General features: G+C 36.4%; 12 protein-coding genes across 25 annotated transcripts; 7 read left to right on the forward strand and 5 right to left on the reverse strand.

Moving 5' to 3' along the window:
* The first annotated feature begins 4,432 nt into the window (after positions 1–4,432).
* LOC131785731 (ankyrin repeat and SAM domain-containing protein 6) lies at positions 4,433–27,464 on the forward strand. Of its 2 annotated transcripts, XM_059102666.2 has the most exons (18): positions 4,433–5,592; positions 11,161–11,205; positions 11,544–11,603; positions 13,108–13,252; positions 14,245–14,342; positions 15,437–15,502; positions 16,413–16,506; positions 16,674–16,701; positions 17,227–17,428; positions 17,942–18,003; positions 18,400–18,549; positions 20,335–20,412; positions 21,218–21,357; positions 21,688–21,959; positions 22,191–22,258; positions 22,812–22,928; positions 23,678–23,747; positions 24,526–27,464. In XM_059102666.2, the coding sequence occupies exons 1-18, from the start codon at positions 4,884–4,886 to the stop codon at positions 24,591–24,593; spliced, it is 2,472 nt and encodes an 823-aa protein (XP_058958649.1). In that variant the 5' UTR covers positions 4,433–4,883; the 3' UTR covers positions 24,594–27,464. The 2 variants fall into 2 exon arrangements, with proteins under 2 accessions (XP_058958649.1, XP_058958650.1); XM_059102667.2 differs by lacking the exon at positions 20,335–20,412 and having other exon boundaries at positions 4,457–5,592.
* On the reverse strand, positions 27,324–32,362 carry LOC131785732 (programmed cell death protein 6). Of its 2 annotated transcripts, none has more exons than XM_066163361.1 (8): positions 32,109–32,362; positions 31,578–31,639; positions 30,707–30,751; positions 30,205–30,348; positions 29,594–29,608; positions 29,337–29,446; positions 28,830–28,949; positions 27,324–28,193 (listed from the first exon to the last, which is right to left on the reverse strand). In XM_066163361.1, exons 1-7 carry the CDS (start codon positions 32,156–32,158, stop codon positions 28,845–28,847), a joined length of 531 nt encoding a protein of 176 aa, XP_066019458.1. In that variant the 5' UTR covers positions 32,159–32,362; the 3' UTR covers positions 27,324–28,193; positions 28,830–28,844. The 2 variants fall into 2 exon arrangements, with proteins under 2 accessions (XP_066019458.1, XP_058958652.1); XM_059102669.2 differs by having other exon boundaries at positions 27,324–28,262.
* Positions 32,363–32,428: 66 nt separating this feature from the next.
* Positions 32,429–36,654, forward strand: LOC131785736 (programmed cell death protein 6). The gene is made up of 7 exons (XM_059102674.2): positions 32,429–32,564; positions 32,652–32,713; positions 32,818–32,862; positions 33,567–33,710; positions 34,441–34,455; positions 34,617–34,726; positions 35,582–36,654. The coding sequence occupies exons 1-7, from the start codon at positions 32,500–32,502 to the stop codon at positions 35,681–35,683; spliced, it is 543 nt and encodes a 180-aa protein (XP_058958657.1). The 5' UTR covers positions 32,429–32,499; the 3' UTR covers positions 35,684–36,654.
* A 1,112-nt stretch (positions 36,655–37,766) lies between these two features.
* On the reverse strand, positions 37,767–40,499 carry LOC131785743 (ER membrane protein complex subunit 4). The gene is made up of 6 exons (XM_059102686.2): positions 40,422–40,499; positions 40,181–40,268; positions 39,831–39,869; positions 39,375–39,528; positions 39,095–39,258; positions 37,767–38,695 (listed from the first exon to the last, which is right to left on the reverse strand). Exons 1-6 carry the CDS (start codon positions 40,481–40,483, stop codon positions 38,660–38,662), a joined length of 543 nt encoding a protein of 180 aa, XP_058958669.1. The 5' UTR covers positions 40,484–40,499; the 3' UTR covers positions 37,767–38,659.
* A 62-nt stretch (positions 40,500–40,561) lies between these two features.
* On the forward strand, positions 40,562–54,782 carry LOC131785741 (DDB1- and CUL4-associated factor 11). Its single transcript, XM_059102684.2, has 20 exons — positions 40,562–40,837; positions 42,169–42,314; positions 42,656–42,687; positions 43,017–43,097; positions 43,476–43,540; positions 44,197–44,297; positions 44,723–44,825; positions 45,011–45,054; positions 45,841–45,895; positions 46,453–46,521; positions 46,939–46,996; positions 47,393–47,485; positions 48,311–48,403; positions 48,627–48,716; positions 49,889–49,952; positions 50,068–50,180; positions 50,776–50,815; positions 50,957–51,003; positions 51,585–51,644; positions 52,531–54,782. The coding sequence occupies exons 1-20, from the start codon at positions 40,692–40,694 to the stop codon at positions 52,672–52,674; spliced, it is 1,644 nt and encodes a 547-aa protein (XP_058958667.1). The 5' UTR covers positions 40,562–40,691; the 3' UTR covers positions 52,675–54,782.
* Positions 54,783–54,896: 114 nt separating this feature from the next.
* Positions 54,897–64,496, reverse strand: LOC131785740 (hepatocyte nuclear factor 4-gamma-like). 2 transcript variants are annotated; one of them, XM_059102683.2, is made up of 6 exons: positions 64,277–64,496; positions 63,940–64,167; positions 60,644–60,772; positions 59,463–59,831; positions 58,211–58,447; positions 54,897–57,535 (listed from the first exon to the last, which is right to left on the reverse strand). In XM_059102683.2, the coding sequence occupies exons 1-6, from the start codon at positions 64,329–64,331 to the stop codon at positions 57,264–57,266; spliced, it is 1,290 nt and encodes a 429-aa protein (XP_058958666.1). In that variant the 5' UTR covers positions 64,332–64,496; the 3' UTR covers positions 54,897–57,263. The 2 variants fall into 2 exon arrangements, with proteins under 2 accessions (XP_058958666.1, XP_058958665.1); XM_059102682.2 differs by having other exon boundaries at positions 59,463–59,834.
* A 4,113-nt stretch (positions 64,497–68,609) lies between these two features.
* Positions 68,610–79,559, forward strand: LOC131785738 (anoctamin-10). Of its 6 annotated transcripts, XM_059102676.2 has the most exons (14): positions 68,610–68,649; positions 68,879–68,969; positions 69,969–70,137; positions 70,645–70,974; positions 71,520–71,636; positions 72,658–72,903; positions 73,306–73,638; positions 74,771–74,826; positions 75,269–75,343; positions 76,008–76,187; positions 76,581–76,772; positions 77,302–77,433; positions 78,194–78,304; positions 78,388–79,559. In XM_059102676.2, exons 3-14 carry the CDS (start codon positions 70,008–70,010, stop codon positions 78,442–78,444), a joined length of 1,959 nt encoding a protein of 652 aa, XP_058958659.1. In that variant the 5' UTR covers positions 68,610–68,649; positions 68,879–68,969; positions 69,969–70,007; the 3' UTR covers positions 78,445–79,559. The 6 variants fall into 6 exon arrangements, with proteins under 6 accessions (XP_058958659.1, XP_058958660.1, XP_058958663.1 ...); XM_059102677.2 differs by lacking the exon at positions 68,879–68,969 and having other exon boundaries at positions 68,614–68,649; XM_059102680.2 differs by lacking the exon at positions 68,879–68,969 and having other exon boundaries at positions 68,627–68,649; positions 69,972–70,137.
* A 2,199-nt stretch (positions 79,560–81,758) lies between these two features.
* Positions 81,759–84,133, reverse strand: LOC131785764 (substance-P receptor-like). The gene has a single exon (XM_059102712.2). The coding sequence runs from the start codon at positions 84,131–84,133 to the stop codon at positions 83,057–83,059; it is 1,077 nt and encodes a 358-aa protein (XP_058958695.2). The 3' UTR covers positions 81,759–83,056.
* Positions 84,134–86,040: 1,907 nt separating this feature from the next.
* On the reverse strand, positions 86,041–92,166 carry LOC131785735 (palmitoyltransferase ZDHHC3). Its single transcript, XM_059102673.2, has 9 exons — positions 91,847–92,166; positions 90,868–90,992; positions 90,308–90,328; positions 89,110–89,133; positions 88,513–88,564; positions 88,099–88,180; positions 87,704–87,834; positions 87,560–87,606; positions 86,041–87,144 (listed from the first exon to the last, which is right to left on the reverse strand). The coding sequence occupies exons 1-9, from the start codon at positions 92,081–92,083 to the stop codon at positions 87,036–87,038; spliced, it is 828 nt and encodes a 275-aa protein (XP_058958656.2). The 5' UTR covers positions 92,084–92,166; the 3' UTR covers positions 86,041–87,035.
* A 90-nt stretch (positions 92,167–92,256) lies between these two features.
* LOC131785758 (radial spoke head 10 homolog B) lies at positions 92,257–98,129 on the forward strand. 2 transcript variants are annotated; one of them, XM_059102704.2, is made up of 5 exons: positions 92,257–93,217; positions 94,223–95,263; positions 96,028–96,195; positions 96,663–96,794; positions 97,595–98,129. In XM_059102704.2, the coding sequence occupies exons 1-5, from the start codon at positions 92,281–92,283 to the stop codon at positions 97,762–97,764; spliced, it is 2,448 nt and encodes an 815-aa protein (XP_058958687.2). In that variant the 5' UTR covers positions 92,257–92,280; the 3' UTR covers positions 97,765–98,129. The 2 variants fall into 2 exon arrangements, with proteins under 2 accessions (XP_058958687.2, XP_058958689.2); XM_059102706.2 differs by having other exon boundaries at positions 97,598–98,129.
* Positions 98,130–102,459: 4,330 nt separating this feature from the next.
* On the forward strand, positions 102,460–111,653 carry LOC131785770 (collagen triple helix repeat-containing protein 1-like). Of its 5 annotated transcripts, XM_066163347.1 has the most exons (6): positions 102,488–102,517; positions 105,839–105,911; positions 108,071–108,128; positions 109,436–109,554; positions 109,938–110,276; positions 111,150–111,653. In XM_066163347.1, exons 4-6 carry the CDS (start codon positions 109,453–109,455, stop codon positions 111,504–111,506), a joined length of 798 nt encoding a protein of 265 aa, XP_066019444.1. In that variant the 5' UTR covers positions 102,488–102,517; positions 105,839–105,911; positions 108,071–108,128; positions 109,436–109,452; the 3' UTR covers positions 111,507–111,653. The 5 variants fall into 5 exon arrangements, with proteins under 5 accessions (XP_066019443.1, XP_066019444.1, XP_066019445.1 ...); XM_066163346.1 differs by lacking the exon at positions 105,839–105,911 and having other exon boundaries at positions 102,460–102,517; XM_066163348.1 differs by lacking the exon at positions 102,488–102,517 and having other exon boundaries at positions 105,884–105,945.
* A 4,717-nt stretch (positions 111,654–116,370) lies between these two features.
* LOC136279476 (uncharacterized) lies at positions 116,371–120,109 on the forward strand. The gene is made up of 5 exons (XM_066163351.1): positions 116,371–116,400; positions 116,508–116,565; positions 118,522–118,640; positions 119,017–119,355; positions 119,618–120,109. Exons 3-5 carry the CDS (start codon positions 118,539–118,541, stop codon positions 119,972–119,974), a joined length of 798 nt encoding a protein of 265 aa, XP_066019448.1. The 5' UTR covers positions 116,371–116,400; positions 116,508–116,565; positions 118,522–118,538; the 3' UTR covers positions 119,975–120,109.
* Positions 120,110–122,673: the final 2,564 nt, after the last annotated feature.

The raw sequence follows: 122,673 nt of genomic DNA on the forward strand, positions 1-122,673 counted from the left end.
GTAGCTCCTTAAACTCTTTGAATGTAGCGCTCGTCGAGATATCTTTTTGGACAGACTTGTCACTCTTGTCTGTCCTTGCAACTCGAACGTGGATTGTGTCACTGCCATCAAAAGTCGTTACTGAAAACACTTTCCCATCAGCCTCGTTACGTTTGAGGATGTCGATAAAATTTGGCCGCATGAGGCAGACCACTCCGCATAGCTCTCTTTCGTTCATCTTCTCTGGCTTCTTGGTATCAATTCTAGAAAGGCACGAACAAATAATTAAGCTGTTGGGAAAATACTGGAAGGAACCTATTTTTGTGGCATTTTCTGAGAATTTCCATTACTTCATTGATTGGCTAATTGCAAGTCAAAAACAAAATTCTTGATTTCCCGGAATGGGAGTCACAGTATCCTGCGGCCAAGGTAATGTTGCAGATCATTAGCACACACCAAGTGCAACAAGCGTTTTAGCTTTCGAGAATGAACGGCTTTGATAACGGCAATTTTCTTCTCTCCTGCAGTCTACTCTGCTGGGTTGAATTCCAAATCATCGCGAGGCTTTTTCCTTCAAGTTTTTCCTTTGACTCAGTGAGCTTCAAACTGAAACTCTAGTTCCTCCAAGTAGGGATCAAACCAGACAAATGAAAACGATGTCTCGTTATCATCATGATTATCTCTTGCGGCTGCGCAGGTTCATCAGAGCATAACAACGCGCGTAAACAATTCCAGGAAACTGTTGCATTGAGCTCTTTAAAAGAATGCTCTGTATTAAGAAACAGTATCGTAAAAGCTGAAGTACAAAGCTTATACTATATTGCCGAACTAAATACTTTTCTTTTATCCTGAAAAACCCAGCGTTATGGAGGAGGATTAACATTCCTATATGAAAGCAGACGCTGTCGTATTTGTCATAGCCATTTCTTAAAAAGTGCGGAAGATTTTACTGTATTAACAGGAAATCTTTGTTTAAAAGGTCACCAGCCTGGGATCAGCCGGTTCGCCCGGCTGAATTTCTCTCTGGAAAACGACGTGGGAGTTCCAGCTCTTGCCATCGTTGCTTCCTGTCTGACAGAGCGCTGACGCAATGCTGCAATAAATGTTTATGCCCAGTCCCTCATCCTCTGTATACTTTGTGCTGCCATCGGTACAGGAGGAACGGTTGAATTACCGGTATGGCCAACAAGATCATCACACGTTCGGCTACAGAATGGATTGTCCTCTTAAAGCCTTAATTTGGCTGCATTTCCAAAGTTTTTTGCGTAATCTTACACCGAGAAAAGTTGATCTTTGTGATGCACTGCCGAGTGTATATTCTCCACGTCTGGCGTCATACAGCTCAACAGATTAAGAGCGTCATATCGGTATAATTCTGAGACTTTCTGGAGGTTTTCAAGGCTGGTAAGCATTTCAATTGACGCAGTACTCTTAGATGCGACGTTACCTTGTGAGCCATTGAGAATTTTTGGTAAATTGGCAACCTCGCTTCTGGTATAATTTTCATTCCCGCGCAATAATTGAAGAGTGTCGCTGACCAGCTCGACCACCTCTTAAAAGCTAGAGAGCCTGTGCGCCTGGTGCTTCTCATAGACTGAGAAGATCAATCGATATTTTTTAATAAATTCTCGTCAACGGACATCCCGGTTCTCGGTTTGTTTAAATGATTATTTCCCGAATCCCACAATAACTCAAAAACCGTCAGGATTACAGGATTTAGAGAAAATTTTAGTTGAGACCGCGGGATGGAAGAACTCTTTGGGAACCTTCTGACATGTTGCCGATTCGTCGAAAACTGCTACTTAAAAGGGGCCGGAAAAAAAGCTACCCGAACTAAGCATAGCTTTAAGTAAATAAGTCATTGAATGCTGTAATAAAGGGAACGATTGTGCAACGAAAATCAAACTACCCTTTCCCCGATGTAATTTGAGCTCGATTCTTAGAACAGTATTCACATGCAAACGATGCGAACATACGTAAAAGTTAAAGTGACTGTGGGCCTCTGCACTCGGAAATGAATTGTGAAGGGGTGAGATACCGGCGTCACTAAACTGACTTAATATTTTGAAACTTTTCGTCCACTTACGGAGCATTCCTTGTCAACTGTTGCTTACTTGGCACCATGAGAATGTGCTTGACTCCGCGAGCGAAAGGTCGAGGGATCGATTCCAGGCGGTGGCAAGTTTTACTATTTTTTTGTCTTTATTTTTTCAGTCTTTTCTTTTTCCCTATTTTTTTTAAATTTAGTATTCAAAAGTATCTGTTTTTGCGTCCGGCCCAACCTAACACTCAATAGGCCGTTTTATCATGAAACTGCCCCTCACTCCCTTTATTTCTTTCTCCATTCATCTTCCATCTTGTCTGTTTTGCTTTCTACGGCTATATTTGCACCCTTACCTACGGCCCTCGTGTGGGAATTGTTTTTTCCTTGTTTTTATGGTTTTGTTTCTTTAATTATTTTTCCAATAAAAGAACACGTGTGCCGCACGGGTCATGACAACAGTTACAACTGTCGAGGATTTGAAATGTGCGTTCGATGTAAGATTGCTTTATGACTGTCTTTGTCTTTTGGTTTGCCAATATCCGAGGAAGTACAGTAAATAGTCGCGAATCTCAGAAGGCCAGTGTGTCTTCCTTCATTTATAGCATCTGTGCGAAAGTGTGCTTTGCCAGAAAAGGTCTACAGCGATTGTGTGGTTGAAACAAAACTTCATTTCCCTAATTGAACGGAGGCCGACAAAACTTAGTTTTAATACTCTGTAACGTAATTTCTGTTAGTTACTGTTTTGTCATTATCTGACATAAATGTACTTAAAATAGCCTTGAAATATGGTGGTAAAAGACATCGGAAATCGAGGCTACCATGACATTGTCGATACCAGCGCCAGGTATTGCTGAATGCTCATGTCTATGTATCGTCACAGATTACGCCTACCCTCACTCCTAGCGCTGCGAAAAAGGGTTTTTAATAATCAGTTCGTGCCGCAGTAGCTTCGTTCAGCAGCGTAGGTTGACAAACTGATACGTCAGCCGATGAGTCTCGTATATTTCGGGTAAAACTGGGGGCTTCTATCTGTATATTCCATCTGTTGCCTTTCTATCTCTTATTCCATCCGGTGACTGCAACATGGGACTGGACGCACGTGCAATTTGTCATGTTGTAGTTAAGTTTTTAGGGTTAGAACTTCTGTATCAAACTAAATGGCATTTTTTATATCTTACTCTGTTGTCACTGAAGTTAAAACAACGAATTAGAAGAATTCTGTCAAACCGACGGATTTTACGATCGAAGACACTCTCGCAAATGATACATGCAAATAACCTGTATCCAGTACCATTAATAAATGCTAAGAAGTCTTATGTTTTTTGATCTCTTAGGGTAAGCACGTGCGTATATGGACACCACCTGGAGCCCTCCTGACGCCACGCCCCTACTATAGCCGATTTTATCATGTGCTTTTGTCACCTGAGATTCTTTTAAATTTTTCTTTAACACTAACGTTTAAAATCTCTTGCAAAAGGTCAGGTACGTGATTTTTCTTTGAAAATACGACCCTTCAAACGAGGATACGAAAATACAGGCATTCTAGTAAATGTAACAATGCAGAAGAGATTTCCTGAAGTTTGCTACCCGAATTTCTTTCTTTAATTTTCGTTCATTTTTCTTATTAATTTTTCATATGAAGACTTTTAAATCTCTTGCAAAAGGTCGGGTACGTGATTTTCCTTTGACAATACGAACCTTCAAACGAGGATATCAAAGTACAGTTATTTCTGTATTTGTAACAATGCAGAAGAGATTTCCTGCAGTTTGCTACCCGAGCTTCTCTTTAGTTTTAATACATTTTTCTTATCAATTTTTTTTACTAAAACTTTCAAATCTCTTGCAAAATTTCAGGTACGTGATTTTCCCTTAACATTTTGACCTTTCAAATTAGGACATGAAGGCACAGGTATTCCTGTAGATATGACGGTAGTGTAGCCTTCTTGCGTCTCCACGATATTTTGTCATATGAAAGACAATGAAATATTACCATTGTGTATTGAAGTCCAATTTCCTGGTTACATTCAAAACTTGTGCCAAATATTCCTCCCAAGTCAATTTATTTTAGGGGGATTTTCCAAAGATGGATATCCTACAAGCAAAGTATGAAAAGTATGCATAGAGTGCAGAGAAAAATGGGCTCATTTGCTGAATCGAACACCTGATCATGTGCTGGAAGGACTAATCAAAATTTGCAATCACATGTATTTTGGTTTGATTTATTTCTTTGTCAGTTATGAGCTGACATAAAATATTATGCAATCTGCGTTTACGTGCATAATAAAGAACCTCTTTAGTCATTAGGCGATGTTATTTCTAGTTCAAACTACCTGATTTTTATCATGTCAATTTTTTTGGTAAGCTCATCGGTCGTTTTGACAGTCTAATGAGATTAAGAGTTGATAGCTTTTATTTTATTTTCAACTCGCTCTAAAAAGAGAAAGTTGACTTACGTTGCCTGGTCTGGATCACTTTAAACTAATTTCGTTTATTCAATTGTCGAAAAATCTAGAACAGGAAACCGATTGGCGTGACAAAACGGATGTAGCAATGACTGACGTCATTGATCGAACCACGACAAAATTCGCTCACCAAAACGCAGCGTGATTGATGATTACAAGAGTGTGGTTTTTCTCGGGACAAGCTAACGTCGTAGCGTGATTACGGTGTAAAATGCTCGGATAACGCTTTCCCTTTTGCGAGTAACTCTCTGCAAAAATGGAAACTTTGTAAGTGAGCTATATGTGGCGAACTTTTCGTTTTAAAAGATGGTTGTCATGATTTCACGTTTTTCCGAAATCAGCTGCATTTCGGCGCAATACTCAATGAGAGACAATTCTACAATATTTATACTACAGCGATGGATCCCCAGATCAACAGACTCTTGCTAAGCGCAGAACAGGGGAACTTAGGAGTAGTTTCAGCACTTTTGGAGAAAAGTATTCACGTTGATTCGGCTGACGATGAAGGAGTAAATGCGCTTCACACCGCTTCGGCGAACGGGGATGAAAAAGTTGTGCGTTTGTTGTTGTCACGAGGCGCAAGTTTGGAAGCGAGAACTATTTATGGTTGGACGGCTCTCATGCTAGCCGCTTATTACGGACATTACATGGTCTGTTGGATTTTAATTCAAAACAAATCGGACTTATATGCTAGAAATGAGCTAGGTTCGACGGCTTTGGACTGTGCTGTTCGAAGTGGTCACGTACAAATCGCTGGTTTGTTGATCGAAGCAGGCCAGGTGAATGGGCAGGTTGAGGGACCTCAGCTATGTCTTGATACACCTCTGATGAACGCAGCTCAACACGGTCATGAGGCGTGTCTAAAATTGCTTCTTGAAAAGGGGGCAAACGCAAATTGTAGACAAGAAACAACAGGTTGGACGGCGCTGATGTTGGCTGCTTTGAATGGACACATGACCGCAGCAGAAATCTTGGTGGAATTCGGCGCAAACCCAAATGCGGTCAATGATCTCGACCAAACTGCTCTTGAAATCGCTGCACTTCGCCAAAAGACCGAAGTACAAGGATACTTGGACGAAATCACTTCCAAGAGACCGCAAATTAAAGGTAAAACTCTTTTAAGTGTTTTAATGTGCTTAATTTTGATTCAGAACAACATGCGTTGTGATTTGGTGAATAGGCATTGTGTCAAAACAAAACCCGGCGTAAAAGCGTAACGAGTGGGAAATAAATAAAATAACAACTCAATCAAATGGTTCAGTGAGCTTATTCATGTGCCAGACAATGCCATATTGCCCAGTAGTGAGGGAATTTGTAGACGTATTTGCGTGGAATTCTCTGCCGTTTGCGTGCGAGTTCACTGCATCATTAGAATCGTAATGCAATGTTTGATATTATGCAATGATGAAAATCAATTCAGTATTGATTGTCGGTATTTCTGCATGAATGTCCGCAAATAACAGAAAACAACGTCTTTTTAGCCAGACTGTATACGATTTACGTTATGTGAGCATTCTTCGAGTGATCTATATTTGTTTTGGCCATTTTCCCCGGCACTGAGGCAAATATAGACCACTGCCAATTATGCAGAAGGTGCACTTATTATCTCCTGGTGGGCTAATATGGGTTTAAGCATTAAACTTTCATAACTTCGGTTTTTTTTCTGGTTGTTCAAGATCACAGTAACTGGAGATGGGTAGCAGTTGTCTTAAGACTCTGAGAATGGTCAAGATTTGGTGAAAATGCGATAGAGATTTATTTATTTTAAGACTTTGCTTTGTTTCAAGAGTGATCAAATTAAAATATTTGTACTCCACTTTTAAATCTGATATAATGCGATGTAACTCATGTGGCACAGGTTAATGTATGTCCAATGGGGTTCACGTGCTGGTTGCGTGTTGAATGGTACAGAATAAACTCTGGATGAATCACCAATGCATTTATATCTAACCAACATTTTTTGGGAAACAGCTCTTAAGGGAACAAAAAAAATTACCTTAAATGGAAGGAACTCTGAGTTAGCTATTCTGAGAGTTGGAGAGCTACTTCAGGTAGTGAAGCATTATTTATTTCTGGCTGTGCTTGGATGTGAGTTTATTGCATTAAAATATTTGTGATTCCAGGGTTATGAATTAATTTGTTAAAACTTTTGTATCAACATAGTAGTATGAAATTTTGCCAGATGTACCAAAGGTCAATATAAAAATGTGAAAAATGGGCAGTATGTACAAAGTAGACCCAAGGTATTTTGTCCATAATCGGAAGTGTTACAAAGTTCAGTCTATAGGCAACTGACAATTTACATCTATAAGAGGGGGAGTTTTCTTCAATCATCTTGTGCGTTTGGATCTGTTTAGTGAGAAAAACTGTTTATTTTGACTGAATAGTTATTAGCTCAGCAGAATGCATCGTTCCTTTCCGTTTCCATTTGAAAATATGTCAGCGGCCAATTGTGAGAACTTATTTGTCTAATCCTCTCCTTCCTCTTTCAGCTTTTGAGGTTTACCACATCCTTAAAAGTTCTTGCTTGTCTCTTGTTTCTTAAGGGAAAGTAACTATTATCTTTTCTGTATAAAATCTGGCAAATCCAACAAATTGATTATTATTTTTCTTCTCTCCGACTTCAAGTTTGAAAATTGTTTATAGCCTTAGTCACTAAACAGGTTAAGATGTGTAATTTATTCAATATAAAGTTAACTAAAGATTTATCTATACAACAACAATTTTTCAAGTCAGAGATGTTTGTCATTTAACTTCATGGCTTCTAAAATCATGGAGGCCTTCCAGATCATCTTAAAGGAAAGTCTGTGCTTGGCAGCATATCAAGCAATTGTTTTCCTTTGAAGTGCCCATTAGGCACATAAATGCGCAAAACACACGAAAGGAGAAAGTAAGTTGAATGAAATGGATGTGTATGCTTTTACAGAGACATTTTGTGAAATTTTGCTAGTGCTTAAACTGTTTCACTCCCTTGATAGTAACTGAAGCAGGAAATGATATTGTTTGCAAGTAATTTTGAAGATGAACTTAGCAGCATTAAATTATAGTCACATTATATGTGCAATATAATTCCAGCTGCTAATAGTTTTGACTCAGTGAAAATTCTTAGAGTGAGGTGTTTTGAACAAAATGTGTGACCATTTGGGCAAGCTGGCTCGAGAATCGCACTCAAATTGTGCGAATCAGCAGGCATTGAACTTAGATACTGCTTGTGTGCACTTAAATGAAAATCTTCTGGAGTTTGGTGAAGTGTTTAATAAGTTTACTCGCCTGAACAATAAGAAACAGACTTTTGAGAAGTTGAAGTTTCACAAACATAGAGTCTTAGGATTTTCAGTTGCAAGACAATTGTTAGGATTAGAGTAATGTCTTTTGTTATCTGATCTTTCTAGTAAGGAATGTTGGCAGTAGAATTACTGCACATGTGTGGCTTAGTCATCATTTATTTTGATTGACAGGATGCTTGCTAAACAAAATGTTATCAAAATATTGTTTTCTGTGCACTCTTGGCAAAATGTCAGCAATCAAGTATGAGCAGGTTTTCCTTCTTTCTCATTCTTCGGAGGATTTGGTTCACCTTGAAAGCTTTTGATACTTGTTTCTTGCTTTTGAAGAGGAAGTAACAAGTTTCTGTGCCATTGTTCATATAGGTTTTGTATGGCTCGTGTAATGAACTCCATTAGAACAACCACATCAGCAAGGTTCACCCGAGCAAGCATAATTACAACAGGATGTAAAATGCCTTATGATAAGTAAAATTTCCCAGCACGCAAAATATATCATTGAAATACAGTATGTGGACTCACTTGTCCAAAGGGCAGATTATGCTCTCAAATGGATCAATTTCCATCCAGCAGAAATGTACTGCACCATCCACTTGATAGAGATTTATTCATTGGATAGCTGTATCCACCCTTTGAAAAAACCAGAGGTGCACTGTTTTGTCTGTGGGTCCAAGAGTCCAGAAATAAATACATGGCACGTGAAACTTTTCATCAGGCAATCTTGTGACACTATCGATTGTTAAAAGATAAGTGAAATTTCCAAGGTAAAAGGTAACTCTGGAAGTAATTGGGGTAGTTGAATCTCAAAGGAGTGGTTTTTGAAAGATTTGGTGTTTGAAAAAGTTTTAGAAATTTGAGACAGGGAGATGCTCTTTACCATCAGGTTAACCTCACTTTGTCTTTTGCAAAACTTTATCTGATGCTCTTTTCAATATTAAAGTCAAATAACAGAAGGTATCATATTTTAATTTAATGGCTAATGCAACACATTATCTGAAGCTCTTTCCATTATGGAACTTTTGTGGTCAAAGCATGGAATGTACTTGGATATACTTGTATCTATAAGTTAGTAGTGTTTGTGACCAGAGGGTCGAATCAAACCCTAGGGACTTAAAACAATCCATTAACCCTTTCACTGACAACCACAATCTCATTATTATTATTGTTGTTAATTCTCCTCACCATCTGCCAAACAATCATTGTGATGTTTGTTCTGAGAACTTGGTATTGGATCAACTAATTATCCCCTAATTGATATTTATCTAATTTCTCATCACTTGTTTGCTTGATACTCTATTGGCATTATAAGGAGAAATTCTGGCTTGGTCACAAGGGTTAAGCATTGAGTTAAGCTGTTAAGAACCAAAGAGATTCAAGCATTTTTATATTGACACAACATGAACAAGGTTATTAAAAAACCTTAAATAACTCCCCAAGTGTTTTTTGTGGCAAAACATCCTGGGTCTTGAATTTCAATCACTGAAACATCTCATGAAATCTCCTAGTTTCAGTTGCACTTGGTTATCTTTGTTATCTGTCTGGGTGTAGAATAGGACTTTGAGTGAAGAAAGATAAGAAACAGAAGAGTACAGAGGTGAGAGTAAAAAAAAAAAAGCCTGACTGTTGGTGCAAAAAATTAAAGAATTGTGCTACAGGAATGGCTTGAAAACTCTCAGTTATGGATAAGGGCTCATGGCTTGAGCATTCTTTGTTCTGCCATTGTGTGTGTCAGCTGCTTTTAAGTTTTATAAAAAGGCTTGGAATTGAAATTACCTATAAGTGGAAGGGAACTAAGGTCTTTCAAGGGCAACTGTTACATAGTTTCCCACAAATTGTGGTTTGGCTGAGTCTTTTGAGATGCTGCAGGACACCTCTGTGCTTCTGTTGGTGGCCAACATTTCCAGATTTCAGAGTGTTTAAATAACTTGGCATGTGGTTACCCATAGTAAGAAATGGAAGCAGAAAAATAAAACCCTGTGTTTTTACATGAGAATATTTTCTTTTAATTTATTAATAGGATTGAAAACTTAACAGATTACCTCCCAAACTAAAAACTGCATGAGGGATGTTGGTTTTCCAAATTGATCTCCCCATCAGAAAAATAGAACAAAAATGTGGTATTTCTCTTTATTCTCATCACTTATCTGGTTGATATTGTATTGATATTGTAAGGAGAAATTCTGTCTCAGTTACTCATAGGAGTTAAAGAGTTAAATCAAATCAGACAAATATCAGGGCTTTGGTTTGATAAATGTGCACAGAATTGTGATACATTTTGTGTCAAATACAGTGAGATTGTTTGGGAATTGATGTGTGGGCTGTGATTCTCATCAGCAGTTACTCTTTGGTAATCACTTGTAATGGATATGTGGTGGGAGATGCAGTGGTATAAATCCTTGACTGGCATCTAATTTCTCCTTACAATATCGCCCCTGAATCAAATATTAAGGTTGCAAGAATGAAGCAAATGATCACCAACTCAAGAAAATCTTGATTGTTGATGAAATTCTCCTTTTTGGTACCTTACCAAATGTATAGAGAACAGTATGGAGAATATTCATCCAGGGAAAGAGGTACAGGTGCCAGACCTGGCTGGGTCATTATGTTATGTTCTTGGGCCTTACACTTTAATTACTTCGTAGCTAGAGCCTCTCTCTACCCAGGAGTAGAACTGGGTACTGGTGAATGTTCAGGGGAGCTTGATGAAATAATGGGGGGTAGGTAACTGGGGATGAACTAGCACCCATGGGGGGGGGGGGAAGAGAAACATAGCAATACTCCTAGTCACTTCAAGCTGCAGAAACATCGTATTAAACTGCAGCTGAATGGGTCACTTGGCGATTGTGCAAAGTACAAATTGAAACCATTAAACTCCCAACATCCAATTGTTAATTCTTCCCTCTAGCTGCTACACATTTCCTTGTAAATTTGTTACAATTGAGTCAGACTGAGATAACAAATTCTACCTGATAATGTTGAGTATTCTCATTAAAAGAAGTTACACGTCAATCACTTCTGTCTGGAGTTTAAGGGTGAACCTAGCTTTTTTCTTTCAGCACCTGTATACCTATCACTCTCATCTTTATTTATTTGTAGTTGAATTATATGATATTCATAAATTCACAGTTGTTCAATCATCACTTCACATGTTAATTATGAACCAATATAATGACCAGCTCCCAGTTAGCCTGTTAGCTCAGTTGGTAGAGCACTGCACTGGTATTGCAGAGGTCATGGGTTTAACTCCTCTACAGGCCTGAATTTTTTCAGGCTTTATTTTCATTACTGCTTATTATAAGCACTGTTCATTACTGTGAACATCCCTCTCATCTTTACTTGCACACCCATTTAAGGAAGTAATCTCAGTCCATTTTTCCGGTTACTGTTTCAGGTCAAAAGTTTGTGAAACCAAGTATTATTGAAGCAGCCAGGAATGGTATGTACATTCTCATCTTTGTGCCCCTTAATTTTTTTTTTCTGTAAGCTCCTTGTGATCTATTCCTGTAACCAGATTCATTGTTCAGATGATATTTTGGTCAGTTTTGCAATGCCCAGTGGAAATGAACTTTATATACAAACCTCTTAATGGGGTGGATAAACAAGATTTAATACAAAGCATTCTAGATAATGTAACACTAATTTTTTTCACCCCTGTAAATAGGTTAAGAATTATTGCTATATATAAAATGACAGAAACCCTGAATATCTAGTTCTTCTTTTTGTTATCATCTAAACTCCCTGAAATCTTTGTTTTTCTTTTCTTTCTTTACTCAGGTAATTTTGCATCTGTCAGAGATTTATTGGAGGAAGGCGAAGTTGATGTAAATGCAACAGGTGAGTATACTCCAGTGCTCTATGCTTTAACCCCTTTGAGAATTTCTTTTTCCTGTTGTACTTAAAACAAGCAAGAACATTTTATTCACTGGATGTATTTTCATTTGCCCCCAGTTCAAATTAGAGGCTGTGCCCTGAAAGTAGCCAACTGTTTTGCTTCTTCTTAATTGGAATCTGTAACTAATTTATTGTTTTCTGGAATCGATTTCTTTCACGCTGTGATATATTGTCCTGTAAAGCCTTACATGGGAGCGGTCTATGTATCAATGAGATTATGGACGTGAGATTTCCTTCCTGTGGTAGTTGATAAGGATGAAGCTTATTTTTGTAAATAAATGATCTATCACGCAAAGAAATTGAGGGTAAATAATCTCATTGAGTAAGTTTAAATCTCCTAGTCATTTAAAACTTACCATAAATACAAACCGCAGGATTTGCGGTGGTATTTGTTCACAGCTGCAAATTGACAGGCAACTCACATTAGTCACAGTTTATCATGGATTATATTTTAAGCTGAATTAAGCATGTATTTTGATTGGTTCATACTTAAGATCTCATGGAGGACAGGCACCATCATCACTAACAAATTTTGCTGTGTTATCTTATGAAACAAATAGATTCTATGTTGCCGTGGGTCTGTGCAGTAATAGATCACATCAGAACAATATTGACACACTGCTGTGCCTTGTGTGCCACATTTTTTTCCGTACCACATTTTCATATCATCTCTGATCAGCTACCATGTAGGTGCAAGGCAACATGGAATCTATTTATTGAATAGATAGCCAACCTGACAAAAATAATTGTGACGGAATGCTGGCAGCTAACTACCATACGTAAAAATCTTCTAGCATTCTATTGTATTGCTGCAATCTGATGGGCTAAGCCACTACCTGCTATCTTGTTTTGTTACTGTATGGGTTTTTGTATCAAAGATGGCCCATGCTCTATGAGAACTGTTTGGACGTGCATTTTTAAGAAGAATTTACAGTATGGGGATGAACAAAACATATGGTAAAAATTCTGCTGCGTGAGAAAAATCCAACTTGAAAAGTTCAATCATGCAATTGTGTTGTTTTTAACAACAAGTATTTGTTTTCTTGAGGAAACCATTTCCAAGCCCATTGTGATGAGGTTTAGATTTCAAATCACAGCCACAAATAAACTATTTAAAATGGAAGCCAGCTGAGAATAGCCATCTGAGGATAGCCAGCTGAGAATAGCCAGCCGAAGGAAAGCCGCTTAATTTTAGGTTCTTTGATTCGAATAAAAATAGTTTAAAATTTTCACATGCTTCATGATAAAACTTTGAATTCAAAATGCAGAGCTATCATTGCCAGGTTCAGTCATGAAAAATTTACAAATTCACGGCATTTTCATGAGATTATGATGATCCAAGTTCTTGTTTGGCTCAAGCTAACTATTTCTGTGTTTCCTTCTAATGATATGCATCTGGTTTTATGAAGCTAAGTAAATGTCCTGTCTCTTGTGGCTCATATTTCAGATGATGATGGTGCCACTCCCCTGATGTATGCTGCAATGGGTGGACACTTTCCATCTGTTCAGTTACTGATACAAAATGGGGCTGATATTGACAAGCAAGACAAGGCTAGTGGATGGACGGCATTGATGCAAGCAACTTACTATGGGTGAGTCGAACTATTTTTTAGCATCTGAAGGTGATTGGCCAATCAGAATCCTTACAAATGGACTCTGAACTGAGTTAAAGTAGTATTAGTGACATGGTTTGGGAGACCTAATTGTTTATCTTTGTAAGGGTTTAGCAATTTTGATTGATTACATGTCCACAGAAACCTGCTGTTTTTCAAAGAGTGGCTTTGATACTTTGAAATGGTTTTGGTGTTAATGGTAAAGAAGAAATGATCAGGCAGTTGTTTAGTAAAACCATAAAATAGACTGTCTTCAGCTAAACCCTTTTAAACCCTAAGCATGACCAGCATCCAATTTCCCCCTAATAGTAATACTGTGGAGTCTTTCATTAAGAACATGTGAAAAAAAGGAAATAATCGCCAACCTAAGAAGCTTTGATTGTTAAACAAATTCTCCTTGTCATTACCAAATGAAATATATGAAGAAGAGTATGGAGAATTGAGATGTTGATGTTGATGTTAAGGTGTAAAAGGTTATAAGTAATTTTGCTTTTAATTATCTTAATGTTGATGTTTCTGTCAAGTGTTGAGAAGGCTCATGGTCAGCTCCTGAGGAACATTTACCTCAAACCGCCCACTCATAGAGAAATATTGAAGTCCACTGATTGTCTAAAACCATCATGGCTTTCAGAAAACATTGTTCAAGAGACTAAAGTAACCAACCTAAAAGTGTTTGCTGCCAACTAGCCTGTGAGCAAGCTGTGGGAAGGTTTGGGATGAGTTGGGCAGAGGTTTACTGAGAGTCAGGCTCTGACATTTTCAGTGTTAGACCTTTTGCAGACCTCTTGTCGGCTGGTGTAGCTTAAGGATTCATAATTTCCCACAGATGAAGGAACCCATTTGCTCACTTTTTTTTTAACTGTTCTTGCCAGTACAGATCACCTCTTGAAAATAAAAATTCATGTCAATTGTTTTGTAACTATATAATTATGGCACTTGCTTATTCAGAAGGCATTTTTGTTACTTTTTAGGCATAAAGCTGTTGCTAAGCTATTGATTGATGCTGGAGCCAATGTGAATATTCAGGAGAAAAATGGTTGCACTGCTTTTGACATGGCTACTGTCATAGGTGAGTGTGATAAACTGTGTGAGTCTGTGCATGGGAGAAGAAACTGGCCATCATAAGTTTGCCAGTAGCGTTAAGTGGCAAGCTATCTATGTTCATGTAGGCAGACCAGCAATGACATCTGTCAAGAATATGGGTAGGTGAGGTCTCTTGGTGGCAGTGGACCAATTGTAATGGTTCAGGTTTAGGTTTGGTTCAGGTTTAAGTTCTGTTCTGGTTCTGTTTCCTGAACCCAAAGGCAACAAGGAGTATGAAGCAACAATGAAGAAGGTAGCACAGCCATGTGGTTAGGGCACGGAACTTGTAATCTGGTGGTGCCAACTGGATTTGTTCTTGGTTGCCCTGAGTTTAACTCTTTGGCTGCACTGTGCAAATAGCCAGCTGGTCTGCCTCCTGCCTTTTGAGATTTTCAAGCACTTTTGTTTGTTTGAAATACTTGTTTCTCTCTCCTTCATATTATGAAGTGTTTATAGGCTTGCAATAAGTGCTATAAATTGTAAATTTGATTTAATTTAATCTAATTGAGTATTGCTGCTCCCTCTGAATGAGACATTAACCCTGAACATCCCAGCATCAGGATGCAAATTATTTAATATCTTAATTCTGTTTCCTATGGTATTTACACCAAGAATGAAAGAATATAGTGGTGATTGATTGAGGGGTGATATTGTTGGAAAAAATTAGATGCTTATCACTGTTATGGGTTAAAGGACAAATTGAGGGTGTCCCTGGGTGCTCACTGACCAATGTTCATTTTGTTACTGAATGAAAGAGGTTTTGTGAGAATGAAGTTTATCACTAAAGTTTTGAGCACAGCACACTTATCCTGGCCAGGACTTGACCTGAGAACTCTTTCTTGGAAATGCAGAGGTATCAAAAAATAGGCAAATTAAGATATTCCCCTCTTAAAAAGCCTGCTAACAAGATACTAGTGTCTGTGTTTAATATGTAGAGTAACCATAGTGATAGATAGGCTAGAGGAAACATGGACTGCAATACTCACAGGTAGGCAATTTGCTCAGTCCAGAATTTATCTTCAAGCGGCATGTTTCAATTCTGATATAATTCTGATTGAAATGATGATATTTATCTTTCAGGTGATACAGAAATCTTGCGTCTATTAGCTTCTGTGAGCATGCATGTTCCTGCTACCCCAAAACGTTGTAAGTAACTTTAAGTAATCCTTATTAACAATATTATTATTAATTGTTATTGCCAGAAGTAATGAATACAGTTCAGTTGTATCTTCTTTGATGTTTTGAGTTTGAGTGAAACACAATGGAAGCCTTGTGGGTGTGGCTAAGGGTTATCCTGGTGTTCCTGTGATCCCTCTTGAATGAACCCCTCTGTCAAGATACAAAAAGCAAAACTCTAGAACAACCTTACCAAAATGGTGATACACATATGGTTTCAATCTATAATCTCTAAGACAAAATAAAACTTGTTACATTTTCTTTGAGAGAGGTGATATTAACAATATGTTTTCTCCATTAAGAAATAATCTTCAAGTCTACTCTTCAAGGATAGTGTATAGTTATCATATGATTATTTAATTTTTTTGATTTTGGATTAAATGTGTTGTTTGTAGCAAGTAGTTTATAAGGTTGGCATCTCTGGCAGTATGGTTGCTGCAATTGGTCAAATAGGGATTTAGGCCATGATGCTTTTTATTAATTTAGCATGTTCATGGTTATAACACACCATGAAACCTCATTTCTTCTCCTTCTCCATCTAATGACCGCTTTAACTCTCAGATCAAATTTGTGATTCTCTGTACAGTCGACCATACAATTCTTATAATGTTCAAAGAATTTAGTATTGGATCCACTAATTATCCTTAAATTGATCTTCTTCTTTACTCTCATCACTTAATATCTGGTTGATATTGAATTGATATGGTAAGGAGAAATTCTGTCTTGGTCACTCATGGGAGTTAAAGGGTAAAAGGAGAGAAGATTCTTGCCAAATGCCAAATAAATCAAGTGCCGCTGCTCCACAGCCTCATTCAGTATTTAATCTGCAGCTGAATCAAAGTTACCTTTTGTTAACTTCTTGCAAATATTTTTGTACCAGATTACAGCTCATCAAATTTGTATGGGAGGAAAGGGAAGGGTGAAGGAAAGGGGCCTGTCTGTGAAATGAACAAAGACATGGCTAATGTGGACAGGTGAGATAACTGATAAGGATTTTTGATTGTTCCTAGCAGAATCATGTAAGAAATAAGAATGTGGGTTAAATTTAACATTTAAGCATGCAGTCCTGTCTCAATTATTTTGGGATTGAAAAGAAAAACATTACTCTCTTTTAACAGAACAATATTTTATCTTCTTTCAGTGACTTCATTACAGACACTGGAAGGAAGGTATTAATCAGTCACTATAGATAAAAGTTAGGGTAATTTGGGGTCTAGATCTCAAATGGGATCTGACAAGTTAAACTAACCAACTAGCGATTAAACTAACCACTATACGATTTTTCATTCATTAATTAAGTTGCCTTTTCTTGTCAGTAAAGGGCTATTGTGTTTATATATGATAAACAAAATAATACATAGTTACTTGTAGAAATGGAATTTCTCTTCTTGTGTTCAACTTGATGTCCATTCAATTGTGGCACCCACTTTTGAGCTATTGAGTTGGACACTCAAAGTGAAATTCCATATCTATGCACGCCCATGTATTATTCTCTATTTATTAAATGGGTTGTTTTAGGAGGTGTGGTTTGAGAGAGAGGCTGTTAAACGTACATTGACTTTACTTGCTGGTTATATAATTCAGTCACTTACCCTGCCTTTGTCCTTGACACATGTCAGACAGTAGAAGGTCATGCTGCTAGGCACTCTTCGAAGGTAAGTGTCCTAGCTTAAAAAAAGATTTTCTTTCCCTAGAACTGGTGGTCTAAAATGTCAAGTAGATTTCGGCACCTGAACATCAAGCGCACTCTTAAAGTGTCATCATCAGGCAGCAAGCTGCGCATATCACCAGCATCAAATAGTATGGAGAGCCTGTTTGATAGTGACTCTGGTCAGGGGTCCTCATTCAGTCATGTTAGTGATAGTTCTGCAATTACATTGAAGTCACTGGATTCAGGTTAGTGCAGCAACAATGTTCTTATTGCTTTTTATTCACCTCTCTGACTTGTAACTTTACTATCAGTTATTCTTGCTGCCACATGACCTTAAATTCAAAGTCAACTGGGAATAATAATATTCTCAGAGGATATATTTTGCCATGTATATTGACTGATCTGTTTGGTGTTATTGTGGCTCAATTCGCTGAAATGAAAATCAAGACATTAGTGCTTCTAACTGTCGTTGCTAATTGTTTTCGAAAGCTTTGTATTTAGCAAAATTAGGCTGAATTTTGCACAATCACTTTACTCACTTTGCACACCAGTGATGCTAAGCTGGTGATTCATTTGGTGATTTTAAACCATGTGTCAGATACGGATGATACTACACATGGATCATGATGATGAGTCAAAATCTCTGCTCCTGGCATACCAAGCAGCTGTAATCAATTACTTTATCCTGGTGTGTCGCTGGCTTTAAGTCATATTTTCGTTCTAATTTTCATTTTTTCTTATTTTGTTTTATTTATTAGTTATTACAGAATCTGGGCTAAAAGGCACGACACAGCTTAATTTGAAAAGACCTCCCACACTGGTGAGATCTGATATAAAGTTATTTACTCTGTGTTTGGGTAAGAAATTGTGAAAAAGTCTTTCGACTGTCAGTTGCCAATGGTTAAACCAGGTTACCCGACTGCAAGGTGGTAAATTTTAATTTTGGAAAAGTGAGCATAACAACTGGTAGCTTAGAATTCTCCATAAAAGTGTGCCATATTCATTTAATTAAATGCTGCTCTCAAATAAACACCCCCTCGATTAAAAGCCACCAATTGAAGAAAAATTTCAAACAGAAACTGCACCCAGTTGGATGAGGGCTGACTAAAAATTTGATAAGGGTTTTATGAATTCCCTGTTACCACTCACCTGAGTTGAGATGATTAATGTTTTCAAGGATTATTGTCAGTGAAAGATGTACATAACTGTTTTGCAGGCACTTGTGTCTCACAGCAACAAACTGCCAGATGACGTCATTGGTCCTGTTTTGCCTCCAATTCTTCCTTCCCCCTCGTTTGAATTGCCTAGAATACAACGGCAGCAGCACAGTAACAGTTTGGATGATCCATCTTTACCTGAAAGGCCTGTAAGTGCATTTTATTTAAAGTTTTTATTCTGCTTTTATTTCCAAATCTGCAGATAGTAAAGTATTTTGACATTGCAAGTTGATGTGTCCTTAAAATTCAATTGTGCTTATAAGTGCTATATTACCATGAAGCACAGTGATTGTGTATTTTTACTGACATGTGGCAATAAGAATTTCTCTTTACACAACATGACTACTATGTTGAAAATGTTATAAAACAACTTAATTGTTCTTGTATCAGCCTTGCATTCATGAAATTATGATGCACTTGTTAGAAGTAACTACGGGTTGCTCCTGTGCTTTCCAAACCTTGCAGTTTCTCTATATTTTCATGAACACACACTACTGCATCAGATGTTTGTTACAGCATAATCATTACATAAAATTTAAATTTTTTTTAATCATTTCTTGTTATTTTATATACAGCTATATATTAGATAGGTGAAACATTTGTAGTTTTCAACTGTGCTCAAGCATGCAGTACAGGAAAAACATATCAAATTTATCAACATTTTACTGAAAATTAAAAGATTGTTTAATCCAGTAATTGATTGAAAAAAACATGATGAGGAGACTAAGGAAACATAATGAAAAGTTTGAATTTTGATAATATGCATGCATGATTAAAATAACTTGTAATTCTGAATGAGAAATGAATCTATTAAGTAAGGTAATTTACAGCTAGCAATTAAATTAAATGAAGTAATTTCTTGCACTTGGAGAGGTATGGTGGCCTGGTGTTGAGTGCTTGGACTCTGAAGGAAATTGTGGGTTTGAACCTTGGTTGGGCCATTGTGTTGTGCTTTGGCAAGACGGTTGTTTGTGAAAGTGCTTCTCTCCACCTAGGAGTATAAATGAGTACCAGCAAACTGTCAGGAGAACTTGAAAAATGTTGTGTGGTAGCCCTGAATGGACTGACATCCAGGCTGGGGGGGGGGGGAGAAATGCTCTAAGTCGCATTATGCTACTAAAATCTGGATAATAAGGTCCAGCTGGATGAAACCGGAATCCTCTATCTTGTAAGTGGAAAAGGTCCAGTAGGATGGATCCTGTGGCTTGTATGTAAAACAGACCTGTAAAGTTTTGCTGCATGGACCTGGCTTGTAAGTGGATAAGATCCAGTGGGATGGACCCTTTGGCTCCCCAAAGAATAAGGTTCAGTAAGAGGGACCCTTTGGCTTGTATGTAGATAAGGTCTTGGAGGATGGACTCTTTGGCTTCTCAGTGGATAAGGTTCAGCAGGAGGGACCCTTTGGCTTGTATGTAGATAAGGTCCAGTAAGATGGACCCTGTGGCTCATAAGTGGATAAGATGGACATCCTGGCTTCTAAGTAGATATGGTGTAGCAAGACAGACCCTCTGGCTTGTAAGAAGATAAGGTCTAGTAGGATGGACCCTCTGGCTGGCAAGTAGATAAGGTTCAGCATGACAGACTCTCTAGCTTTTAAGAAGTGAAGATCATGTATGATGGGCCCTCTTGCTTGGAAATGAACAAGGTCTAATTGGGTAGACCCTCTGGCTTTTTGTAGATAGGTCCAGTAAGATAGACCCTCTGGCTCATAAATGGATAAGGTCTGGTAGGGTAGACCTTACAGCTTATAAATGGATAAGGTCCACTCAGATTTCTTGTGTTCACTCAGCCATCCCTGACTATATAATAAATGAGAGAACTAAATGCATTTTATCAATAGATAATTTATTACAGCTTACAAAAAATTGCTATCATGAATTTAAAGACTAATATTCTCAGCAATCGTGTTAAATGTCACTATCTTTTTCATTCAGGTACCCAGTCTTTGTATTAATGGTGAATGTATTCCAGACGCCCATGAAAAGTATTTTGAAGATGATCTGGATAACATTGTAATCTTTTTAATGATTCATTTATTCATAAATTTTAAATTGTTTTACTTTAATCTAGTTCTAAAATTTTATGCACTCAGACCTCTTTATTCGCAAATGTTATTGTTATAAGTTTGACTGTAGCTTATTTTGTTAAAGAAAATTTATCTAAAATTTATCTAATACAAATTTCAAGATAACATTTCCTTTTCAACCTTGTGACCATTGATAAAATGTAACTCTAAATATCAGTCTTCAAATACAATTTCACCTTCAATGTTTTTTGAATATATAGGGAAAGAGAAAATTGTAGATTAACTTTTAAGTAAGAATATTGTTATAGACCAGTAGATAATAGGTAATAGCTCTTTGACACTGGGGAAAAACCATTTAATTGTACCATTTAGCCTGCTGAGGAGTTTTGAATAATTGCCTATGTTGCATCCAGAAATTGTCAGGGGGGTGTCACAAGAGGGATACTCTCCAAGAAATTCATGGTGTTGAAGTATGATGGGTTGTCAGTAATAAAGGTCTGGGCCGGGTTGTCCAAAGCTGGGTTAAGATTACCAAGGGTTAATTTGAAATTTGATTTTAGATCTGAAAGCTTGGAGAGCAAATTCAGTTTATTTCTTTTTTAGTACAATTTGATAATTGAATGCTCTAAAAACGATGGGTTAAGTTATATTATTAAAATTTAACCCTGGGTTAGCACTAATTGGCCTTTGAACAACTGGGCCCTGGTGTTTAGCCTAAGAAAAAATAATTCCCTCCTGGCTCTGGAAAATGAATTATTGTTTCTAATGGCACTTCTTTCTTGTTTTTTCAGAGTAGTGTCAGTGCATATCCAGCTTACAGGTCACTTATGTCTCCAACATTGGCGAAAAGTAAGAACTTTACTGGAAGTCCAGAATCCTCATATTCCACAGCAAGCTTCTACTCATCAATGTCCAACAACTCAGGATCAAGGTTAGCTAAAGCTTTAAATATCTCAAAGGTGGCTTCATTAAAAAGGTTTCATTCCAACTTGAGAGAATGAGGCTGCATTTATTGTTATCAAAAAATTGAGACCTGTAAATGGAATTCAGTATTGCTGGGTCTCTCTTCTTTCTTTCCCCAAAGGGTACCCTAGTGATGGGGGAAGATGAAGGAAAAAAAAGATTCTTTGATCTGGGTTGAGAGGATCCACAATTAAGAGTGAGAGTATTAGACCCACTCTTGAGGCCTGCCTTCTCTGCCCTGATTTTACAGTGTTTCATTTTCAAGGAAAGCACACCATTTGAATTTTTTTTCTTACAGGACATTAAAGGCGTGTAGTCCTGCCATTGATTTGTCGTTTAACCCCATGTCTGCCATGTCATCATCACTTTGGCACAAGGCAGGGAGAGGAACTGCAGCCAGTCCAACCCCAACAGTCATGACAGTCAGATCAGCCCCTGTGGAGGGAACATCTTTACGTAAAGAATTAAGTTATTCTTCTCTACAAGGCCACGCTGATGATACAAGCAGATCATTTTCATCTTATTCAAGAGATCATTACCCTTATAGACATACATTCAACCATAGTGAAGGTACCTTATTCTTAAGAAGTACCATAAAGATTTTGATTTCATTGTTTTGATTATTTTGTATTTTTATTATGTTTGGGATCTGCGGAGATCTCTGAGATATTTGTATATCTTTTGATGCAATCTGTTCCATACACCAAAAGACAATGGAACAAAACTTTTAACAAATGGTTTTGCCCAGGGGAATTTCATGGCAAGAGAGAATTTTTTAGCACCATATGATATTTGTTTCAGGTGATGTAGAAAATTTGCTAAATAAATTATCATTGGAGAAGTACCAACCAATTTTTGAGGAACAAGAGGTATTTAGAAAATAAACAGTTATTGTAAATTATTTGCTTTAAATAACTGTGTCCTTTAAAATTATAATTTGAAAAGTTAATGAAAGACAAATTTTTAAACTCTTGTGATCTGTATAAAGTCAATTATTGATTTTCAGCATGTAAACAAACCCACTGCTGAAGTGAAGACCAAGTTGTAATACACTGGGAATTGACTTCATTATGAGACAAGCACTTAGTACTTAGTTACCATTGTATTTAACAACAATGAATAGCCATATAAACCTTTTGATAATATTAACCTTAAAAATGATAAATATGTGTTATTTTTGTTGCCTGTCAGGCAGCAAATGACTTCATCTTGTGATTAACAAGAAACATATTTTAATATGGTACTCAAAAGTAACAACACAGACAGAAGAATGTCAACAAATAAGCTTATTATCATTATTGTTGTTGTTGTTATTATTATTATTATTATTATTATTATTATTATTATTGCTATTATGTTGTTGTCTACATAGTTTTAACTTGAGTCACCTTTTGAAAAATTGCTATGAACTATTGTTGCTAGGTGGACATGGAGTCCTTTCTAACCTTAAGCGATGGAGATCTTAGTGAACTTGGAGTTACGCGGAAAGATGCCAGACAACAAATCCTTACAGCCATTGCTGAAATTAAAAGTAGCAAGGTATAAATGAAGGAAAAGTCTGCTTGGGGTATATCTTGTAGAGGTTATCCATAAGGTATCCATAGCAGGAACAACTAACAATTCTTCCACTACTATGCTATGTTATCACTGTAGGGCAAAATAATGGGCAAAATATGCAACTATATTACACTGTACAACTAAGAAAAATATGTGGGTGGAAATAAGAAAATGGTCATACTAAAAATTTTTAAGATTTTATTTGATTACACCCATACAGCTTGTCTTTTCAAGAAACAAACCTATCTTTTTTGTTTGTTGTGTTGGACACCTAACCTTGTTTGATTGTCATTTTTGTTTCTTGGTGATCAAAGGGATTATCAGATAATGTCATTGGATAAATTTCTTTTGGGTTTTTTTTTTTCATTTTTTTTCATAATTTTCACTTAAAAACATCCTTAAGTTGTCATGAAAAAGGAAAAAAAAGGCAGAGCTTGAAATCTGTTCTTCAAAGTAGTTAACTGTTGAAACAATCAGATTCTAATTTGCATTCCCACCTTTATAGTGAAGCAGGATATTTAAACTCTGATAGCTTTTCAGGATTTGTTAGATGAAACAGATGTTTTCTTGACCTTAAAATGGAGAAAATGACACTAGTATTAAATTCAAGATATTCCAACACATAAACAATCTTTTTCAAGGGATATTGATTACCAAGAACTTATACAAATATATCAAGAAAACTTTTAAAAGGTGATAAATGATGTTCTTGATTTGGTTTTAATTTACAGGATCGCGAGAGGCAACATTTACATGAAACTTTGTCCAGTTTCCAGGGGAGCAAATCACATGGTACTAGTGGTGAGTGAAACATTCTTTTGTTGTAAGTTATGTTACCTAAGGCTTTACTTACTTTTTTATGTTACCTAATGAACATTTTGAATCAATGTAGAGGCAAAGATTATTCACAGATTTAAAGCTTCTTCTTTGACTCTGTTATTAAATGCCTAAATTATTTAAATGGCCTTATTCCATATGCTCCAAAGTTCTGATGCACAATATTAATCTTTCCTAATGATCCTTTCCTTACCAAGTAGTTCAGAGAATGTGTCATGTAATTCTTTATACTGTTGGTTAGTTTTGTAATTGTTTTCTGGTCAAGGTCTTGACATGCTAGTTTTAATCCAAAACACTTCTGGGATTTAAAGGGATAGCTGAAAATTTTAAGGGGAAAATCACTGTACCATTTACTTGTAATGAAAAAAATTTATTGCTATCACTTTGGTGGGCATTGTGGCGCATTTTGTGAGCAAAAAAAGAGATTTTGGATTTTAGTCCACTCACACACTCACGTGATTGTTCAGACTGTTTCGTTGTCTTTTTTTTTCCAGTTGTTATCTTCTCAATGCCCTCCTAAGGGATGATACCAGTAAATTATATACAATTTAAGTCAATGGGCATAAATTTGGTTTGAGCCACTCTTAGAGTCATGCTAACCCTTGCCTAGCAGCTTAGGCTAAAATGACTCAGAGTCAGCCCTAATGTATTTATACCCAAGAATGGATACTATACAGTATTATGAAAGCCTCATAGATTCTCTCAGTAGCTTTTTTATTTACGTAATGTTTTGTTATTTTAGGTTATAGCTCTGTCTCTCCTTCAGCTAGTGGAAATCTTTCAAATTGGCCTTTGAAGCAGCCACCTTAGTCACAGATGGACATGTAAATTAAATAGAGGATGGTACATGGAAGTGTGTGGATACAAATTTTATCTTGTGTTTTTATAATATCTCTCACAAGTGAGTAAATGACAGGCTTGAGAGATATTTGTGACTCAATATAATAAATTCATATCCATAAGTGCACATGTAAATAAATGTTTGTTATGTAGATATAATTAACATACTTAAATCAAACTCCATTTTAAAACACGTTTTTAGACCACTTAATACAGAGATAATCTACAGGTAAACTGAGCACGAAGAACAGCTGGTCAACCTCTGGCATTAAATAGATTATGCTCTCACTACAAGAAATTGTTTTAAAAAAAAAAGTAAAATAATTGGAAGTGGAATTTTTAGCTAGACTTTTCCATTCTATCATTGGAATTCTATTGTTTAGCTAAAATAAGAATTGCAAGTGAATGAGAACAACAACAACAACAAATTTTCACCTCAAGTATTGAAGGACAGCTTCACATTTATGAGTCTGAGAGGAATTTTAAAGTCATGCAAGGTACAAATAAATTCAATTCCCTTTTCATGCACATAGTTTAAACAGTCACGAACATGGTAACACCTTTGTCTAAAAATTAAAAGGTGGCACTCATGCTTATTTACTGATTTAGTTGAGTCAGATGTCAGTATTCAGGTTTCAGAAATCTGCGTAATTTTTTCTACATTTCATCAATGTGCTGAATTTTTTTCATTGCTGTATGACCTTATCAGTCAATTAGCTTATATTATTAAATTGTACATAGAACAATATTTTAAAATGAATTGAGCATTAAGGGCTGTGCCCTTTTGCAGCAGGCTGTATTTGCAAGCAAACTTTTAAATTAATAATATTATCACATGAATTATATTATTTTAAAAGAAGAGGTATTGTACCTTCTAAATATCTGTATTTATTGGCAGTCATGTACTGTTAATTTCTGAATTATTAATTAATGAAACAAAATGGTTCAGTTAGCTATACTGTTCTTTACTGCTCTTTACCCTGCAATCATGATAAGACATGTTCAAGACCAACCCTTTTGGCCCTCTTACCCTCACAAGTTAGGAAGACAAAATCTAAAGCAAATTTTAAAAATGACATGCCAAAATACTTAAGTTAGTGAAAGTGACTGCTCAGGAAATGAACAGATATCTTTTTTGGGTGTTCTAGTTGGGTTTTTAGGGCTCGATCATGCCAACATTCAATAGTAATGCGATCATTGTTAACTGACTAAGCCATTAATGTGCAACCACAAAAAGAAGACTGCTGTGATCAGGCAGCTACCAAAGTAAACTGGAGCAATGTTGTTTTCCTAGCTATTCATCCCCTCTAACTATGAAGTGGGTGAGGAAGGGTGGTCCTGGATTGTAAATCATGCTGCAACATTTTCTCACAGATTCTAGCCAGACTATTCATCCATTAGATTATAAGCTTGAGAATTCTATTGCATGAGAGTTGACAAAGGCAAAGTCTAAATCAGCTGTTATGCATAGAAATCAGGACTGGATGTTATATACTTGCTTTAATATAAATCTACCAGACATTCAAAACTTAACAAGATGACTAGCTCACGTTTTTATCTATCTTTGTTTACAACTGTACTCTATTAGGCTACCTCTTGTACTCATTATCTACCATATGATAGATAGCCAGTAGTGTAGCCAATCAGAAGGCAGCATTTATGATAAAATGCCAACAGAATTACCCATTTGGGGTTCAGTCACACAGTCAAATCTTCTGTTTGTTGTGCTAGTTTATGTAGAAATTTCGGACAACGGTGGCTGATTGTATCCACTGTAAATCCAAACTGTATGTCTGATGCACTTTGCAACAGTTTATACTTAATTACGGTTGAGTTGAAAGTTCCTGTTCTAGCGTTAAGTATAATGTATTAGTTTGAGTTTTAAAGGCAGAATATGATATTCTGATTGGTTGGAGATTAATGTTTTGCAGATACAAGCAGGGGAGACAGCAACCTTCCCCTGTTTTTTTTTTTTTTTCAATAGGCTCTCACATTACAGAACAAGTTAATTGCACCAGTGAGAGTGTTCTCAAATGCTCTTTGGGCCTCTTTACATGATCCTGCAGTTTTTGTAAGCCTGGGTTACACCACCATGATAGAATGAAGAAATGTAAAATGGTTTCCGTGTTTACATAGCCTGATGTAAACACGCGGGAGGTTGGGAGAACACGAGATAAGCGTAGGAAACCACGACGCGAAGCTTAAATAACTAATGAAAGAGGAACGAAAATCGTGTTTACATACGCACATGTAAAATGGTTTTATGGCCAATCAGAGCACACGTACTATTTGAATTATTTTATAAAAATCTTTCGCTGTCAAATGGTTGAAAGTGATCGCATGCTAAGGTTCAAGTTATGGTGGGATCGTGTGAAGAGGCCCTAAAACTTCATTAATAAGACATTATTTTGGTAAGGACCAATGCACTACATTTGAAGTCATGCTGTATATTTAGGCTTTGCTTCTGAGCTGGCTTGTATAGGTCAAAATGAACACATTCATTTTTTTGTGCATACAGCTTTAAGTAACTTTGCTATAGTACATAGGCCATGAATTAACACAATGTGCACTGTAATTTTCTCAGAGAAATAATTTTTTTACATTACATTTATCATAAACACACATTTTACCTGTTCTAATAAGAATAGGTCAAGTCCACAGCCATTTAATATTATAAAACTGATGAAGGATGACACAGGATGAAGAATAATTAATATTTATTACAAGAAATATTAAACTACATCACTTTGATACAAAATGTTCTAATTATGAGGCAGGCAAAATAAATGTCCACCTTAATTTGACCAAGGCTGTTAATAAAAACTTGTTGGTTTTGTCTTGCTTGCATAGTTACTTTCTATGTGCCTGTTACAAATAACCAGTGCCATTAACCTTTTACTCTTTAACTTGGAATACATATTTGCCACACTGTTCTCTCTGCATTTCCTGAGGTGCTGTTTAAAATCCAGAGCTTCCATTAAATTAGGTAATTTAGTGTTAACAACTGAGTTGAAAACGTAAATTAGCCACCACAAAGGCTAAAAAAGCTGACGCATTGAGCGTTAGCCCTTCGTCAGAGTGATTGACGCAGCACTACAGTTTCTTTAGAAACTTACCCCTTTCATCCATTAAATTAGTTGGTGATCATTTCCTTTACACTTGTGATATAAATGTTTGATTCAGGGGTGATATTATAAGGAGATACAAGATGCCAGTAATTATTCTAAATTATAATAATCTTAAACTCTACTCATTATTGTAAAATTATCCATGGGAGCAGAAATGTTATAAGAATTTTTCAGCTCCATGACAATTTTTTCTGGGCATATCTTACAAGTCTATTAATATTTATTTAACTGCCATCATTGACATGATATTATCTATTACTACAATCTGAAATATTCAGTTGTCAAAACGATATATTCTAAATGATAATAATCTTAAACTTTACACATTATTGTAAAATTATCCGTGGGAGCAGAAATGTTATAAAAAATTTTCAGCTCCACTCGTCCACCTCTAGGAGTGACCAAGCCATAATTTCTCTTCACCATATATCAGTACATCGTCCTGGACAAAGGTGTTTAGAAGAAGGAAAAACATCAACTTATAAATGTTGTTTGATTTGAAATCAAGTTCCTAAGGACAAAATTTAAAGAAAATTTATAATGTATGAAGAACAGTGACAAGACTGAAGATTCAGATGTTTGGGTTGGGAGGAGATTGATCCTAAAGCTGGGTAAATTTTCTATTTAAATTTTTCCTACAATGGAATCTTCTAAACGGATAAGAATATATGAAAGTCATGTATTTGAACTGTGGATAAAGACATGAATGAAAGTGGTCCTCGCAGTAATGTGCACTACTTAGGCAGTAATCAAAATAAGACCTGAAAAAAAATTCAGGCCTGTACAGGATTTTTTTGAAGAAATGAATTTTTTTCAGGCCTTATTTTCACTACTGCCTAAGTAGTGCACATTACTGCGAGGATCACTTTCAATCAGTGGAATCTTCTGTTAGATCCATTCTCATATTTTTCTTTGATTGGGTTTTTTTCTGGTTTCATTGTTACATTATTCCTAGGTCCCCTATTGTATGTGTATTCATCTAAGTTAAGAATTGACCTCTCAATTCTTGTTCCTGAAGGTCTATCTCTCTTGGTAAGTACTATAATAAACAATCTGAAGTGGTTTAAACATGTGTTACCTTTTCAAAGAGTATCTAATTTAGGTTCAAGCTTAACACCATTGTTAAGAAATCCTCATATCCTATTGTTATCCAGCCATTCAGATTTCGGTCACGGCTTCTGAAGGAATTTGTCAGAATCTGAGAGGAAATGACAAATAAAATCAATAAATTAAAAAACCAAGTAAACTACTGAAGCTATTTGTGGTCAGTAATGGTGCATCAGACAACAAAATCTGAAGGTTTTGGTGTGATTGTTCAGAAAGAGGATAATGCGATTCAAAGGATGAATTTCTATCAAGTGAATAGGTGCAAAGAAAATTTATCAACCAGGAAGAGATTTACACAGTGGATAGAGTTATCCATCCTTCAAACAAATTGTGCAGGCCAAAAAGTCTTCTGAAGCTCAGTGGCACTGTATTATAGGAACCAAAACCCAAACTTCTGGGGTTCAATTCTGTACAAGGGGCTCAGAATTTTTCTTTGTTCCATACTCATGATAGATTGAATAACAACTTTATTGAATACCTGTAATATCAGACAACACTGGATGAAATCATCAAAGTTGATTGAGCCTCTGTCACAGCGATCAAACTTTGTTATAAGAATAGTGTACATTCTCTCAGACAATCTGTACCCTGTTAAAAAAACGAAAAAATAAAAATGATCACTCATCACTAATTGTGCATGTGGGCTGTAATTTCTAGTAGCATCAATTTCAACCCACAAAGGCTAATGTTTGTAATACCATAATGATGTTCTAAGTAGTGAATTGCAAAACTCACCAAAGTTTGTAAGAGCTGTGAAGAAAAGAAAAAGAAATGTGTTTTACATCATTCAACAGACTAGTAAGCAATTCACTACAAATAACTATATAACAGCAGAATTGTGCAAATTAAAGCAGTTCAAACGTCTGTCCACCAATTTCAAAGCTTTCTGAAAAAATTTTGGCCAAATCAAAATTTTACCAACATCTTTGCACATTTTCAAAGTAGCTATTGTTTGGATCTGTTGAAACTTTTGGGGAATATTTTGCTAGGACATTAATGAACCCTGAAATTTTGAGAGAAAGTTGAAAAAAATTTGAGAGGAAGTTTAACCCTCTCAAAAATTTAAGGGGAATTTTTCAGAGAAAATTCCCTCATAATTCTTGTAAATGCTAAATTTATAAAGGTAAACTACTTCATAACAAAACATAAGAAATTTCCTGCAGTGATTCCATGCAAACTGCAACCATGTATCAACCAACTGTTTTGAGAAAAGTGGCTTCTGACAGTTTACTGATAAGACAATCAAAATTGTTCAAAGAAATGTAAGTATAAAAATTAAATCCCTAATATACTGTTGAGATCATGTTCTAATTTACACTCTAAGTTATTGGGCAGGGTAACTTTACCTGTCTTGAGTTCTTCCCTGTCAATGGTTCCAGAGTTGTCTTGATCATAACTTCTAAATGTTCTTTGCCAGTCAGTTACATACTGCCACAATGCCTGGAACTCATTGAACTCTATTGCCCCTGAGTTATCATGATCAAACATACCTATCAGAAGAATAAAGTAACCTTTTAACTCTAATGGGTGACCAAGATAGAATTTCTCCTTACAATATCAGCACAATATCAAGCAGACAAAAGATGAGAATAAAGTAAAATATCAATGAGGGGATCATTAGTTGTTCAAATTCTAAATTCTTTAACTAACATCATAAGAATTGTGCAGCAGAGAGTAAGGAGAATTACTAAAGAGATCTTGGGAGCTAGAGGGGTTAAAGTACACTTTCCAAACTTTCTTTGACCCTGCTGCTCATTTCTTTCCAGAATATTTCTTTGCCAACAGCACCTTGTAATAATTACTTTTCACACCAAAATCATTGTGGAATTATAGAAAATCAGTATATACCAATCATGAGGCGCACTGTCTCTGGATTGAATGGTGTCCAGGCTCCTAGAAAAGAATGGAAATTAAATTACCCTACAGAAGAGTAACTATAATACAAAGAGAAAACAAATGTACATCATTTAATGGAAAGGACAAGGAGAGTGAGCAAGTTGACTATTTAGAAGGGAAGTGCAAGCTTCTTTTAGACAAATCACAGAGCAAAGTAATTCAAAACCAATAAACCCTTTCACTCCCAAGATCAAAATAACAATTCTCTATACTGTGCTCCCGTCATTTCTTAGAATTTTGGCTAAGAGAATTTGGTGTCAAATCAAACAATATCCCCAAAATTACGTTTTCCTTTCTCTTAATCACCTCTTTACTTGTAACAGTATATCATGGGTAGAGATTTTTATTTTTGGTCACTCCTGGAAATGAAAACGTTCATTCTGGACCACTTTGAACACCCAGTTGAAATCTTCTTCCATGTGGCTTCAAGAAAAAGTTGTAAGAGTTTGGGCTGTGAGAGAGAAGTCATGAATTGGGAGACAGATACAATGTGCATAGTGTTCAAAAAATTTCTCCTACAAATGCTCTTGAAGAAAAGGTCCAAAAAAGGCAGCCATTTCTTTGTGAGTAAACTGGTAGTTGTTTGTTTTCCAGCAATAGGGTGTTTGTAAACCAACTGTTATCCAGTTATTCAGCAATTGTTATGTAATTTGTTAGCAACCAGGATTTGACAAAATCATCTACAGAAAACAGTCAGGGGACAGATAGCTAACAGATAGTGACATTTAGCCAGCCTGCAAGTGATCTATTGGTCAACACTTGACAGTAATTTGGAGGAAGAGAGCTGGTGTTCATTATAACCCTTGCTGACGTTCTTGATTACCATTTGAAAGAGCTTGTTGAAGTTCATCGGCTGAAATAGAACCACTTCGATCTGTGTCAATTCTACAAAACAGAAAAGTTAAAAATAGATTAATAACTGATGAAATAAAATCATCACCAAAGCTTTGCTGTCATTCCAGAATGACACTAAAACAAGAAGTCAATTCATTGCACTGAGGAGCAACAGAGACAATTAACGTCTGGCGGCGACTCTGGCGGCGAGTCCACGCATAACTTGCACATAACATGCAACTCCACACTCTACTAATCACTTTCCATTATTCGAACACGGGATAAAATTGGGCTTACCATTGATAGATAAGTTAAATAAGCCATTTATCTCTTCTTAATTTGTCAATAACAACGCTGAAACAATTATGCTAGTAATTTTTAATAGGCTTAGCTATGCATATCAAGAATATTATCGGTTCGGTTTCTTTTCGCCCCCGAGAAAAGTGTAAAAAATCAACGTTGGACAAATGCATCTAGCCTTAATTTTGGAGTGAACAACATCTCTTTCATTAGCACTCACCTGGAGAACATGGTCCACAAGAAATTCCTATCCACAGGCAATCCCGCCATGACGAAGTCAGATCAGTTTGCAATGTACAAACGTACTTCTTTCATTAAGTCTGCAATGCCCAATAAATTGCAAATCTGTCCCTAAGGGGGTGGTAGCTAGTTCAGATTTCGATCTTCATTTTTAGTCGCAGGAAATAACACTGAAAGCACTTCTAACACTGAAAAAATTCAAAATAAAAATCAAATATAAAAATATTTTCTATTATTGTGATGTTGTTGGTGGGTACTTGACGCTAATGATAGTATGACGATATATAACCCCAGCCCCTTTCCCAGCCCTCGCAAAGATTTCATATGACTTTGCCACCACGCTACTCCGTCCGTTGCAGCTTTCTACAAACATGGCGTACTACGGTCAACAACATCCACAACACGATCAGAATTTCCTATGGAATGTCTTCCAGAGGTAGAAATAAATACAATAGATAGTTGAAGAATTTGGGTGGACGTTTGTGTCAAACACTCTTAATATAATTTTTGGGTTTATTTTTAGAGTGGATAAAGATAGAAGTGGTGGAATCTCTACTAACGAACTCCAACAGGCGCTTTCAAATGGTGTGGTACACTTTCATTCTTGAGCTTGATCATCATTTATAAGATTAGTCATTATTTATAATGTGACTAAATAGCATTGATATACCATTTAATTTATTTAACAGGGACTTGGACGCCTTTCAACCCGGAAACTGTACGACTCATGATAGGTTTGTATCAAACGATTTCTTGACCTCGTTGATTTTCTTCGATTCTTTTGTCAACTCTATAAATAAATATTACTGATCTCATTATCCATTATTTTTCATTGACAAGTCAGCATGTACTAAATTTATTGATTGTTGATCTTGTTACTCATATCTTGAAGGACCCTTTTATATTTACAAGTCAACATTTCATTCAATAAGCGTTGATCTTGTTACTCGTATCTTAAATGACTCTTTTATATTTGCCAATGTTTACTTCATTTGGTAGGCGTTGATCTTGTTACTCATATCTTAAAGGACACTTTTATAATTACAAGTCAACATTTACTTTAACTGATAAGTGTTGATCTTGGTACTCGTATCTTGAAGGATATTTTATATTTAGTTCTATCTTAATCATGATCTGGAAGAGGAGCTGAGAAATTTTTGTTCATCCTCTGTTCCTAATTTGATTTTTGATGCGTGCAGCTATAAGTTTTAGCCATTTGAAATTTAAAAGTGAGGTGATAAGTTACGATTATAGCCCACTGAATAAAAGGCAAAATATTTTCTGCATTTTCAAAGACATGAGCACTGTCTTTGTATTGTCAGTTTTGGATGCGTCATGTTGAACATCAATGATTGACAGAATTAATAAATACTGTGTCTGTTTTACTAGTGTGAGATGACTTGACTGGTTATCAATAATATATCGTTCATGTATACAGGAATGTTTGATCGTGACAACAATGGAACTATTAATTTTCAAGAGTTTGCATCTCTGTGGAAATACATATCCGATTGGCAGACCACATTCAGAAGTTATGACAAGGATAACTCAGGATCAATAGATAAGAGAGAGCTGCAAACAGGTATTTATCAACCTATTCAAATGGAAGGGTGAATAAATAATTCTGACTTCCAATTTTTACATACATGTCACAGAAATAGAATTCTCCGGAAATCTGGAATCCATGATTGATCTAAGGACTTGACACAGTTCCCCCAATCCTTTAACCCTTTATTTCTAAGCTGACAGTATCCATTTCATCTTCAAACTTTTCTCCATACGTTACAGAGAATTAGTTTAACAATCAAAGTCTCTCATGTTGGAACTGTTTTCCTTTATTCTCCTAATTGCACTGAATGATTCGAAAGCATTAATGTAAGGAGAAATAAAATGTTGGTCACTGTTAGGGTTTTGAAGGGTTTATGTTTTTTTTTCCACTTTTCTCTAGTCTCTCCCTATGAAATGAGGTTGCTGGCTAAGACATGATTGAAAATCACAAAAAATATCTAACCATAAAACTACTCTTGAAAAGAATGGATATATACTTGTATTTTTATTCTAGTTTTGGACAGAACCTTCTTTCATTTATTTCCCCTCATAGCAATATTGTAACAATATTCTCCATTTTAGTAATATTATCCAAAATTTACTTCTACTAAGAAGAGTTGGCAGACTACTATGGAAATAAGGACATTTTTTGTTTTATCTTGTAGCCCTTCTGATAATTTTACATAATTATACATGGTATATGTAATTTAGCTTGATGCCCAGATTTTTCTGACTAACTTTTGTTTTTTTCACTTTTTTTGTAGCCTTGACTAGTTTTGGTAAGTGCTGTACCCAAAAAGAATCTTTTAAAATATTTTTTAATGAAACTGAATTGATAAAAATTCATGTTTTATATTATTCAATGTTTATGTGTGGCATCTATACACAAAAAAAAATTTTAAAATCAGCAGACAATTAATATGACGTACTTCTTTTCAAGGTTACAGGTTATCAGAGAGATTTTATGGTATTTTGATCAAAAAGTTTGACCGCAGTGGCAAAGGAGTTGTCAACTTTGATGATTTTATTCAATGCTGTGTTATAATACAGGTCAGTAACAGATATGAAGTTTTATTGCATGGCTGACTCAGTGAGTTGGCAGTGAGTTGTCACTGGACCAGTTAGACCATATACTTATATACTCACCTTATACTGAATTACTTTGGTAATTCAGCTTAAAAAAAAGAAACAGAAAAAGGCAACTTTTGTCAATCTAGTTTGCATTGTAGAAAAATTTGTTGGTAAAACTTTCTGTTCATGTAATAAACCTTTGATTGACCTTACCTGTTGGTCCTTGAGATTGTTTTTGGACTGAGGCTTCTTCTCTCTATAACAACAACACAAAAAATGAGATTGGCAACATTTACCTTTCGTGATTCATCAGAGTTGATCAGTGATACATATAGCCTTTAGTTCAAGAATGGAATATCATTTCATGCATGTTTTCACTTTAGAGAGAAAGTCACCTCTGTGAACTTCACTCCCACTTATTTTGCAGCAGAACTTTCCTAACTTAACAGTTTGTTAACCCTTTAACCCCTAAGAACGACCAGCAACTAATTTCTCATTACAATTTCACCCCTGAATCAAACATTAAGTTGCGAGAATAAAGGAAATGAAAGAAAGACTGAAGCTCTTGATCATTAAATAATTCTCCTTGTCAGCAGTTTGGGAAATGTACAGGGAACAGTATGGAGAATATGCATACTGATGTTAGGGTGTAAAGGGTTAAAATCCTTTGACTTCCTTTACCAGTTATAATCACATTCTACCATTGTATAGCTTATTATTAATGGAATTTATGAACTTTAAATTATTTTAGAAACCATGATAGTAATATTTCCTCATGGCTGTGGTGTGTCACCATCTTGTTGCTCATAATTTTTTTCTTCTATTTCTTTTCAGATGTTGACAAGTGCTTTTCAGGGCTTTGATACAAACCGAAATGGATGGATTACCATAAACTATGAACAATTCCTATCTTTGGTGTTTAGTTTGAAAACCTAAAAGATGCATTCTACTTCTTCAACTACAATGCTATAGCTGTATTTAAATATTTTCTAGTCTTGTTCTTGTTTCATATAAAAGGCTTGAAATAACAAGTAGCGGTTGTTTGGTAAAAAAGAAAACTTCAAAACTTTTTTCCTTATGATAGTGATTGGTTACTGCAAGTCTTGTAGATGTGAATGTTCTTTCTACGGTTTGGTTGCTTTTGTTAACTTTTTAGCTCCTGTGAGTGACCAAAACAGAATTTCTCCTTACAATTTCAATATAACTTCATGCAGACAACTGATGAGAATAAGTAAAAATATAAATCAGGGGATTATTAGTTGATCCAGTACCAAATTCTTCAAACTTACATAATAAGAATTGCAGGGCAGACAGTAAGGAGAACTGCTAACGATAACTTGGGAGTGAAAGGGTTAAGTGTATAAAAGTGATGTCTAAACCTTAAATTTCCATGATCTGATTGGTAATTCTCCCCTCCAGCTACTATGCATTTCCCTTTGAATAAGGAATAAGAATTTTGGTTGGATCAAGATAACAACTTCTACCTGATAAGTTTTCGTATTCTCATTACCTGCTAGCTGGATAATGTATGGACATTATAGGGTCATTATAGGTGTCATGTGAATCACTTCTTGGAGTTAATCTGCTAGCTCTCTGTTCCATGTTTACTTGTATGTTAATATCTTTGTAATCTTACCTGGTAAAGTTCATCATGAAAAACAGGTATTAGGCTTATTAGGTATTGGGCTGTATACTCCCTCTACTATATCTGTTTGGTCAGAGTTTATCTTATCTAATATATGGTATTTGTTGGAGTGGGTAGAGTGAGAAAAGAAAACTAAAGGAAAATTATAGAATGGTTTTTTTTGTCACTCAGCACATTTTCTGTATCGCAATAGAAGTCATGTGCAGTGTACTAGAAACATGGGCATTAAAATAATGTGTGGACCACATTGTGATCTTATGTACCAGCCGTAGCAGTTATCTCTCAACCAGTTTGTAGTTATTTTCCCGTCAAAATCTGTCACAATTGTAAGCCATTTGGCATGCCATGATAAAAAGGTCCCATTAAATTTTAAATTTTAAACAAGCTGGAAACTGTGGCGTTTAGAATTGATAAACCAGAACACCCCTTAGGTGTAGCAGGTTCTTCTAATTAAATCATTTCTTGGTCAATTTGATTTAAAATTATGCTATAAATCTGGCTCAAAACTTTTCAGCTTTTCATTTTCAGGGTGGAAGTACAGTAAGTTTGGTTTAAAACCCTGATAAGTCACACTCTGAGAGAAAATAATCATCCCAGTAAAGAACAGGCCATCCAAGTCAGAGCTTTTGGCAGGTAGAACTTCCTTGTAGTGTCCTTATTGGTACTGCAATCTGTGTGTGTGTGTGAGGGAATTTTTAGTAAGTTAGGGAATTTGGATTGAGAAAATGCAGAAACTTCTTTTGTGAGACCAATTACTTTTCAATCAACCCATGCCTTACCCTTCTCCTTGCACTGCCAGTTACATGTCACACTTCATTGAACAGTAATGTGTGAACTTGTCATTACAAGCATACCCTTTTTTTCAGAAAAAATAGTAACACACCCATAGATAGATTGAGGGGAGGGGGGGGGGTAGGGGATCTGACACAGGCTGGAAGTCAGCTTATAAGTTTAGTGGCTTACCTGGCTGGAGCCAAGCAAGTTGCTTGAAGTATCGAGAAGTAGTGCTTGAAGAAGAGCTACTCCCTCTGGACAGAAGGCTACTTTATAAAAGTTTTACCTCCCCAACCCCCTCTCCTGAACAATTTTTGTTAGGCTTGCCAGTTTGCCTGTCCCCATATATACCCCTGGGTGGAGAGGCATTGGGAGTGATAGGAAAGTGTCTTATCCAATAACATGCAAGGATTCCTCACAACTTTCACCTTGGGATGAAAATAATTAATAATTTGAAAATCTCACTATTGTGGGATAGTCAGCCAGACCTCCAGAAAAAAATCTATTCAACAAATTATTTGATCGTATTGCGAAAGTGTGGTGTTAAATAGCAGCATTTCTGTTCTCTTCTAATCCCCAAAAAGAAATGTATGTCATGTCAATTGATAATTTATCTCTTCAATTTATTTCAAAAACAATCTACACAAGATTTATCATTAGTATCATTGCTTTCAATTGTACTTAAATATTACTTCATGAGGGAACAAAGTACTCTGCATGTGATTGTAACCTCTGCTTTCTTTAACTCTATTACATGTTTGTTATAACATTCATACTGAGATCACCATGGAGATTATACACAGGAAAAGGCATAAGAAATAGCAGAAAAGCTTCTACCAGCTTGGATCCTAAAGTCTACAACATAAATTTGCAGTTTAAACACAACAAAAAAAATCATTATTCTTCTTTGTACTGTTAATTTTGTGCCACATTCGAACCAATAGGACACTTTGTGCAGCTCTAAACTTCCCTTTTTCGTAGGTCTGTTGCACAAACAGTTGTACTTGTGTTTCCAAGGGAAGTCCCAAACAAAATGCCAGCTCACACCTGTACAAAGTACACAAGTCTGGAGGCTTACAGTTTTCCCTTATGTTAAGGGTTAGTTTAGAGAGAGGGAATAAAATGCTACAGGGTATGACTCATCTGAAAGCTATATCATGTACACATCATTTCACAGATTAATTTACTTGTAGTACATCATCAGTTTTTGTTTTAACCCTTTAACTCCCATGACTGACCAAGACAGAATTTCTCCTTACAATATCAATACAATATCAAGTAGACAAGTGATGAGAATAAAGGAAAATATTCATAAGTGGATTATTATTAGTTGATTCAATACCAAATTCTCCAAACTAACATCATGAGAACTATATAGCTGACAATAGGGAGAATTACTAATGAGATCTTGGAAGTTAAAGGGTTAAGAAATGTAAACAAAAGAAGCCGGCCTGGAGTGCTACTTTTGTGACAACAAATAACTTTCTCTGATGCTAAAGAATGAAACCTCCTCCGCTGTACTCAACTCTCTGAAAAAAAACAATGATAATATAATAATATTTATACATGAATAATTGTATAGAGAAAATTAACTCACTTATGTTGTAGTAAACAAGGAGTTTGAAGTAACATTGCAAAAACACATTTTAAAAGAGTAAAAATTCAGACAGCAACTTGACAAACTACCTATACATGGCAGTTAAAAGGTGTCACAAAAACAGGGGAAAGTGCTCTCTTAATCCCATACAAGGCATAATAATAATAATAATAATAATAATAATAAATATTTGGTTTCAATAATGATGTAACAATTCTGCAAGATAGCAAATTGCTGTACTTTTAACACACTCAGGATACGAAAAAGTCTACTCTCTAGTACATGGTTTTCTGTATCCAACAATAAAGTGATTAGAAAGAAACAAACTCACAGTCTTGTGTGCCATGAATGCCAACCAGTCTGATGTGGCAGTTGGTAAGAGTCCCATGGAGTGACATTTGTAAAGCGCCAGTGCAACAAGAGAAAGGTTTCCAAGAAGATAGAAAAATTTTTGAAGAGCAACATGGTCATGTTCTCCTTCAAGAGATACAAAAGCTGAAAAAATAACAAAATAAAACAAATTAATGAGGTAAGGCTAAACTTCAGCCATCACTACCAATAATAATCCTTTTTTTTTTTAAATTGCCCCAACAGAGCCAAAGAGTACTTACTTGATTTGATGGCTAGGAGAGCTTTGACTGGCCTCAGGAACATCATACCCACCATCATGATTGGGAAAATAGAAATAGAATTACCCGCCATGTACATAATGAACAGATTCATTGGAACTTGCTTGAATGGTCCAAGAGCTATATCCCAAGATTTCTGAAAGTGAAAAATCCAAAATTACACCTGTTGTTAATTCTGGAGGGAACTAAAAAAGATGTGTGCTAAAGAAACTATTCTATGATTTTTAACTATATATTCAAAAGAAATGCAAAGATTTATTTCCTCTTGAACTTTGAGACTCCAAAGAGGAACCCAAACATGACCTAAATTTCTTCAAATGAGTAACTATGTGACTTTTGGAAAATCACAAGATGGTTCTTACACGCTTTAAAATAAACCTATGTAAATAGCATATTTGAACATCTTTAAAAATTCCTAATGAATATTATGAAGTGTACCTTTGCCACAAGGTGAGTGCTATTTGCCTCTCGTGATTCCTAATACAAAAATAAGACTTCAAATTAAAGGGGCTCTGTCGCAATACACATCACTAGTAATGTCAGAGTTTGCTGCACTAGTATTTTATGAAACTCTACCATGCAAAATAAAGAAATCAGTTTACAGTTTAACTGATTACGGTTTTTGAGCCGTTAAATTTACTTCAATCCAATCCTTACACTATTTGTATTGTTGTGTGTATACACGACAAAATGCAATACTCTCTCAGTTCCCAAATAATGTCACAAAGAGTCTGAAAACTTACCCAGGAATCCGACAAAATTCTAAGAAAAGAAAAAATTATACAAACCACATGCTGAACTTTGTGCTCTGTGTACCCAAGTGGTGCTGGAAGCTCACTATGCTGAACAAACTGTCTATCGGGCACATAACGAGGTCTGGGGGAACAAATTTACCATAAACGTTGGGAACGAAAATACAAAACCTCTCATTTGTCTACAATAAAAGCTTAAGCTGTTTCTTAAAGGACAATCACAAGTTACACAACAAATAAAATAAAAGAGCAGTCGGTGAAAATTTCGAGATCGTACCGACTAGTCAAGTCTATTGCCCACTTATTCGTTGGTCTTCGCGACATCGCACGGTTCGCCATGTTGGATGTTGTAGTATCTAACTGTACTCGCGCAGGGTCTGGATATGAATAGTACAAACAAACATGAAAGCGAGACGGGTTCAGTGGTAGACTCAACACACCAAAACATTACTTTCTGGTGTCGCTTTATGCAAAGTTATGTAAGAAAATACCGGGAAATCGGCTGTAAAACGTGCTTTACGAGTCCTTGCTTAATTCAGGACTGAGTATGGGCAGCCGAAATACACGTGGCTCCAGGAGGGAGGTCGAACAGAATCGAGATGAATCGACGTCAAATCCCGGTGTTACTGAAGATGCAGATAGCGACGACAACGAATCTGACCTTGTGAGCGTGCTTGCGTTTCTGCTTCGTAGGTAAGAAGCCTTCTAGTTTTCCACTGCAGTTAAATTATTTAGTGTTTTCGAGTTTACATAATAAGGTTTCTTTTTCAATTATCTCATTCTTTTATGTTTTTTTGAGTGTTATGAAGTGTACTTCGAATAGGAAAAAGTAACATTTATACAGATTCGTATTTCACGTATCCGATAATTAGATTAATGCTTTAATCGGAGTTTTAAAGAATAAAGGGTAGTCGAGGTAATATAATAGAAAGAAACATTTTTGTTGTTTTGATTGGTTCTTTCTTATGCTCTATTGGAGGAAAGACGCGAAGATGACGTCACCATAGACAACAATTTACTTTTTAATCACATAATACAAAGAGTTTTTATCTTGCAGCAGGTCTGTACAGTGATAGATCACAGATGGTGTCAAAACATGGTTAGAAAATCAATGACTGTAACTCATGTACCACTTTCATATTCTTACCACATTTTGACATTATCTGTGATCTATTGCTGAACAGACATGCATCAACATAGAATCTATTTGTCAATAACATTTCTGTAAACTTAGTTATATTAAGTATCAAGACTTTGAAAAAAAAAGAATAAGAGTCTTGAGTAATTGCACATTTACTGTAGTTATACTTCTATGACCCAAAAAGTAATGCAACTGTTGTACTGTGAGCGCTCTTTTTCAAGTACTAAATTTCCTTGAAAAAGCATGAGCTACTTATTCAAAATTTCACTTAAGAGGAGAGGTGCTTGTTGCCAGGAGGGCACATAATTGAAGGGGGTGCTTATTGAGTCTATGCAGCAATAGCACAAAAAATGTAAAGCACAGATAATGCATAGAAAGGAACTCTGCAAGCATATGGAGATAGAAAAGAAGCTATTCTCATGTACTGCTTCCACTTGAGTCAAAGTTTAAAAGGTTATAATAGAAAAGGGTTTTCCTATGTAGGAAAGTGAGGGAGGAGGGGTGGAGGGGGTGATTATTCAAGAGGGTGCACGTTTGACATCATGGCCAAGGTGTTTAGCACCTATTAGGGGGAGGGCACACATGTGGGCACTTAGTCAAATAAATATGCTGATTATATCAAGGGAGAGATTTGGAACAGCCTAATCAGTCTGTCAGTCCATCAATCTGTCTGTCTATTGGCTAGTCTGTCTTTGAGTCTGTCTGTCTGTCTCATTGTCAGTCATTCTGTCAATCAATCAGCTTCGACTTCCAATTAATATCAATGTCAATTTTATTCAGTGAGATTTTCAGCAAATCAGTTAGTCTACTCTGCTACTCTACCTTCACAAAATTATGTTAGTCCATCTTCATTAAATTCTACTTTCTTGAATATTGTCTCCAGTGGTCAGGCTCGGCTTGTGCGTGCTACCACTGAGGGAGGCAGTGGGATCCACATCATTCATGGCATGTCATCAAGTGACAGTGATGATGATGAAGATTTTGATGAAGATTTTGCTTATCACAATGGTAAAGCAGCCAGTCCTCCAGGTATTGTTGACCCCTGAGCTCCCAAAAATGATTACTATGTATCTTCTCCATACATTATTGGTACATTTTACAGCAAACAGGTTGTGAGAAAATGTGAAACTATAAAAAAAGATGTTATATTCCATTTATTTGAAACAAAATCTCTTTATTAAATTAGAATAGATGAATGTCTGCTACAAGAGAGTATTAGTCATTCAGAACTTGGGAGCAAAAGCACTGTATCAAAGCAATTACAACAATCCATGCAAATAACTTATTTTGCTTCAATTTTTCTGTCAGTGATATTAATATGATCAAAATTCAATCCAGTCTAACCCAGTTTTCTCTGTTTTTCTCTTTAGTTGATCCAAATCCTAATACTCTAGTTGTTGATGTAAGTTATAGGATAATTATGTTTGTTGTTGTTCTTTTTTTCTCTGGTCTGAATTTTTTTCATTGCTATAATTATATCTGGCCCAGAATACTGATTTTGAGACATAGGAAAACCAAAATTAATGCTGCTTTTATAATTTTTAAATCCAAGAAAAATTTAGAACACAACAGCTATTAACACAGTTTTGAAAAATGAGTGCATCTAGATTTGTAATTTTTTTAATACTCTGCTTTCATATTTAGACATCAGGAAGTTTTAGTGTTTATAACTTTGAGAGAACTGTTTTCTTTAACCTTTTTTCCTTGTATTTTTTAATTTATCACTTGCAGCAAAGTGTGTTTAAACTGGACACATTATTGTCAAGTGGTCAAATTTTAGGTGGTCAAAATATTTGTTCAAGGCTTCACAGGGTAAGTGCTGATAAAATTCCACTTTCTAACTGTTTTGGAAAATCTGGAAGGTTAACTAAGTCTAATGGGCTGAGTTGCTAGCAGCTTACAATGCCATCTCAGATTTCCATGGCATGAGATGACCACTGCCCTTGAACAGGATGCTAGCTCACTGCAAGACCTACCACCCTTCCTTCAACACTCTGTCTAGTCTCATTAAAAATCTATTGACACCCCTTATTAGAGAAGGCTCTCCTAAGTGTCTTGCCCAAGAACATAGCAAAATGAGTTAAAAAAGACTCTTATCTGGGTTATGGTATCCCACACCATTCATTTTAAGTTGGAAACCACTGACCAAATCTAAGGTATCCTTTGATAACCTTTGTGGATATTTTGCAGAGAGAAAGTTCCCTTCATAATCGGCCAAACTTTACCTCTAGTGACAAGGCTGCGGCTTCAGCCAAGTAAGTAAAAAGTAGATTTACTCTTGAACAAATTGAGACTATGGGGATTTCCAGAGGGGTGACAATCAGTGATGTAAAAATGATCCTTAATTAAAATGACATGAAATTCAAGATAAAGTGATAGGTCAACTGAATTAAGTTTGTATTAGGGAGGATCGGTTTTACTCTGGTCATCACTTTTTAGTAGTTATACATGTAAGTAAAGATCTTTTCATACAGTATGTTAAATGATATTGCTTGCTATTTTTTCCTGGAAGACAGTTTACACAGCTTTGAAGTCTCCCAATAATTTTGTTTATCAACTGAGTTGATGATGTAAATTGGTCACCTTACACAGTTTCCAGTGCTGAGGAAGGGCTAATATTTGAAACATCTGCTTTTATATAAACTCTGTACAGTGACCAATTTACATTTTCAACCCAGTTGATTTGAAGTCTCTACTCTTAATATACAGTCTTACATCATAGTTATAGCCAACCTTTCAATTCTCATACAGCAGTGACTGGAAATAATGCAACAGAGAAACCCAGAGGCTTTTTTCACCATAATTGTGTTCTATAATCAAGTCATTGGCACATGGCAGTGAAAACCAGTGGAAGACTGTTAGTAGAACACTTGTATCGTGGTTTTAGAATAGTTTTGTTTCCTTTTTGCAGTTATATCCCCAACAAGAAAGCAACAAAAGCTCAGTTTCTCCAAAAGCTGTTTTGTGGCCAGTATTCCAGTGATGGAACAGTATTTCTTTCAGCTTGTCAAGGTTTGTGATAATAATTAAAAGATAATGATCATCAACAAACTGTTTTGTCTTCATATTTTAACCCTTAAAACCCTAAGATTGGCCAGCATCTATTTTTGCCTTACAGTAATACTGCAGCTGAATCATTCATTATCTTGAGAATAAAGGAAATGATCACAAATAGACACTTTGATTTTTAGACAAATTCTCCTTGTTAGCACCAAAGGAGATGTAAAAGAAAAGAGTTTGGAGAATATGGGTACTGATGTTAGGGCATAAAGAGTTCATCCCGTTTAATTGCAATTATTATAATGATTCAAACATCACTGCCTTGTCAATTTTCTTAGGATTTTCCTAGATTTTCCTAGATTTTAATCAGCCAATCTCCTCCTAGGATTTGTTCAGAGAGGAATCTCCTAACTGGTGACTTTTTTCACTTCCTACAGATCAAAACATCCGTCTGTACGACACAACCCATGGACAGTTCAAAGAGTTTCGAAACATAGTGGCAAGAGACGTAGGCTGGAGTATAATAGACACGGACTTTAGGTTTGAAATGAAGTGTTTTTTTCCTTTTATACATTTACATAAAAACCGGATAAAGTTCAAGATAACATGCAATTCCACCAGTTTAATTTATCCAGCTCTTAGTTGGTTTCTACTATTCTCCAAGGACTTAAGAGTTTGAACTTCAGTTTAATGCTTATTATTAATATATTTGTTTCTTTTACTAGCCCTGATCAGCAATACCTCATATATTCTAGCTGGTCTGACTACAGTAAGTTGAAGAATAGTATGATACCAAATTACCATGATAACAAAACTTCCATTGATGGAACAAATCATTGCTACATTATGGAAAAGAATCATTGAAGTTAAAATTTGTTGTTATAAAATGATGGTTATGAGGTACTGAGTCCAAGGACAAATTGAACAGGTATTGGCTGTGTCCCCATGTTGAATTGTTTGATGTGTTACAGTTGCCACTATTATCTGCACAATCCTCTTCCAATTAAAGCAAACAAAAGTAATGAACTTTTCTCTGATCATAACTATCTAACCATACAAAGTCACACAAACCAAAATAATACCTTCTGTGTAATTCAAGCATCAATACTGCTGGTAATTGTGGACAGGGTTTTTTAGATAATGGGTCTTCTTTTCCTTAAATGGGATATGGGATACAAAATTTTTCAGAAAAAACCCTTTTATAATGGGTAATTAACTGGTTGTTAATTAGTGATTGAATGATAAAAACTTTTAAAGTTGGGTTTATTTTCAGATGTGGTGGTATGTTTTAGTACAAACTTGGTACTTGATTGAAAAAATTATTCTGTAAACCTGCTGGATTTTTGGTTCTCATTGTTTCAGTAAATGATGATAGATACAAAAATACAAGATAAAGTGGAATAAAAATCAAACTTACTATGAAATACAGAATCAAGGAAAATTTGAACCACAACATATTAACCACAAACTAACATCAGATAAGCAGACAAGTCTTTCTAGGTGATAAAGACAATAACTGTGTTTTTATAACTTTTTAATGCTCTCGATGTTTTAGTTCATCTCTGCAACATTTATGGTGACTATGAAACACATGCAGCTTTATGCTTAAAGTAAGTTACTTTCTCCTTAATTTATCCTTCTAAACTTGACAATTTTTCAAAATGTGTATAATGTGTAGGGAGGTCTTTTAACAGTTCATTTTTACTCCTGGACATTCAATCCTCAGTTGATTTGAACCCAAGTGTTGACTAACCCAGTTTGTGTTGGCTCGTTCCCAACCTGCTGGTCAATTTGTACCCATCCCAATGTTCATTAATTTGGTAATGAAAACCCAGGAGAACTTGTATGAACATAAAAACAAACTGTGGGTATGAAACAAAAAGATGGACTGGGTACAAATGGAGCCTAGCTGGGGACAAATAAACTTAGTAGGAAAAGTTGGTGTGTACAAAAAGTCTGGTAAGGCCTCCTCTCTTGCCATTTTGGATGGCTAAAAACTCAGGGTCTAATTGGGTCTGATCTAGTGCTCCCCAACTGTATGTAATATCAGTGAGAAATTGATTTAAATGCTAGTGAAGCTTGAAATTTTCTAGGCCCCATTTTCTGTAATTTCTGTAAACCTAGTAAAGAACAATTTGTTTATTTATGATCTCATTCTCCCCTCTAGCCCAGAAGATTCAAGATTTTGTGCATTTTCAATAAAGTTTTCTCATGACAATAAAGAAATTTTAGCAGGGTTAGTATTCATACTCTTGTTAAAGATGAATTCTTACTTAGTGTTACCATTCTGAATCACAAGAGAGCAGCAAGAAATCAAACATTAGTTATGACATCTCAAAAAAATGACAAAAACTTGAATTTTGATAACATTGTATCATTTTCAAGAAATACCTGATACATGGTACCTGTGACTGGTCACACAAACTAAACCTGTACTCCTGGAAGAATCACTGCTTAGAAATCTCAGGTGTCATGATTTTAAAGTTCTTGAAGGCTATGGTATATGCATATAAGTCTCCCAGAGAAAAGAGGCAGTGACTTGTGGCACTAGAGGCACCAGAGAGTTGACTTGAGCTTAATCTTTAAAGCCACCCTTTACAGGTTGTCATGTATAACTGTTACAACATTGATTTCCTGTATGCATTGTGTTTAGAGCCAATGATGCTGCCATATATGTGTATGATCGAGAAAGTAATAAGCGGACTTTGAGGGTGAGTACTCTTATACTAAGTCTCTGAAATTAGTCTTGAACAAAACTATAACAAAACTCTTGAACATGAGTGGTTATTAGGACAATAATCAATAATCAAGAGGCAATAAATGAAGACTACTCAGTTCTTCTCTGTAAGACATGTTTGATGATAGTTAAAAATTTTGTAGCCCTTTGCTGGACATTCTCCAGGAGGGTTGATACTTGATAGCTTAAGAATTTTTTCACTAACTTAAGAATTTCTTATAGCTATAATGAACCTTGAATGTATTATTAATAATCAATTATTACTTGAGACAAACTATAATTACAGAACTACTCAGACAAGTTATTGTGTTTCTTAGCTAAGAGTGAATAGACATTTCTTTATTTCTCCATTGTCCCTTTTGAACTGCAGGTCCATGGTCATGAAGATGATGTAAATACGGTAGCATTTGCAGACGACAGCTCTCATATTCTGTTCTCTGGAGCAGACGATGGTCTCTGTAAGGTTTGTGTATCAGAAATTATACTTTGAAATGGAATTAAACCTTAAATGGACAAGTTCTTATGGCAGAATAAGAAACAAATATTTTAATGGCAAATATAGCAATAGCTTGTAGGTAAGAGCTATTTTTAATGTAGTGTGGAAAATAATCAGAAATTGCATTGATTATGCTGCACTACACTCTGAGATTGGTCCTGACCACTTGTACCATTCCTTTGACCAATCCAATGCAAAAACTGAAACCAATTGCAACTTGGTCGCCTTCACTTTATGGCATGTCTGGAATGTTGATTTCCCTAGAGTTCTAATTGACTTTTTCGGACAGACACTTTGGCCTGTTGGTCAGTGCACTGGACTTGCTTTTTCTGAGAAAAACGCTGTACTCGCACAGTGGAAGTCACCTGGGAGTACAAATGGGTACTGGCAAATTGTCAGGGAAGCCTAATAAAATGCTGGGGGTAAGCTTGCAATGGACTGAAATCCCATCCAGGGGGCAGTAGTAATACAACTAGTCACTTTATGTGAAGGAAACTGTGATCAGGCAATCACTGGGTGGGCCAATAGGCTGAATGGCTATAGTGATGACAGTGATTTTTTTGCTAGTTGTCTTGATTAAAATACAATTTATAACAGTGATGATTTTGTTAGGAATTATTTTTTAAGTGTTGATGTCGTCCTGCTGAACTTAAAGGAAATATATAACAATTGATGTAGGGATGAGAGACCAGAAAAGAGCATTTTTCTCTTATTTTGAAACAATTTTATGTAAAAGTTATACTGTTGGACACATTAATGTGTGCATATAACCCTTATTATCTGCTTTTACAGGTCTGGGATCGCCGGCAGCTATCTGAGAATTGCCCATACCCAGTGGGTGTTTTAGCTGGACATGCTGATGGTATCACCCACATTGACCCAAGGGTATGTTACATCTTGTTTGAAGTCCCTAAACACAGAACCTGGCTTGCATCATGTGCCTGACCTTGCTTGTCTAACAGTTGCATTTATCTCAATTGATTACTGCTGTGTTCATTAAATGATGTTTTATAAGCCTTTTAAAGCAGTTGCTGTGTGCTGTTTCTTGAAGGTGCATGGGTTAGTGAAAATGTTTCCTGTCTGCTAGTAACTGTTTTGCTTATTTCAGGGAGATGGACGGCACCTTATCACTAACTCCAAAGACCAGACAATCAAATTGTGGGATATGAGAAAGTTTTCTGCTGAGGAAGGCATCAGTGTGAGTGTTTCTTTAACCCTTTAACTCCCATGAGTGACCAAGAGAGTATTTCTCCTTACAGTGTCAATGCAATATCAAGCAGACAAGTGATGAGAATAAAGAAAAATAGCCATAAGGGGATTTTTATTTGATCCAATACTAAATTCTCCAAACTAACATCATATGAATGGTATGGTAGACAGTAAGGAGAATTACTGATGAGATCTTGGGAGGGAAAGGGTTTATAAAGTTTCCATCACTTTTTGCTCTTCATTTTCCATTTTGATATTGGTGAAGGCAGATGAATTAGGTAACCCTTTCACTCCTAAGGTCCTGTTTAGTAATTCTTCTTACTGTCTGTCACACAATTCTTATGATGTTAGTTTGGAGAATTAGGTATGGATCAACTAATAATATAATCCCCTAATGGATCTTTTTCTTTAAATCTCATCACTTTTCAGCTAGATATTGTAGTTAGTGTATCAATATTGTAAGGAGAAATTCTGTCTTGGTCACCCATGGGAGTTAAAGGGCGAAACATCTTTGAATATTTGATAGCTTTAGAATTTTTTCACTAACTTAAGAATCTTCACATCTTTGGTAAAATTTGTGTACTTGTTACTTCCAATTATTTTAATGAAAATTAAAACAACTGACTGAAATACTACTGTCAGTCACACTGCACATATCTGTTGAAACAATTGAGATATTTTAGAATGTTGAAAAGGACATGTTATGAGTTTTTGGAATGGAAATAGGAAGCAAGTGTGACATTTGCTTGACTCAAGGGATCTGAAGGAAAAACAGTGTAGACTGGTCGAGTGAGCACAAAGAAAACAGAGAAAAATAAAAGGAAAGGCAATTAAGGGCTGTGTGAATGTTGTGAAATAGTTGTCAGAGAATTGTGACTGGAGAAATTTTAATCCAATTTTTTTTTTCTCTGTCTTTTGTGATGATGATTGACAACTAGATGAAACAAAGTGAGAAATTTGTCTCTGAGTTCAGACTTTCAAAAACTGCAAAGGGACAGCTCTTACCAAAAGCAATTAATCTTTTACAGTTAGGTTTAACACATATGAGAAAAAAAATAAACCTTGTGCCTCATTGTTATGGCTAATGCTTCCTGCCTGGCAACTTTCTTCAGCTGTTGGGATATGGTGATGCTGATTCAAACCTTTGCATTTGCCTTGCAGGCTACAAAACGTGCTGTAGCTGGTCAGAGGTGGGACTACCGCTGGCAACCAGTCCCACGAAAATGTAATTTTATTGTGTTGTCTAGCTTAGTTGTTGTTCCTCTTTTTTAGTGTGGTGTGTCATTTAGTACAAATGTGTTCCAAGTAAATTCTCTGTTCTTCCTTTTTGCTGACCTAAGCTGTGAGACGTTCCAAGCTGGATGGTGATTCATCTGTCATGACTTATCGTGGCCACAGTGTCTTACACACTCTTGTTCGCTGTTACTTCTCACCTCTCCGCACCACAGGACAGGTAACTTAATCCTGCTACCAGTAGAGGGCTTATTATATGGCCTTCACTTTCTCAAGAAGATCAAGCTAGGGCAACTGTTGTAATGACAAATAGTTGTAATGGCCTGTTGAAATAAAGAATGTGTAAAATTGTGAGCAAGTGCTTATTACTGGAAAAAGCGCACATCTATAATGAGTCTTAGCTCTGTGTGATACAATGCATGTGTGAAATTTTTTTAGCATGCCTGAACAGTGAATATTGAACTTGCCAGTATTTCAAAAATTTCTGTTTTCTTCCTGTTAGATTTTTCTCTTTTCTACAATTGCTTAAATTGCAGCCTATATAGAGGATCATTGCATTACTTGATTTTTATCTGCAGGTCAAATGAAATTTATTTCATTAAAAAATGATGGTCAGATTCTTCCATAGGAAAGAAAAAACCCTCTTAGTTAAAATCCTGTAAAATGTGTCTTCTCCCAACTTGTGGCTTCATGGCTAGTATCTGGGAGGCACAAGTTTGAATGCTGAATAATTCCTGACTAACTCAGGCTTCTTTTTCTGCCTTAATTTGCTAAAATTGCAGCTTTTGATTTTGATATTTTTCTTCTTTCTTTAGCGATATATCTACTCGGGATGTTCCACTGGTGCTGTTGTTAGTAAGTGCCACATTACTGACTGTATTCAGTAACTAAAGGTAGAAGTTAAATCAAAGAGTTGGTAACAGTTTTTTTCTTCTCTTCGTGGTCACAAAAGGGATAACTTTTAATAAAATCTTTTTTGTTTTTGTTTGTGTGTAGTTTATGATGCATTGACTGGAAAAATAATCTCCAGACTGAGTGGACATGTATCCTTTTGTGCTGACAAAGCAAAAAATTGATTGCCTCAGGAAGGGGGGAAAAAAGGTTGGTAAGAAAGAATGCAGGGAGAAACTCACCAGGCATATGTTTATCAGGCATATGACAAGCAAGAACATTTTCACAACTTAATTTTGGTCTAAAGATATTTAGGCAATAGACTATACTTCCTATTAGTTTAACAGTATAATAACCCACAAAAAAAACTTGTAAATCACCTGCTAGAGTTAAGTGATTTACAGTGGCAGTATTGTAGGCTATATAGTCTAAGGTTTTTTTTTTTTATAGTATTTCCCAAATATTTTTTTCTTTTGAAATCTGCCAACCAATATACTATTTTTGGCAACCATTTAAAAATCTTCTCAATGAATAAATTCTTTAAAATGAAGAGCAAACTAGAGATTTACTCTAGAATTGGTATGCCAAAGGTTTAAAACTTCCAAGCCTAAGCAAAAATGATAACAAGACCTCCAAAAAATTGCCAGAAATCAGCTGTGCACTTAGCCCTTCAATGAGATTGAGAGAATAGTTTCTTCTAAAGTACATTTTGCTCACCTTGACTAATATACAGAGATCAGCAGTGCGAGATGTGTCATGGCACCCCTATGAAAATGAGATTGTCAGCACTTCAGTGAGTAGTCAAGTTCCAAGCAATAATTCTGTAACTGTAGAATCCAGTTAGGGCAATAGTGCCATTCAATTTACTCTTTCACAAATTTAACCCATGCATGTCCCTCAGCAGTGTGAAAGTTCATGTGAAAGTTCATGGTCAGGGTAGAAGGTCATGTTCATCTGAAATGCTTAATATTGCCATTTGTCAGAATTAATGAAACACAATTGATGAATTTTCAACTTTCCGTGCCTGCACTTGTTGCTGTGCAGAGGACATTGACAAGAAGATTCAAACAGCATTCATGCAATTGTGCAGGTTCTCTGATGAACATTTACCACCATTTAAACATATTTACAGAATATTCAAGTCAATAAATAATTTAAGCACTAAAACAAAATTAGGATGAACACTTTTTTTAAGCAGGAACAATTCTACTGCAATAGCTATAACTTATAAGACACTTTGATGTGTAGTATACTTGCTGAATATTTTTAAAAGATGTGCAGTATTTTGACAATTCCACTGCAGGGTGTTAAATAGAAACAGCAAGTTATTTGTGTTCTACTTCATGCAGTTGGATAATAATTCATTTAACTATCTATCTAGATACAGCTGTCATGTTACTGTCTATGTATCTCTCATTTTACCATCTAATAGTATTTATCTGTCATTTTGCTTTTTAATAGTATTTATCTGTCATTTCTAATAAAAAATTCTGAATATAAACAATGTAATTTTATTACAAGTTTATCTCAGTAATGTCCTTCATATGTGTGAAAGAGGCCTTTGATGGTGATGTCTCTAATACTAAGGTTTTCAGAACACAGGATTCATAAGGTATTGGTAGTCTTAAAGAAAAAGTTTCTTAATACCGTGCCTAATCTATTCTTGATCTCTGTTATAGTGGGATGGAACACTTGGCTTGTGGAGATACAAAAGGCCAAATGATGAGGAGGATGATAAAGAAGAAGAGGAACCAGAACCCAAGCAGCAGTCTGTGGGGCCCTGTCGTCGTTCTATTCGTCTCAGAAACCTCATACATGTATAAAATCACAAAACTCATTACAAATTCAGTGCGATTTAAAAATTCTATAACATATTCTCTTGTGGGCTTTCACATTTTTTCTCTGGTCCATAAATGTTTACTTAAGTAAGCAGCAAAACGGGTAACTTTCACCTAAAGATGGAATTACAGTCTCTTCACATGAGCTTGGTTGACCAGGCCGTCTCAGTTTGCAGTACGTATTCTCACCATCTCTTTGAAATTTCATTGAGTTCACATGAGAAAATTTTCATGGAACAATAGCTGGGATGAAGAAATGTACCATGGGAGTGGAAGACCAAAAATGTCCTGCTAACTATGCCATCCTTGTTGTTGGAATTAAAGGAAGATGGTTGTTGTCTTTTCTGTACATACAGTTTTGTACTTGGTGTAATTTTTTCATTGGTCAAAACGTGAACCAGCTCTCAATATACCCAATAGTGTAATTTATGTTGAGTATAGGAAGCAATTTTTGGACAAAATTATTAAATAAATTTTGCTAGGACTGCGTGTAATCCAATGCTGTTTGTAATCATATTAGTGATGTGTGTAAACCATGAGCATTATAATTACTGACAGAATTGGATGACACAAAGTCATGTAGTTAAAACTGAAAAAATGTGAGAAATAAACTACTCACTGATTGAGCAATTAACTCTCTTCCATAAGAATATGAACAACGTAGGCTATTTAAATTCGGATACAAATCAGGCCTAGTACCCAATCTTGCACAGGTATGGCACAAGAACTACCCCATCACACTGTTCAGTTACAGGCATGAGGCATACTTAGTGTCATTAATAATGGTAATAGGACCAAGTGGAGTCCAATTTGGTCTGTAATCATATGAGTGATTAACAAAATCAGACAATCACAAAGCAGGAGTCTGATTTGTTTACCATGAGTATGATTACTGACAGAATTGGACAACATGAAATCCTGTTACCAATTAATCATAACCATTTCAATTTCTGAAAAAACAAGTATGCCTAGAACAAATATCTCCACTGGAGACAATGTCTTTAGTTAAATATTCTTCCATTTTGGAAATTGCCTTGTTTTTCTTTGGATAAATGGTTGTTGCTATGGTTATTGTGATCAATTCTGTGATTGGTGGATTAAGCTGAGTGGACCTAGTATGATTGGCTGCTTCCACTGTCCGATTACAGGTGTCTGATTGCAGCCAACTGTCCAATTACAATGTCCAATTACAACTGTACAGACTGATTAGTGTAAAATGAAGTAGCTGATGCACCAATCACATTTGAGGAAATTGTAATGGTTATGACTAGTGCTTAAATCGTGCTAATGATAACCAATCATTGTCAAGTATTTCATTCACTTTCTTCATAGTCTTGATTGATTTTAGAATACCTTTGAAACAGGCCAAATACATATAATAGTAAGGAAATTGCTGGTGTCATAAAAGGAACACTCTAAACAGCTACACAATGTTTATAAATGGTAACAATGGACTTTTTTTAATGTTGTGAGTTGTATTACATGGTAATATTCTTATCCCACTTAATAGTAACAAAATGAAAAATTGCTAAAAGCAGTGATTGTGACTAGGTTTAAAAATGTGGTATTTAATGTTTAAAATTCTAAAGTTGATTTTTATGTTTGTTGTAATGAACTTGAAACAATAGAGACCTTAAGCAATGAAGACAAGGCAAAACGAAAGATGAAATGAGTCGAACAATAGCTTAGTATGTGGGTTTTTGAAACTTTGTACATTTCTCAGCCATCCTCTGCAGAACAATAATTTGAAATCATCAAAATTTACAAGGTCTGAGAACAGAACCCTGATGGCAAATTATTTAAGTTTCCATTTGGAATTATCGTTTCTTCACTCACATTTTACTGATGTTACTGGGTGATACTGTGACAGACGGTAGAAACATCCAGCCTTTTGCCAAATTCTTCCTGAAAATATAAAATAATTTATTTTTTAATCAAGGTCTTCCTTAAGGTTATTGCCATGACTGCTTAGGGCCTATAGTTTCTCTGTCGTTACTTTCCAGCATTGTTTTGTACAAAATCAAATCAAAAGAATGTAGTCATACAATTTAATCATGGGTCAGTGTAAAAATTAAAGGTTCAAGTGTGATGTACCCTTTGATGTTCACTGTTTTGAGTCCAGTCACTTAATGGGGTTACAGGGTTGAAAGACGTCAGTCAAAATTGTTTTTACTTAATTAATACTGTTGAAATACTATGACAAACCATTGTTGAAGAAGATAAAATCAACTTTATTCTCCTGATATTGTCTTGTCTGTGGATGTGTACAATGCTAATAAACTGCAAACAGCATAAAAATACCTCTTGATCCCATTTAAGAAAATAATATAGATACACTGAACAACAATTTTAAACAAAAAAATTGTTAGTGAAGTTATTCCTCTGCATCAATGCAATACCATGAGAGTTAGAGCAAGTAAATGAATCTTTGAAATTTGACTGGCAGTATGCACAAGGTTTGGGGAAAAAAGTTGGTTTTTAGTGGATCTGGGTTGTTAGGTTCTGTCCCATCTACATCAAATCTAACTTTGATTTAAGAGAGAATTTTCATTTTAGTGAACAGGTGTGCAAGGCTTTGATGCATCAGTGTAAGGCAAATTTCTTTCTTTGATCCAGGATAGCCTGAACAATGCAATAGATAAGTGAGCTTTGCAGATTGTGGTATCTTCGCTAAAGCTCATGATCATGGCTTATCAGACAGAGATAAAGGCATTACTCCATCAGGGCAGAACATTTGATATGTTATTTATGTTGATGGGCAGTTCATGATTGCCAAATAATGTGGTTTGGAAGGAAGTAAGTAATAAGTTCGCATGGATAGTTCATTATGCTTGCTCTAACTTGTCTGAAATACTAAGAGAAAGGCAACTTGACTGAAGCATGTCACTCAAAATTACAAACTACCTTACTCTATATGGTACCAAGCTATTTATAATACAGTGCATCCAAAATAATTCTCATTTATTACTATTTTCTATGTACAAAATATGGAGAGAACATGCAAAATACCTCTAAAGAAGTACTGACCTCCTAAACAACTTAATCCCAATGAAAGCAAATCTACAGAACAGTGAAGGACTACAAAGACTAATGTTTGTAATGATCTGGTCAGTTACAGTGATCATTCCTTCTTTTACTAACAAATTATATGACAAGTTTTAAATGTTTATTTAAGATCACTTGTTCTTGGGATTTGATTTGTAAATAAAGTAACTGATACAAATGTAAAATGGAAGGCAGAGATCTCTAACCTAAAGTCAGGAAGATAATCATGTAATTCCGACTTGCACACATGTTTGGGAACCAACAGCTAACATGATTTGTTAGTTAACTACTAACAACTCTGTCATGAAAGATATTTGGGATATGGGTAAAGAAATTGAAAATCTTCAAACAAATTACCATGGCTTTCCATATGAAGATTCAAACTTATTGAGCAGATCTGCATATTTTACATTGTAAATTATTTTGAGCAATGTCAAACTTTCTTGGGTGAAAATTAAGGGGGGGGGGGGAATTAGAAAAAATCTCTAAGACTTTGCACTGAGCTGGATAATACCATACAAACAGAAACAAATTTATACCAATAATTTTCGTAGTCAGCTTTAAGAAGCTATCTATGCAAGTCAACCCTGCTTCTAGAAAGAAGAAATAAATACAACTTACAACCCTAAACCAAGTTGCAGCTGGCCTCAAACAATGTACACAATGAGTCATTTTAAAATTACCCTCTTTTTTGAGCTAACTACATACAAAAATAATGGTACTTTTTATTAGCCAGTGAGACTGTGCTTTATGATCAACTACTGTACGATAAAAATTGTTTTTGATTCACCCTAAATGGCCCTCCCAACATCTTTATACTAATACTACAGCATGAATATCAGAATATGGAAAAAGATATTCTGACCGGATCTGACATGACAGTGAGGGCCACAGTTTTGATCACATGCAGACCTCATTGTGAATTACTCTCTCTAAAACCTATCCTTATTTGGTGAATTTTTCAGAACTTCTATGGCCAGTCATAACCAGAGTAATGTGTGTGGATACTCTCAAATGCCTTCTCTAACAAACTGAATGAAGTACCTCCCTCATTTCTTTCTTTTACTCCTAAGCCTACTAAACATACTAATATTCTTATTAGCCAATTTAAATAACTATTTCACACACTGTACAATACATTAATTAATTTACAAACAAATTTGCCAATTCCTGAATTTGCTGCTGCTACTTTTAACTTAACTACATTTACCATCTTCCTCTAAAACCCTGTGCAGTGTCTCCTATAAAGTTGTATATGTTATTCCACAGGGCAAAAAAACGGGTTAGTTAAACAAAATCTTGTGCTTCACTGCATCAATTTAATATCCACCTTGCATGTGAGGTTGGTACTTAGAGAAAAATTTTAGTAAACAATGAACTCAAGACAAATTTGCAAGAGAAAGGAGCCTTTTTTGACGGGCAATCTTGATGCAGTGACACAGAGCTGCAAGAGGGCTTGATATCACTTCTTTTTAAGTCTGCTGTGTGTGAGATAAGCCTCCAGATACAACCCCACTCCATCTTAATTGTCACGTGTCAAATCTCTCTGTCTTTGGGACAACACCACCTGGGAGTGCTGTTGAGGGCCCTGGGACATATTTCCTGTCCTGGACCATTGGTACTGATTGCATCGGACCTGCCACACTTGGACCCGGAACATTCACTAATCCTGGACTGAATAGGTCAGGGCGGTTTGGAGGGAGAGGGTTAACTGGTGACTGAGGTGTTGGAACAGCAGGTGGAGGGGGTGATGCCATAGGAACAATACTTGCTGCATCCAATTGTTCAGCAATGTTGGTACCTGATAAAACAAATCATCAGAAATTACATCTTGTTCATTTTGACTGTAAATAGGAAGTCTATCAATCAGCATCATTAATTTCATGATTAAGGTAAAGTCTGTACTCCAGCAAGAGCTTATCTCAGTTTCCTGAGTATGAAGTGACCAGAAGTATCATAATTCCCTCCCTGGATGAGATGCAAGTCCATTGCAAGGTTGCCACCCCCCTTGCATTTCATCAGGCTTCCCTGACAAATTGTTCGTACCCATTCATACTCCTGGGTGAAGAGAGGCACTGTTTTACCCAAGCACACAACACGTTGACCTGGCAGGGTCTTTAACTCAGACATCTCAACCCTGAGTCCAGCCTATTAACCATTGAGCAGCCATGTCTCCTGAAAATTTTATGTTGAGTAGTTACTCATTTCAATCTAAGATTTGGATTACAGTACACTATTTGAATGAAATAGTAAAATTCTCCATACAGTTATCTTCTGCAAGTAATAATATCTACTGAGAGCAGGAAATTTACTGATTCTTACACATTTTAAAAAATCTTTGTTAACAACAATTACCAAGAAACTAATTTTAACTTATTTAAGCCTGAGGTTAACTCTTCACAAGATTGTGGGCTGCTTATCTAGCAAATTCAGGTCATGGGATTGACAGCAATTCAGTCAAACTTGCCAAACTAACCTCCAAGTAACATTTCTGAAAGAAGGCTGTCAACCTTCACCATACCAAACAGCCTAGCAAACTGCACTTGGTCGATCATCTCTTTGGCTATACTCTGCATTGTTGGCAGCATAAGAAGCAATTCACCAAACTTTCCACGGCTGTCATACTGATCTTTAGCAATGTAATCTTCCAGCATTGTTTGAACTTCAAATCTTAAAGATTTGATTTTCTGAGAATCACTAAGTCCCTTGGCATCTACAAAGCACAAATTGTTATGATGTCAGTTCAGAGAATGTGGCATTGAATCACCTGACCATCCACTAATTGATACTTTACTCAATTCTCATCACTTGTCTGCTTAATATTGTATTGATATTGTAAGAAGAAAATCTGTATTGGTCACTCATGGGAGTTAAAGGTTACATGCTTTCTGCTCTCACCCTCTGGTTTTAATATTTACATCTGAGTTGTTGAAGTTTTCTTTTTTAAGCTACAACTTTCAGTTATAAAAAAAAAGATATTTATAACCAGTCACAATTTAGTCACATATGCCACATAATCCAATAACATATTTCTTTCCTTAACTGATTATCATTAGAGATTACAAAGATCACTGCTCATCACACCACTACCAATAAGCTTAACTCTGCATCACACTTTTACATTCTAAGAGGATATATTTCATTAAATCACAGTAAATTTTCACAAGTCTATCACATGATGGGCATGTTCTCATGTCCACTGAATTAACTGGAGTATGACATGTGAAGTTATGAAAACCACAAGACATAAAGGTAAGTAATTCAACTCTCACACAATATGAAAGGGAAAGTAAAAAAAGATTTTTATAGCACAAAAGCCACATGAATATGATCTAATGGGAAGAAAATGTTGATGACCAATATCAATTTTCATTTCAACAGCCATGGAAATAAAATTTATACTGAAAACTGCATTGATGTCTACTTTGGTTTCTTTTTGCTCATAGTTTCCTGCTGATGCTTTAACTCCTTTTAAGAGTAATTTGCTAGTAATGCCCAGGCTTGCAAACAAGTTGTCTGCAGCTCGGTGGTAAAACATCATACAGAGAAATAAGAAGGTCTGTGTTGTTCACTTCCCTCTGAGAAAGTCCAAAATTTTCTTCATTGCATGCTTGTGATAAAACACTATTTTCTTCATTTGCTCAAAATCTACCATGTCTCTTCTTTTCTTGTCTGTTGGTTAATGTAATTTTTCAGTGCTTTAGCATGCTTCAAATTTTAAAACATACCAGGATTGAAGAATACAATAGCCTTAAGGCAAGCATGTTCTGTATCGTCAACATTCCACTCTTTCATTGGCTCAACCACTTCATCCAGTACACGAGTTGATATTCTCCGCACCTCAGCATCAGCCGCTGTTCTTGGAATGACAAGGTCATTTCCAAGTAACAAAACATCCTTTAGACTCATAGACCGTCGTGAAACACCCAATATTAAGTGTTCAGAGGCATGCGCCCTTAATAGGGCAACCTGATCATCAAGCATCAGTTCACAAAAGGCAGGTATGTGTTTGGCCCATTCCACAAGGACCAGGAGTTGTTGACGCATTGATTCACAAATGTCACTGTAGTTTGCCTCCTTATCCATGCTGAGGGTTTCTACTATTTAACATAAAATTCAGTAAAACTGATATTAGATAAAGTCAATTTTTGTAAGGGTAAAAAACAAATTTTAAAGAAGGGGGGGAAGTGAAAATCACTGTAATTGATGATCTACAAACAAGATTAAGTGATATGCCCCCACATTATATAAAAATGCACCCACCGATAGCAAGGCTCCAGGTGGGGGAGAAGGGGATAGAACTAGGTGTACATGTAATACCCCTGCGTGCATTTTCCCTCTTTCTCCTCCCCCCTCCATCTTCCCCTACAAAACCATCAATTAAACCCATTAACTCCCAAGATCTGGTTGTCAATTCTCTCCTCTAGCTGCTACATATTTACATGCGAGTAAGTTACCAGAATTTGATATTAGATTAAGTTAAAAATTCCTAAGTTTGATTATTCTTACTATCTGTTTTCTAGATGACCTAAAACTGAGTTAACGTAAATCGCTTGTTTTCCTTTTTAAAGAAATTTGATATCAAAGGAGAGTGAACAAAAAAAACTACCTTTTCACCCCAACAGATCATAATAGAAGTTTTAATTCAATTAACTATGTAAGATTTAAAACTCTGTAAGATTTAACTACTTGACCTTAGTATTGATCAGAACCTGAACTCTCCCAACTATCATAAAGTACATAATCAAAAATATAGATAATGAGAATTAAGGAAATTATCTACTGGTAAATACTGTTTGAATATACACCTGTAACACCTAGGGACCCAAGAAAGTTCAAGACAAAAAAGATATACACTTTACAGGTAAGGAAAGTTATCTCTCAGATATGGCATATAAAGGACATTTACCTGGAGGTGAAGTTGCTGGTCGTGACAAAATCTCAGCTGACAATAAAACATCTGTGGTGAGCCCAAACTTGCTGTCCGCTTCTTCCCCACGTGGCCTTTTTGAAATTGTGTCCCTCTCATTTTGAACAGCTACAAAAAAGTGAAATTTCTATCACCTTTAGGATAATTTTATACCTTAAACTCCCATGATTGACCAACAGAAAATTTCTCCTTTCAATATCAATGCAATATTAAACAGGAAAGAGATAAGAAAAAGAATAATATCAGTTAAGAGATTATTAAATGATGCAATACCAAACTCTTCATACTAACATCTTAAGAATTGTAGGGCAGACAGTAAGGATAATCACTGAATGAGATCTTGGGATTTAAAGGGTTAACATCTTAGCAAACTTTTGTCTCGCTGATGTGGAAGGGGTAGTTTTCACAGAGTGGCAAGAAGACAAGAAAAACTAACGCATTATTTAAAACTTTTAAGTTGTTTAGTGGCTGGATATGTCTCTGTAACACTATAATTGTGTGAATATCTTATCATTAATCTTTATATTTTACTTTCTTAATTATTTTTGTTAACAACTCATCTGGATTGAGCTTTTAGCTCATAGGCGTTAAAAGTAGAAATAAAAGATTCATTTTTACACTGATTGATTGACAACTGTTAAATACAAATGAAAATAAACTTGCGACTGAAGTAGACCCTTCAAGCCAGGATAAAATCAGAGCTCATGAAAATAAAAGCCTTGGAATATGGGACCACGGGATTATTAGTAATTCAACAAATAATATACAATTTGCTATTTAGGAGTTTCTCTAAGTTTGTTAGTGCCCCACTGAGACAGTCTGAGAGAAAAAATTCAGAACCAAATAAAAAAGATTAACAACCCTTTTTCTCACAGAATGATGTGTTTCAAACACTGTAAACCATTAAGATAATGAGAGTCAGGAAATAATTTTGCCTTATTGTAGCAGCAAATTCTCAGTGCTGGTCAAAAAAATATATGTTTACCACTAAGAAACTCCATTTTAACATTGGAAATGAAAGAGTTAAAGCACAAAATCCACCTTACTGTCAGAGAGATACTTGAACTGAGGACCTCTATATCAAAACTGTGACACATGACACCTCAACCAAGCTGCCATTTGATGAAATGACTGACATTAACACAAACTTGGTAAAAATCTCTGATGCCACTGAAGTGATGATATTTTAGTTCCTTTTTTTAGATTTACAGCAGTTATATCCTGAATACTTCGGTTAAAATTTTTCAGGCTTTTCGATTCTAATCCCTATTAATCTTTTTAATCCTTAATGGCTTTGTTATTTAAGATTTATACTCCTCATTTTGATGGGTTTTTTTTTTCTTGCAAAACAAGAATTTTGGGCACAGAAATAATTTTTCGTGTCGCAGAAAAAAAACAACAAGACTCCTTTAAATCCCAAAAGAGATTAACAAGCAACTTCTCCTTGCCATGTCAATATATTATTCAGCAGCTGGAGAGCTACAGATGGTTATCTTGACCAAATTCTTTTTTCTAAATCACAAAGAGATGTAAGGCATTCAGAAGGGAGAATTATTCCTCACATGTTAGAAGTTGAAAGGTTGAATACTCTACTTTACTGATTTTTCTGACTGTTCCTGAACCTACATACTGTCACCTTAAAGGCTGTTAAGAATTTGTCATAGGCATAGAACAAAGAAAATATCCAAGTTCTCAACAAGGTAGATATTAACATCCCTCTGGTATTTGTTTAAGAGGAGGCTGCATACTTTAAATCTCAGGTACTATCTTTCTGATACATTAATTTTTTTTTTCAGACCAGCTACATTGGTAAGAAGTTTTCAGTTGTAGTGGAAGAGTTTAAACTAAAATAAACAACACAACAGTTTGAATCAATGGATGAAAAAAATGTTTGTCAATTTTGAGCATTAACTTAACAAAAATTTGTCTTAACTATATGAAGGAAACTTGATGTATGTGAACCTCTGTAGCTCAGTGGTAAAGCTTCTAACAGGAAATTACAATGTCTGAGGTTTGCATAAAAAATGAATCACATTTTGGCAGTTGAATGAAAAGTGATCAATTATTCCTTAACATTCCACTTAATAAACAGACTCCATGCTGCTGTGTGTCTGTTTAGTAATGGGTCACAGATGACGTCAAAATGTGGTATGAACAAACAAGTGGTAAACAAGGCACAGACCCACATGTTACTGATGTTTTTACCACACTTTGACATCATGTTGTTGACAGCAACATGGAATCTACTTGTTTTATTTAACAAAGACGCAATTTTTTTAAAAAAGAAACATCAGCTATGCGTCTGTCCTCCACTAGATCAAACATTAATAAAGACCAATCAAAATTCATGCATTTTTCTGCTGATATAAATTTGCACCTTCAAGCCATTTTTTCAATGAACATATTATAAATTGGATGTCATCCTTAGTGGTTTGCAATGAAATTTGAGCAAATAGACCTTAATTGTTGATTTCAACAATGTAAACTTGTAAATTTACAAGAGGGGCTATGCCTCTACTTTTTTAATCTAAAAATTCAGTTCTCTCTTTGGCTGCATATCACGTGCTGTATTACCCCTCTCAAAATAAAACAAAATTCTGCGACTTCAAAATATCAAGTGAAAGAGGGCCATTGGTCGTTCGCAAACATTGTGTAAAGTGTTGATTTTAAAGCGTTGGAGTCCATTTTAAATATTATTAGAAGCTAATACACAAAGTGGTTTGGATTTCTTTATACAAAATACAATAAATTTTGAAGTAGTAACGCAATATAACTTTGCGTCTGCACGAAATCTCAGCGTCAAACGGTGAACATCAAGACTTTTTGGTAGACTGATTCAGTGAAAAATATATATAACTTTGAATCCGCTCCGATCAGTTTTTTGTTTTAAATATATTTGTATATGTAAACTGAAGATATACGATGTGCTTTTGTCCTTAAACCGTGTCCCGGGATTATTTTATTATTTTCAAGATCTTCCTATTTGCATTTCGACAACAAACTGTCGACACGCGAAGTTGCTTATTAAAAGATAGAGCCGGTACTCGCTTCGACGAGATTTATCACTTGAAGAGAAATTAAAATGCTTATAATATGATAAAAGTTCTGAACAGAGTTGGGTTACAATGGCACCAAAGGGTTAGCTTCTTCTCAAACCATAGTATTTGTAAATCACATAAAAGCAAACGTCAACCTTTGTGAAGAATTTACGATTGAGCACGTATATGGATTACGTCGAAAGCAATGGCTGAGCGTGATGAATAGATTTTTCTCACCTTCTTTCTTCATGCCAGCCCGAAAACATTTTCTCAACCGACAGTAGCGGCACTGATTTCGTTTGTCCTTGTTGATCACACAAGCTCTTTGAAAGCGACAGGCGTAAACATGGTTCTTTCTTACGCTCCTTCGGAAGAAACCTTTGCATCCATCGCAACTCGACGCTCCATAGTGCTTGCCTGTAGCCTTGTCCCCACATATCAAGCAGGCCCCGTTGTCAGCATCGTCTGCACGATAAGAGCAAAGCAGGAAACAGTTAAACAGCTCACCTGTGATTATTTTGAATGTGCGTGATGTAACAAACACGATCTGCAAGCGATCATAGTTGTTTATTACCGCTTTTGCTCGAGCTCTCGGCCTGCTTCACACCATTCAAAAGCTTGTCGGTCATTGACGACGACAAGAGTGGACTTTATCCCTAGAGAACACTGTGTTCCGAAACGGAACCCTCTACGTTATATTTATAGCCAGTGAAATTGTACTTTGAACTCGACGGGTCTCCGGTTGAGTTTGGAGAAAATACGACTACTCATGGCTGCCACGCATCGGAGCAGGCTTATCATAAATGAAGGGTGGTTCTTAGGATGTCATGTGACCCCAATGCCTAGCACGAGATGGATGCGAGATGTCGATTTCGACCCGATATTGACCGAGGTCAACTTGAAAACAAAGCAATTTTTTCGATTCAGGAAAAAAATAGTTTTTCCCAGAAACCACATATTTATTACCAGCAAATGTCTCACGCCATTTTGTCTGTGTACCCTGCGCGACAACCCTTTTGCGTCAAGGGCAGGGGGTCTCCGAAAAGTTCTAGAGAAGACGACAAAAACCCAGCTGTAGGAAATGTGTGAAATAGTAAAGGTCATTCGAGGTCTCGGCTTCAACACTAAGTGAACAACTTGTCAAAATCGTAATAGGTACTTCACGTAAAATCAACAATGATTTTGGTTTCAGATTGGCAACTTCAATTGCAATTTCGGCAAAATTCCGTCATTACGTACCTTTGTAGTTATGTCGAGTCCAATCACGAGTTGTCTTACTGCCACGTTTTTAGTACAATTCAACGCCCAAGTATGGCTCTCGCCTCGGTCGTTTAAGGTCAATTAAGGAAAAACAACTATGATTAAAAGCCAGTAGATATGATATCCGTCATGTCTCTTTATTACCTTGGGGTAAGGACAGATGCGGTGAGACAAACTAATATACATATTGTCTATCAAACAAGCCGTTAGGCCGTTAAATATCCACAGGTTTCTCTCCAGCTGTGTCATAGACAAATTAAACACGAATAAACATTAAAGGATTTTGTAATTTTTAAAATCCTAAAATAGCTAATCTTCTTATCTTATTCTTTATAGGCACGTGTATTTTGTATTTATCTAAGAACAATAGAATATTTTAACAGAAAAAACAGCGAATATAAAAAAAATTGCTTACGGTAGCAAGTTTCAGATCAGCAATTGTTTTATCTGACTTCCTGGCGATTCGAAGTCACTTGCGTAAGAGTTTGGTTTATCAAATGTTTCACAGATGGAAAAAATTTTATAATAGAAAAGAAGAGAATATTAGATACTGACAGGGATAGTGTGGCGCAAGTTCATTCAAGTTTATATAAACACACCCCCACCCCCACTCCCTCCCCGGAAGTGACACGGTTTTGAAAGAGGAAGTAAAATATTACCTCGAATGTTTAATCCCCTAGGATCGGTGAGATTACATCACCCCTTATCTATATACTCTTAACTCGCTCGCCTCTTGTTAAAACAAAATTAAACCTATGTAGTATTCTGAGTAACATTCAATTGTCAGCCTAATATTAATAATAGAAGTTACGAAATTTCAAGTCAAATGACTCGAAAGATTTATAAGTTAAAGTACAATTTTTAAGCCGTGCTTTATACAAAGTCCACATGGTACCATCTTGAATAGAAAAACATAAGAAACAATGCCTCCCTTAAGTGCCATCAAACCTGTCAAGGCAAATACTGACTGACAACACTCATGAACAATCCTCCAAAGCTGATGTTTCTTTTGAGGTTGATGTAACCCCACAAAAAATTTTCCTTGATGAAGATTGCTTGACGAGTCCAATCACGAAATTTTTAGAGGCGCATGCAACCTTCATTTTTCGATCGATTTTTGGCTCTTTCGGCATGATGTACCTGCAAATTTAGTAATGATGATACTACAGCCAGATCTTTCACCAAGATTACATCATGTTTCGGGTTTTAAATTTTTGCAGATTTCAATTGCAGATCGTCCTCGATCCAGAAAGCTAAATTTTGTCGAAAAATCTGGCAAATTAAACGCAGCAAAAATTTACCTCCTTCAGTTATGAAAATAGTGTCAATTCGTGTTCTTTGGATGCGGACCCACTCGAAATATCGATGCATTCAATATCATGATAAAAGTATTGGGCCTCTTTCAATGTTTATTCTCTTCTATTTGATAAGTAATGCTTGATCAGCAATTTCAGCTATCTCCAATTGCAAAACGTTATTCCCACAAAGCAATAAGAATCCCTATCACGCCAAAAACACACTGCTGTACAATTTTTATGCTATCCACTATGTGTCAATTCTCCTCTGCCAGGCAATTCCCTTAGCCCGCCTCTTATTGCTTTTAAACGCGAAAAAAAGTAAATTTATTTTCTTTGTTATTAATCGTGGAAGTAGGGGTACAACTTTATTTTCACCCGGTGTTTTCATTCATGTAAAAACTCACAATTATTTAAAAGGATAAAGCAAACTAGCTGCCCAAACTAGGAAAAGCTAACAACTTATTGTCAGTATTAGTTAAACCTGCATTACAAGGATCCCGTGTATAAACAGTATATCAAATAACTAGACAGATGCGTTCCTCAATTCATCTTAAACTCATTTAGTTAGATTTATTTCTGTCGGTAAGCTTTTCTCTTGCACCTCCTCGCTGCTTCGGCTAACACATCTTTTACAATGATTAGTAAGTGGCTGAGGCGTTGATACCTTGTATTCAGAATTTCTTAGATTTTAAGAGGGGTTTCGTTACGCTGGAAGACCGTGAACTTAAATTGATATTTCGAATTCTGTGGTTAATGACTTTGTACAATAATTGCTGCACTAACGGCCCATTTCTCACCGATGATGCAGCCGCACATCTCCCATCAAAGATTGCGTGTATGACTGACTTTCGAGTCACGAACTAGTGAAATACCCCTTGCAACCTGTCATTATTTCGAGACTGTTCTCTTTCATTAGCTTTACTGATTTTGAATGATTATTAAATGTCGCCGCGGTATCTTTCATCTTCTGCGTCTGTGCCCCCCTATAAAGAGTGCAAAAAGTTAATCGTATGCCTGACGGACATCGCTAACCACAAGCGGAAAAACAATTTTGACAACAATGAAACAGAACAAATATCAAGTGAAAAAGGGCCATTGGTCGTTCGCGAACATTGTGTAAAATGTTGATTTTACAGCGCCAGAGTTTATTTTAAATATTATAGGAAACCAATTAACAAAGCGGTTTGGATTTCTTGATACAAAATACAATAAATTTTGAAGTGGTAGCGCATTATAACTTTGCATACATCAGTGTGAACATCAGCAGACCTCATACATAGTGCGTATTCTAGGCATGCTGTTCTAGATTTTTAGGGGTCTTCTCTATTTGTATTTTTTGTGTGTGTTTAGAGCTTTTTCCGGGCTCTTGAGAGGTTCGTATTATTGGTTAAAACTAACAAAAAAATATTTGCCGTTGAATGTAACACTCCTTTTTATTTTGAAACGGGAAAAGCAAACACAATGCACAATAATTTCTATTTTTATATCTTCTGCTTCCAAAAACAATTCATTAAAAAATTAAACGAAAAGTGCTGAATAATGGGTTTTTTTCAAGCAAAACGTGATAGATGCCTGTCAAATATTACTCGGAAATCAAGATTAAAAATAGAAGGGCTGACTTTGCTGTTGAAAGCCAAAGACACACGAATTTTATGCGTTTACGAAACCTGTTCAACAGAATAATCCATTTTTGGTTGTTTTTTACATGTGAAGATCTAAAACATAGTAGCAACATAAACAGATTTTTCATGGACCCCCTACCACTGGGAAAGAAGGGAAATTGCCAAATTATTCGCCTTTTTTTGGCCTAAGGAAGGAGTGCTTATATACATACATACATACATACATACATACATATACTTTATTTAAGCTCGAAATTCAGTGTAGCTGTAGAACTGATATCTTTGAGAAAAAAAAAAAAAGCTATAATGAAATAAAAATATGCTATCTTACAATTTCAATATTACTGATTTATAAACTATATACAACTAAAAGCTAAGAGAGAAAACTAAGAGGGAAACATAACTTGTAGACCTACTGTGGAAAAGCTTCTTAGGAAAAGGCGCGTCTTCTTGCCTGTGGACGCAAGAGAAGTACTTCAACCTTCCTCCTCCCCCAACCCCCACCATACAAATCTTTGTGACTTTTCATTTGCAAAATCACATTTTCAGACCCGAAACCACACCAGACTCAATAAAACACCGTAAGACGACTACCAGTTGGTAAAAACTTGTGGTTAAATAAGAAAATCGATAGGAAATGGCTCTTCATACTAGCACCAACATAAGCCCCAGCTACTCTCTCCTCTCTAGTGGGTAATTTATTTAACATCCACACGGTAGGGAGCCTCGGGGAGAGTTCTCGAACCGATAACTGTTTCTCTGCAGAGGTGAGTAAACTTTAGCTCTGATTCTTATAACTTAATCAGTTTGAATGTTTAACGTTGTGCCTCAAGCGGTATATTAAGCGTTGAAATTTTGTTTTAAGTGGTTATACGGGAAAAAACTGCAGAAGTTTTGGAAATTTTTGTGGCAGAAAATTTACATGTTGAAGTCAAGTACTTATTGATCACTCGAAATCGTTAACACCATTTAAATTTTAATGTCGTTTGTCTACAGAGAACTCCATAGGAACCATATTCTGTGTCGTTAAACATCACAGTGGAAACTTTCATTTGCATTTACGCAGTGATATCAGAATTTTGTACAGGTGAACTGTAAAGCACTGTATTTCATCCACTAATATGGCGCAACGGGATTGATTTGTGTATGTTTACAATCTAAACTCTCATATTAAGCATATTTGCTCTCGTTAAACTCACAACTTTACCACTTGTTTGGAAAAGCAAGGCGAGGATAAAATGCCCATCCTCAAAGTCTTTCATCGGGGTTAGTGCGTGTCGAAGGAATTACCGAATAGGTAATTAATTTTATACACATAAAATGAATAAAATTATCAATATTGGCATTTGGGAGTGGTTTGGGTGGGAGGTGGGTCGTGCTGACATATAACGGTCATCAGAATTACCCGCAGAATGATTGTTAAGTGGGGAAAGAGAGTAAAAATAAAAAAAGGCAACTTGCAAAGAATTATTTCATTTATTTACTCGTTATCTATTTTGTTTGCTGGCCCCCAATATAATTGTCAAAAGACTTCTTTACAGATTGATTGAAAACTGCTAACTATGATTTTTCAGTTGGCTTTCCCCTTCTAAATTGAATTATCAGTGAAAATCGTCAATTTATGAAAATAAATCTGTGATTTAAAACAATCAATCTCCATATTTCTCTTCATTTATTTTCAAATTTTGAGTGATCATGAATACCTTGATTCCATGTGTAGTAATATCACTTAAATGTATTTTTTTCCCACTGCTGTACTACCTTGAATTTGCATCACTAATACATTAATTCTTCCCAGCTATCATCCACATAATCACTTATTTCACTGATGCAGAGTTTGTAGCAAGCTTTGAGTTTTTGATAAGGAATATAAGGCTCCAAGCTGCAAACAATTTGGTTGCCAAGAAAAATAAAATAAGATTTTCACATACACTCCATGTTGCACTAGCAATTTACAAAGGTTTGCTACAAGACCTATAGTTTGATAATTAGTTGTAAGTTTTTCTCAAAGATTAGACAATATTGACCCAAGTTCAATGTGTGAATGGGGATGTCACCTTTAATAATTGTGCTTTTTTAATCTTAGAAGCAACTCACAAATTGTTACAGCGGTGGAATTTATGCAATGCATGTGGTAATGGAGGAATCCAAGATTGGCTCAGAGGAAACAAATGACACCCTAGTTGTGTTGGAATTCTCACCAAAGGCTCCATCAGAGACTAAAGATTGGCTGACTGCACTTATAAAAGCTCCAGGTTTGTTATGTTTGACCAGTGCTTGTTATATTTAGCTGACATTACGATAGACAGGCTCTTGTTTGAAGGAGAACAAGTGTTTGTAACAGCAGTTGGTTTTTATTGGGTCTTGAGAGGTTTGGGTGTGAGACCAGGCTGGGTTGTTGTTTTGTATTCTATGGCAAAACACTTTACTCTCCTAGTGCCTCTCTCTGTCCAGGAGTATAAATTGGTACTGGTGAATTTTCAGGGAAGTCTGATGAAATGCTGAGGGGTAACCTTGCAATTGACTGGCATCCCATTCAGGTGGGAGTAGTAATACTCCTGATCCCTTGATGCCAAGGGAACTAGAATAAGCTGTTGTTGGATTGGCCATGTGGCTCAAGAACAGACTGTATGTGTGTTAACACAACCTTAGTTGTCTACATTGTGATATGGATAATTGAAATTAGAAAATAATCAATGTCTTTATTTTTTAGGAAAATTAATTAAAATTTTTTAATTTAATAATTTCTTTTTCACCTGTAGTCAGCAGTGGAGGTGCAGGACTCCAGGCAAAACTGGTTCCAAACTCATTGAAGGGCAGTGACACCCTGCATATTTCTGCCAACACCAAACGTCTCCTTGTGGGAGCTGAGAAGCTCAAAATTAAGCGATGTCTCAAGAATGGAGCACCTGTGGATTTCTGCATGGAATTGTCCCATGAGTTTAAGGACTTTAATGATGATGGGGAAGGGTTTTTGACCGAAAGTGAAAGTGAACAAATTGTGTTTTTGGCACTAGAACGTATAAAGCCTTATGAAGATGGGACTGTTCCTGGTTATCCTGAGGTTAAACTTCAAAAACACAGGGCAACCAGTAAGTACACACAAAATATGAGTTAATTTGCATATTTGTACTACCTAACGAATAAAGGTTACTAATGATGAGCCTTATACTGAATTGTTGTCAGAAATGATGTTAATATTTATTTGTTGATTTATTATATATTTTTACTGCAATAGTTACGCAACAGAACCCACAACTTTAAAATATCAGTTGATAAATGTCAAAGTGTCAGAACATGGCTGATCAACATGTTCCATTCTTTAATTGGGATTGATATGAATGTGATAACATTTATGGAAACATAGTATATTTAGCTAAACTTCCCAAAGTAAATGTTCATATGAAAAAGCTTTTATAAAACAAACTTTTGATTGTATGAAAATAACTTTTGATTGTGAAGGAATGGTAAAAACACGATTCCTTATTAATTGTTGACATGAAAATTCAATTTCAAAACTAAACCCAATGGCTCAAACCCCTGCTAACACAAACCATTTTCCATTTCCTATGGGAGTTTGAGTCAGAGGGGTTTCATAGTAGTTATGCTAAGATAAGAGTTTATTTTCTATTTTCAGTTCCAAAGTGTTTATCCAGTGGAATTATAACCCAAATATTTCCTCTGCATGACAAAGATAAACTCAAGGCCTTGGAGCACAAGTGGATATTTAGCCTTTCAAGGAAGCAACCTTTGGGTAATACAACTTTCACTGAATGTTTAATCGTTTGAGCCCAAAAAGTGACTATCATTTGATTTCTCCTTACAATATCACCCCTGATTCTCACATTAAGGTCATGAGAATAAAGGAAATGATCACCAACTGATGATGCTCTTTATTGTTGGGTGTGTTCTCCTTGTCAGCACCTTAGGAAATGTATAGAGAACAGTATGGAGAATGTGCATACTGATGTTAAGGTGTAAGGGGTTAAGAAACATTAATCCAAATCAAACACAAACTTTAGCAGCCATGCCGATAAAATACAAAGTAAGATAAAATAGATTTAGAGTCACTTCTGCATTCATAATACACAGTAGCCCCAGAGAACTTCTGATGAACACTGAAGACATGGTCTAAGATAGCTTCATGAAAAATAATGAATTAAAGGCAGCTAACTCTTTGAATTCTCTGAGTGAACAAGGCAGAAATTCTCCTTACAATATCAAAAAGATATCAAGCAGACAATTGATGAGAAAAAAAAACACAAATTAGGTGATTCTTAGTTGACCCAGATTCTTCAAAAAGTTAACATGATAAGAATTGTGAGGCAGACAGTAGCTATGGAGAATTACTCATGAGATCCAGGGAGTGAAAGGGTTTAAAACAAAAATAAATCAAGACCCAAAAGTGGAAGGAAGTAATAAAGAAATGAGACTGAGCTGCCTGTTAACCCTTTAACCCCCCATGAGTTACTAGGCAGAAATTCTCCTCACAATATTAATACAATATCAAGCAGACGACTAATGAGAAAAAAAGATATCAATTAGGGGATTCTTAGTTGATCCAATACCAAATTCTCTGAACTGACATCAAAAGAATTGTTTTGCAGACAGTGTGGAGAATTACTTATGAGATCTCGGGAGTGGAAAGGTTAAGTTTTTGACAGGAATTAGACAGACCATGTGCCCTTCATTATAATATATATTACCTAAAATAGTTTAATCTGCCCACTGATTTTAGTGAATACTCACTTTACTCATAATTTCTTGTCTTTTAGATGATATAAGAGAGTACTTTGGAGACACAATAGCATTGTATTTTGGTTTCTTGGGTTTCTACTCATTATCTCTTGTTCCTCCCGTTCTACTGGTTCTTGTCTTCGGACTGTCTGGTGCCCATGAGCAGACAAAGAATACTGTATTTGCCATTCTCAACCTCTTATGGGGCACGGTGTTCTTAGAGGTGTGGAAACGCCGCTGTTCTGAGATTTCGTTCAATTGGGGCACGCTCAGAGCAGGCATAGGTGAGTCCACCCCGAGTGATAGTATGCTATGTTTGATAGCTGACTTATACATGCATTTTGACTGGGGTTTCAGATTTAACTGTTAACTCTTTACTGTATAAAATAAGACAGAAAATTCTCACGCAATCATAATGATAAATAATGGAAGAGGTTCACACCTAACCACACGGCCATGTTTATAGCTCCCCTTTAAAATCCTTTCCTTATTAGCTTTTCCAAATGGAGAATACCTTTGTAACACAGACTCTTACCTCCGTCTGTTCAGCGTGAAATCAGGCCCACGTGTTTGGGTTTCGCCGTACGGACCCTTTCCGGGCACAGCTGCCCTTTACACCATCGGCAGCCGCTTATGGAAAACGTTATCGAAAACCCTGATTATGAATTCTATCTATTGTACCTTAGGAATAGAGGAAGTTGAGGAGCCACGTCCAACTTACTGGGGCGAGAAGCGTATAAGCCCCATAACAGGACAACAAGAGTACTACTACCCACCATGGATGAGAAAAGTCAAAACATACTGTATCTCTTATCCCATTGTCATTCTGTGCATGAAACTTGCTACAGTGGTCGTGCTTTTGTACTTCCGCTTCCTTCACGCAGTCGAGAGCCAGTATGCAAATGTTGGAGGGATTGTTGCAACTGTTATGCTGATATTGCCAAGTATTTTTTTTGCTGTGATGATTGCCGTGTCCAATAACCTGTACCGCAAACTGGCAACATTCTTAAATGAATGGGGTAAGTGTGGTCACGGCTCCTTTTTAGATTTTGCACAGGGTGGATGGATTTGGCCTTTAACCCTTTTAAACCTTCAAGTGATTAACATGTAACTTCTCCATTTAACCCTTTAACTCCCATGAGTGACCAAGACAGAATTTCTCCTTACAATATCGATACAATATCAACCAAAGAAGTGATGAGAATAAAGAAAATATAAATTTGGGGATAATTAGTTGATTCAATACTAAATTCTCTGAACCAGTATTGAAAAAATTGTATGGTTGACAGTAAGGAGAATTACAAATTTGATCTGGGAGTTAAAGGGTTAATATCTAAACATTATTCAGCAAACCGACATGTAATGAGAATTCTCAAACTTATCAGGTAGAAGTTATTTTCTTGATCTAACACCAAATTCTCGTAACTGATTTATAAGGAAATGTGTCGCAGCCAAATGAGAGAATTAGCAATCAGATCTCGGAAGTTTAAGGGTTAAAGAATTAATTTTCTACTTTCCAACACTTTTTGAGTCAAAGGCGTGATCTAGTTATCTTGAGCCGATAATATCCGAAGATGTCCGAAAGTTTCTAAAGATTTTCTGAATATGTCCAAAGACGTTCTGATGTGCAGAAGGTGTCAAGAGCATGAGGAAAGCGCGTGGAAAGCGCAAGGGGCGAGAAACGCACAAATGATTGGCGCATCTTACGTTCTATCGCTCCCCTGGAAAACGTATGAGCAAGCCGCCAATACCGCAGGCACTCAGAGTTTTTGATCCACAGGCATACGAATCAGGCCCAAGGCGTGTGAGTTCTTTGGTACAAAATTTATCAGAAAATTTATCCTGTAGACTAACAGATTTTCAGATTTTGAAAGCACTGCCAAACGCGTTCAGCTCTATATTTGGGCTTTATTTCGTTCTCTCCTTATCTGTAAATTCCTTTCTTGAGTCTCAACCAATATTTTGACCATATTCGATATGTCGCCTTTTTGTGTCGTCTTTTTGCTTCGGGTGGATAACACAAATATCAACCTGGAAAATTCTTGATGTCATGCAAAGAGCAAGTCCAATCCTTGTTCATTATCCAAGATCTCGTTGGATGCCTCCTGTGGATATCTTTTCCTCTTGTTACTGAATTTCCTTTATTTTCAGAGAATCATCGCTTGGAATCAGCTTACCAAAACCACCTCATTGTCAAACTGGTTCTGGTAGGTGTTTTAATTTTTCAGTTAACCAGTCTAAGTTCCTAATAGGGTTTATGCCTTGTTTTTGTAGAAATTTAAGGGGTTTGTGGCCTCCAAATCTTTTTCTCACCTTGCCTTGAAAAGAATTTCCACAGCTTCGCCCGTTCCTGGTCGTAAATCTTGCCAAGCCTTTATGGTCATTGGCCTCGTAATAGCCTCTAACTATGGCTTATGAATACATACGTTTAGTGTTTACTTATAAAACTCCCTGAAGAAGTCTACGACAGTTAGACAAAGCGCGTCGGAGAATGAAGAAGCTGAAAAAAACTGTTCGCAGTTTGCTGCACACTAGTTTGGTTTTATAAAAACACAGTTTGTCCGACATTTTCAGAAATTACTTTTCTTGTTAATTTTGCTTTATTGCTTTAGCTTACTAAAACAATTTTTTTTTCACTCCTCTATGCAGTTTTACTTTGTGAACTGTTTCTACTCATTGTTCTATATCGCATTCTACCTTCAAGATATCGATTTGTTGCGAAGGGTAAGTACTCATGACTTGTTCAGCGAGCCGGTCACATTTTTATGCCAAGTTATTTGACCTTTTCTTGCAATTAGACGGAAAACCTTGAGAGGGCTGCAGTAAATGTAGGCTGAAATGAAGAATGGCGTTTTTGTGATTGTCTGATTCCCCATTTCTTATGTCCTGGTTAGTCATTTGTTCACTTCGTTTGTTTCTTCCACTGTTCAAAATATCGTAGAACTGGGGGAAACCATATCAATGAGCCGATGGACGTTTAGAAAATACCAAAGAGATATTGATAAAAAAGACAGAAATAAGAAACGATAAGGATGGAGAAGGATTTCTCTAAATGTAAACGATAATCTTAATTTCTCAACATGCACGAACCATTAGGTTGGTTATTTAACAGACGTTTCAAGTTGTTTTCATTCAACCCTCTAGCCCTTAAGAGTGATTAGCATCTATTTTCTCCTTTTAATATCATCCCCTGAATCAAACGTTAAGGTTACAAGAATATATGAAATGATCACCAATTGAAGAAGCTCTTCATTGTTAAACAGATTCCTTTTCATCACCTCAGGAGATGTCTAGAGAACAATATGGAGAATATGCATACTGATGTTAGGGTTTTAATGGTTAAAGGAACTGGTACATGAGCTTATCGACTTTTTCTTTTGCCTTCTAGCATCTTGGTGCTCTGATGATCACATCGCAGTTGATTGGACAAGTGACAGAGTCCCTTATTCCTTTTATTATGTACAAAAGTCGCGTCACCAAAGTCTCCAAGGAAGGAAAAAAGATTGTGATGAAGACCGCTGACTTGTCAAATGAGATTGAACGACAAGCGACCCAGGAACAGTATTTGGTAAGGATCACCTACAGTGTTCTTGGGCGAGAAGGGTTGGCTATTTACCCTCAAAGTTCCTGTTCACCTTTATAGAAAAGTAGGCTGAGGTCCAGCTGTATTGGAGCCCAGTGGCTAACCCAGCCAGGTTCTTTTGTGATACGCGAATTTCATACTGCTAGAATCAGCATTGTTGCAAGTGTCGTGTGTGAAAATAGAAAAAAAAAAGAGGTGGTAAATTTTGAGTTTGGTCAAAAGACGAAGAAGGAAGACGAAACGAAGAATGAAGAAAAGGAAGAGAAAAAGGAAGAAGAAAGAAGAAAAGGAAGAAGGATGTTTTCTGTTTTATTGCATTGAAACTGTAATTTGAATGCGTGCATAAAATCAATACTGTATCTTTTTTTTTTTTTCTAGGGTACTTTTGATGATTATTTGGAGCTGTTCCTTCAGTTTGGTTACACGTTTCTGTTTTCGTCCGCCTATCCTATGGCCGCCTTCTGGGCTTTGCTCAATAACGTGATAGAAATACGAACCGACGCCTTCAAGCTTTGCCGTATCTTTCAAAGACCCTTTGCAAAACAAGCCAACTCCATTGGCGCTTGGCAGGTAAGGACACGTGTGGGTGCCCTGTGGTGAACCTACATCTACGATATACTTCTTGAATTTTTTAATTTAAGGTTTACGGCCCTTGCTTCCTTGAAAGGCGAAATTTGGCCGAACACCATATAGAAGGCTAGTAAAAATGCCTTTTCGAGGATTCACGGGGTTTAGTTACAGCATCAAACGCAGGAACCAAGGTCTGATATGGTGAACCTCGGTCACTTACCTCACTCTGTTTTATTACTCAAGATAAACTGCCATCACAATGACTCTTTAGCTCTTGTACGGGAAATGTATATTCTGGACTGGAATTTCCTGTAACTCAAGAGAAGTCCGTCTTTTTTAGTTAAACAGTCTTTAACTTTGTCGAGAAGGTCAACTCTTCAGTCCAGAGTTTCTCTTCTGATCGATACTAAGTCACTTCGATAACTCTTGTATACTTGAGTCAGCACAACTGGGCAAAAATGTATCCTGAGCACCTCTGACATATTTTTTTGTTTGGTTGGTTGGTTGTTTTTTTTGTTTTTTTTTAAAGGCGGCGTTCGAGGCACTTGGTGTCATAGCTGTCATAACAAACTGTGCTTTGATTGGCATGGCAGCCAAGAGTTCTCATTGGCTCCCAGACATGACACCTGTCAATGCTGTTCTCTTGTTTGTTGCCATTGAGGTAAGAATAACGTGGGGTTTTTTTTTTTTTTCATTTCCCTGGTGCGGTTTTCTGTGTTATGCTGTTATATTTGAAGGCTCCAGGGGTCAACAAATTTCTATCCAACGTTTGCATTAATCCCGTACCCAGATCCTACCGTGTAACCTGGCATGGAAGGTCTGGGTGCGATACTCGATTCCTATTGCCATTGAAACGATGTAGACTGGCTGGTTACTAAGCGTAGTTCCAAATGTGATAGTCATTTCAGAAGTACTGCGGTAACTGTTTCCCCACAGTCTTCTCTGTAAATTGTTCTGCTGTATTCTAACTGCCGCCTGGTTACCTCTGGTCGTAGAGCGCCGGACTACCGTGCGGAAGGTGGAGGGTTTAATCCCCAGACCGGACCAACACTCAGCGTATTAAAAATAGCTGAGGAGAAGGTGCTACCTTTGCTATGCAATCTGAAAATGGTTAGACGTTCTAGTCCTCTCGGATAAGGACGATAAATCGTAGGCCACGTCTCCTGCATCTACTCTATAGTGGTTAGGAGGGGACGTTAAGGAACCCACGCACTTAGAGAACGTAGCTCCTTATGTTGGGGTCTGGCCTTGTTTCCAAAAATTTGGGGTACCGACAAAATTTCCTTTCAAAATTGTAAACTGCTCTATGCAGTTTGGCCAAAGTCCCTCGCACAATGTTGCAAAGCACATTTTAGCGTGTTAGTATAGATAATGTGTTATAAAAATGCCTCATCATCATATTAATAACTCTTTTGTTACAGCACTTTCTCCTGGGAGTGAAGTTCATTGTATCACACGTTATCCCAGATGTACCGCAGTGGGTACAGGATGAAATGGCCCGGCAGCAGTACAAAGCTCAACTCGCGCTCAGGGTAAGTTCTTTTTATTTGGTTATTCAGAGACTTTCTATTTTTCTAAATTGATGTTGTTTACTCTTGTATTTTTCTCGCTACAGTCTCAGGGTGATGACTTAGAAGGCCGCAGGAGTGCATGGAAGGAGACGACGCTATAACTTCAGCAAGTTACACTGAGAACATTTTCTAGGCAGTTAGCAGTAAGCAGAGGATTTTTACCAGTTTTAAACCAAGAAGCTAGAACTTAGAAACTCTGGGTAATTGAAAATGTTGTAATGACAAGAAATGCAAAAGAAGTGTCTTTCTTAAAACTGAGCTGTTGGGGCAGCTGTTACTTACTTCTCTTTTGCATAATCGTCAGTTACCATTTTTTTCCTCGACCTTTTTTATACCTTGACTCATGAGGTCCCCTGTTTGTCATCAGTGCACTTTTAGCTTGAAAATACCGTCCCTTTCAGGAACACCCCCTCCTCCCACCTTAGGAAGCAGCAAATATGTTGGAGTAAAATTTATGCTGCCTTTAAAGTCAGTAATTCCTGACTTCTCTCTGGGAATGTCGTTTTCAGTTGAAATGGCATATTTTGTGAGGTTGGTACTTTAAATTTACGAAGCAAAGTTGAACGAGAATGGGGAATTAGTAAAGATGTAAAAACTTCGTTGCATGACCAACACTGTGTTTCATGACGGCTTAATAAATCAAAGGAAATCGACTGTTTGAAAAGTGCGTGCAAAATATTTGAGGGCGTTACGTCTGGAAATGGAATGTTTGGAAAGTGCGTGCAAACTCTTAAAGGATTTGCATCTGGTTTTGTGCATCTTCAAAATTTTCTTAGAATTAATCGTCGGTAGTCTGTGTCAATTTTAACCGCAATAATATTCTGTGGTTTCCTTCAAGTTCAGGGTAGTGTCGCACAGCCTGCTTAGCTAGAGGTTTTGTGTGCGCTTTAAAACTGCGGCAAAAATAAGCAGCGAAGCCTTGAGAGGTTTCGGAACGGAAAATAAGAGAAACTGCTCGAGTACCAAATAAGCCGCCCTAATTGCAGGCTACTTTAGAGCGGCCCGAAACTTGACTTGAAGTAACGTGACTTAACTCTTTTAAATGTTGTCTATCGGGTAATAGTTGTACTCGACTACTCAGAACTGAGATAGATTTGTTATTTGAAAGGCACAAAAGTAGATACCCTGCTTTCTTGATCGTCAATATTGTGCAGCTCTTTAAGGTTGTAATATAAAGTAACGATTGCTTTGAATTAAAGATCAGGGGGTTTCGCAATGGTGTGTTGTGTGTAGCCGAAAATTTGAAAGATCGAGGAATCCTTAATCAGCCCTGAGGTTTATTTTGTCGTTGAATTTAGATATTGACTAATCTTCATCTTAATTTACATTAAAAGGAACCGATATGCATGTAGCTTTTACAGGTTAGTTTTGTAAGTAAAATGCCAAGTAGATTAGAACTAAATAATTCAAGTGGCGTGCAACCCGAAAACTCATTTGCTATTATTCGTCTGATTTAAAAAGAAATATGAATTTATTAATAGGAAGTTAGGTAAAAAGAGCTGGCAAGCCACCTCGCTTTTCACGTATTGACTTGGGTAAAATATAAGGTATCATGATCCAGCAAATATTTTTACTCACGTGCGATTGGTCTAAACGTAGCACGTGACTGAATTTGCCCCAACTAAAACTGGGTGATATCCGAGAATATCATCCAAGTGATATACCCCAATTTTCAAACCTTACGTCTTCTACGATAAGTCTTCTTTTAAAATTTAATTCAAGGTGAGAAAACGTTTTGTGGTTCTTACAGAAGAAGGGAGATATTTTTTGTTCGTAAAGTTTGTACCAGAGAACACAAAAAAGACATCTCACGCTTCATACAGTAAGCTTTTCGTAAACAATGTTTCACGTTCACGCGTGTTGCAGTACATTTGAAGGATAGGAAACACGACACCAATTTTGCGCAAAAATATGCTTGTATTTTTTTCCTCGAACATTATCTGTTCCTCAAGGTCACAGTTTTCCTCGAGCTTCACTTTCGGAAAACTGTTCGCATCTTGGAACAAATAATGTCCGTGGACAAATATTCGTGCATATTTACGCGCCAAATAGAGGCCATTGTTTATTCATTTTATGGCAAGGTAGTTTTGAGGTAAATCCGGGCATTCCGATTGGTTCTTGCCTGGTCCATATTTTCCCACTTTGATCGTTTCCACGGAAACGTGAAGTCTCCGTTCCCACGAAGTCGTGTATTCTTGTTCGGGAAAGCCTAAACAAATTTGGTCCGATTACCATATATAGAGAATAATATATGGCGCGCGTAGATATGGAATTTCTCTTCGAGTGTTTAACTCGATAGCTGACGAGTGAGCGCAGTGAACGAGTGAGATGTCGAGTTGAACTTGAGAAGAGAAATTTCATATCTACAAACAGCCATGTATTATTTTATTTACCATATAAACACAACAGCCCTTTACTGACAAGAAAAGCCGACTTCTTTAATGAATGAAAATAAGTGAATCGACAATCCCCGAATAACGATCGTAGAGTGCGTCGGCGCTAACGCTTAAGATGGAAAAATACGTTGAATCATGCTCACAAAAACATCAATGGTCATAATTTTCAATATACAAAATTCTCATTTATTGACTTTGTCCTTACTGACAGAAGAATTCTTTCAAGTAAACGGCCAAAATCGGTGGCGTCAAAGGCGAGTGATCTGTCAGCAGCTGATTGGCTATATCAACACACGTGAAAAAATAAGATATTTTTTCAAGTGCATTGTTACGGATTTTTTTAGGGCGGAAATCCCTGTTTAACGCTGCAGTTTATGTGATAAAATAAACTACTTAATAGTGTCGCTTGCTAGAGCCGCTCTGGCTAATGTTGGTCCTCAGTCGTCTTTGTGTGGAACTCGATGCGCTCAGTCCGTACTTTCACGACCAAGGGCCAACATTCCCCTTGGCGGCCCTCGAGCTCGGTTAGTGAGAAGTTGATATAGAGGGATGCTTTCGAGGAATTAATTAATTGTTATATAAATTCAAAGTCTGGTTTAAAAATTAAACAAAGGGGTGGATGGGTTTTATTAAGTTTAAGAACTAATTCTTCTGAAAAACCCAAACTACATCGTGCAAGTCTTCAACAACTGAGAAACAAAATTATTTTTTCTTCGCTCGGGTCCGGTCCAGCTGAAACTATTTTCCATAGGGTAACAGAATAAACAAACAAAGGGCGATTTAGTGGTTATTTAATATCTTTATTTACCCAGTTTCACAGCTCTAAATAATCAAATGAAAAAGCAAATCATTTCAGTCTTTGACAACACGTGAGCAATGTCACATAACAATTATTCCGTCTGAAGAGGAAAGTTATGACAAATTACACATTTATCCACATACGTGTTATGACACTTTAATTGAATGCGAATTCACAAGTGGAAAATACGGAAACTCTTTCGGTGTATTTAAAGATTATTTGTCAAAGGCAAAGTGAATATCGTTGAAAAGTCTCCGCGAGGAAGTTGAAGGGATTATTCAATAATATTCACTGAGTCAAATCATGAATGTTATTCAGTATATTTTATTTCTGTGCTTGAATACTTTTTGTTGTGTGGTGGTAACTGGCAACTAGCTAGTCTTGTAGGACCGCCGTCTTTTCTTTTCACGGAGACGTAAGACTTCGGCAAGCTACGTTTGTTCATTTAGTTTACTTCCATGCTTTCGAGTTCTGATGTAATTTCGTTTTGTTGCTAAAACCATTCTGCAAATTGTGCATTATTTTACATGGTTATTTTACATGATTATTTCGAGTGTGAAAGTTGCTTCCTTCATTGAGTTTCCTCATAACTCAGATAGGAATGAAATGAGTGCTGATTGTCCACAAAATATGTCATTTTGTCAGGACGCCCCATAACTTCATAAACCCCACTACAACTATTTGAATTTAATCACGTCGGAAACATTTAGCCAAAATGTGTCTGCCGTGCGTCAGCTGCTAACGTCATCCTGGTTATCGTAACGTCAGAGTTCTTTCTTTTATTTACAATTAATTAAATGTTAGACAGTTGAAAACAAAGACTTGATTTCTTGGATTTCTTGTGTGTCAGCCAACTTGTGCCTATCTTCGTATTGTTTTTCAAGTTTTTGGCAAGTGCTTTGTAGACTCCTGTGAAGCGGATTTCGGGCCAGAATGTGCGTTCTTTGCAGCAGTACAACTTATAAGCTTGACGGTCGTAAATTACTTTCCCCTGAGGCGAGTTTGAAATTAAAATTAAGAATCATATTTTTCGATCATTGCCTTCAAGTTGTTTATTTTGGCTCGCGAAAATGCAAGAGGTCGGTAAACCTCAAAGTAGCCTTTTTCCTGCGCGTAATCCTGAGTAGAACTTATTTTTTAAGAATCTCAAGCATTAACTACCTTCTGCTCGATTATACAAATAATTTGAAAGTTCAAATTCAATTGTTTGTAGCAAAAATACGGAATCAAACTTTAAATACCATTTTAGCAAGCTGCCAGATCAGAATATCCTTATGTAACGTGCAACATTCATTGAAGGAACAAGCCGCAAATTGTGCATCTTGACAATTTTCATCTAAATTTTCAAGCTAGTTTGGCGTTCACAAACTGTATGAATCCTTCGCATCCTTTACCAGTTTCTTTTCATTTTGGTCTTTTCCTATAGCTCTGTTGTTTTCGTACTCTCGAAGACGGTCTTGTTCAGATTTTATTTTATCAATCGCTCCAATTACCTAGATTGTCGTTACGTAGCTTCATTTAGAGCACTCGGCTGGAAAATGTTCTAGCGCGGGTTCTCAACTCTAACTGTTCTATTTCCTCGGGCAAAACGCGGCTACGAGGACGCACATGAGAATCATAGGGGAATACAACCCTCAATCCTTGTCTATAACTAGAACTGAACAAAAAATAAATGCATGGGTTGACCGCACTGATCGAATGTGCAATGAAATGAACAATAAATGTAGAGTTTGGATTTCCGCAATGCAGTGTTTCCCAGAAGAAAAACTTTAGAAATGTGAACGTGACGAACGGCGCCCAACATACGATGAAAACCAAAACTATGACAATACAAAGTTTCAACACGGCATTGTTTCGCTTCTCGCGGAGTTTTCTCGCGTTTTCGCTTTGGTAATGCCCCGGGAACTTCTGGTGTTTCAAGCGAAGAATGACGGCAGTGTACAGACATGCAATCACTGACAAAGGCAAAATGAAAAGCAGGACGGAAAGAACAACGAAGTAGAACTTCTGTGCCTTCAAGTTGTCAAAAAGTGGCGACCAGTTTAGTAAGCAATGTATTTCACCTTTGTAAACGTAAAATCTATAAATGTAGAAGTAGGGTGAATGGATGCCAATGGCGATAAGCCAAGTGAACGGTAGTGCAATCTTTACTGACTTTAAACCCATGACTGCCGCTTTAACTGGGTAGAAAACGCTGTAGAACCTATCAATTGCGATCAGAACTAAACTCTGCGTAGAAACTGCGGTAGAGATATCTTGGAACAGTGGTATGAGCTTGCACAAGGCCAAGCCGAAATCCCCGCCAATAATCCATCGGTTGGACTGCAAATAGACCCCACTAACCACCCGTGGCATGGCAAAAATTGGCAATAACAAATCAGATACGGCCATATTAGCTATCAGGTAACTGGTTGTGTTGCGCAGAATTTGTGTTTTGAAAATCACTAGCATGATGGTAGAGTTTCCAAATAAAGACATTAACATGATTACAGCATACGCCAGTGTTTTTGCAACTTTGGCTTCCGTTGTTTCAGGAAAAGAAGAGCACTGGTCAAGTGGATCGCTTTGATTTTGAGTCACGGTAGTTGAATTCATTTTCACATTCGATGAGGCCTCTCAAATAAAATTTTTTCTTTTCCTTCTCTCTTTTTAACGACATTTACATGCCCGCCACGTGTCGGTCTAGGATGAATCAATTACGTACACATTATTAAACATTCGTTAAAAGAAGGTGTGAGGTTATTATTAGGCATAATAGTCCTTTTCTTCGCTAACCAACGATAATTTGCATCAACCGTCAGTTTTTAATAAGTTTTTCTATACTAAACGTGTCGGTTCTTTGACTATTTACACTGTTGTCTGTAAGTCGTGGTTTTGGGAAGATTAAAAACTGTACTTTAATTTGGTCGTGTTAACCATAATCTTCTCTGTCTTTCTGCTGCGCCCTCTCGATGAATTTCTCAATTAAGAACAAATTTCCACTGTTTGATTTGTTTGATTGGTAAACAAGAATTGGGGTTTTAATTCAATATCTATCAATCAAGACAATTTTCAAGTTCAGAAAAGAGACAAATTAAATTAACTATTTAACTGTAAAGAGACTTGGACTAATTTGTGTTGTTCCTCAACACAGTTGACAAAATAACCCCTTCTTAGTTTGTGTTCGAGAATGTAATATTTTTATTCCAAGTTCTCTTTTTAGCACTGTGAAATTAGGGATCGAGATTGAATTTCACACCTGAAATAAAGTAATTGCTACTTACGCCAGATTTTTTTGTGTTGTTCTCCAATGTACACACAAGGTCACTTCCGCGTCAATTTTTCATTACAGTTTTTATTTATTTGTTAAAATATCAAAGTGTGCGCTCAAAACGTGACAAAGGCAACCTGTAATTTCTTAGTTTCAATATTTGAATTGTTATTATGCAGAATAAAGTTTCATGGAAACTTCTAAAGTCACTTTTCAAAAAAAAATGGAAATTAGCATTAGTTAGGCTGGAAACTAAGTAACTGTCGTATGAATTCTTCAAAAAGTACCGAGTAGGGCTGAGTAAGCAGTGCGCCAGATAAATTTGAAAAGGGCGCTTTCACTTTGAAAATGCAACAACTGGTTGACAGATGAAACGTTTTCCGTCCATACTACATCAACAGCGACTGTAGAAACGCTTCATTGCATCTCTGAGCATGCGTTCAACTGTTCATCCAACATATTCGTCTCCAGGGTCACTCGTTTTCACTTATCGCTTATGTACTACGTTGCCGGAAGGGAACGCAAAGGTCTTGGCCTAAGAAAAAATTTATGAAGGTCTTGAAACGCAGTCAAGCTAGCATTTCCGAAATTCTTTATTTTTGGTATTTGATCAATGCAGGTTTCCGAAAAAAAGAAAAGAACTGTCGAGAAGCACCAGGCCTAAATTCAATTTTTAACATATGAGCGACCTGAGCATGATGAAGAGGGTTGGCATGACCTTCTGGAACGTTTGCAAGTATGACAGCACCTCCTGAGAAAATTTTGTCAACAATCTTGATCTGGCAGTGTGTTATAGACTTTTTGGCCTCTAAAAATATCTTTTTAGGATTTCTTTCGATGGTATTTCAAGGGTATTATCATTCCTGCAAGGTAGAGCGATTTTTAATAGTGTCGGAAAACCAAACCAAAGTAATTAAAACAGTCAATCAGAAAAACGAAAATACCTTTAAGAGCCAATGAGAATTTACAGTAAAAACAACCAAACTGCCTAAAGCGCGGGAAAACACGAGTGGCCAAGTCCTGATTGGTTTAAGTTTTGGATCTGATGGTCGAGAGAGTGGCGCAGAATGTTTCCTGGACCAATCACAGAGCGAAGTAAAGCGAAAACTAAGCAATCCCAGATTACTTCGGGCGCTCCTTTGAAAATTGTTCTACCATAGCATTCTATTCGCGGTTCTGTCTTTATCTGGGAATCCACTTTAGTAAGGTACTCCATTTTCAATTTTATCTTAACAAGACGGCGACAAGGAACAAAACTTAGAAATTTTTTTTATTGTCTACATCATCTAAATTTTAAGTACCCTTACATTACACGCCAGCGTTTGATTCTCAGTTTTTCGGAGAGCTAAACTGACGTTATATCCGTACAATACTACATAGCATTTACTTATTCTTTCCTATTTTAAGAGTTGTGCCCTATGCAAGTATCATTAACTAACCCTTCAAACCCTAACATCAGAACATATAATCTCCCTACTGTTCACTGTACATTTCCTGCGGCACTTACTAGGAGAATTTGTTTAACAACCAAGAACTGCTTTAGTTGGTGATCATTTCCTTCATTCTCATGACCTTGAAGTGTGATTCACGGGTGATATTGTAAGGAGAAATTAGATGCTAGTCACTGTAAGGGGTTAAAGGGTTAATATACTTTAAATTTAGACCAGAAAACTCTAACTCAAAGTAAGCTGTGATTCTCGAAATACACCCGTTTGACGGTAAATTTCAAACTTAATTTGGATTAAAAAAGAACCTTTAAGTTACTACGAATTGTGGCGAAAAAAGGAAGAAAACAGTACCTTCTTGATTAAAAGATCACCGGTTTTCGTCGTTTACGCCAACATGCATAATCGGAACGGGAAAAAAATACTTTTGAGTTTCAGATCAATCCAAGAAAGAAAAGAGGATGAAAAGAGAACGATATTGTTTTTTTTTTAATTTTTCTTTTTTTCAGAGACCAGATGAGCCCGCGGTTTTCGTCCCTGAAGTTGCTAGGCAACATAACGTCATGAAGAGGATATTCCGTATATTTGTGGCATCTTATAATTGGATAACAAAGAGCGGTAGCTTTAAAATCGCTCAAAGAGCTTTGAAAATAAATTTACAACTTTTTTTGCCGTTGGCTTTGACCGCTACATGAACTCTTTCCTTTGAGCGATGCAATAGCCTGCATTCAAAATGTACACTTAGGCTAATGTACCACAGGCTTTCCATCATCCCTTCACGTGTTTTCTTAAATGAACTCTGTCAGACGTCGTGAAATGTAAAGTTCGCTCGTCGCAAGGGAGCCGAAGTGAAAGGTGAAAACCATGAAATAGAAAAATACCCTCCAAAAACATCTTGAAGATTCTCATACCTGAAAAATAAAACATCTTTTAAAATTAAATTGATGAGGCATTCCACAATACATGTCCGTGAAAAAATTACCCATCATCCCACAAACATCACCCCTTATGAGATGCATGCTCTTCCCAGATTCCCGAGGCCGTGCTAACGCCGAGACATTTGCAAATGTATCCCCTACATTACTTGTTTGGATGTGTTGCATTCCATGACTCATGATTGTTTGAAGTTTTGTATCTTGTTGAGAGGATTTTTTTCAATCAATCGTGGCCAAAAGCAGAGCATAATCAATACATTCCCAGATTACCTTCAATGCTCATTTAAAATTGCTATATATGATGACAAATTCAATTGTTAAGTAGAGTAAAAATTGATAGTAAATACAGATTGTAAGACATGGAAAGTATCCCACAACACATGTTACTTACACAGAATTCTTTTTGATAACTCTCTCCTTCTTTAAATTTTCTATTCCCTGTAAAAACAATAATTAGGGTAAAAAATAAGGTTACTATTGATTGATAGTAGATAGGTAGCTTTGGCTGATCTTTTTAATGTATATGAGTCCTTACCGTTTCATCTTTAACTATTGAGGATACTTGACTGCAGAACATAACAAGAGTGAAAATCCCAAATAGTAATCCTTCAAAGACTAGAAATATCATCAATAAAATGGCTGAGGCTACTGGTAAAAAGGTGCAATCTGCAGAGAGAGATAGAAAAAGACATTGACTGGTTCAGTAGTGATCTTGATGGTGCTTGCCTGGTTTCTCTAAAGGAGCTCTGGTTTATATCAGGTATCTACAAGTCAGGAAGCTGGTGTTCTAAAACAAGCATGGGGAGTCCCACTTATATTGTTTAAGACAAACAACAGGCTAACAACCAGTGGGTCTGACAAAAATCTCACTGCTGTTCTGATATAGTGGAAGGTCCTTGCAGTCACTAACAGCAGTAACATATTACTCACCATGCCATTCATTTTCTGTACATATAAGTATTTGTCGTATCGTCAAAACCAATGCATATATGGATATCAAAAAAATATACATCTGAAAAAGAATCAAAACATGAAATAAGACTTTTGGCACCAAATCACTTTAACAGCATCCAATTTTATTAATTTTTGAAGTACATTTACCCCTTAACACCTTAACATCAACAAGCACAATCTCCATACTGTTCACCATACATTTCCTAAAAAGCTGTCCAGGTGAATTTGTTGAACAATCAAGAACTTCTTTAGTTGGTGATCAATTCCTTTATTCTTGTGACCTTAATGTTTGATTCATGGGTGATATTCCAAGGAGAAATTAGTTTCCAATCGCTCTTAGATCCTCTTAGGGTTAAAGGGTTAAATGACAAGAATGTGGATCATACTCACTGTAAACAATACAAAGAATTTCTGATTGTCTTCCCCCACACAATTATTTATCCTATAAAGGGAAGAACAAGCTCAAAATGCTATTATTGGGGAAATTTAAAAATACTTACATACTCATAATTCATTGATTTTTCATCATTTTTTCCTAGGATATGCATGCAAGGAAACATCACATGCCCTCTCTACCAATCATGTTAATTTAAGATATTAAAAAAAAGAAAAGGTCATAGGACCAATTGAATCAAATGGAGTCAACATTGGACTCTGATTTGTTAGTCCCATGTTTTGCCATAGACAGAGTTGGACGGCCCAAAACTTCTGCAACCAATTAGCCAAAACTATGACAAACTTTAAGAGACAAAATGCTCTTTAGGTAAATGCATTAATGGTAATTTCATAAATAATAACACAACATTTGACTTTTTTCTTGGAGTGTATGAATCTAATTGTCTTTGCAAATGATGTATACTGTGTACAGGCCCTTCCATTCTCCACTTTATTAGTGGTTAAATGTGGATGCATATGACCCACCAAATTCAACGTACACGAATATATATAAGTTAAAATTTTGATAAATGTGCTTAAGACTTAGCATACCATGGACAGTGGTGATCCATTTTCCTGAGAAACATAAGAAAAAAGTAAACCTTCTTTGAATACTTCACTGCTATTTTTCCCCATGAACTTTTCATTTACAGAGGCATATCTTAGCTCTGACAAACCTGGCCTAACCCTTCTCCAGAGATCACCAAGGATCTCAAAGGAGTTACAACATACCCAGGGACCAATGTGGATTCCAATTCATTCATTTTGAAAAATTAGCTGCAAATTTGTTTGTACTAAGTTGCTCACAGTCAAAGCTAAGCTTCTAAATCTACAGTCATCTCCATTCCTTCTTTCTTAGTCATGATTGATTTTGCTAATGAAAGAAACTGAAATCAGGATCTTAACAAGACATGCAACAGATCAAATCCAGTAGCTGACTTTGGCTCTTTAGATCCCAGAAGCAAACCAGTCTTAATGTTATTATTGGGGTCTTTTTTGCTCCTCTTTGCTTCTCTGACATTCTAGTCTTCACTAAATGAAATCATAACTTAATGAGGTAATTTGGTATTATCAACTGAGTTGATAACGTAAATTGGCAACATCTTTGTCTTTTTCTTTCTACCTTCCTGATATAGAAAAAAATGACAAGGACACACCTAATCCAATCTCCAATCACTTTAATCCCCCTTATCATTCTAAGCACTATATTTCAGGTGGTGACCTTTTCCCACATCTAGGCAATTTGGAAAGCTGCAAAACATTAGGACAGAATTTTATCATTCAAATCGGCACTCTTTTCATCCAACTAATTTATTCATGTTTTCTGGTCACCATATTCCCACTGATAGTGTACCTCCATTTTCTGCATACATGTATAGACACACACAACCCACAATTCCTCCATTAGCTTTCAAACTCTTAACAGTGGCCAATTTACGTTATCAACTCAGTTGATAATACTAAATTACCCTGTTATACTCTCCCACAGACACATCACCACAGTTTCTTTAGAAACTTGCCCCCTTTATTCATAAGTTAACCCTTTAACTCCCAGAAGAGATTGACAAGCAACTTTTCCCTATAATATCATACATTATCCAGCAAACAGGTTAGCAGAATACTCAGACTTGTCAGGAAAAAGTTTTTATCTCAATCTAACACCAAATTCTCAAAACTAATTTACAAGGAACTGTGTAGCAGCTAGAGGGGAGAAAAGGGTTGATAAAACTGACTAAAATAAAGGACTTACCTAACACATCTCTGACAAGTGCTGTAGTTACCAAAAATAGAAAGCAGACCAAAAGGTCAGTATATTATTCAATATAGTCATTTAATATTAGTATGTACTTTCTGGAGAACATGAAAAATCACTTGATTGTCTTTTCAGAGGTGCTCAAAAACTTTTCTTAATATCACAAAAACTGTCTTCACATCTTGCAATTTGGAATTGCTTGAGCCCAAATTTTATCTGTCGACAACACAGCAGTTTTGTGGAAATAAGGACAAAAACAACTCCAGGACTGACTGATATTATCAGTATCCTCCTCTAACTGTCTGATGATATGGAATACAATCTTTGGTTGAAATAATCTGTTCAAAACACTCTGGTTCTAACACAGATATGTCTTAATGTTTCAAGAAAATGGCACAGAAAACAGCACAGAAAACAATGCTTGTAATATTTCTAAGCATCCCCTGCTTGTCAAATATCTCAGAAACTCTTTGCAAATTAACAAATATCATGAGACAGTAAGGTATTTCTAGAAAGGCCTGATATTAACTGGCACCAAAGTTGCCAAATACTCATACCTACAGTGGTGAGCTCGATCAAGCTTGATACACTCACATCTAGTGCATCTTAGAACTACTTCTCCCTCTTTTAATTGAAGCTTCTTCAAGTTTTCTGTAGTGCAATTTCCTAAAGGGATGGTACCCTACAGAAATATACAAACATACAAGTTACAAGTGTGTAGGATATTTCTGATGTCTGATCAAAGACTCCAAGATATTAATTTTGAGAATCAAGATTTAATTAAAAGAAACTTCTGATGAAGAAAAAAAAGACTTGTTTGACGTTCTTTGGTGAATGTAAACACATTTAAGATTATTATGTAACCATGTAACATTTATTTTTTCCATTATTTGACAGGGATTACTTAACAGAAATCCATCAACATAGTTAACTGAGCTCCCTAAAATTGATAAAATTTTCCAGTATGACTGCAATTAGTTGATATCTAACAAAGATGACTCTGAAAAGTCCTAAAGTAGTCTGGTGGGGCACATGTTTCCTCCAACCAATACAAACTTGATAAAACTTTTAGACTTAAAGCAGCTATATCTTCTAAAAGTTTTCTAATAAATCACTCGAAAAATTTTGTTCTGATATTGCTTTTGTAGTGCTCTTTCCGGCAATACCGATTAACTTCCACTCAAGTTTACTGATCAATGTCTAAGAATGAATGAAACCGCGAAAGGTCTATCAAAAACATTGTTAACTGGCTAATGTTAGCAGGATTTAGTCGAATCTTGCTTGTTTACATTGACAAAAATCTACTCAACAAAGGAAGGAATAACAAGTAAAAAAATCCAGATTGTGCAAAAAAGCGGTGAATTTCTATTAGTCTAAAACAGACGTGTTAATTCCAAAAAAAATCCTATCTCAAAATAGTGACTTCAATGAATTAATTTAAACTTAAAGTAAACACGCTGTCATACCTATAAAGCTCAGTGAGGCACATAAACTAAATACTGGAGAAACAGTAAAACTACAGCCGCAGAGACTTACTGGATCACTGCACATCGCTCGACTGTGGGCAACAAGCGCAAGACCCGCCAACAGAGTAAAAGCGATGGCGTGGAAAACCCCGATCGCAGCTGAAGTTACAACCTCAGGCAGTAGCATCACAAATACAACCACAAACTCGGCATACGCTATGAGTAAATATGTAAAAACCGCACATCCAATGCCGATTCCATCGTTTACAAACCACGATAAGCCACAACAGTTCGATTTTCGGCCCATGATCGCAGCTAAATTCACGGAAGTCCAATATGTCTCTAGCTTGTGCAGGCCGCCATTTGCATGTTTAACATGCAGCTGTTGAATAACTGCGCCCGCGTACCATGTTGATTCTTAAGCCAGTTGTTATAACAACAGTTTATTTATCCGGGATATTGAAACACTGGTCGGTCTCGAAGGTAACAAATTTATGGTCTAAAATGCCTGAACCTATGCCAGAAATTAACCAGGATGAAACGAAAGAACCAGAGCAAGAGGAAGGTGGAATAGATAAAGAGCAGGATGGAGAAACGAAAACGGAGGAAAAGGAGCCAGCTGCTGACGAAAACAAATCGAAAGAACCTTACGATGCTATGCGAAATGAACCTCATCTCACCAGCTTGATCGTGGAGTCGTATCTTGGAGAGAAAGATGAGCGAGGATTTTTCCATGGTATTGGAACTGCATTTTTCCGAGGCAATCATGTTTACTCTGGTTCTTTTGTGAACGGGCTAATGCACGGCACAGGACAATACATATGGGCGAATGGTATTAAATACGATGGAGAGTTTAAGAACAATGTCATTGAAGGAAGAGGTGTGTACACTTGGACTGATGAGAGCACATACGATGGCGAAGTTAACAGCGGCTTAAGACATGGTCAAGGCACGTACGTTTGTGGTACAATTCCTTCTTCATACACTGGGGAATGGAAATACGGCAAACGCTCGGGAGAAGGTATTCTGCGCTATGACAAGGAAGGCCTGTCCTATTATGACGGGCATTGGGTAGATAACAAGCGCCACGGGTTTGGTATGAGGAGGTATGCATCGGGGAACATATACAAAGGAGATTGGAAGGACAATGTAAGGCACGGTACAGGAACGATGCACTGGTACAACAAGAATGAGCGATACGAAGGAGAGTGGAAGAATGGGGTACAGCATGGTCAGGGAGAACATTCTTGGTATCTGAAGCGCATTCCTGGATCTCAGTACCCACTGCGGAATTATTACGTGGGGGAATGGGTGAATGGATTGAGGCATGGACCTGGTACATTTTACTATGCCACAGGTGCTAAGTATGTGGGAGATTGGGTGGAAAACATGAAAGATGGTCAGGGCAAGTATGTATTCAAGAATGGCTTGGTTTTCGAAGGTAAGAAGTTCATTTAAGATTACTTCAGCCATCTTATTTATCGGGCTGTGAGCTGAGACCCACAATTGTCTTGAGATAATGCTGCAGTGCTCTAATTGTCTGAGCTACCAAGCCAACTAAGGGTTACAAAGTCATCTATCTAGTGTACCTGTTTAGGGAATGTTGTTTGCTTATTGCCTTGAATGCCCAGCAATTGACAATCATATTGGGTAGACTTTTCACCAGACTTTCCATAATATACACAGGGTACAAAATCTAAGGGCAAAATAGCCTCAACTGTTATGAAAACAAATTCAAAGTGTTTCAATCTGTATTACTATATGGGAAAATTAGTGTGCAGTTTTTTCTGAGGTCAAAGTCTCTGGAATGGCAAGGGTTGGCAGGGTTGCTGATGGTGTAATAGGGAGCTGTGTCTGAGCCGCAAGGAAAAATTCAAACACAAGAGCCTACTTTCAGGCTAAACAAATGGCAGTGAGCAGTGTAGACCAGTCTGGTACTGGCTTTTATTCATACATACTGAGATTTACAATGTAAAGTACTATTGTTTGTGTCTTTGATTGGACAAACAATATATTTTCCCAGTTGTTCACTTTTCTTTGAGTTGAAATGTGAAAAAATCTTAGTAGGTATGAAATAAAAACACCATACCATGGAAATTGCTTGAACTTCTCATCTGTCTTCATTCTCTACCTAAGTGTAAATTTAAAAGACTATTGTATAGACAGCTGCTGAACGTTTTGATGTGAGAGGATACTTATGTTGATGTCCATACTTAAATTGACAAATTTAGAAAATTATAATCTTTTGGTTTCATTTGTTGTTGTTTTTTTCGGTCAATGCTTTTTTTTTTATGCATCGTAACTCATGAATAAAATTGATCTTGCTCACTTTCCATGGAACAATCTCTATTTATTGAAACCCCTGAATTGCCAATTGTTTTCTGGGTTAGGAGTAAGCTACAGTGTACATGCCATTGAATATGATAATTTCCTCTTTGAATTTCAGGTAAGTTTGAAATGGATCACATGGTGGACTTCCCTGAACTAAACCCATCTGGCATGATGACTCCTGATATCATGAACTCAGGACTTCCTGTACGATCTGGTACCCCAGTTCGATCTGCATCACCCTTTATGACCCAAGAAAACTCTGGAAATCCACTCAACTTGAGCATTGATCTTCTTCTGGATGAGAGAGATCTTGATCTGTATGAGCGTGAAGAGGAACTTCAACAAGTCACCCATGTCCTCCTGCGACACGTCAGCAAACTAAAGAAGATTTACAGTTTCTACTCTTTTCTTGGCAGACAGGAATCTGTTGATAACACATTTGTTATGAGTAGGCTCCAGTTCTGGCGTTTCTTGAAGGACTGCAAAGTCCATCACTGTGGGTTTACAATATCAGAGTTAGATCGCACAGTGGCATCTGACAAATCAATTGATTTACATGAGCCACAGCATGAGGTCCTGATGCGAGAGTTTTTAAATGCGATCATTATCATTGCCTACCATATCTACAGTGATGAACACCATGGACCAGAACCGCTGCTTCCCTGGTGTGTTTCACAGCTTATCACCGAGAACATCCTCAAAAATCCTTGTAAAGTTGGTGGAAGCTTGTTTCAGGATCCAACAAGAGCAATTGAAGCCATTAAATACATGCCACGAAGCTGGGACATTTATTGCGGGTTATGTGTGCCAAACACACACTACCCTCATGAACCAATTTTCAGATCCAGACAATTCATGTTCATGCTTAGTGACTTTCGAATAATTAACTCTGACCTGAATCCAAGGGAAGTGTTGCAGATCCTTGCAAAGGATAACCCAGAACTGGCACAAGATGATTTCTGTAATCTGGAGCTAGAGATGACATTCTTGGAGTTTTTTGAAGCCCTTATTGATTGTGCCACAGTCTATGTTACGGAGGCTGTCCTGAAAGGGCATCTCTCACCTAAAGCCACCCCTCTTCCATCTTCAAGATCACAGAGTCCTGCAAGTTTTACACCCGCAACTTCAAAGCCTGGTCTGGAAAGTCCAGATGAAGGTTAGTATAGGTAATAAAATGGATCATGCTGACTGTTTAACATACAAGGAAGGGAGGTCGGGAGTAAAAAAGTCTTAAAAATTAACGATTTGTTTAGCCTCCTCTTGTTCTTATAATCAGTTTTAATCAGATACATACATGTAACACTAGTCGTTTCCTGTTTCTTTGCCCCTTTTTACTTTGAGAGGTACAGTCATGCTCAAAAATAAGTTGACAGTCGCTGGAAACTCAATCTTCAATCCTCAATCTTCAATTCTCGAATGCCCTGAGGATTGAGGCTTAAGTTATGGTTTGAAACATTTAAGTGGAGTTTAGAAAGGCCCAAAATGAATTTTGAGGGTTTCAAAATGTGGAACAAGGAATTTTTATGTGATTAATTTTTCACACTACTTGAATCTTCTTACCTATTGTATGTGGCAGACATTTCCTTCCTGCTCTTGTGACCTGGGACCTTCAAATCTTGGTTCTTGTCCTTCTTCAAAACCTGCCATCCTGTCTTCTTCTCCTCTCCCTCTCCTCCCCCTCAGTTCATATTTAAACTTATTGATTTGTAAACTGCATGATGGACAAAGAAGGGCTCAGCATATACGTGTTTTATTAAATCCAAGTTCCTTGGATTTAATTATCTTCATAGATAAACTTCACCTGAGATTACAAACAAATTTTAAGCACCAAAGGGGTCATAAGTCATAAGTAATTTATTTGGGTTAATATACAGTCTCCCATACTTATCACTTATCAGTTTTTATCTACATCTTCACCAGATCAGTATCAAACTGTTAACTCAGCTACTGTGACGCCAGGAGGAGGAGAGTCTCCTGATCGTGTGTCCAGGGTCATGTCTGGAGCATCAGAAGCAAAGCTTCCTCATCTGCCATCAGCTGACTCACCCACAAAGAGCAGAGAGGCTGTTGCAGCCCACACTACCTCTGGTAAGCTAAGATATGTTATGGTTTGGTCTCTTTGAATAAGAGGATAGAAGAATCTTGGTCTTAGATACATTTATATCTTATTTCTTGCATTTTTCAGTCACCCATAAATCAGTGGAGTGAAGAGGCAGTTGACTGCAAATTAAAATGTTGTCAACCAAACAGCCAATTAAACAATAAGACCTAGTGAGCTCGGAAAAGTTCTTTTATTCACCACATGCAACTAATTGTGGTTGTCTACCATATGTACAGTATATCCATGGAGTGATTTGGTTTTGTTGGTGAATATGAATGCTTTTCAGGTGCCATTATGTTTTTGCAATGAAAAGTACATATGAAGGACCATCATCATTTTGTTGACAAAGTCCCTTTATATTTACCCTTTTTCTTCACTTCCTCATTTTTATGTGGTAATGGAACAGCTTTTTTGCAAGAAAAATATCTTCTCATTGTTGATGTTTGTTTTCTAGCAAAAAGTACTGATCTTCTTCCAAACTCTCAAGAAGGCAGCAAGAGAATCCATTCAGTTTCTTCCAGTGCAAATGCAGCCCATCCATCCTCTGAGATGGGAGAATTTGAGGAAGGGGAAGCTGACAACCTTGGTAGGTTCCCTCTTGTCTTTGGCTGTTTGCCCAGATTTGTAGGGGCATTGTTTGTAAGTTAGACAAAGGCAGTGACAGGAGATTTAATGTTGTTAACGTTTGAACAGGTCAACTTCGTGATGTTTAAAATTACCATTTCCTTGATCACTTAGGGCTAAATAAAAAATGCACGAGGCTCCTTGGTAATCAACAGAGAAACAATAAAATACAATTTTTAGGGGTGGGACAGTCTTATGATAAGTATACTAGACTTTTGATTTAGAGGTCTGGGTTTGAGTCCAGCCAAGGTCATAATTTCTTTTGTGTTGTAATGCAAGACTATTTATCTTACATTTTGTCCCTCTGTAATCTACTGAACAGTGAAAGCAGCATGAAAAAGTGCAGAAAGTTAACTCACAACGGCCTGGCTCGCCAATTTTCTTACAGATCCTGGTTATGCTCGTGAAAGGGGGTGGGGTGGTTAGTGTTGGTCTACTGCTTGATATGTAGGCATCCTGATCTTTGATTTGGAGCCCACGGGGAAACTACTTCATTAAACTCACCAATGGACCTTCTTCTGGACAGGAATGGTTCCACCTCTCTGTCTTGCCTTTGAATAAACAGTGTTATCATTAATGGGGTAGGGGTCTTTGATCCATTTGGTTGTAAGCCCTTCATGCCACTATTACACACAAAATCGAGTTAGGAGTCCCCTTCCATTGGATTTTGGAGGATATTTCTATTGATTTTGATAGGTTTGAGCTTTTGAGAGACTTTTCTATGTTATGTTTATCGTAAATAGCGTTCGTTGTGTTTTGCAGCAGAGGTTCAAAGCCCAAGTCTTGGAATCCAAGGTGATCCCAGTCAAGTGGATCTGCAGCCAGATCAGCAACACAGCTGGTGCCTACAGCTTGACATCTTTTTTGAGAAGTTCTTTCAAGCTGCTGATAATTTAGAGATGATTAAGCAAGCCCAAGCGAAAAAGGCTTAATTTATCGCCGGATAGGACTGTCGGTTGTTGAAATTCCTCAGCACAGATGTAGCAGTTTCTGAAGCATACCATATAGAGTCTCACTTATAATGTTATCGTATATTCGAGTGTTGGTATAAAAAGTTAAATTACAAAGAAGGTTTTTAATAATTTTTTAACGGATTGGGTCCACAACTGTTTGAAGTACCCAGCTACATGTACGATCGATGCGACATTTTTTTTTGGCGTGAAAAAGCTGCATTCACAAAATGTTGTATTTTATAGCATGTGATAAACGATGAAATTCCATACTTTGTGAGATTTTTACCAATGTAAGATAGGGTTTTGGTGTGGCTGAGTTAGAGTTTGTATGTTTTAGCCTGTATTAAAAAAAGCATTAGTCTTACTTTAAACTCTTGCTGTTTTTTTTCTTCCCTTTTTCCATCCTCGACGGAGTGAATTTGAAATTGCGCTAGTGCCGATATAGTCAGTTTGTTGGATGAGCGCCATCGATAAGCGACATAGCCTCTGTATTTGGATGAGCGACTTTAAAGTGCGACTTTACGAAGTTCTCCTGTGTTCCCGATCCGCGAAACACTACTGCGCTGAATGTGAGACAATTGTACTCCCTAAAATTTTTTCCAAATATGAAAACAATGTTTTGTTTTGTAAGAATAGCAAGCAGAATTACGAGGAAATATTATGCAATTTATAATTGACTTTTTCTTTGGCAACGCAATCGCTAAGATTGCTTGAATTCTCCGTTAGATTCGTTGACGGGTGGAGACTGAGTCGGATCGGAAAACTTTCGTTTCATCTTAAAAGAGTCTTAAAAGAAATACTTAGGAAACATTATGTAAGAAATCCGTAAAATAGGACCTAAGATTTGTTTTTGAACTCAAACTCACAATTTTGAAAAGAAAAAAAAACAAAAAAAGTTTCGATAAGCAAACCATATCCAAAAGCTCAAAACACTTAACTCCGAAAAAAAGAGTCTCCACGAAAGTTTCCACGACAACCTTAGAAGGAAATTCAAGGTCTCTCAACATCATTAATTATTAGATGACATTGTTTATAACTTTACAGTTCCCTCGTCACAAAAAATAAAAGTAGAATCAAATAGACGAAAGGATCCGTAGAAAGGGGAGAAAAACTGTATTTACTAATGGTCATGTCTTTGAAACTCAATTTACTGCGCTGTCAACTCTCATTCCGGATTTCTTCATGTTGCTCATGGCTGCCGAGGAAAAAATCAACCTGATGCAATCGAAGCCACATACGTTATCGAAACGAGTGAGTGATGGTAACAATAAAATGCCGAACTTCACCCGACTTTGACCCGATGTCACTTATTATTCATTTAAAAGCATCTTCGTAGTCTGAAGCACTACTGGAGATTATATGGCGCATCAAACACTAAAGGAAGAAGAATGCCTTTAAAACAAATCATTTCGTGCCTAAACTAAAATGTCATTTTTCAATCCTTGCCGTGAAACCGTCAGAGCAGGCTAGACATCTCACAGTCATTTCATGATGGCTCGTGATTGAAAACCAAACTTTTTCTTACAGAATTATCTTCATAGATGTGATCGGTAGATCTTCGGAAAACCAAAAGATTATACTCTCCTGGGACAACTTAAAGAAATTTTTTTTCTTTGAAGATAAAGCATTTTACTGTCTGAATCAGCGAATTATTCTCAGTAGATCTAAAAATATAATTTGTTAAGTTCCTGCCGAATTCAGTTCAATGAATTATTTATTCTGGTTTGTTACTTCTTTGCACTGAATTAACCCTCTTTTGCATTGAATTACCTGAAAACTGCATTTATCTTAACCAATCAAAACTGAGTAATTTTTTCATGTATCTTATTAGGCGTGTAATTTAAAATGCAGTTTAGACTGCCTACCTTTCAATATTCCTACGTAGCCAACGAATTTACTTATTTGAGTGTTGGTTCGTCAGGGGCTTGAACCCACGACCTCCTACACTGCAGTCCAGCGCTCTACGAAATGATCCAACAAGGCGTGGTTGCTTCCTAAATGCAGCAATTTTCCTCGTATAGACACTTCTATTTCTATTGTTATGGAGAAACTCCAGTTATTGCAAAAACTCAATCGAGTCAACGTCCTGAGCGCGCGCAATTGAATTTGAAGCAATCATCTTCATGGTAACATGACATAACAATGACCGAAGCAGAAATCCTTCGAGTTCATCTGAGAGAACTTGTACGAGGCAACTATGGCTTGTGTTCTCAAACCTTTTCTTCGGGAAAAAGCAAGAGCAGATGAGTTTTTGATCACAGCATCTGTTTTACTACTGACTATTGATTTGCACGACAAAAAGTGGTGAGCGACGAGGAAAAAGTGTTTCCTATCTCTCTTTCCTAAGTGTTTGAATCTTCGGAGCGGCTCATCTGGAGTCAGATTACTTACTTCGGGCTTTTTTACTTTGCTGATTAGAAATTAATCAAAAATTCAGCTCTGAGAAAAGAAGTTATTTCGAAAACAAGATTAATTTGGCCCTGATCAACTGAATTAAGAAAAAATAGGCGCTTCCGAATTTTGGCTGAGTTCAATTTCGGTGTTGAGTACCGCGCGAGACCAAAATGAGAGGAACGAAACGTTCATTTATCAAATTGAATATGGTTAACTCTTAGAAGACTCGATATAAGAAAAGGAAGGAGGAAGCTAATTCCTGGTGGTAAATTTTCAGGGGAAGGGAGGGGTCAATGCTACTCGTTACTAGTCTTGGCAGAGAAGCGTCATAGCGGCGGTCGACACCAACTTTTGGCAACTGGCTGTACTGATATCAGCGATTACATTACAGAGAAGCCTGGAAAAGTGGATGTGACTGTTACCCTTAAACCAGCAATTAAAAGTTATTTCTGGTAAAATAGAACTTTAATTATCATGGACTACGCACGAAGATCATGATCTTTCTCAGTGAGTATCTTTCAATAATTTCCATAGCCACTGAATAACGGTTTATGCTTGTCATTTAAAAGTTAACTGCTACAGCAATGTTATTTTTAAGCCATAAGAGAAATTATAAAAAGATCAATGAATTTGAATCAAATTTCAGAATGAGACATCATCAATTATAACAAAGTTCGGATATGATGCGCACTGTCATTGGTTGAAAGAGCGTGCTATATGAGAGTGTAGAGCATAGAGCTGAGCTAAAGTTGTCACGCCATCTACCAAATTGTACTGTGTCCGACCTTTTCCGGGACTTCTTTCTAGCTTTATCTCATTAATTGAAAGTAAAATTTCGGAACAAGCGAGCCGGCAAGTAGCAACAGAAGAACCAAACAAAGGTTTGTAAACATACCAGGCGTCGTAATTGACGTTATTATAAAGTGAGCAGGGACGAAAATCCTTAAAGAGAAAACAAAATAGACAGTCTGAGTTTTGAAGGTTTTCACGCTAGACCTTGTTCTTGTTCTCTAATTCTGTTCACTAAGTGAATAACTCACAAGCAAACGTAGATTTTATTTACCTTTCATTTCGAACAGTCTAAAGCAGACAAACCCCGTTTAGTTAATTATGTTACTTTATAATATTACATAAAAGTTTAACTCAGCCTCAAGAATCTCGATTTTAGTTGTACTATTTCCGAAGAGAGGAACCGGGTAAGATGATCGTTTTTGTTTTGTTGATATGCAAATAAAATGTGTCGTGGGAAACGACACAGACATGTTTTGTGTACAAAACCGATATTAAAATGACTTTTATTCTGATTTATTATTCACAAACTTGTTTTGACGAGAAGCTAATCAAAATAAAATTTTAGAGATATCGCATTTCGGCAAGTGATGAAAATGATCACCGCCTTTGCAACCATATCATTGCCATGTTGGATAATTCTCTACTCTTTGTCCGTGAAACTTGACTATTGAAAACGATATTTACATGGTACGTAAACCCTCTGTTTTTTCAGCGCTCCACCGATATCTTTTGTTAAGTGGCACAATCAAACTAAGGTGCAAACTTATTGAATGAATTGAAGTAGAGAAATTTTTAACGTCTTAAAATCTTGAGATCTCGAACACAGGCACCAAAAAATGATTTTAGTCAACAATATTTTTTACATCTTAGCGGTCCTTGAGCATCTAGGATAGAAACTCTGTGGTTATACTTGTTAAACGCATGAAAACTTTGAATAATAAAACGGTGATATCGGAAAAACTCTGACTTTATTTCATCGACAAAAAAGCTCTCTAGAAACACAGATAAGGAAATATTTTGTTCAGAAACGCATCCATAACTTTCTTTACCTATTTAATGGTACCATTCAAGCCAAGTCTTCAACATTTTCAGGCAGGAGCACATTAGGTACATCATAGTTGACTCCTGGAGAAGATGCAACAAATGAGACGAGGCAACCGTAACAAGAATGAAAGGCTTCATCCTATTGGACGAATTAGCTGAGTAAATTAATACATCTGCACTAACCAATGATAAAACACATTAGAATGAAACCTAAGAATGGATTGAACACTTCCGTTGATTCTCAAACGTGTTCGGACGAGATGCCAAGTAAACAAGAAACGTTTTCTTATGTAGAAAAAAATATTTTCTCTTACATTCGAAACAGTCTTAAGTGAGGTAAGTATTGTGGAGACGAATATTTTAGTTTTGTTTACATTTTCGTTCTTTCTTTAGTTTATATTCTTGAAAAGCTGATAATACGAACATTTTTCTTTTGATTTGCAGTTACGCTAATTCCTTTGGTATCGAAAATTTCATTACAAGCGTCAAGTTATTTTTAAAGGTGAGTGGATCGCTTTTTTAGACAAGATTTAGGGAACACGGCTGATGCCCTTACGACGATTTTGATCTGAAAATCACCTCATGTGTATATCGGTTTGGCACTGAAAAATTCATAGCTTACAGTTAAGCAACCGGGCATCCGGTATGTAAAGAGAGAGAGTTTGTTTTATTGTATCAAGGTTTTATTGGTGTAAAATATCACAACTAAGCCTTGAAAGTCAGTTGTTCGTTTAAAAAAAAAGCCTTCATCAAATAAGATAAAATCATCACACGAGCTATCGAATGACTTGGTGCATCTACATGAAAAACCAAGATACGAAGAATACCTTTTAAAAGATAAATATTTCTCAATTGATTTTCACAAAATATGGTACGTACAGCCTAACAACACTTCTGTTACTGCTATTTTTTTTCGCCTTCAAGCTTGAAAAATTTTTGGGAACACAGGTAAAAAAACCTGAGAATCTTTATCAATGTCTAATTTTGTCAGTGTTCCAAAAATCCCTTCTGGCTTGTTATTTTGTTAAGCCTTTTTGTTTTTGCAGTTCAGTTATGAGTTTGACTGTAATTGTCACTTTACCTCAGTACGCAGCATTTTTTTCCCCTTAAAATGTGAATATTTTCAAAGACAATTTTAAATACAAATTTTATAAGACGATGCAATTGTCGCAAAAAAAGGAATGCTTTTCAAAAAGATAGATGCAGTTCGGTGAACCAAACAAATACCAAATTCTTAAAAGAGACATTTTAAAATACAGAACATCAAATATCTAATATATCAAGGATCCATTAATTTCCACCAAGCACGTAATTGGCGGGGCAAATCGAATAGTTCCTGCCGGTGTCATAATTGTATTAAGAAAGCAGAATGCACCATAGAACTTTGTTCCTTTTCCATTTGGTGCACTTCAAATGATCTCAATGGAATAAACTTACCAACCCGTAACAGTTCTGCTGACCAAGTCAGTGTGAAAGTAAACATATTCGTACTCTTAAATGCAAAGTAAATGCTACTGATGAATACAACCACATACAATCTAGTTATAGATTTTCCAAATTCTTAATACTTTTCCATCAAAGTAAGGCTCACTAGATGGAACTGGACTGCATGAGATTCTTCCTTTCAACTTCCAGGAGGCCTTTACGCTTCAATCTCCCACAAAAAGACTGCCTTGATTACCTTCTCAGTGATTTCAGATAAAATGGAAAACATTTCGTTCGAAAGAAAACACTGTCATTTAAGTACCATAAGACTAAGCATTCATAACGAAAATTACCACGAAATACGGTGATGAGTAACCTAAACAGAGAAGCGGTTTGAGACAAGTCTTGCCTTATGCTCGCTTTGGATATGAAAAGCCGCTTTTCGGTGAGGAATAAGAAAAGTGAACTTTTCCCTGTTCCTTAAAAAACGCTGTTAGTAACAGGTGGAGATATCAAGAAGAAAACACACATTGGTGTAGTTTTTCACTTTGATTCGTTTTTATTGGGCTAAACCTGAATAAAAATTCTAAGCTGAAAACGATCTTGACAAAAATCCGTCGGCTGAAATGTCTAATGTCAAGACTTTGGACGTGAAGCATTACAATTTTTGAGACAGATTAACACCCTTGGGACCATCAAATTAAATAGAGATGTTCACTTCGAATGTCTCTCCAAAGCATTGTCAAGATGGATCGTGTTGATTTTCTATCGTTGGCGCCAAAGGTCAGACAATTTCGGTGATTTTTAAGACTAAAATTTATAGATAAACTAGTACAGATCAAATTCCGGTGGATACAAACAGAAAAATGAAGAACACAAAGGGTGTTTGGAGCTGAAATCGTTTATTTGATGCTCTTAATTTTGGTTCATATCCTTACAAAAACTGCAACGTAACAAGCGGGAAAACTAATCTGAGGATCCATAATGCATCCGCCATCGTGACAGTAACTACTACAGTCTTCCTTCAGTCTACTCTCTGCCCCTATTTGTCTGTGTGTTTAGTTTTGCATTTAGTTTTGGTTGTTTGACCTTTTGCTGAAAATATCCAGACAGATAAACTTACAATACTCATATTACACGCCCACTTTATTTGTAGTAACTAAAGAGATTTTTCAGTCACAGGGCAAATAAAATAATCATTACATGAAGAGAAAAGAATGAAAGAACATCAATGACGCATCTTAAAATTGATACAAAAGTGCAACTAAACTTAAAAAGCAGGCAAAAAAACTATCAAACTTTCTGAGGCAATAAGATTTAAATTCCCTTTGAAAGTTCCCTTTCAGCGCATGCATGATGCTGAAATCAAAAAATGTTAATTTTGAAGGGTAAAAAATAAATTATGTGTTCATGTGTCGAAGTGTTTCGATTTAGAACAATTGTAGTAGAAATTAATCAGGCTACCAAATTGGAATTTGCCTGTTTCCTTTCAAATTTTGGCCGTCATAGGTTTTCCTTTTGTTTTTATCCAATTATTTCTAAATTAGCTTCACAGTTCTGTTATACATATATTACAGAGATAAACAAACGCGCCGAGTACATTGTTGACTTTTTGAAGCACACAGGATCTTTTAAGCACACGAGAGAAGTGCTAGAGAAACATGAGCCGCAGGTGAATGCCTTTCGCACTTCTCTGCAAAATTTCAAAACATTGGCTAATTAGCATAGGTGGGCTATGTTTATTTTATTTGTCGGTAAAATAGGGATTGCTTGATCGTATCGACAACAAAGTGTCAACAATGACTATGATAACTCGAGATCAAACAGTGGAATAGCATTAAAGGCAAAAGTAACAAGATCCGAAACCCTGAGAGGGGTTTGGGGATTTTCGTTTTTAAAGTGATGCGGTTTTCCATTCTAGATCGAGTTATCTTCAGTTTTACTAGTTTCATGTCGCACGAGATTAGAGTGAGGGCCGACAATGCTGCCACGTTTCAGTGAGTAAACAGTTTTCTCGTCAGTCATGATGACAGTTAGTCTTGTGGGCAGTCGAAGCTATACAAAATTTGCTTTGATGACTACATGCAAATTCTTAGTGGTTACATAATCACTTTGTGGCAAAGCAAGACAAAAAAGTTTGCTTACATTTTGTAACTAAGTTAATTACTTTATCTACGTTTTTTAAATACAGTCGAACTTGTATTTGGCGGTCACCCGCGGTGTGACCGCTCAATACAGGGGTGACCGCGTAATACAGGTTCTTCTGTACTTCATCATAAAAAAACGCTCAAATATACTACAAGCGTTGATTTCGGGAGATAAACATGGATTGCACTTACTTGACAGGTACTCTAAGTTTTATTTGTGAGGTTGAGCTTTACGTGACCGTTCAATGCAGGTGGAGGACAATACAAACAGGCCATTGGGACTCAGTAAAGGGAAGAAAGGTCTTCTCTGAACATTATTGGATGGTATGATTTATATTTAAATGCAAGAGGACCGATGGTAAGCTTGAGATAAAGTAATTATCTTCCAACCCAATATCGCGGTCGGTGGTCATCACAAACAACAAATAGTTGTCTCAAGGGTGTAAGCCATGACAAGAATTGATTGTGAATAAGGAAAAAAATCGAGATTGGGCTTAGGTAAACATAAAAATTTATTCAACAAGGTGGACTACGAACGATGAATACAGGAACTTCATGTGTCACGAAGTACTCAGCATTAAATGTATAACCACAGTGTAACTCAAACCTTTTTCAGGGGTAATACTCTTTCTTTCTCTCCAGAGTCAGTAAAAGACCCCGGTTCTTTTTCCTCTTCTAGACCTTGCTTTTGTTCTCTGGTTCTGTTCATTAAGTGAATAAATCGCAAGCAAACGTAGACTATATGTTTACCTTTCATTTCGAACAGTTTAAATCAGACAAACCTGTTTAGTTACTGATGTTACTTATTAAAATTGTAGAAAAGTTTAATTCAACCTCAATTCTCGATTTTAGTTGTACTTTTTCCGAAAAAAAAGAGAAAAAGTAAAAAAAGGAACCGGGTAAGATGATCACTTTTGTTTTGTTGATATGCAACTGAAAGCTGTCTTGGGAAACGACACATCCATGCTTTGTGTACAAAACGTATGAAATATCCTCGTTATTTTTTTGTTATTTTCCCGCCCCATTTATTTTAGGGTTCTACGCAAGCGTATTCTTATAACATTGAGTAAAGAAATTTAACTTCAACAAAATGCCAATTTGAGGCAAATCCAATACGGTCACTCATAGGACATTTGATTCCTTGAAATGACTTTTAGACTGACTCGTTATTCACAAACTTGTCTTGACGAGAAGCTCATTTAGTAAACAAAATAAAATTTTATTGATCTCGCATTTCGGCATGTACTGAGTAATGAAAGCGACCGCCATGTTTGCAACCATATGGTTGTCACGTTGAATAATTCTTTACTCTTTTTCTGTGCAACTTGACAATTAAAGACGATATTTACATGGAAACTAAACCATTCTGTTTTGTCAGCGCCCTGCCGATATCGTTTGTGAAGTGGCAGTATCAAACAAAAGCGCAAACTTAATTGAATTGAAGTGGAGATATATTTAACGTCTCAAAATCTTGAAGTCTCGAACGCAGTCACCAAAAACGATTATAGTCAACAATATTTTGTACATCTTTGAGGTCCTTTAACATCTAAGATAGAAACTCTGTGGTTATACTTGTTAAACGCATGAAAACTTTGGAGAATAAAAACGGTGATATCGGAAAAACTCTCTAATTTTATTTCATCGATGAAATAAGCTCTCCTCCGTTGGTAAATAAAAGTTATGATTCACATCAATTCATGCGGTAGCTAAGTGAGTTATAGAACGCGTTGTATTTTTTAAAACGATGTCAAAAAGAAATAACAATTTTCTAGTTCATCGTGAACGTTGATAAAGGGAAGGAATTACATTAGTTGCCGTGTTTGATTCATATGAGGGTTTTTTTTAGTGCTGGAGAGCGAACTAGCTAAAAGCAAGAGAATGGAGCCAGTTGTTATACAGCTATACTTAAAACATTAATATTTGCTCATTATAAACAATTGTGAAATTCTGCTTCTCAACGTATAATATTGATGAACGTGTTGAATGTAAGGCGATCCAATTATTTCAAATATAAACGCCGTTATATTTAGGAGCTTTTTACCTATTAAATGATACAGTTCAAGCCAATTCTTCAACATTTTCGGGCAGGAACACATCAGACACATCATAGTTGACTCCTTTGAGAAGATGCAACAAATGAGACGAGGCAACCGTAACAAGAATGAAAGGCTTCATCCTATTGGACGAATTAGCTGAGTAAATTAAAGAATCTGCACTGGCCAATGATAAAACAAATTAGAATGAAGCCTTCGAGTGGATTGAACACTTCCGTTGTTTCTCAAACTTGTTCGGACGAGATGCCAAGTAAACAAGAAACTTTTTCTTATGTAGAAAAAAAATATTTTCACATTCATTCGAAACAGTCTCAAGTGAAGTCAGTATTGTGGAAGAAGAATATTTCAGTTTTGTTTACATTTTCGTATTTTTCTTGAGTTTTTATTCTTAAAAAGCTGTTCGCACTAACATTTTCTTTTGTTTTGCAGTTACATTAATTCCTTTCGTTTCGAAAATTTCATTACAAGCGTCAAGTTATTTTTGAAGGTGAGTGGATCGCTTTTTTAGACAAGAGTTAGGGAACATGGCTGATGCTTTACAACGACTTTGGTCTGAAAATCACCTCACATGTATATCGGTTCGGCACTGGAAAATTCACAGCTTACAGTTTAGCAACCGGGCTCCCGATGAGTACAGAGAGTTTGTTATACTGTTCTTTCACACACAGTTTTTAATGCAGTTTTTAAAAATCTGAATTGAAACATGCGTGATTTTGAGATTACACTTGAAGACTAAGTGTTACGAGACTTAAACAATTGTCACAAAGTTGGAATGCTTTTTAAAAAGATAGCTTCAGTTCGACGAGACAAACAAAAAAAAAACCTACCAAATTCATGGAATAGACATTTAACGATGCAGAACACCAAGCTCAAAGGATAAAACTAATAAGCTACGATAGAAGGCGCCAAGCCGATAACACTCTCATATCACTGGTGAATAAGTGATAAAAATGTTATTTCTCTTAAAATATATATATATATATATATATATATATATATATATATATATATTTAAATATTGGTCTTTCAGAGTATTTTCTTGGAGAAGCATGCCATAAAATTCTTTTCAACCAAAAGACATTTCAAATAAAGTCCTATTCAACATATACAGTGAAGTGTCTCTTCAGTGGCCATCTTCGTTACAGGAAATAAGGTTTATAGCTCAAAGGAAGGTGGTCTAAAAGACTGAGTTGATTGTACTTCCAGAAACGTTCACCTTTATTTTGCGATGAATTCGATAAAATTTTCGTGGCTTATTAATACTTTCCAGAGCGAGAAGCATTTTATATCTGTTTATTTTGCAATAAGACAAAAAGGTGCGGCTACAATTTTTAAGGAAGGTATGTTATCGACATATCTTAACCCAAAATTTTCTCCACCTCTTAAATAGTTTGTAAAAGTGTTGCATTACTCACCAAAAGGTGCTAAATTTTTAAAAGTATATCGATGGAATATAAACACTGGATACTCTCTTAGTGTTATACATGGTGCGTATCATGTGCTTTGCCTCAAGAAACTGATTAGCGATTCCGAGAAAATATTGTTGTCTTGGTAGAAACAGTATTTGGCCTCAAACCATTACTTCACTTAAATAAAGATGTCCACTTCTTCAGACAAAACCCATCCAATGCACGTAGAAATTCTGATAATGCCATTTTAAAAGTGACCTTTGATTTTGGAAGAGAAGGAACATACAGTAAACCACCAGAAACTCAATGTATTATTTATGATGCGCGTTTCAATTTGGTCAATAGTTAACTTCCTTTGTGGTCATTGATTTATGTTTATCCACAGCTAATCAGCTTACAATAATGCACCTTTCATCGGCAATCTTGTTAATCTTACTGATTCTACCGCTGATCACTTTGTGTTCTGGCACCAGTAACAAGAGCAGCAAACCAGCTGACAACAAAGTAAGTCCCGTATGTTTAGAAGTGCTTAGAAAATACTTTTAGTTCCATCGCATTTCTTTATAGCGGATTGACTGCATGCGTCACTGACTGAATTTTTTTTTTTTTTTTTTTTTTTTTTTTTTTTAACAATTTCCAGAAAGGGGGTAAAAACGTCAATTGTTAGACACATAATGTAAAACTAAGAAGAGATTAGATTTTTAGAATGATATCTTTCTTGTGGTTGCATGACCTTTTCAGTAGAGGAATCCACTTGAATATTTGATTTCCTGCTTTTCTTCCGCAATCCATATTTTTAATTTCTAAAACCGTACCTGTCCATTGTGTTTACCAATATTTGATGAGGGACTAAATGTTTGGTTGTTATATTTTTGTTTCCATCACAGTCTCTTTCACAGTGTTATGGTGGACAACCAGGGACAAATGGTATTCCTGGGATACATGGCATGCCGGGATCTCCTGGGGCACCTGGCTGTGATGGACGTGACGGAACTAAAGGAGACCGGGGCAGTCCGGGAAAGGCTGGGCCCCAAGGACCTCCTGGCCTTCAAGGAAATAAAGGTTCGAAGGGAGAGCCTGGTGTCCAGGGTCCCACGGGCCAAAAAGGACAGCGAGGGGAGAAAGGCGAGAGTGGAAATGCAGGGGCGTCTCAGCTTTCCTCGCATATGAACTGGAAAGAATGTACATGGAAGAGAGGAGAAGGCAAAGACTCGGGAGTGATCCAAGTAATAGCAACTTAACAGATAATGATCTTCGCTATTTTTGTTTTTAGTATCAATAGGTTACTGACAAAAGCAGCATTTTCTTGAGGAGCAAAGAGTTGCTAGAACCGAGTAATTTATCGATGGATTTGTGACAACTTTACTCTTAATCACTGAATTGTATCATTAATTGCCTTGAAGATGGTTTTTGAGTTTAATTCTAATAAAGTCTCCCATGTTTGTTGCGAAAGATAGATAGGCAAATACAAAGTAATAATAAATAATAATAATAGTAATAATAATAGCAATAGTAAATTTAATACTTATATAGCGCAAAATTCATTATAAGTATATGATCTAATGCGCTTTACAATAAAATTAAAAAATATCTAAAGAAACCGCAGAGAATATGATAGTTAGATTACAAAATGAAAACAAAATTATATTGAACAATAAATTAAAAAGCGATAAAAAATCTCTATATGTTCATATAATTAACAGTATGCTTGTTTAAAAAGATACGTTTTCAGTTGTTTCTTAAAAATATTTACACTACTTACAGCTCTTAGACTTTCCGGAAGAGAGTTCCATAAAAATGGGGCAGCTACCGAAAAAGCTCTGTAAAATAAATAAATTACTAATAAAGTACTAAAATTCGATCTTAAATTATGATTCGAATCGCCTTTGAATGATGTAATATCACCAAGATATGTTGGTGCTAGGCCATGGAGAGCTTTAAAAGTCAACAAATTCACCCTGAAAATGAACCCAAATTTAACTGGCAGCCAATGGAGATTAATCATCACAGGTGTAATGTGCGAATAACGCGGTGTATTGGTAAGTAATTATTGGATGTTGTAACTACATTTACCCATAAGAATCTTCTTCTCTGCACAGAACTGCGATTTCATGAAGAACTTCACAGACACTTCCCTCCATGTCTACTTTGCTGGTAACCTCAGGATTACAGGATGTGACAACTGCTGTAGCCGTTGGTATTTCACCTTCAATGGCGCTGAGTGCAGCTCTCCTGGCCCCATCGATGGCGCGTTTTACATGCAAACTGGCAGGAACCACAATCTTCATCGTCACCGCCATATTGAAGGTCACTGTAACAACATTCACAAGGGAAAGGTGCGAGTGGGGTTCTGGGTTGGAAGCTGCAACACTGGCTATAAGGCTACTGACGCGTACACAGGCTGGGTCACAATGTCCCGGATCTTCATTGGAGAGGTGTCAAAGGCTCAACAGTAAACACGTCACACGTGATAAACTAGACTTTTTGGACAAATTAAGGAAAACTAGTCCTGGAACGTGTAGACGAGCTATGTAGAAGTGCAATGCCTGTGAAAGATATTAAATTCTAGAAATAAAGTCCAGGAAAGTACTCAAATATCTAATATATCAAGGATTCCATTAATTTCCACCAAGCACTAATTGGCGGGGCAAATCAAATAGTTCCTGCCGGTGTCATAATTGTATTAAGAAAGCAGAATGCACCATAGAACTTTGTTCCTTTTCCATTTGGTGAACTTCAAATGATCTCAATGGAATAAACTTACCAACCCGTAACAGTTCTGCTGACCAAGTCAGTGTGAAAGTAGACATATTCGTACTCTTAAATGCAAAGTAAATGCTACTGATGAATACAACCACATACAATCTAGTTATAGATTTTCCAAATTCTTAATACTTTTCCATCAAAGTAAGGCTCACTAGATGGAACTGGACTGCATGAGATTCTTCCTTTCAACTTCCAGGAGGCCTTTACGCTTCAATCTCCCACAAAAAGACTGCCATGATTACCTTCTCAGTGATTTCAGATAAAAAGGAAAACATTTCGTTCGAAAGAAAACACTGTCATTTAAGTACCATAAGACTAAGCATTCATAACGAAAATTACCACGAAATACGGTGATGAGTAACCTAAACAGAGAAGCGGTTTGAGACAAGTCTTGCCTTATGCTCGCTTTGGATATGAAAAGCCGCTTTTCGGTGAGGAATAAGAAAAGTGAACTTTTCCCTGTTCCTCAAAAAACGCTGTTTGTAACAGGTGGAGATATCAAGAAGAAAACACACATTGGTGTAGTTTTTCACTTTGATTCGTTTTTATTGGGCTAAACCTGAATAAAAATTCTAAGCTGAAAACGATCTTGACAAAAATCCGTCGGCTAAAATGTCTAATGTCAAGACTTTGGACGTGAAGCATTACAATTTTTGAGACAGATTAACACCCTTGGGACCATCAAATTAAATAGAGATGTTCACTTCGAATGTCTCTCCAAAGCAGTGTCAAGATGGATTGTGTTGATTTTCTATCGTTGGCGCCAAAGGTCAGACAATTCCGGTGATTTTTAAGACTAAAATTTATAGATAAACTAGTACAGATCAAATTCCGGTGGATACAAACAGAAAAATGAAGAACACAAAGGGTGTTTGGAGCTGAAATCGTTTATTTGATGCTCTTAATTTTGGTTCATATCCTTACAAAAACTGCAACGTAACAAGCGGGAAAACTAATCTGAGGATCCATAATGCATCAGCCATCGTGACGGTAACAACTACAGTCTTCCTTCAGTCTACTCTCTGCCCCTATTTGTCTGTGTGTTTAGTTTTGCATTTAGTTTTGGTTGTTTGACCTTTTGCTGAAAATATCCAGACAGATAAACTTACAATACTCATATTACACGCCCACTTTATTTGTAGTAACTAAAGAGATTTTTCAGTCACAGGGCAAATAAAATAATCATTACATGAAGAGAAAAGAATGAAAGAACATCAATGACGCATCTTAAAATTGATACAAAAGTGCAACTAAACTTAAAAAGCAGGCAAAAAAACTATCAAACTTTCTGAGGCAATAAGATTTAAATTCCCTTTGAAAGTTCCCTTTTAGCGCATGCATGATGCTGAAATCAAAAAATGTTAATTTTGAAGGGTAAAAAATAAATTATGTGCTCATGTGTCGAAGTGTTTCGATTTAGAACAATTGTAGTAGAAATTAATCAGGCTACCAAATTGGAATTTGCCTGTTTCCTTTCAAATTTTGGCCGTCATAGGTTTTCCTTTTGTTTTTATCCAATTATTTCTAAATTAGCTTCACAGTTCTGTTATATATATATTACAGAGATAAACAAACGCGCCGAGTACATTGTTGACTTTTTGAAGCACACAGGATCTTTTAAGCACACGAGAGAAGTGCTAGAGAAACATGAGCCGCAGGTGAATGCCTTTCGCACTTCTCTGCAAAATTTCAAAACATTGGCTAATTAGCATAGGTGGGCTATGTTTATTTTATTTGTCGGTAAAATAGGGATTGCTTGATCGTATCGACAACAAAGTGTCAACAATGACTATGATAACTCGAGATCAAACAGTGGAATAGCATTAAAGGCAAAAGTAACAAGATCCGAAACCCTGAGAGGGGTTTGGGGATTTTCGTTTTTAAAGTGATGCGGTTTTCCATTCTAGATCGAGTTATCTTCAGTTTTACTTGTTTCATCGTTTGGGATCGTTTTTTAAAGTGATGCAGTTTTCCCTTCTAGAATTATCTACGGTTTTACTATTTTCGTGTCGCGCGAGATTAGAGTGAGGGCCGACAAAGCTGCTACGTTTCAGTCAGTAAACAGTTTTCTCGTCGGTCATGATGACAGTTGGTCTTCTGGGCACGCAGTCGAAGCTATACAAAATTTGCTTTGATGACTACATGCAAATTCTTAGTGGTTACCTAATCACTTTGTGGCAAAGCAAGGCAAAAAAGTTTGCTTACATTTTGTAACTAAGTTAATTATTTTATCTACGTTTTTTAAATACAGTCGAACTTTTATTTGGCGGTCACCCGCGGTGTGACCGCTCAATACAGGGGTGACCGCGTAATACAGGTTCTTCTGTACTTCATCATAAAAAAACGCTCAAATATACTACAAGCGTTGATTTCGGGAGATAAACATGGATTGCACATACTTGACAGCTACTCTAAGTTTTATTTGTGAGGTTGAGCTTTACGTGACCGTTCAATGTAGGTGGAGGACAATACAAACAGGCCATTGGGACCCAGTAATGGGAAGAAAGGTCTTCTCTGAACATTATTGGATGGTATGATTTATATTTAAATGCAAGAGGACCGATGGTAAGCTTGAGATAAAGTAATTGTCTTCCTACCCAATATCGCGGTCGGTGGTCATCACAAACAACAAATAGTTGTCTCAAGGGTGTAAGCCATGACAAGAATTGATTGTGAATGAGGAAAAAATCGAGATTGGGCTCAGGTAAACATAAAAATTTATTCAACAAGGTAGACTACGAACGATGAATACAGGAACTTTATTTATCACAAAGCACTCAGCATTAAATTTATACCCGCAGTGTAACTCAAACCTTTTTCAGGGCGTAAAGTCAGTGAAAGACTCCGATTATTTTTTCCTCTTCTAGACCTTGTTTTTGTTTTCTGGTTCTGTTCACTAAGTGAATAAATCGCAAGCAAACGTAGAATATGTTTACCTTTCATTTCGAACTGTTTAAATCAAACAAACCTGTTTAGTTAATTATGTTACTTACTAGAATTGCATAAAAGTTTAATTCAATCTCAAGAATCTCGATTTTAGTTGTACTTTTTCCGAAAAAAAAAGAGAAAAAGTAAAAAAAGGAAATGGGTGCTATGATCATTTTTGTTTTATTGATATGCAACTGAAAGCTGTCGTGGAAAACAACACAGCCATGCTTTGTGTACAAAACGTATGAAATATCCTCGTTATTTTTTTGCTATTTTCCCGCCCCATTTATTTTAGGGTTCTACGCAAGCGTATTCTTATAACATTGAGTAAAGAAATTTAACTTCAACAAAATGCCAATTTGAGGCAAATCTAATACGGTCACTCATAGGACAATTTATTCATTAAAATGAATTTTATACTGATTTATTATTCACAAACTTGTCCTGACGAGAAGCTCATTTGGTAAACAAAAAATTTTAGTGATCTCGCATTTCGGCATGTACTGAGAGATAAAAACGACCGCCATCTTTGCAACCATGTGATTGTCATGTTAGATAATTCTTTATTCATTTTCTGTGCAACTTGACAATAAATAACGATATTTACATGGAACCTAAACCATTCTGTTTTGTCAGCGCTCTACCGATATCTTTTGTTAAGTGCACAATCAAACAAAGGCGCCAACTTAATTGAATTGAAGTGGAGATATTTTTAACGTCTCAAAATCTTGAGGACTCGAACGCAGTCACCAAAAACGATTATAGTCTGTGGTTATACTTATTAAACGCATGAAAAATGTGAGTTATAAAACGGTGGTACCGGAAAACTCTCTGATAAAACTCTCTTCGATAAAAAAAGCTCTCCTCCGTTAGTAAATAAAAGTTATTATTCACATCAATTTATGAGGTTGCTGAGCAAGTCATACAACGCGGTCCATTTTTTTATCATAATGCGAACCACCTTTGACAAGAAAACATAATGTCAAAAGGAAATTACAATTTTCTGGTTAATCATGAACGTTGATTAAGGAAAGGAATCACATTAGCTACCGTATTTTATTCATACGAGAATTTTTTTTAATGCAGAAGAGCGGACAAATAAAAAGCAAGAGAATGGAGCCAGTTGTTATACTACGATGCTTAAAACAATAATATTTGCTCATTATAAAGACGTTTGAAATTCTGTTTCTTAAGGTATAACGCTGATGAACGTGTTAAATGTAAGGCAATCCAGTTACTTAAAATATAAACCCCGTCATATTAGGAGCTTTAGAAATACAGAAAAGGAAATATTTTTTCAGAAACGCATCCACAACTCTCTTTACCTATTTAATGATACAATTCAAGCCAATTCTTCAACATTTTCAGGCAGGAACACATCAGACACATCATAGTTGACTCCTGGAGAAGATGCAACAAATGAGACGAGGCAACCGTAACAAGAATGAAATGTTTCATCCTATTGGACGAATTAGCTGAGTAAATTAAAGCATCTGCACTGGCCAATGATAAAAGACATTAGAATGAAACCTTAGAACGGATTTAACACTTCCGTTGTTTCTCAAACTTGTTCGGACGAGATACCAAGTAAACAAGAAACGTTTTCTTATGTAGAAAAAATTTTTTTCACCTACACTCGAAACAGTCTCAAGTGAGGTTAGTATCGTACAGGCGAATATTTCAGTTTAGTTTACATTTTCGTATTTTCTTCAGATTTTATTCCTGAAAAGCTGATGACACGAACATTTTCTCTTGTTTTGTAGTAAAGTTCATTCCTTTCGTTTCGAAAAGTTCATCAGAAGCGTCAAGTTATTTTTGAAGGTGAGTGGATCGCTTTTTAGACAAGAGTTAGGGAACATGGCTGATGCTTTACATCGATTTTGATCTCAAACGTATATCGGTTTGGCACTGGAAAATTCACGACTTACAGTTAAGCAACCGGGCTCCCGGTTTGTACAGAGAGAGTTTGTTATATTGTAACAAGGTTTTTTAGTGTAGAATATCACAATCAAGCCTTGAAAGTCAGTTTTTCGTTTTAAAAAAATCTTCATCAAATAAGATAAAATTATCATACGAGCTATCGAATGATTGGGTGCATCTACATGGAAAACCAAAGTACGAAGAATACCTAAAGATGAATGTCTCTCGAATTGATTGTCACAAAATATGGTACAGCCTAACAACACTTCTGTTGCTGCTGTTTTTCTCCGCTTTCAGGCTTGGAAAATTTTAGGGAACATAGATAAAAAATATAATACAACTGGCCGACTCGAGAATCTTTATCAATGGCTAAGTTTTGTTAGTATTTCAAAAACCTGTTCTGGCTCGATATGTTGCGACGGTTTTTTGTTCTTGGAAACTTTTGTTCTTAAGCTATGAATTGGACAGTAATTGTAACTTTATTTCAGTTCGCAGCGTTTTTCCCCCTAATATGTGAATACTTTCAAACAAAGTTGTTAATACAATTTTAAAAATCTGAATAAAACATGTTATTCGAAATTGTATTTCGAGATTACAATTGAGGACCACGTGTTACGAGACGATACAATTGTCACAAAATTGGAACTAAATCTATCTTTAAAAAGATAGATTTAGTTCGACGAAACAAACAAACAAAAAACATATCAAATATATGGAATAGACATTTAACAATGCAGTAACACTCTCACATCACGAGTGAATAAGTGATAAAAATGTTATTTCCCTTAAAAAATATATATTTTTTTCAATAACGGTTTTTCTGAGTATTTTTATTGGAGAAGCGTGCCATAAAATTCTTTTTCACAAAACTTCATTTCAAATAAAGTCTTATTCAACATATACGGTAAAGTCTCTCTTGAGTGGCCATCCCATTTACAGGAAATAAGGTATATCGCTCAAAGGAAGGTGGTCTGAAAGACTGAGTTGATTGTACTTCCAGAAACGTTCACCTTTATTTCGCGATGAAACCGATAAACCTTTCGCATAAACTGAAAAACCCCTTAAACGCTGACAATAAGGACTTCAATTTTGATTTCTCACGTAAAAAGCTCTTGAACCCGTTTAAATGAGAACAAAACATGATAGATGTTTGCATTGTGTCCCCCGTTGCTTGGAAAATACAGGGGTTATCTAGAAAATACGATTGCTTAATTATTTTTTAGCCGATTGAAAAAAACATACAACCTTAAATTTGCTTTAACATGAAACTCTTCTTTAAGAACATTTAGCTGATTAATACTTTCCAGAACGAGAAGAACCATTTGATTTCTGTTTATTTTGCAATAAAACAAAAAAGTGCGGCTACGAATTTTGAGGAAGTTATGTTATCGACATATCTTAACACAAAATGTTCTCCACCTCTTAAATAGTTTCTTAGATCAAAGATGTTTATAAAAATGTTACATTACTCACCAAAAGTGCTAATTCATTGATTTTTAAAAGTATTATCGAGGGAATATAAACATTGTATATTCTCTTGTTGTTATACATGGTGCGTATCATGTGCTTTGCCTCAAGGAACGATTAACGATTCCGAGAAAAATATTGTTTTCTACCAAAACAGAAATGTGGCCTCAAGCCATCACTTCATTTAAAGAAAGATGTCCACTTCTCCAGACAAAACCCATCCAATATACGGAGAAATTCCGATAATGCCATTTTTAAAGTGACCTTTGATTTTGGGAGAGAAGGAAGTACAGTAAACTAGCATAAACTCAATGAATTATTTATGATGCGCGTTTCAATCTGGTCAATAGTTAACTTCCTTTGTAGTCATTGATTTATGTTTATCCACAGCGCATTAGCTTACAATAATGAACGTTTCATCGGCAATCTTGTTAATTTTACTGATTCTACCGCTGATCACCTTGTGTTCTGGCACCAGTAACAAGAGCAGCAAACCAGCTGACAACAAAGTAAGTCCCGTATGTTTAGAAGTGTTTGGGAAACTGAACGAAAAGTGATTAGGAAATACGTCTAGTTCCATTGCATTTCTCTGTGGCGGATTGACTACATCACTGAATGAAGCTTTTCTTTTTTTTTAACAATTTCCAGAAAGTCGATTGTCAGACAAATAGTGTGAAATTAAGAAGAGATTGGATTTTTAAAATTATATTTTTCTTGTGGTCGCATGACCTTTTCAGTAGAGGATTCCACTTAAATATTTGTTTTTTCTGTTTTTCTTCTGCAATTTATATTTTTAATTTTTAACACCGTACTTGTTCATGGTGTTTGCTAATATCTGATAGAGTGACTACATGTTTGGTTGTTATATTTTTGTTTCCATCACAGTCTCTTTCACAGTGTTATGGCGGACAACCAGGGACAAATGGTTTTCCTGGGATGCATGGCATGCCGGGATCTCCTGGGGCACCTGGTCGTGACGGACGTGACGGAACCAAGGGAGATCGGGGCAGTCCGGGAAAGGCTGGGCCCCAAGGACCTCCTGGCCTTCAAGGAAACAAAGGTTCGAAGGGAGAGCCTGGTGTCCAGGGTCTCACAGGCCAAAAAGGACAGCGAGGGGAGAAAGGCGAGAGTGGAAATGCAGGGGCGTCTCAGCTTTCCTCGCATATGAACTGGAAAGAATGTACATGGAAGAGAGGAGACAGCAAAGACTCGGGAGTGATCCAAGTAATAGTAACTCAACAGATATTGATCTTCGCAATTTTTGTCTCAAGAGGTTACTGACAAAAGCAGCAGCATTTTCTTAAGGAGCAAAGAGTAATTTATCAATGGGTTTGTGACAACTTTACTTTCAATCATTGAAGATAGTTTTTGAGTTTCAATGTAATTAAGCCTCTCATTTTTGTGGCGAAAGATAAATAGGCACAAGACAACTAATTCTGGAATGTTGTAAGTACATTTACTTATCATATATATCTTCTCCGCACAGAACTGCGATTTCATGAAGAAATTCACAGACACTTCCCTTCATGTTTACTTTGCTGGTAACCTCAGGATTTATAATTGTGACCAGTGCTGTAGCCGTTGGTATTTCACCTTCAATAACGCCGAGTGCAGCTCTCCTGGCCCCATTGACGGCGCGTTTTACATGCGAACGGGGAAGAACCACGATCTTCATCGTCACCGCCATATTGAAGGTCACTGTAACAACATTTACAAGGGAAAGGTTCGAGTGGGGTTCTGGGTTGGAAAGTGTGTTACTGGCCAGAAGAGTGCTGACGCGTACACAGGCTGGCATTCAATGTCCCGGATCTTCATTGAAGAGGTGCCAAAGGCACAGCAGTAAACACGTCACATGTAAACTGGACTTTTTGAAAAACTTTTAAAAAATTAGTCTTGGAACTTGTAGACGAGTTATTTAGAAGTGCAATATCTGTGAAAGATTTTAAACTTTAGAATAAAGTCCGGGAAAGTACTCAAATGTCTGTTATATATATATATATATATATATATATATGAAGGATTCCATTAGTTTCCTCCAAGCACGTAACTGGCGGGGCAAATCAAATAGTTCTTACCAGTGTCATAATTGCAGTTAGAGAACAGAGTGCGCCATACGTTGAACTTTGCTCTTGTCCATTTTGTGCACTACAAATAATTTTACTGGAATAAACTAACCAACCCGTAACAGTACTGCTAACCAAGTCCGTGTGAAAGTAGACATATTCGTATTCTTAAATACAAAGTAAATGCTTCGGATGAATACAAATTCTTAATGCTTTTCCATCAAAGTTAGACTCGCTGGATGGAATTGGACGGCATGGAATTTTTCTTATCAATTTCCAGGACGCCTTCACGCTTCAATCTCCAAAAAAAAGTCTGCCATTACCTTTTCAGCGATTTCGGATAAAAAGGGAAAAAATTTGTTCACTATCATTTAAGTACAACAAGACAAAGCATTTATTTCGAAAATTACCACCAAATATGGTGACGAGTAACCTAAACAGAGACTCGGTTTGAGACAGGTCTTGCCTTATGCTCGCTTTGGATATGAAAAGTCGCTTTTCGGTGGAGAATAGGAAAAGTAAACTTTTTCCTGTTCCTCAACAAACGCTGTTTGTAACAGTGGTAGAGATATCAAGAGGAAAACACATTGGTATAATTTTTTATTAATTTAAGGATTAATTTAAGGGTCTTAAGAGCTGAAGTCGTTATTTGATGCTCTTAGTTTTGACTCATCTCCTCAAAAATCTGCAGCGTAACAAGCGGGAAAACTAATCTGGGGATCCATAAATTAGCAGCCATCATGATAGTAACCACTGCAGTCTTCTCTCGGTGTAAATGTTTCTAATTATTTGCATCTACTCTTCTGATGCCCTTAGTTGAATTTTGAGTTTATAATAAAACCTTATTAAAGATTGCAAGCTTTTTGAGCCTACTGGCCTATAGCCAGAAAAGCCCTATGTCAGGTACGCAGCTAAGAAAGTAACACAAGCTCATGTAAGACCTCGCGAACTGTTCTGGTCGCTATAAAGTTTAGAGGCTGAGGATCGCTGGCTCTACACTTTAAGCTGACCTCTCTTTCTTTCTTGTGTTTTTGCCTCGAAAAACTTTTTTTCCTCAAGTTTTCCTTTTTTTCTACCAAATGCTATGACGAACAAGCCTTTAAATATTACGCGATGGTGCGATTTCCCATCATAGGCCTCAAATTAGACAGCGAACTCACTATTCGGGGAAAATCGGATAACTTGTCAAATAGTCGCAGGATTCCGGTAAAGGAAAAGATGATTCGAAATACTTCTTTTAACAAGATTATATTTCTAGGATTTAAAGGGTTAAATCTTGATAAACATATGAACTTGAAAGGTAATTTCCCTTTTGTTTCGGTTCTTGCTGTGTCTCTCTTTAAATGACTAAAATGCCCTCTAAATGGATTTTATAATCGTGACTCAAGAGGCAAGTTGGACCTTGAAAGTACGTGGAAGTTGAAAATGACATGCACTTTGGAGTCGTAATTTACAAGTGACATACATCTTATGTGTGGCAATAGACGTTCCGAATATTTCCGGAGTTATGCACCATTCAATCCGTCAATCACGCTAAAACAGAGTAAAATAGGTTCGTTACTGAGATTAGAAACAGCGTCCTATAAAAGTAGTCGTTAAGGAAATGCTGTGATCTGATTGGTACGAGATACAAGCCCCAATGCAGTGATCTGATCGGTGCGAGCTACATGTATACCACTCGAAACGCTAGCAGAGTTATTTTTTTTATAATTGTATAAAAAAAACATAAGTAATAAATTCTCTTCTTCTCTCTGCTGTATGCGAATTGTTACCTTATTTTTTTAACCCTTTACAATCCAATGTGGCTGCATATTCTCCATACTGTTCTTTATGTATATCCTGTGATGCTGACGAAAACGATATGTTTGACAATCCAGACAATTTCATTTCATTTCGTTTTAAGATCATTTCCTTTACTCTGCTGACCTTAATGTTTGATTCAGGGGTGTACTGTGTGGAGAAATTAGGTGCTAGTAACTCTTAGGGGTTTGAAGTGTTAAATCTTAGTTAATCTTTTGAACTTGAAAAGTAGTTTTCCTCTTATCTCTGTTATTGCGACGCCTCACTTTTTTAGAATAAATTGCTCTTATATTTTGATTTTATATTCCTGTTTAAGAAGCAAGTTGTACCTTCCAAGGCGGCGGATGTTGAAAATGGCATTTTAAAGTCGAAACAGAAAAAGGAAGATCGAAGGTTTACGTGTAGGTATTGATTAATGAAACAGCCGGGTTTCAAAAGTTCGCGGTCCGAGATTAGGTGTAGGAGTGTTTAAAAGTCGTAGGTCGTAAATTAGAGTCGGGGAGAGGAAGGATTCTGGGAACGAGGTTCACGAAAATGATATGTGCATGCAAAATAAGATTGTGATACTGACAAGGGAAAAGAATACCTCAACTGAGTAGTTCAAAATCAGTTGTCAAACTACAGTGTTAGCTTGTGAAAAGGCTTGACAGTCAACGCTGACAGGGCAGTAAGAATCGCA

Source organism: Pocillopora verrucosa, chromosome 3 (assembly GCF_036669915.1).
Source record: "Pocillopora verrucosa isolate sample1 chromosome 3, ASM3666991v2, whole genome shotgun sequence".
Taxonomy (NCBI): Eukaryota; Metazoa; Cnidaria; class Anthozoa; order Scleractinia; family Pocilloporidae; genus Pocillopora; species Pocillopora verrucosa.

Coding starts and splice junctions, on each gene's coding strand:
- LOC131785743 (XM_059102686.2), bottom strand. CDS start 40,483: ATGGCGAACCGTGCGATGTCGCGAAGACCAACGAATAAGTGGGCAATA. Junction 39,870..40,180: donor AGCACAAAGTTCAGCATGTG/GTTTGTATAATT, acceptor TTTTTGTATTAG/GAATCACGAGAGGCAAATAG. Junction 39,529..39,830: donor GCACTCACCTTGTGGCAAAG/GTACACTTCATA, acceptor TTTCACTTTCAG/AAATCTTGGGATATAGCTCT.
- LOC131785770 (XM_066163346.1), top strand. CDS start 109,453: ATGCACCTTTCATCGGCAATCTTGTTAATCTTACTGATTCTACCGCTG. Junction 109,555..109,937: donor GCAAACCAGCTGACAACAAA/GTAAGTCCCGTA, acceptor TTTCCATCACAG/TCTCTTTCACAGTGTTATGG. Junction 110,277..111,149: donor AAGACTCGGGAGTGATCCAA/GTAATAGCAACT, acceptor TTCTCTGCACAG/AACTGCGATTTCATGAAGAA.
- LOC131785735 (XM_059102673.2), bottom strand. CDS start 92,083: ATGGGCCGAAAATCGAACTGTTGTGGCTTATCGTGGTTTGTAAACGAT. Junction 90,329..90,867: donor GATCGAGCTCACCACTGTAG/GTATGAGTATTT, acceptor TGGTAACTACAG/CACTTGTCAGAGATGTGTTA. Junction 87,835..88,098: donor TACAGAAAATGAATGGCATG/GTGAGTAATATG, acceptor CTCTCTCTGCAG/ATTGCACCTTTTTACCAGTA.
- LOC131785736 (XM_059102674.2), top strand. CDS start 32,500: ATGGCGTACTACGGTCAACAACATCCACAACACGATCAGAATTTCCTA. Junction 32,714..32,817: donor CCAACAGGCGCTTTCAAATG/GTGTGGTACACT, acceptor TTTATTTAACAG/GGACTTGGACGCCTTTCAAC. Junction 32,863..33,566: donor AACTGTACGACTCATGATAG/GTTTGTATCAAA, acceptor TCATGTATACAG/GAATGTTTGATCGTGACAAC.
- LOC131785741 (XM_059102684.2), top strand. CDS start 40,692: ATGGGCAGCCGAAATACACGTGGCTCCAGGAGGGAGGTCGAACAGAAT. Junction 46,522..46,938: donor AATAAAGAAATTTTAGCAGG/GTTAGTATTCAT, acceptor CATTGTGTTTAG/AGCCAATGATGCTGCCATAT. Junction 51,004..51,584: donor TCTCCAGACTGAGTGGACAT/GTATCCTTTTGT, acceptor ACTAATATACAG/AGATCAGCAGTGCGAGATGT.
- LOC131785732 (XM_066163361.1), bottom strand. CDS start 32,158: ATGGCGGGATTGCCTGTGGATAGGAATTTCTTGTGGACCATGTTCTCC. Junction 30,752..31,577: donor TCAACAAGCTCTTTCAAATG/GTAATCAAGAAC, acceptor ATTCTTTTCTAG/GAGCCTGGACACCATTCAAT. Junction 28,950..29,336: donor AGTGTTGTCTGATATTACAG/GTATTCAATAAA, acceptor ATTTCCTCTCAG/ATTCTGACAAATTCCTTCAG.
- LOC136279476 (XM_066163351.1), top strand. CDS start 118,539: ATGAACGTTTCATCGGCAATCTTGTTAATTTTACTGATTCTACCGCTG. Junction 118,641..119,016: donor GCAAACCAGCTGACAACAAA/GTAAGTCCCGTA, acceptor TTTCCATCACAG/TCTCTTTCACAGTGTTATGG. Junction 119,356..119,617: donor AAGACTCGGGAGTGATCCAA/GTAATAGTAACT, acceptor TTCTCCGCACAG/AACTGCGATTTCATGAAGAA.
- LOC131785758 (XM_059102704.2), top strand. CDS start 92,281: ATGCCTGAACCTATGCCAGAAATTAACCAGGATGAAACGAAAGAACCA. Junction 93,218..94,222: donor GAATGGCTTGGTTTTCGAAG/GTAAGAAGTTCA, acceptor TTTGAATTTCAG/GTAAGTTTGAAATGGATCAC. Junction 96,196..96,662: donor TGCAGCCCACACTACCTCTG/GTAAGCTAAGAT, acceptor TTTGTTTTCTAG/CAAAAAGTACTGATCTTCTT.
- LOC131785740 (XM_059102682.2), bottom strand. CDS start 64,331: ATGACCGACAAGCTTTTGAATGGTGTGAAGCAGGCCGAGAGCTCGAGC. Junction 60,773..63,939: donor GGCTGGCATGAAGAAAGAAG/GTGAGAAAAATC, acceptor ACTTTTTTGTAG/CTGTTCAAAATGAGAGGGAC. Junction 58,448..59,462: donor TATTGTATTCTTCAATCCTG/GTATGTTTTAAA, acceptor TGTGCTTTGTAG/ATGCCAAGGGACTTAGTGAT.
- LOC131785764 (XM_059102712.2), bottom strand. CDS start 84,133: ATGAATTCAACTACCGTGACTCAAAATCAAAGCGATCCACTTGACCAG.
- LOC131785738 (XM_059102676.2), top strand. CDS start 70,008: ATGCATGTGGTAATGGAGGAATCCAAGATTGGCTCAGAGGAAACAAAT. Junction 72,904..73,305: donor CACGCTCAGAGCAGGCATAG/GTGAGTCCACCC, acceptor ATTGTACCTTAG/GAATAGAGGAAGTTGAGGAG. Junction 73,639..74,770: donor AACATTCTTAAATGAATGGG/GTAAGTGTGGTC, acceptor CTTTATTTTCAG/AGAATCATCGCTTGGAATCA.
- LOC131785731 (XM_059102666.2), top strand. CDS start 4,884: ATGGATCCCCAGATCAACAGACTCTTGCTAAGCGCAGAACAGGGGAAC. Junction 16,507..16,673: donor GACATGGCTAATGTGGACAG/GTGAGATAACTG, acceptor ATCTTCTTTCAG/TGACTTCATTACAGACACTG. Junction 18,550..20,334: donor CATCTTTACCTGAAAGGCCT/GTAAGTGCATTT, acceptor TTTTTCATTCAG/GTACCCAGTCTTTGTATTAA.